This window comes from Oncorhynchus gorbuscha, linkage group LG22 (assembly GCF_021184085.1).
Source record: "Oncorhynchus gorbuscha isolate QuinsamMale2020 ecotype Even-year linkage group LG22, OgorEven_v1.0, whole genome shotgun sequence".
NCBI lineage: Eukaryota > Metazoa > Chordata > Actinopteri > Salmoniformes > Salmonidae > Oncorhynchus > Oncorhynchus gorbuscha.
The window spans coordinates 51,698,882-51,808,166 of NC_060194.1; the positions used below are offsets into that span (position 1 = coordinate 51,698,882).

Sequence of the window (109,285 nt, forward strand, 5' to 3'; positions counted from 1 at the left end):
CAGGACTACTACTAAACTATGTTTGCGTTCTGGCAGCGAGTCTGCGTGCTCTAAGGTTGGCGGGAAAGATCGGCACATTCTCATGTCAAGTTCCGTTTTTATGATTGCAACTTTCTGTGTGAAAACTGACTCATGTTTTAGGTGCATATGCAACGTTTCTAAATGAGGCTGCTGGTTCTGAACGTGAACACAGCCAATCCCTACCTGTGTGTGTGAGGGGTAGAGTACACAGGGGGACCCCCAGCCGTACCCCTGACTGGGCTCAGGTGCTGTGTGGAGGGGCGTCTAGGGGTGCTTCCCCTCACTGGGCCTTTACTAGTCCTGTATTAACAGACCTATATATAGTCATGTTTGCCCTCATTCAGACAGAAACAGACAGGTGTTTGTGCTTAAAGCTGTGTTTTATTAGTAACTGGAAGCAGAGAGCAGCAGTAACTCTTTGGATGACTGGAGGGAGGGAGAAGAGAGGGAAGGAGGGAGAGAGAGAGGAGGGAGAGGAGAGAGGGAAGGAGGGAGGAGAGAGGAGAGAGAGGGAAGGAAGGAGGGAGGAGAGAGGAAGGAGGGAGGGAGGGAGGAGAGAGGGAAGGAAGGAGGGAGGAGAGAGGGAAGGAAGGAGGGAGGGAGGAGAGAGGAAGGAGGGAGAGAGAGGAGAGAGGGAAGGAGGGAGAGAGGGAAGGAGGGATGGAGGAGAGGAAGGAGAGAGAGGGAGGGAAGGAGGGAGAGGAGGGAGGGAGGGAAGGAGGGAGAGGCTTAGATCTTGTTGAAGGCAGCCACGTCAACACTCTGGACCTGAAATAGAAGAGCTCAGATCAGGGTAATGTGTCCTCAGACCACTATAATACACTAGTAGTAGTATCTCAGATCAGGGTAAAGTGTCCTCAGACCACTATAATACACTAGTAGTAGTATCTCAGATCAGGGTAAAGTGTCCTCAGACCACTATAATACACTAGTAGTAGTATCTCAGATCAGGGTAAAGTGTCCTCAGACCACTATAATACACTAGTAGTAGTATCTCAGATCAGGGTAAAGTGTCCTCAGACCACTATAATACACTAGTAGTAGTATCTCAGATCAGGGTAACGTGTCCTCAGACCACTATAATACACTAGTAGTAGTATCTCAGATCAGGGTAACGTGTCCTCAGACCACTATAATACACTAGTAGTAGTATCTCAGATCAGGGTAAAGTGTCCTCAGACCACTATAATACACTAGTAGTAGTATCTCAGTATCTCAGATCAGGGTAAAGTGTCCTCAGACCACTATAATACACTAGTAGTAGTATCTCAGATCAGGGTAACGTGTCCTCAGACCACTATAATACACTAGTAGTAGTATCTCAGATCAGGGTAATGTGTCCTCAGACCACTATAATACACTAGTAGTAGTATCTCAGATCAGGGTAATGTGTCCTCAGACCACTATAATACACTAGTAGTAGTATCTCAGATCAGGTTAATGTGTCCTCAGACCACTATAATACACTAGTAGTAGTTGTGTCATCTACAGCGTGTGATACTCACATAGTCTTCAAACTTGGTGATCTCTTCCTCTAGCAGGTCTGTCCCCACCTTGTCGTCCTCGACAACACACCCGATCTGAAGCTTCTTTATGCCGTAACCCACGGGAACCAGCTTGGACTGACCCCACAGCAGACCGTCAGCTACAACAGACCTCACACACTCCTCCAACTTAGACATGTCTGTCTCATCATCCCACTGAGAAAGAGAGGAGAGAGAGGTGGGGAGAGGAGGGGAGAGGGAGAGGTGTGGAGAAAGCATTAGATAGAGGACAGACAGGACAACATACAGGTTTGACATAGAGTATGATAGAGGACAGACAGGGGACAACGTACAGGTTTGACATCGAGTAGGATAGAGGACAGACAGGGGACAACATACAGGTTTGACATCGAGTAGGATAGAGGACAGACGGGACAACATACAGGTTTGACATCAAGCAGGATAGAGGACAGACAGGGGACAACATACAGGTTTGACATCGAGCAGGATAGAGGACAGACAGGGGACAACATACAGGTTTGACATCGAGCAGGATAGAGGACTTGGCGATGAGTGCTGGTTTCTTAGACTTCTTGGCAGCGTAAGCAGCGATTCTCTCCTCCTTCAGCCTCTCTGCCTCTTCATCCTCCTCATCGCTCCCAAAGAGGTCCATATCATCATCATCCTCCTCTACCTTCACAGACTGAACAGTCACCGCCTGGGAGGAGACAGGAGAAATTAGCATCTACAAAATATTGTTCATACACTGATGGAACAATTTCAAAGATTTTTCTCAGTTGCAGTTCATGAGGAAATCAGTCAATTTAAATAATTTCATGAGGCCCTAATCTATGGATTTCACATGACTGGGAATACAGATCTGCATCTGTTGGTCACAGATACATTAATAAAGAGGTAGGGTGTGGATCAGAAAACCAGTCAGTATCTGGTGTGGATCAGAAAACCAGTCAGTATCTGGTGTGGATCAGAAAACCAGTCAGTATCTGGCGTGGATCAGAAAACCAGTCAGTATCTGGCGTGGATCAGAAAACCAGTCAGTATCTGGTGTGGATCAGAAAACCAGTCAGTATCTGGTGTGGATCAGAAAACCAGTCAGTATCAGAAAACCAGTCAGTATCTGTGGATCAGAAAACCAGTCAGTATCTGGTGTGGATCAGAAAACCAGTCAGTATCTGGTGTGGATCAGAAAACCAGTCAGTATCTGGTGTGGATCAGAAAACCAGTCAGTATCTGGTGTGGATCAGAAAACCAGTCAGTATCTGGTGTGGATCAGAAAACCAGTCAGTATCTGGTGTGGATCAGAAAACCAGTCAGTATCTGGTGTGGATCAGAACACCAGTCAGTATCTGGTGTGGATCAGAACACCAGTCAGTATCTGGTGTGGATCAGAAAACCAGTCAGTATCTGGTGTGACCATTTGCCTCCTCATGCAGCGCGACATCTCCTTCATGGAGTTGATCAGGCTGTTGATTGTGGCCTGTGGAATGTTGTCCCACTCCTCTTCAATGGCTGTGTGAAGTTGCTGGATATTGGCGAGAACTGGAACACACTGTCGTACATGTCGATCCAGAGCATCCCAAACATGCTCAATGGGTGACATGTCAGGTGAATATGCAGGCCATGGAAGAACTGGGACATTTTCATCTTCCAGGAATTGTGTCCAGATCCTTGTGACATGGGGCTGTGCATTATCATGATGAAACATGAGGTGATGGCTGTGGATGAATGGCACAACAATGGGCCTCAGGATCTCGTCACGGTATCTCTGTGCGTTCAAATGGCCATCAATAAAATGTGTTCATTGTCCGTAGCTTATGCCTGTCCAAACCATAACCCCACCGTTACCATGGGGCACTCTGTTCACAACGTTATCACTAAACCCCTCGCCCACACGACACCATACACGCTGTCTGCCCAGTACAGTTGAAACAGGGATTCATCCTTGAAGAGCACACTTCTCCAGCGTGCCAGTGGCCATCAAAGGTGATCATTTATCCACTGAAGTCGGTTACGACGCCCAAATGGAGTCAGTTCAATACCCTGGTGAGGACGACTAGCACGCAGATGAGCTTCTCTGAGACTGGTTCTGACAGTTGGTGCAGAAATTCTTCAGTTGTGCAAACCCACAGTTTCATCAGCTGTCCAGGTGGCTGGTCTCAGATGCTCCCGCAGGTGAAGAAGTCGGATGTGTAGGTCCTGGCTTGGTTACGTGTCTGTAGTTGTGGTTACGTGTGGTCTGTGGTTACATGGTCTGTGGTTGTGGTTACGTGGTCTGTGGTTACGTGGTCTGTAGTTGTGGTTACGTGTGGTCTGTGGTTACATGGTCTGTGGTTGTGGTTACGTGGTCTGTGGTTACGTGGTCTGTGGTTTCATGTGGTTGTGGTTACATGTGGTCTGTGGTTACGTGGTCTGTGGTTACGTGGTCTGTGGTTGTGTTTACGTGGTCTGTGGTTACATGTGGTCTGTGGTTACGTGGTTTGTGGTTACATGTGGTTGTGGTTACATGTGGTCTGTGGTTGTGGTTACATGTGGTCTGTGGTTGTGGTTACATGTGGTCTGTGGTTGTGGTTACGTGGTCTGTGGTTGTGGTTACATGTGGTCTGTGGTTACATGTGGTTGTGGTTGCATGTGGTCTGTGGTTGTGGTTACATGTGGTTGTGGTTACATGTGGTCTGTGGTTACATGTGGTTGTGGTTACATGTGGTCTGTGGTTTCATGTGGTTGTGGTTACATGTGGTTGTGGTTACGTGGTCTGTGGTTGTGGTTACGTGGTCTGTGGTTTCATGTGGTTGTGGTTACATGTGGTCTGTGGTTGTGGTTACGTGGTCTGTGGTTTCATGTGGTCTGTGGTTACATGTGGTTGTGGTTACATGTGGTCTGTGGTTGTGGTTACACGTGGTTACATGTGGTCTGTGGTTGTGGTTACATGTGGTTACATGTGGTCTGTGGTTACATGTGGTTACATGTGGTTACATGTGGTCTGTGGTTACATGTGGTCTGTGGTTGTGTTTACATGTGGTCTGTGGTTGTGGTTACATGTGGTCTGTGGTTACATGTGGTCTGTGGTTACATGTGGTCTGTGGTTGTGGTTACATGTGGTCTGTGGTTGTGGTTACATGTGGTCTGTGGTTACGTGGTCTGTGGTTACATGTGGTCTGTGGTTGTGAGGCTGATTGGACGTTCTGACAAATTCTCTGAAATGATGTTGCTGCTTATGGTAGAGAAATTATTCATTAAATTCTCTGGCAACAGCTCTGGCGGACATTCCTGCAGTCAGCATGCCAAATTCACGCTCCCTCAACTTGAGACATCTGTGGAATTGTGTTGTCTGACAAAACTGCACATTTTAGTGGCCTTTTATTGTCCACAGCACAAGGTGTACTTGATCATGCTGTTTAATCAGATTCTTGATCTGCCAGCCCTGTCAGGTGGATGGATTATCTTGGTGAAGGAGAAATGCTCACTAACAGGGATGTAAACACATTTGTGAGAAATATTGTTTTTGTCGTATGGAACATTTCTGGGATCTTTTATTTCAGCTCATGAAGCATGGGACCAACACGTATGTTTGTTCAGTGTAGTTATAAAGCCTAAATATCGTTCATGATCACACCATTCTTGGTACAGAAAAAATCCAAATGTACACCTTCAATCTTCAACCGAATGTCCGCTTCAGTCCGCACAGAGTTCCGTGTCCACAACAGCCAATGCAGCTGCGGACGGGGTTGGACGTTCGAAATTGAAGCATTTCGCTTGAGCGGACAGTGTAAATTAGACTTCTCTAAACCCACCTTGGCACAGGGAACAGCCGGGCTCCTCTCCAGAACCCGGACTCTGTTCTCCAGCTTGGACAAGGCTGCTCTCAGATCCTCCACCACTACAAACAAACACACAACATCATCACTGTTTCTGTGGTCTGTGAACTGGATGAATGAAGATATTTTCCACGTCAATATAGATCAGAATATCATATATCAATAACATTAAATTAAAGACAGACGTACCTTTCTGCAGTCCCTGGTTCTCCAGCTCTACACTCTTCATACGAGACACCAACTCCTGGTCCCCGCTGGCTGAGGAAGACTGCACACCCACCCGGTGGTCAGAGGAAGACTAGACACCCACCCGGTGGTCAGAGGAAGACAGAGCAGATATTTAACTGTCAACCGGTCAGCTCTCTGACAGAGCAGATATTTAACTGTCAACCGGTCAGCTCTCTGACAGAGCAGATATTTAACTGTCAGGAGCAGGGTTCCCCAATTGGTGGTCTGAATTTGGCCCCCCAAGCATTCTGAGAACACTGTAGAAACACCAGGAGTTCAGCTCCAAGTTGTTAATGTTAATTTAAGAAATAGAGAGACATGTGATCGTCTACAAATGGAAGAACGGTTTGAAATGATTCTGTTTTCGTCAAACATTATATCAGTTTGGGACTCCTGCAAGCAAATTGGAGTCTACAAATGATTTGTAATTATTTTCTGGCCCCCAATCATCCGGTTAAGAAAGAAATTGGTCTGTGGCTGAATCTAGTGGATGATCCATGGTGTAGAGGACAGAGAGGACAGAATTAGAGAGTGGGTGGTGGGGGTTGGTCTATCTGTGTGTGTCGTACACGCCAGTCCAGTCCAGACCATGCACCTCTCACGGGGACTTACATTCCTGTGCTGGCGCTTCTGGGGACGAGATCGTCCTCTACCTTGGAGCGCTGACTTTACCTGGTTAACATGGAGAGGGGAAGGAGGACAGTGAAACAGACAGGGAGGAGGACAGGACAGTGAAACAGACAGGGAGGAGGACAGGACAGTGAAACAGACAGGGAGGGAGGACAGGACAGTGAAACAGACAGGGAGGAGAGGACAGGACAGTGAAACAGACAGGGAGGAGAGGACAGGACAGTGAAACAGACAGGGAGGAGAGGACAGGACAGTGAAACAGACAGGGAGGAGAGGACAGTGAAACAGACAGGGAGGAGAGGACAGGACACAGACAGGGAGGAGAGGACAGTGAAACAGACAGGGAGGAGAGGACAGGACACAGACAGGGAGGAGAGGACAGTGAAACAGACAGGGAGGAGAGGAAAGGACACAGACAGGGAGGAGAGGAAAGTGAAACAGCCATGAAGGAGAGGAGGAGAAAGATTGCAGGTCCACCAAGATAGACGTCAGGAACACTACAGAAAGAGAAGTCGGGAATACTACAGGAAATAAGGGAAATTGAAAACAGAGAAAGATGTAAGTAATAGATTGTTAACCAGAGCCACATTATTTCAACTACACCGTCTCTGAGAATGTTACAACAGCCGCGAGTTACTAAGAGTTTCAGAATGTTACAACTAAGAGTTCCAGAACATTACAACAGCCGCGAGTTACTAAGAGTTTCAGAATGTTACAACTAAGAGTTCCAGAACGTTACAACAGCCGCGAGTTACTAAGAGTTTCAGAATGTTACAACTAAGAGTTCCAGAACGTTACAACAGCCGCGAGTTACTAAGAGTTTCAGAATGTTACAACTAAGAGTTCCAGAACGTTACAACAGCCGCGAGTTACTAAGAGTTCCAGAACGTTACAACAGCCGCGAGTTACTAAAAGTTCCAGAACGTTACAACAGCCGCGAATTACTAAGAGTTCCAGAACGTTACAACAGCCGCGAGTTACTAAGAGTTCCAGAACGTTACAACAGCCGCGAGTTACTAAAAGTTCCAGAACGTTACAACAGCCGCGAGTTACTAAAAGTTCCAGAACGTTACAACAGCCGCGAGTTACTAAGAGTTTCAGAATGTTACAACTAAGAGTTCCAGAACGTTACAACAGCCGCGAGTTACTAAGAGTTTCAGAATGTTACAACTAAGAGTTCCAGAACGTTACAACAGCCGCGAGTTACTAAAAGTTCCAGAACGTTACAACAGCCGCGAGTTACTAAGAGTTCCAGAACGTTACAACAGCCGCGAGTTACTAAGAGTTCCAGAACGTTACAACAGCCGCGAGTTACTAAGAGTTCCAGAACGTTACAACAGCCGCGAGTTACTAAGAGTTTCAGAATGTTACAACTAAGAGTTCCAGAACGTTACAACAGCCGCGAGTTACTAAGAGTTCCAGAACGTTACACTAGCCGCGAGTTACTAAGAGTTTCAGAATGTTACAACTAAGAGTTCCAGAACGTTACAACAGCCGCGAGTTACTAAGAGTTCCAGAACGTTACAACAGCCGCGAGTTACTAAGAGTTCCAGAACGTTACAACAGCCGCGAGTTACTAAGAGTTCCAGAACGTTACAACAGCCGCGAGTTTACTAAGAGTTCCAGAACGTTACAACAGCCGCGAGTTACTAAGAGTTCCAGAACGTTACAACAGCCGCGAGTTACTAAGAGTTCCAGAACGTTACAACAGCCGCGAGTTACTAAAAGTTCCAGAACGTTACAACAGCCGCGAGTTACTAAGAGTTCCAGAACGTTACAACAGCCGCGAGTTACTAAGAGTTCCAGAACGTTACAACAGCCGCGAGTTACTAAGAGTTCCAGAACGTTACAACTAAGAGTTCCAGAACGTTACAACAGCCGCGAGTTACTAAGAGTTCCAGAACGTTACAACTAAGAGTTCCAGAACGTTACAACAGCCGCGAGTTACTAAGAGTTCCAGAACGTTACAACAGCCGCGAGTTACTAAGAGTTCCAGAACGTTACAACAGCCGCGAGTTACTAAGAGTTCCAGAACGTTACAACAGCCGCGAGTTACTAAGAGTTCCAGAACGTTACAACAGCCGCGAGTTACTAAGAGTTCCAGAACGTTACAACAGCCGCGAGATACTAAGAGTTCCAGAACGTTACAACAGCCGCGAGTTACTAAGAGTTCCAGAACGTTACAACAGCCGCGAGTTACTAAGAGTTCCAGAATGTTACAACAGCCGCGAGTTACTAAGAGTTCCAGAACGTTACAACAGCCGCGAGTTACTAAGAGTTCCAGAACGTTACAACAAAGAGTTCCAGAACGTTACAACTAAGAGTTCCAGAACGTTACAACTAAGAGTTCCAGAATGTTACAACTAAGAGTTCCAGAACGTTACAACAGCCGCGAGTTACTAAGAGTTTCAGAATGTTACAACTAAGAGTTCCAGAACGTTCGAGTTACTGAGAGTTCCAGAATGTTACAACAGCCGCGAGTTACTAAGAGTTTCAGAATGTTACAACTAAGAGTTCCAGAACGTTACAACAGCCGCGAGTTACTGAGAGTTCCAGAATGTTACAACAGCCGCGAGTTACTAAGAGTTTCAGAATGTTACAACTAAGAGTTCCAGAACGTTACAACAGCCGCGAGTTACTAAGAGTTCCAGAACGTTACAACAGCCGCGAGTTACTAAGAGTTCCAGAATGTTACAACTAAGAGTTCCAGAACGTTACAACAGCCGCGAGTTACTAAGAGTTCCAGAACGTTACAACTAAGAGTTCCAGAACGTTACAACAGCCGCGAGTTACTAAGAGTTCCAGAACGTTACAACAGCCGCGAGTTACTAAGAGTTTCAGAATGTTACAACTAAGAGTTCCAGAACGTTACAACAGCCGCGAGTTACTAAGAGTTTCAGAATGTTACAACTAAGAGTTCCAGAACGTTACAACAGCCGCGAGTTACTAAGAGTTTCAGAATGTTACAACTAAGAGTTCCAGAACGTTACAACAGCCGCGAGTTATTAAGAGTTCCAGAACGTTACAACAGCCGCGAGTTACTAAGAGTTTCAGAATGTTACAACTAAGAGTTCCAGAACGTTACAACAGCCGCGAGTTACTAAGAGTTCCAGAACGTTACAACAGCCGCGAGTTACTAAGAGTTCCAGAACGTTACACTAGCCGCGAGTTACTAAGAGTTTCAGAATGTTACAACTAAGAGTTCCAGAACGTTACAACAGCCGCGAGTTACTAAGAGTTCCAGAACGTTACAACAGCCGCGAGTTACTAAGAGTTCCAGAACGTTACAACAGCCGCGAGTTACTAAGAGTTCCAGAACGTTACAACAGCCGCGAGTTACTAAGAGTTTCAGAATGTTACAACTAAGAGTTCCAGAACGTTACAACAGCCGCGAGTTACTAAGAGTTTCAGAATGTTACAACTAAGAGTTCCAGAACGTTACAACAGCCGCGAGTTACTGAGAGTTCCAGAACGTTACAACAGCCGCAGTTACTAAGAGTTTCAGAATGTTACAACACTAGTTACTGAGAGTTCCAGAACGTTACAACAGCCGCGAGTTACTAAGAGTTCCAGAACGTTACAACAGCCGCGAGTTACTAAGAGTTCCAGAACGTTACACTAGCCGCGAGTTACTAAGAGTTTCAGAATGTTACAACTAAGAGTTCCAGAACGTTACAACAGCCGCGATTTACTAAGAGTTCCAGAACGTTACACTAGCCGCGAGTTACTAAGAGTTCCAGAACGTTACACTAGCCGCGAGTTACTAAGAGTTTCAGAATGTTACAACTAAGAGTTCCAGAACGTTACAACAGCCGCGAGTTACTAAGAGTTCCAGAACGTTACAACAGCCGCGAGTTACTAAGAGTTCCAGAACGTTACAACAGCCGCGAGATACTAAGAGTTCCAGAACGTTACAACTAAGAGTTCCAGAACGTTACAACAGCCGCGAGTTACTAAGAGTTCCAGAACGTTACAACTAAGAGTTCCAGAACGTTACAACAGCCGCGAGTTACTAAGAGTTCCAGAACGTTACAACTAAGAGTTCCAGAATGTTACAACTAAGAGTTCCAGAACGTTACAACAGCCGCGAGTTACTAAGAGTTTCAGAATGTTACAACTAAGAGTTCCAGAACGTTACAACAGCCCGCGAGTTACTAAGAGTTTCAGAATGTTACAACTAAGAGTTCCAGAACGTTACAACACAGTTATTAAGAGTTCCAGAACGTTACAACGAGTTACTAAGAGTTTCAGAATGTTACAACTAAGAGTTCCAGAACGTTACAACAGCCGCGAGTTACTAAGAGTTCCAGAACGTTACAACAGCCGCGAGTTACTAAGAGTTCCAGAACGTTACACTAGCCGCGAGTTACTAAGAGTTTCAGAATGTTACAACTAAGAGTTCCAGAACGTTACAACAGCCGCGAGTTACTAAGAGTTCCAGAACGTTACAACAGCCGCGAGTTACTAAGAGTTCCAGAACGTTACAACAGCCGCGAGTTACTAAGAGTTCCAGAACGTTACAACAGCCGCGAGTTACTAAGAGTTTCAGAATGTTACAACTAAGAGTTCCAGAACGTTACAACAGCCGCGAGTTACTAAGAGTTTCAGAATGTTACAACTAAGAGTTCCAGAACGTTACAACAGCCGCGAGTTACTGAGAGTTCCAGAACGTTACAACAGCCGCGAGTTACTAAGAGTTTCAGAATGTTACAACAGCCGCGAGTTACTGAGAGTTCCAGAACGTTACAACAGCCGCGAGTTACTAAGAGTTCCAGAACGTTACAACAGCCGCGAGTTACTAAGAGTTCCAGAACGTTACACTAGCCGCGAGTTACTAAGAGTTTCAGAATGTTACAACTAAGAGTTCCAGAACGTTACAACAGCCGCGATTTACTAAGAGTTCCAGAACGTTACACTAGCCGCGAGTTACTAAGAGTTCCAGAACGTTACACTAGCCGCGAGTTACTAAGAGTTTCAGAATGTTACAACTAAGAGTTCCAGAACGTTACAACAGCCGCGAGTTACTAAGAGTTCCAGAACGTTACAACAGCCGCGAGTTACTAAGAGTTCCAGAACGTTACAACAGCCGCGAGATACTAAGAGTTACGTTACAACAAGTTACTAAGAGTTTCAGAATGTTACAACTAAGAGTTCCAGAACGTTACAACAGCCGCGGCCGCGAGTTACTAAGAGTTCCATCCTAACTAAACATTCCCAGCAGCACCAGTTGAAACATGGAGGACAGGACAGAGGCTAGAACTGACTGACAGATGTTTTCAGCCCAGCTAATAAAAGGTTAGTGTGGCTTAACACACACGAACCCAGAGGACTGTCTGAAAGGGTCCCAACTTAGCGTCTCAACTGATACTCTATCAGAACCTCATGGCACCTTATCACACCACGTTCCTTAGTCAAGCAGGTACCTGGGGAGAGAGAGTGTGTGTGTGTGTGTCGTTATGTCAGTACCTGGTGGAGTGTGTGTGTGTCGTTATGTCAGTACCTGGTGGGTGTGTGTGTGTGTGTGTGTGTCGTTATGTCAGTACCTGGGAGTGTGTGTGTCATTACGTCAGTACCTGGGAGTGTGTGTGTGCCGTTACGTCAGTACCTGGGAGTGTGTGTGTGCCGTTATGTCAGTACCTGGTGGTGTGAGTGTGTGGAGGGGCCGTTGGCTCCCTCGTAGAAGCGTCTCTCAGCCTCATCGTAGCGGGGCTTCTCAAACCAGATGTTATCTTCACCAAGGCACTGTAGACCAGACATTATGATACTGATGAAGAAGGAGAGAGAAAGTGAGAAGAAGAGAGAGGAAGTTAGAGAGTCATGAGCTCCTGAGAACTTCTGCAGAAATAATTTAATTTGAGTTTAATAAATGTAGATAAAATCCAAGTTTTTCACAAGGACATACAGGATACTACATCCAAACCTTCACTCCACAGCCAAATTCCAGACCTACAAACATGTCTGGTTAGAGTAACTAAGAGTTCCAGAATGTTACAGCCGCGAGTTACTAAGAGTTCCAGAACGTTACTAAGAGTTCCAGAATGTTACAACAGCCGCGAGTTACTAAGAGTTCCAGAACGTCACAACAGCCGCGATTTACTAAGAGTTCCAGAACGTCACAACAGTTCCATGTAGTCATGACTCTATGTAGTACTGTGGAATAGAGTTCCATGTAGTCATGGCTCTATGTAGTACTGTGGAATAGAGTTCCATGTAGTCATGGCTCTATGTAGTACTGTGGAATAGAGTTCCATGTAGTCATGGCTCTATGTAGTACTGTGGAATAGAGTTCCATGTAGTCATGGCTCTATGTAGTACTGTGGAATAGAGTTCCATGTAGTCATGACTATGTAGTACTGTGGAATAGAGTTCCATGTAGTCATGGCTCTATGTAGTACTGTGAAATAGAGTTCCATGTAGTCATGGCTCTATGTAGTACTGTGGAATAGAGTTCCATGTAGTCATGGCTCTATGTAGTACTGTGGAATAGAGTTCCATGTAGTCATGGCTCTATGTAGTACTGTGGAATAGAGTTCCATGTAGTCATGGCTCTATGTAGTACTGTGGAATAGAGTTCCATGTAGTCATGGCTCTATGTAGTACTGTGGAATAGAGTTCCATGTAGTCATGGCTCTATGTAGTACTGTGGAATAGAGTTCCATGTAGTCATGGCTCTATGTAGTACTGTGGAATAGAGTTCCATGTAGTCATGGCTCTATGTAGTACTGTGGAATAGAGTTCCATGTAGTCATGGCTCTATGTAGTACTGTGGAATAGAGTTCCATGTAGTCATGGCTCTATGTAGTACTGTGGAATAGAGTTCCATGTAGTCATGGCTCCATGTAGTACTGTGGAATAGAGTTCCATGTAGTCATGGCTCCATGTAGTACTGTGGAATAGAGTTCCATGTAGTCATGGCTCCATGTAGTACTGTGGAATAGAGTTCCATGTAGTCATGGCTCTATGTGGTACTGTGGAATAGAGTTCCATGTAGTCATGGCTCCATGTAGTACTGTGGAATAGAGTTCCATGTAGTCATGGCTCTATGTAGTACTGTGGAATAGAGTTCCATGTAGTCATGGCTCCATGTAGTACTGTGGAATAGAGTTCCATGTAGTCATGGCTCTATGTAGTACTGTGGAATAGAGTTCCATGTAGTCATGGCTCTATGTAGTACTGTGGAATAGAGTTCCATGTAGTCATGGCTCTATGTAGTACTGTGCGCCTCCATAGTCTGATCTGGACTTGGGGACTGTGAAGAGACCTCTGGTGGCATGTCTTGTGGGGTATGCATGGGTGTCTGAGCTGTGCACCAGTAGTTTAGACAAGACAGCTCGGTGCATTAAACATGTCAATACCGCTCATAAATACAAGTAGTGATGAAGTCAATCTCTTCTCCACTTTGAGCCAGGAGAGATTGACATGCATATTATTAATGTTAGCTCTCTGTGTACATCCAAGGGCCAGCCATGCTGCAATTTTCCTTAGTCCCTCTTTGTGGCACCTGACCACAGGACTGAACAGTAGTCCAGGTTTGACTAAACTAGGACCTGTAGAACCTGCCTTGTTGATAGTGTTGTTAAGAAGGTAGAAACTAGGGCCCGTAGGACCTGCCTTGTAGATAGTGCTGTTAAGAAGGTAGAAACTAGGACCTGCCTTGTAGATAGTGCTGTTAAGAAGGTAGAAACTAGGGCCTGTAGGACCTGCCTTGTAGATAGTGTTGTTAAGAAGGTAGAAACTAGGACCTGTAGGACCAACCTTGTTGATAGTGTTGTTAAGAAGGTAGAAACTAGGGCCTGTAGGACCTGCCTTGTTGATAGTGTTGTTATGAAGGTAGAAACTAGAGCCTGTAGGACCTGCCTTGTTGACAGTGCTGTTAAGAAGGCAGAGCAGCGCTTCATTATAGACAGACTTCTCCCCAACCCAATCCAGGGTTACTCCAAGCAGTTTAGTCACCTCAACTTGCTCAATTTCCACATTAGAGGTTAGTTGAGGTTTAGGGTTTAGTGAAGGATTTGTACCAGGCGCAACAGGAACGTTCATATGAACGCTGGAGAAGCTCTCAACTGTGCAGGGCGTGTATGGTGTTGTGTGGGAGACCGGGCGTGTATGGTGTGTGTGGGAGACCGGGCGTGTATGGTGTTGTGTGGGAGACCGGGCATGTATGGTGTTGTGTGGGAGACCGGGCGTGTATGGTGTTGTGTGGGAGACCAGGCGTGTATGGTGTTGTGTGGGAGACCGGGCGTGTATGGTGTTGTGTGGGAGACCGGGCGTGTATGGTGTTGTGTGGGAGACCGGGCGTGTATGGTGTTGTGTGGGAGACCGGGCGTGTATGGTGGTGTGTGGGAGACCGGTTTGCTGATGTCAACTAAAATACTACACTGAACAAAAATATAAAAATAACATGAAGTGTTGGTCCCTTCTTTCTCTCACATTTTGTGCACAAATTTGTTTCTGCATTTCTCCTTCGCCAAGATAATCCATCCACCTGACAGGTGTGGCATATCAAGAATCTGATTAAACAGCATGATCATTACACAGGTATGAATGTCCACCAGAGCTGTTGCCAGATAATTTCTCTACCATAAGCCGCCTCCAATGTCATTTTAGAGAATTTGGCAGTACATCCAACCGGCCAATCAACCGCAGATCACGTGTAACCACGCCAGTCCATGACCTCCACATCCAGCTTCATCACCTGTGTAATCGTCTGAGACCAGCCACCTGGACAGCTGATGAAACTGTGGGTTTGCACAACCAATTAAATTTCTGCACCAACTGTCAGAACCAGTCTCAGAGAAGCTCATCTGCGTGCTAGTTGTCCTCACCAGGGTATTGAACTGACTCCATTTGGGCGTCGTAACCGACTTCAGTGGATAAATGATCACCTTTGATGGCCACTGGCACGCTGGAGAAGTGTGCTCTTCAAGGATGAATCCCTGTTTCAACTGTACTGGGCAGACAGCGTGTATGGTGTCGTGTGGGCGAGGGGTTTAGTGATAACGTTGTGAACAGAGTGCCCCATGGTGGTGGTGGGGTTATGGTATGGGCAGGCATAAGCTACAGACAATGAACACAATTGCATTTTATCTATGGCCATTTGAACGCACAGAGATACCGTGACGAGATCCTGAGGCCCATTGTCGTGCCATTCATCCACAGCCACCACCCCATGTTTCAGCATGATAATGCACAGCCCCATGTCACAAGGATCTGGACACAATTCCTGGAAGCTGAAAATGTCCCAGTTCTTCCATGGCCTGCATACTCACCAGACATGTCACACATTGAGCATGTTTGGGATGCTCTGGATCGACATGTACGACAGTGTGTTCCAGTTCCCGCCATTATCCAACAACATTACAGTCATTGAAGAGGAGTGGGACAACGTTCCACAGGCCACAATCAACAGCCTGATCAACTCCATGTGAAGGAGATGTGTTACGCTGCATGAGGCAAATGGTCACACCAGATACTGACTGGTTCTGATCCACACCAGATACTGACTGGTTCTGATCCACACCAGATACTGACTGGTTCTGATCCACACCAGATACTGACTGCTTCTGATCCAAACCCTACCTCTTTATTAAGGTATCTGTGACTAACAGATGCAGATATGTATTCCCAGTCATGTGAAATCCATAGATTAGGGCCTAATGAATGTATTCCCAGTCATGTGAAATCCATAGATTAGGGTCTAATGAATATATTCCCAGTCATGTGAAATCCATAGACTAGGGTCTAATGAATATATTTCAATGAACTGATGTTCTTCTATGAACTGTAACTTGGGAAAATCTTTGAAATGGTTGCATTTCTATTGTTGTCCATGGTACCTCTATATAGTAATGTGGATTAGAGAAGTTGAGTTGAATGGTGAGCCTGTCAGGTAGCCTTCATTCTCTCCTAGCATCTAGCCTAGCGGACGCCATTTTCCAGATTCATGACCACTTTGTTCCTCTGGAGGTTGATGTCGTCACTAATTTTGACCATCCTTCCAGGGCAAAAACTCCAGTATGTTTTGAACAGATTATTATTATTATTATTATTATATATATATATATAATAATAATAATATGTATATATATATATGGACCGTTGGTTTTCTAAGAGAAGTCTCTACACAATTAGCATTATTTTACCCATTGGTCAAAAGGTGTGTTTTTGATTGGACACCTTAAAAATAGGAATCCATAACATTACAGCTGCATTTACCATTAAGAAAACGTGACATTTTAACCGAGAAGCTCAGAGATGGGTATCTGTTCTTTCCTCATGTCACCGACTTAAAACATGTCATGGTTTTATTTTTTCAAGGGTAAACATTCGCTGAACAAGTCACATAATAGCATGGTTAAGTTATTAATTATACTGGGATACACCCAATACACTCAATACACCCAGACACAGATACAGGCGTCCTTCCTAACTCAGTGGCCGGAGAGGAAGGAAACTGCTCAGGGATTTCACCATGAGGTCAATGGTGACTTTAAAACAGTTACAAAGTTGAATGGCTGTGATAGGAGAAAACTGAGGATGGATCAACAACATTATAGTTACTCCACAATACAAACCTACTTGACAGAGTGAAAAGAAGGATGCCTGTACAGAATAAAAATATTCCAAACATCCTGTTTGAAACAAGCCACTTAATACCGTAAAAGACGTGGCAAAGCAGTTCACTTTGTGTCCTGAATACAAAATGTTATGTTTGGGCAAATCCGATACATACTGGATTTGAAGCATAGTGGTGGCTGCATCATGGCTATTCTTGATATAGTTTTTCCTGGATAAAAATAAACTGAACGGAGCGCAGGGAAAAATCCTAGAGGAAAACCCGTTTGTCTGCTTTACACCAGACACTGGGGATCAGTACACCTTTCAGCAGGACAATAACATACGACACCATGAAGACAGTAAATACTCCAGAATGACCATGTTACAGTTTTCACCTAAATCGGCTTGGAAATCTACGGCATAAGTTGAAAATTGTTTTTTGCCATGATCCTCAACACCTTGACAGAGATTGAAGACTTTTTTCAAGAATAATGGGCAAATATTGTCCAATCCAGGTGTGGAAAGCTCTTCGAGCCACACCCCAGAAGACGCACAGCTGTAACGCTGCCAAAGCCGTTCCGACAGGTATTGACTCGTTGGTGACTAACTTATCAAAATCAAGGTATATTTATTTTCATTAACCTTAAAAAATAAATAAAAATAAAGACAATTAAATTAATTTTAATTCCACTTTGTAACAATAAAAATGTATAAAATCCAAGGGGTGAATACCTAAATACCTCAGATTCTTTATAGGCAGATCATGTTATGCCATTTGCCCATTCAACTTGGAAACACATAAAATACCTTAGAAACACCCACATCCTAATAGACCAAAATTAATATGTTTGGAGAATTATTTTTATTTTTTAAGTCACTTCATGCCTAAAGAGTGACTGCCTTTAAAAAGCAACAAATCCCTTTGAAAACAGTCTGTTGAGTCAGAAACATTTATTATTGTGTCAAAATTGACTGCGAAGTGTAAATATGATAATTTGTCATAATGTAAGTCTGGTCTAAAACAGAGTTTGGAACATCTGTGCATCACAACAGGTAAATGGAAGTGTTTTTTTAATTTGACCTTTATTTAACTAGGCAGTTAAGAACAAATTCTTATTTTCAATGACTGCCTAGGAACAGTGGGTTAACTGCCTGTTCAGGGGTAGAACGACAGATTTGTACCTTGTCAGCTCGGGGGTTTGAACCTGCAACCTTCCGGTTACTAGCCCAATGCTCTAACCACTAGGTCCGTTTGCCAACTAACATGGGGTGAACAGCTGCGTTGATTGCTCTCTGTTCAATAGACAGAAGAGACAGACCTGCCAATCAAGCGCTGACATTGTTCACACAAGAAAACACGACACATATTATACGTGGGAAATACTGCACCAGACGCATTAAATACTGCACCAGACACATTAAATACTGCACCAGACACATTAAATACTGCACCAGACAGACGCATTAAATACTGCACCAGACAGACGCATTAAATACTGCACCAGACAGACGCATTAAATACTGCACCAGACAGACGCATTAAATACTGCACCAGACACATTAAATACTGCACCAGACACATTAAATACTGCACCAGACAGACGCATTAAATACTGCACCAGACAGACGCATTAAATACTGCACCAGACAGACGCATTAAATACTGCACCAGACAGACGCATTAAATACTGCACCAGGCAGACGCATTAAATACTGCACCAGGCAGACGCATTAAATACTGCACCAGACAGACGCATTAAATACTGCACCAGACAGACGCATTAAATACTGCACCAGACAGACGCATTAAATACTGCACCAGACACACGCATTAAATACTGCACCAGACAGACGCATTAAATACTGCACCAGACAGACGCATTAAATACTGCACCAGACAGACACATTAAATACTGCACCAGACAGACACATTAAATACTGCACCAGACACATTAAATACTGCACCAGACACATTAAATACTGCACCAGACAGACACATTAAATACTGCACCAGACAGACACATTAAATACTGCACCAGACAGACACATTAAATACTGCACCAGACAGACACATTAAATACTGCACCAGACAGACACATTAAATACTGCACCAGACAGACACATTAAATACTGCACCAGACAGACACATTAAATACTGCACCAGACAGACACATTAAATACTGCACCAGACACATTAAATACTGCACCAGACACACACAATACTGCACCAGACACACACATTAAATACTGCACCAGACACACACATTAAATACTGCACCAGACAGACACATTAAATACTGCACCAGACAGACACATTAAATACTGCACCAGACAGACACATTAAATACTGCACCAGACAGACACATTAAATACTGCACCAGACACACACATTAAATACTGCACCAGACACACACATTAAATACTGCACCAGACAGACACATTAAATACTGCACCAGACAGACACATTAAATACTGCACCAGACAGACACATTAAATACTGCACCAGACAGACACATTAAATACTGCACCAGACAGACACATTAAATACTGCACCAGACAGACACATTAAATACTGCACCAGACAGACACATTAAATACTGCACCAGACAGACACATTAAATACTGCACCAGACAGACACATTAAATACTGCACCAGACAGACACATTAAATACTGCACCAGACAGACACATTAAATACTGCACCAGACAGACACATTAAATACTGCACCAGACAGACACATTAAATACTGCACCAGACACATTAAATACTGCACCAGACACATTAAATACTGCACCAGACACATTAAATACTGCACCAGACACATTAAATACTGCACCAGATGCATTAGTTAGATGTCAAATTGCGTGACTGAGACCTCCTCGGCAAAAACGTCAAATGAATTACAGATTGCGTGAGTCATCTTAGATTCTTTCTGACCAAATCTGGGGATTTGGAGGAAATACACGTAATAACAGCACCTCTAGTTACGCTAAAATAAGGGCCGTTTTTGTCAATAGCATTAAGATCATTGATTTATCTCAAATAATTATAATTGACTCACATTGGCTCTACCGTAACACCCTGTATATAGCCTCCACATTGACTCTGTACCGTAATACCCTGTATATAGCCTCCACATTGACTCTGTACCGTAATACCCTGTATATAGCCTCCACATTGACTCTGTACCTGGTACCCCTGTATATAAGCCTCCACATTGACTCTGTACCACACACACCCCTGTATACAGCCTCCACATTGACTCTGTACCGGTACACCCCTGTATACAGCCTCCTTATTTTTGAATAGGTATTTTCTTAAAACAGCAAACATTGACTCTGAATAGGTATTTTCTTAAAACCCCTGTATATAGCCTCCACATTGACTCTGTACCGTGACAAATACCCTGTATGTACCGTAATACCCTGTATATAGCCTCCACATTGACTCTGTACAGTTTTACCCTGCATACTATAGCCTCCACATAGACTCTGTACCGAAACCTGCCCATCTGCACCAATATATAAGCCTCCACATCGACTCTGTACCATAAAATATTCCCTGTATATAGCCTCCACATTGACTCTGTATTTGAAATATATTTGCCCTGTGTTTAATAGCCTCCACATTGACTCTGTACCGTTACCCCCTGTATATAAGCCTCCACATTGACTCTGTACCGGTACCCCCTGTATATAGCCTCCACATTGACTCTGTACCGTAATACCCTGTATGTACCGTAATACTCTGTATATAACCTCCACATTGACTCTGTACCATAATACCCTGTATATAACCTCCACATTGACTCTGTACAGGTACCCCCTGTATATAAGCCTCCACATCGACTCTGTACCGTAATACCCTGTATATAGCCTCCACATTGACTCTGTACCGGTACCCCCTGTATATAGCCTCCACATTGACTCTGTACCGTAACACCCTGTATATAGCCTCCACATTGACTCTGTACCGTAACACCCTGTATATAGCCTCCACATTGACTCTGTACCGGTACCCCCTGTATATAGCCTCCACATTGACTCTGTACCGGTACATCCTGTATATAGCCTCCACATTGACTCTGTACCGTAATACCCTGTATATAGCCTCCACATTGACTCTGTACCGTAATACCCTGTATATAGCCTCCACATTGACTCTGTACCGTAATACCCTGTATATAGCCTCCACATTGACTCTGTACCGTAATACCCTGTATATAGCCTCCACATTGACTCTGTACCGTAATACCCTGTATATAGCCTCCACATTGACTCTGTACCGTAATACCCTGTATATAGCTCCTCTATTGTTATTTACTGCTGCTCTTTAATTATTTGTTTTTCATCTGTTACTTACACATGTACACATGTACACACACACACACACACACACACACACACACACACACACACACACACACACACACACACACTTATTTTTGAATAGGTATTTTCTTAAAACAGCAAAGTTGGTTAAAGGCCTGCAAGTAAGCATTTCACTGTTGTATTCAGCATGTGACAAAAACAATTTGATTTGATTTTAGGATTAACAAGTGACGGTTTGATGTAGATTTGGGTTACAGAATCTAAGAGATCAGTACAGTTTTACAATGGCATACTATGGAACACTCATTACCAAAACATGCACTCATCTCCGAAACCTGCTCATCATTAATGTTATGCACCAATATTTAGACAAATAAAACCTATACTACAGTCATTTTAGCTTATCCAAATATGAGTACATAAAATATTCATACACAAGTAATAATGACAAGAAACAAGATTCAGAAAAGATTTCTAAATACATTTTCATTTGAAATATATTTGCCTTCAGTGTTGTTTAACTCAGGCGCTTTCATTAGCTGGTGGTCCGTCTGTAGCTCAGTTGGTAGAGCATGGCGCTTGTAACGCCAGGGTAGTGGGTTCGATCCCCGGGACCACCCATACGTAGAATGTATGCACACATGACTGTAAGTCGCTTTGGATAAAAGCGTCTGCTAAATGGCATATATTATTATTATTATTATTATAGCTGAACAATTACAGAAATATTAGATCTGCATGTATTACTTTTTTGGACTTTGAAAACTGTTCGAAGTTGTGGACATGGTCTAGTGATCATTGCTTCCTATAGCATCATGGTACATGTATAGTGATCATGGCTCCCTATAGCAGCATGGTACATGTCTAGTGATCACGGTTTCCTCTATCATGGTACATGTCTAAGGGATCATGGCTTCCTATAGCAGCATGGTACATTTCTAGTGATCATGGCTTCCTATAGTATCATGGTACATGTCTTGTGATCAGTTTCTCATGACAGACATGACATTAAAAACATTCTAAACAATTCAGGATAAAAGAGCTTTGCTCCATTTCATATTGGACTTGATTGTCATGCAAACGTTTTGTTTTCCCCTTGAAAGGACATTACTACTTGATAAAGAGCAAGTCCGTGCAAGTAACTAGTGGAGTCAATTGCAGCTGTGCGTTGGCGTCTCCGATTTGTGGTTTGATGTGTGGCAGGGAAACTCTGCAGGGTAAGTTTGGCATGCCGAAAGTTGCTACCTATATTCGGCCACGTGCTATTAAATATTCCCCGTTAAAAATATTTTCTAACTAAAAGAACATTACACTCAACTATAGATACTTGGAGGTGTAAAATAATCCGTTAGTTTGACTCACTGTGTATTTTTTAATCGAGGTTTTGTAGTTGAGTCGGAGTTGCCGGCGTGCACCCTGCTGTAATCCGACGAGCCAAAAGAAGTGGACAGGATGGACGAACAGTAGTTGTTCAGAAAGGACGGGGGAGTGGAGGGGACTTTTAGAAGTTTATATCCTGCATGGCGGAACTATTACACGATATAAAGAGATAGTGACCACTATATGAAACTGTAGAGACCTATTCGTTTACGGTTTAGTTAGCAGTGAAAAGCTAGTTTATGTTTTACCATTTTTTTTAATGTACTTGCTCAGTTGGTACGCACCAACATTCAAAACAACAACAACCACAATGCACTGCGCTTAGGGTGTGTCGTAAAACTTGGTCCGGTAAGAAAAGAGGAGAGGAAAGTTTTTTTTTTAGCAAACAACAAAACACGTCTTTCAAGTAGCTCGCTGTTTGTAAGAACATCTGATTTAGGTTTGGCCATTGGTTTTCGTTCTACATGGGACTGTGAAATCCGTAGAGTTTATCTGCCACATAACTCACCGTTGACAGATAGCTAGATGGTAACATAGATGGTAAAAACACAGAACTTAGATACGGCAGAGATGGTATCAATCAACCCAGTGGACTCTGATCCGGTACTCGGGATCAACGTTGTGGTGAAGGATGAAGACGGAGAGGTAGTGGATTATTTAGCGGAACCAAGTAAGTTTTAATGGATCCCATGTAGCTAAACTGTATGTTCTTGTGATTATTATTTCTTGTTATAGCCTATCTGTGTTTTTATTCTGTTTTTAAAATAGGGCTGTCCTGGTGTGTGAAAGAGGAACAAGAGGAGGTACCGTGTCACCTAGAAGAACACAGTAAGTCTGATTGGGTGATAATAGAGAGATATTTATGGTGTATATATGGCACTGAAGCCGGTGTCGGCATGCTTCAGTTCGGCTGGCGACTCGCATGGTCCCTAAAACGACCAAAAAAATAAGGGGGAAAAGCAGCAATTATTACCCAGGAACAGTAGAGGGCGGTGAGCTGGTAATATCCATCTACGGCCAAACAAGGAAGCGACAACAACCAAACAAGGAAGAAACGTACTGGAGAATATAAACAAAGATTTTTATAACTGAACGAAGATAGGCTACAGCCTGTTGTTTCCAAAGGGAACAAATGAGTCATTGTGGGCAGAACAGGGAAGGAGGTGGGCAGAGCCAGAGAGATCCTATTGGCGTGTTCTGGCATTCATCTGCATATTTCCGTTAGGGAACGCCTACTCTGGTGTGTGCTATAACTTCATTCTCTTTTGCACTCCTCCTAAGCAACGCTATTTTTAAAAACCTTTTCAGAAGGTAAAGTCTACTAAACGTAGTCCACTCTGTTCATAACATATTCTAGTTTTGGGAACAGAAAACTGTGTTGACATCAAATGTTTAAATTGATGAGAAAATGTGCAGAATGTAGGCCAAAATCCATCTCGGTCGTCTTCTCCCACGGCTGGCCAGTGAGCAGGCAGATGCTTGACATTTATACATCTGGTGAAATATCTGTCTCAGTGTTCTATATGTGATATAATAGTGTACACAGAGAGACACTTAACGGGATCTACTAGATTTGATATACTTAGCAACTCGCATAAAAGGGATCTACTATCAATCAATAAATCAAATGTATTTATAAAGCCCTTCTTACATCAGCTGGTGTCACAAAGTGCATTATATAAACCCAGCCTAAAAACCCAAACAGCAAGCAATGCAGGTTGTCGAAGCACGGTGGCTAGGGAAACTCAGGGCATTACCAGAGCGTGTACTCAGGACATTACCAGAGCGTGTACTCAGGGCATTACCAGAGCGTGTACTCAGGACATTACCAGAGCGTGTACTCAGGGCATTACCAGAGCGTGTACTCAGGGCATTACCAGAGCGTGTACTCAGGGCATTACCAGAGCGTGTACTCAGGGCATTACCAGAGCGTGTACTCAGGGCATTACCAGAGCGTGTACTCAGGGCATTACCAGAGCGTGTACTCAGGGCATTACCAGAGCGCGTACTCAGGGCATTACCAGAGCGCGTACTCAGGGCATTACCAGAGCGCGTACTCAGGGCATTACCAGAGCGCGTACTCAGGGCATTACCAGAGCGCGTACTCAGGGCATTACCAGAGCGCGTACTCAGGGCATTACCAGAGCGCGTACTCAGGGCATTACCAGAGCGCGTACTCAGGGCATTACCAGAGCGCGTACTCAGGGCATTACCAGAGCGCGTACTCAGGGCATTACCAGAGCGCGTACTCAGGACATTACCAGAGCGTGTACTCAGGACATTACCAGAGCGTGTACTCAGGGCATTACCAGAGCGTGTACTCAGGGCATTACCAGAGCGTGTACTCAGGGCATTACCAGAGCGTGTACTCAGGGCATTACCAGAGCGTGTACTCAGGGCATTACCAGAGCGTGTACTCAGGACATTACCAGAGAGTGTACTCAGGACATTACCAGAGCGTGTACTCAGGGCATTACCAGAGCGTGTACTCAGGGCATTACCAGAGCGTGTACTCAGGACATTACCAGAGCGTGTACTCAGGACATTACCAGAGCGTGTACTCAGGGCATTACCAGAGCGTGTACTCGAGGACCAACTGTCAAGTGTCGCTGACATTTTTTGTTGTTGTTGTATTTTTCACCCCTTTTGTTGCCCTTTTTCATGGTTTCCAATTGGTAGTTAGTCTTGTCTCATCGCTGCAACTCCCGCACGGACTCGGGAGAGGTGAAGGTCGAGAGCCGTGCGTCCTCTGAAACACAACCAACCCTCACAGCTTCTTGACACAATGCCCATCCAACCCGGAAGCCAGCCGCATCAATGTGTCAGAGGAAACACCGTACACCTGGCGACCGTGTCACTGACATTTTCAACCAAGTCTGTAATCCCTACATGTTTCAAGCAGACCACCGTAGTCCCTGTGCCCAAGGAAGCGAAGGTAACCTGCCTAAATGACTACCGCCCCGTGGCACTCACGTCGGTAGCCATGAAGTGCTTTGAAAGGCTGGTCATGGCTCACATCAACAGCATCCTCCCGGACACCCTAGACCCTCTCCAATTCACATAGCGCCCCAACAGATCCATAGATGACACAATCTCAATCGCACTCCACACTGCCCTTTCCCACCTGGACAAAAGGAACACCTATGTGAGAATGCTGTTCATTGACTACAGCTCAGCGTTCAACACCATAGTGCCCTCAAAGCTCATCACTAAGCTAAGGACTCTAGGACTAAACACCTCCCTCTGCAGCTGGATCCTGGACCTCCTAATGGGCTACTCTCCCAGGTGGTGAGAGTAGGCAACAATTAGTCTGCCACACTGATCCTCAACATAGGGGCCCCTCAGGGGTACGTGCTCAGTCCCCTCCTGTACTCCCTGTTCACCCACGACTGCGTGGCCAAGCACGACTCCAACGCCATCATTAAGTTTTCTGACGACACAACAGTGGTAGGCCTGGTCACCGACAATAATGAGACGTCCTATAGGGAGGAGGTCAGAGACCTGGCAGTGTGATGTCCACATCACCAACTAACTATCATGGTCCAAGCACACCAAGACAGTTGTGAAGAGGGTACGACAAAGCCTATTCCCCCTCAGGAAACTAAAAAGATTTGGCATGGGTCCCCAGATCCTCAACAAGTTCTACAGATACACCATTGAGAGCATCCTGACCGGTTGCATCACCGCCTGTTATGGCAACTGCTCAGCATCTGACCGTACGGCGCTACAGAGGGTAGTGCGTATGGCCCAGTACATCACTGGGGCCAAGCTTGATAACATCCAGGACCTATATACTTGGCAGTGTCAGAGAAAGGCCCATAAAATTGTCAGAGACTCCAGTCACCCAAGTCCTAGTCTGTTCTCTCTGCTACCGCACGGCAAGCGGTACCGGAGCATCAAGTCTAGGACCAAAAGGCTCCTTAACAGCTTCTACCCCCCAAGCCATAAGACTGCAGAGCAACTAATCAAATGGCCACCAGACTATTTACATTGACACCCCCCCCCCCATTTGTACACTGCTGCTACTTGCTGTTTATTATCTATGCATAGTCACTTCACCCCCACCTTCATGTACAAGTTACCTCTAACCTGTACCCCCGCACACTGACTTGGTACTGGTGCCCCCTGTATATAGCCTCCACATTGACTCTGTACCGGTACCCCCTGTATATAGCCTCCACATTGACTCTGTACCGGTACCCCCTGTATATAGCCTCCACACTGACTCTGTACCGGTACCCCCTGTATATAGTCTCCACACTGACTCTGTACCGGTACCCCCTGTATATAGTTTCCACACTGACTCTGTACCGGTACACCCCGTATATAGTCTCCACACTGACTCTGTACCGGTACCCCCTGTATATAGTTTCCACACTGACTCTGTACCGGTACACCCCGTATATAGCCTCCACATTGACTCTATACCGGTACCCCTGTATATAGTCTCCACATTGACTCTGTACCGGTACCCCTGTATATAGCCTCCACATTGACTCTGTACCGCTACACCCTGTATATAGCCTCCACATTGACTCTGTACCGGTACCTCCTGTATATAGCCTCCACATTGACTCTGTACCGGTACACCCTGTATATAGCCTCCACATTGACTCTGTACCGGTACCCCTGTATATAGCCTCCACATTGACTCTGTACCAGAACCCCTGTATATAGCCTCCACATTGGCTCTGTACCGTAATACCCTGTATATATAGCCTCCACATTGACTCTGTACCGGTACCCCCTGTATATAGCCTCCACATTGGCTCTGTACCGTAATACCCTGTATATAGCCTCCACATTGACTCTGTACCAGAACCCCTGTATATAGCCTCCACATTGACTCTGTACCGTAATACCCTGTATATAGCCTCCACATGGACTCTGTACCGATACCCCTGTATATAGCCTCCACATTGACTCTGTACCGTAATACCCTGTATATAGCCTCCACATTGACTCTGTACCAGAACCCCCTGTATATTGCCTCATTACTGTTATTCTTATTGTGTTACTTTTTGTAATTTTTAAATGTAATTTATTTGGTAAATATTTTTTTAACCCTTCTTGAACTGCACTGTTGGTTAAGGGCTTGTAAGTAAGCATTTCACTGTAAAGTTTGTGGCGAAATCTGCACGGGGCCTTCACTGTGCACTGCCACTTTAAGAGCGCAGTACGGAAGGAGGAAATAAAGACAGCTCTTTCAGCTCTTTTGGAGGGGCTCTTGGGGTGGCGCGACAGTTTGATTGTGTGTGCTATGCTGCAGAAGTTTGGTTTATTTTCAGCATGTGTAGTTTATAAAGTATTTAATTCAATCATCGGTGTGACCGCTCTAGGTCGAGGTTGTTATCGTTTGGGACCGCGCTGGTTATGGATCGCATGGGTTAGTAGCAACATTGTTGCGAAGCTTTGACATACAAACCAACAAACCATCGGACGGTCAGACAGTACACCGGCACGCCTGAAGACCACAGCTAAGATCTCTCTTGTTCTCTTTCTCTTTTTCTCTTCCCTCTATCGTTCCAGTGCTTTACCCTGCAACAGACCCTCTATCGTTCCAGGGCTTTACCCTGCAACAGACCCTCTATCGTTCCAGGGCTTTACCCTGCAACAGACCCTCTATCGTTCCAGGGCTTTACCCTGCAACAGACCCTCTATCGTTCCAGGGCTTTACCCTGCAACAGACCCTTTATCGTTCCAGGGCTTTACCCTGCAACAGACCCTCTATCGTTCCAGGGCTTTACCCTGCAACAGACCCTCTATCGTTCCAGGGCTTTACCCTGCAACAGACCCTCTATCGTTCCAGGGCTTTACCCTGCAACAGACCTCTATCGTTCCAGGGCTTTACCCTGCAACAGACCTCTATCGTTCCAGGGCTTTACCCTGCAACAGACCCTCTATCGTTCCAGGGCTTTACCCTGCAACAGACCCTCTATCGTTCCAGGGCTTTACCCTGCAACAGACCCTCTATCGTTCCAGGGCTTTACCCTGCAACAGACCCTCTATCGTTCCAGGGCTTTACCCTGCAACAGACCCTCTATCGTTCCAGTGCTTTACCCTGCAACAGACCCTCTATCGTTCCAGGGCTTTACCCTGCAACAGACCCTCTATTTTTCCAAAGCACTTCCCATTGAAGTTCATTTAGAGCTGGACTATTATTTCCCTGCCAGAAGATTTTTGATGGACATTTTAGTTAAAAGGGAGGTTGCTTGCAAGTTGTGTATTGTTATGTGAACTGTATTGAGGTGAGGTGTACTAATGACATGTGGCCGAGAAGACTGTGGACATTTTTAAGGCCTTTGTTGTGTCGATGAACACCCCCCACATTCATACCCTCTGCACTCATCCACTAGAACATAATACAGATTATTGCAAATCCTTTGACTGGGTTCGTTCTTGTATGAAGTTGCTGTTGAATTGCTCTGCCATTATTAGTATTAGTATTATTGTATGAGGTATTCTGTGTAGGGTTACCCCTGTGCTGCTGAGGTATTCTGGGTGGGGTTACCCCTGTGCTGCTGAGGTATTCTGGGTGGGGTTACCCCTGTGCTGCTGAGGTATTCTGGGTGGGGTTACCCTGTGCTGCTGAGGTATTCTGGGTGGGCTGCTGAGGTACCCCTGTGCTGCTGAGGTATTCTGGGTGGGGTTACCCCTGTGCTGCTGAGGTATTCTGGGTGGGGTTACCCCTGTGCTGCTGAGGTATTCTGGGTGGGGTTACCCCTGTGCTGCTGAGGTATTCTGGGTGGGGTTACCCTGTGCTGCTGAGGTATTCTGGGTGGGGTTACCCCTGTGCTGCTGAGGTATTCTGGGTGGGGTTACCCCTGTGCTGCTGAGGTATTCTGGGTGGGGTTACCCCTGTGCTGCTGAGGTATTCTGGGTGGGGTTACCCCTGTGCTGCTGAGGTATTCTGGGTGGGGTTACCCCTGTGCTGCTGAGGTATTCTGGGTGGGGTTACCCTGTGCTGCTGAGGTATTCTGGGTGGGGTTACCCCTGTGCTGTGGGTTTTATATGGTGTGTATTCTCTTTTCTCTCCACTGGCTATCTGGTAAACAGGCTACACTCTAGGCAGTGGTTAGAGTGTAGAGGCGGCAGGGTAGCCTAGTGGTTAGAGTGTAGAGGGGGCAGGGTGGCCTAGTGGTTAGAGCGGTGGACTAGTAACATCTGTCGTTCTGCCCCTGAACAGGCAGTTAACCCGCTGTTCTGTCATTGAAAATAAGAATTTGTTCGTAACTGACTTGCCTAGTTAAATAAAGGTAAAATAAAAAATAATAATGGTGGATGTAGGGGCCTAATGGTGGATGTAGGGGCCTAATGGTGGATGTAGGGGCATAATGGTGGATGTAAGGGCATAATGGGTCATAATGGCGGATGTAGGGCCATAATGGCGGATGTAGGGGCATAATGGGGCATAATGGTGGATGTAGGGGCATAATGGGGCATAATGGTGGATGTAGGGGCATAATGGTGGATGTAGGGGCATAATGGGGCATAATGGTGGATGTAGGGGCATAATGGTGGATGTAGGGGCATAATGGGGCATAATGGTGGATGTAGGGGCATAATGGTGGATGTAGGGGCATAATGGGGCATAATGGTGGATGTAGGGGCATAATGGTGGATGTAGGGGCATAATGGGGCATGTAGGGGTATAATGGGGCATAATGGTGGATGTAGGGGCATAATGGGGCATAATGGTGGATGTAGGGGCATAATGGTGGATGTAGGGGCATAATGGGGCATAATGGTGGATGTAGGCGGTGGCCCGTTCCTGTAGGTTCATGCTCTACAACATCCGCAGAGTACGACCCTGCCTCACACAGGAAGCGGCGCAGGTCCTAATCCAGGCACTTGTCATCTCCCGTCTGGATTACTGCAACTCGCTGTTGGCTGGGCTCCCTGCCTGTGCCATTAAACCCCTACAACTCATCCAGAACGCCGCAGCCCGTCTAGTGTTCAACCTTCCCAAGTTCTCTTACGTCACCCCGCTCCTCCGCTCTCTCCACTGGCTTCCAGTTGAAGCTCGCATCCGCTACAAGACCATGGTGCTTGCCTACGGAGCTGTGAGGGGAACGGCACCTCAGTACCTCCAGGCTCTGATCAGGCCCTACACCCAAATAAGGGCAATGCGTTCATCCACCTCTGGCCTGCTCGCCTCCCTACCACTGAGGAAGTACAGTTCCCGCTCAGCCCAGTCAAAACTGTTCGCTGCTCTGGCTCCCCAATGGTGGAACAAACTCCCTCACGACGCCAGGACAGCGGAGTCAATCACCACCTTCCGGAGACACCTGAAACCCCACCTCTTTAAGGAATACCTAGGATAGGATAAAGTAATCCTTCTCACCCCCCCTTAAAATATGTAGATGCACTATTGTAAAGTGGCTGTTCCACTGGATGTCATAAGGTGAATGCACCAATTTGTAAGTCGCTCTGGATAAGAGCGTCTGCTAAATGACTTAAATGTAATGTAATGTAAATGTAGGGGCATAATGGTGGATGTAGGGGCATAATGGTGGATGTAGGGGCATAATGGTGGATGTAGGGGCATAATGGTGGATGTAGGGGCATAATGGTGGATGTAGGGGCATAATGTGGCATAATCGGGGGATGTAGGGGCATAATGGTGGATGTAGGGGTATAATGGGGCATACTGGTGGATGTAGGGGCATAATGGTGGATGTAGGGGCATAATGGTGGATGTAGGGGTATAATGGTGGATGTAGGGGCATAATGGTGGATGTAGGGGTATAATGGGGCATAATGGTGGATGTAGGGGCATAATGGGGCATAATGGTGGATGTAGGGGCATAATGGTGGATGTAGGGGCATAATGGGCATAATGGTGGATGTAGGGGCATAATGGTGGATGTAGGGGCATAATGGTGGATGTAGGGGCATAATGGTGGATGTAGGGGCATAATGGGGCATAATGGTGGATGTAGGGGCATAATGGTGGATGTAGGGGCATAATGGGGCATGTAGGGGTATAATGGGGCATAATGGTGGATGTAGGGGCATAATGGGGCATAATGGTGGATGTAGGGGCATAATGGTGGATGTAGGGGCATAATGTGGCATAATCGGGGATGTAGGGGCATAATGGTGGATGTAGGGGTATAATGGGGCATACTGGTGGATGTAGGGGCATAATGGTGGATGTAGGGGCATAATGGTGGATGTAGGGGCATAATGGTGGATGTAGGGGCATAATGGTGGATGTAGGGGTATAATGGGGCATAATGGTGGATGTAGGGGCATAATGGGGCATAATGGTGGATGTAGGGGCATAATGGTGGATGTAGGGGCATAATGGGGCATAATGGTGGATGTAGGGGCATAATGGTGGATGTAGGGGCATAATGGTGGATGTAGGGGCATAATGGTGGATGTAGGGGCATAATGGTGGATGTAGGGGCATAATGGTGGATGTAGGGGCATAATGTAGCATAATCGGGGATGTAGGGGCATAATGGTGGATGTAGGGGCATAATGGTGGATGTAGGGGCATAATGGTAGATGTAGGGGCCTAATGGTGGATGTAGGGGCCTAATGGTGGATGTAGGGGCATAACGGTGGATGTAGGGGCATAATGGTGGATGTAGGGGGCATAATGGTGGATGTAGGGGCATAATGGTGGATGTAGGGGCATAATGGGGCATAATGGTGGATGTAGGGGCATAATGGTGGATGTAGGGGCATAATGGTGGATGTAGGGGCATAATGGGGCATAATGGTTGATGTAGGGGCATAATGGTGGATGTAGGGGCATAATGGTGGGTGTAGGGGCATAATGGGGCATAATGGTGGATGTAGGGGCATAATGGTGGATGTAGGGGCATAATGGTGGATGTAGGGGCATAATGGTGGATGTAGGGGCATAATGGTGGATGTAGGGGCATAATGTGGCATAATTGGGGATGTAGGGGGCATAATGGTGGATGTAGGGGCATAATGGTGGATGTATGGGCCTAATGGTGGATGTATGGGGTAAAATGGTGGATGTAGGGGCATAATGGTGGATGTAGGGGCATAATGGTGGATGTAGGGGCCTAATGGTGGATGTAGGGGCCTAATGGTGGATGTAGGGGCCTAATGGTGGATGTAGGGGCCTAATGGTGGATGTAGGGGCCTAATGGTGGATGTGCGGGGGCCTAATGGTGGATGTAGGGGCATAATGGGGCATAATGGTGGATGTAGGGGCATAATGGTGTATGTAGGGGCATAATGGTAGATGTAGGGGACTCTGTACTAAAATGTAGAGTTTTAATCTTGTTAATAAATTGAAACCTGATTTTTGTGGAATAATGGTGGATGTAGGGGCCTAATGGTGGATGTAGGGGCATAACGGTGGATGTAGGGGGCATAATGGTGGATGTAGGGACAACAGCATAATGGTGGATGTAGGGGCATAATGGTGGATGTAGGGGCATAATGGGGCATAATGGTGGATGAGAGGGGCATAATGGTGGATGTAGGGGCATAATGGTGGATGTAGGGGCATAATGGGGCATAATGGTTGATGTAGGGGCATAATGGTGGATGTAGGGGCATAATGGTGGGTGTAGGGGCATAATGGGGCATAATGGTGGATGTAGGGGCATAATGGTGGATGTAGGGGCATAATGGTGGATGTAGGGGCATAATGGTGGATGTAGGGGCATAATGGTGGATGTAGGGGCATAATGGTGGATGTAGGGGCATAATGGTGGATGTAGGGGCATAATGTGGCATACATTGGGGATGTAGGGGCATAATGGTGGATGTAGGGGGCATAATGGTGGATGTAGGGGCCTAATGGTGGATGTAGGGGCATAATGGTGGATGTAGGGGCATAATGGTGGATGTAGGGGCCTAATGGTGGATGTAGGGGGCCTAATGGTGGATGTAGGGGCCTAATGGTGGATGTAGGGGCCTAATGGTGGATGTAGGGCCTAATGGTGGATTAGGAGGGGGCCTAATGGTGGATGTAGGGGCCTAATGGTGGATGTAGGGGCATAATGGGGCATAATGGTGGATGTAGGGGCATAATGGTGTATGTAGGGGCATAATGGTGGATGTAGGGGCATAATGGTGTATGTAGGGGTATAATTGGGCATAATGGTGGATGTAGGGGCATAATGGTGGAGTGATTCAGGAGTTATATTGGGTCCAAACTGCTGCAGAAGACCCTTTACCACCGCCAGCTGTCCTGCCATGTACCACAATTCCTTGCGTTTTCCTGGGAGATGCCGCTTTCCCTCCACATGAGAACCTCGTGCGCCCGGATCCAGGTGTGTTCAATCTAATTTCCCTTCATGTAATTCATCTCTATGAGAAATGACATTTTATTAAGGCTTTTCGAATATGGTTTCTAGAAAATGGTATGTTTTTTTTAAATGTTAAAAAATAAAATAATAATAATTCACATGTATCAGACAGGGTAGGGGTATAATTATATATGTATGTATCTGCCATATATATATATATATATATATATATCCTCTCATTCACAGGTGTCTCAATAAATCTGGGCGTACCTTGAACCTTCACCACTCTCGTTCTCGCAGGCAGAGAATGCATTCAGCATTATGGCTTCGATGAGGATTCTTGGTCGTCCAATCGAGTGTACCCTTGAAAAGGCTGAGGATGTGTGACCCTCCACAACTACCTTTCTTCCTTAGATGAAGCTCATCAGCCAAACAGAAATTACCAAAAATATGTGGACACCTGCTGGTCCAACATCTCATTCCAAAATCATGGACATTAACATTAATATGGAGTTGTCCCCCTCCCTTTGCTAATATAACAGCCTCCACTCTTCTGGGAAGGCTTTCCACTAGATGTTGGAACATTGCTGCTATAACAGCCTCCACTCTTCTGGGAAGGCTTTCCACTAGATGTTGGAACATTGCTGCGGGGATTTGCTTCTATTCAGCCACAAGCATTAGTGAGGTCGGACACTGATGTTGGGCGATTAGGCCTGGCTTGCAGTCAGCATTCCAATTCATCACATTTGCTGACAACCCGCCAACCCCCCCCCCCCCAGGACATTGCCATGGCAAGAAGCCAGGGTTAGCAGAGGACAACGCAACCCAAAGCCAGCCAATCAGAACAGGCCTTTGTTTTGCCTGCTCACACACACCCCTTGATGGACGCACTGTGAACGAAAGTACTCTGTACTAAAATGTAGAGTTTTAATCTTGTTAATAAATTGAAACCTGATTTTTGTGGGCCGTCTCTGTGTAATTTAGATTGAACCATCAGTAGAAAACCTGTCAGGTCTGTGGCTCTTCTCTACGTTGTCAGAATGTCCAAATGCATTGAAACGCCTTCTATTGAGATGAAATGACAACAGAACACACTTTTTCAGCCCACTAATAAACCTTTATTCTTCTGAAAGTACTAAAGTGTCTGCTGAGAACAGACATGTAAACAAGTGTTTATATGGGAGAAAAATGTGTCAGACTGGAGTTACAAATATTAGGTTTGGCGAGAGTTCATCCATTAAATCAGCTATAGGACCCAGTGGAATGGAGGAGGAGAGGGGACATTAGGAGGAGGAGAGGGGACATTAGGAGGAGGAGAGGGGACATTAGGAGGAGGAGAGGGGACATTAGGAGGAGGAGAGGGGACATTAGGAGGAGGAGAGGGGACATTAGGAGGAGGAGAGGGGACATTAGGAGGAGGAGAACAGGGACATTAGGAGGAGGGGAGAGGGGACATTAGGAGGAGGAGAGGGGACATTAGGAGGAGGAGGGGACATTAGGAGGAGGAGAGGGGACATTAGGAGGAGAGGAGAGGGGACATTAGGAGGAGGAGAGGGGGGACATTAGGAGGAGGAGAGGGGACATTAGGAGGAGAGGGGACATTAGGAGGAGGAGAGGGGACATTAGGAGGAGGAGAGGGGACATTAGGAGGAGGAGAGGGGGACATTAGGAGGAGGAGAGGGGACATGAGGAGGAGAGGGGGACATTAGGAGGAGGAGAGGGGACATTAGGAGGAGGAGGGGGACATTAGGAGGAGGAGAGGGGACATTAGGAGGAGAGGGGACATTAGGAGGAGGAGAGGGGACATTAGGAGGAGGAGAGGGGACATTAGGAGGAGGAGGGGGACATTAGGAGGAGGAGAGGGGACATTAGGAGGAGGAGAGGGGACATTAGGAGGAGGAGAGGGGACATTAGGAGGAGGGGACATTAGGAGTGGGGACATTAGGAGGAGGAGAGGGGACATTGGAGAACAGTGTACAGGAGGAGAGGGGACATTAGGAGGAGGAGAGGGGACATTAGGAGGAGGAGAGGGACATTAGGAGGAGGAGAGGGGACATTAGGAGGAGGGGACATTAGGAGGTCTGGGACATTAGGAGGAGGAGAGGGGACATTAGGAGGAGGAGGGTGGACATTAGGAGGAGGAGGAGAGGGGACATTAGGAGGAGGAGAGGGGACATTAGGAGGAGGAGGGGACATTAGTGGAGGAGGAGAGGGGACATTAGGAGGAGGAGAGGGGACATTAGGAGGAGGAGGAGGAGGGGGACATTAGGAGGATGGGAGAGGGGACATTAGGAGGAGAGGGGACATTAGGAGGAGGAGAGGGGACATTAGGAGGAGGAGAGGGGACATTAGGAGGAGGAGAGGGGGACATTGAGGAGGAGAGGGGACATGAGGAGGAGAGGGGGGACATTAGGAGGAGGAGAGGGGACATTAGGAGGAGGAGGGGGACATTAGTGTCTGGGAGGAGGAGAGGGGACATTAGGAGGAGAGGGGACATTGGGAGGAGAGGGGACATTAGGAGGAGGAGAGGGGACATTAGGAGGAGGAGGGGGACATTAGGAGGAGGAGAGGGGACATTAGGAGGAGGAGGAGAGGGACATTAGGAGGAGGAGAGGGGACATTAGGAGGAGAACAGAGAGGGGACATTAGGAGAGGGGAGGAGGAGAGAGGGACATTAGGAGGAGGAGGGGGACATTAGGAGGATGGGAGAGGGGACATTAGGAGGAGGAGAGGAGACATGAGGAGGAGGAGAGGGGACATTAGGAGGAGGAGAGGGACATTAGGAGGAGGAGAGGGGACATTAGGAGGAGGAGTGGGGGACATTAGGAGGAGGAGAGGGGGGACATTAGGAGGAGGAGAGGGGACATTACATGGAGGAGGAGAGGGGACATTAGGAGTGTCTGGAGAACAGTGTACATGGAGGAGGAGGGGGGACATTAGGAGTGTCTGGAGAACAGTGTACATGAGGAGGAGGAGAGGGGACATTAGGAGTGTCTGGAGAACAGTGTACATGAGGAGGAGGAGAGGGGACATTAGGAGTGTCTGGAGAACAGTGTACATGAGGAGGAGGAGGGGGGACATTAGGAGTGGAGGAGGAGGAGAGGAGAGGGGGACATTAGGAGTGTCTGGAGAACAGTGTACATGAGGAGGAGGAGGAGGAGAGGGGACATTAGGAGTAGGAGTGTCTGGAGAACAGTGTACATGAGGAGGAGGAGAGGGGACATTAGGAGTGTCTGGAGAACAGTGTACATGAGGAGGAGGAGAGGAGGGGACATTAGGAGTGTCTGGAGAACAGTGTACATGAGGAGGAGGAGAGGGGACATTAGGAGTGTCTGGAGAACAGTGTACATGAGGAGGAGGAGAGGGGACATTAGGAGTGTCTGGAGAACAGTGTACATGGAGAGGAGGGAGGAGAGGGGGACATTAGGGGGGAGTGTCTGGAGAACAGTGTACATGAGGAGGAGAGGGGGACATTAGGAGTGTCTGGAGAACAGTGTACATGAGGAGGAGGAGAGGGGACATTAGGAGTGTCTGGAGAACAGTGTACATGAGGAGGAGAGAGGGGGACATTAGGAGTGTCTGGAGAACAGTGTACATGAGGAGGAGAGGGGGACATTAGGAGTGTCTGGAGAACAGTGTACATGAGGAGGAGGAGGAGGGGACATTAGGAGTGTCTGGAGAACAGTGTACATGATGAGGAGAGTGAGGAGGGGGACATTAGGAGTGTCTGGAGAACAGTGTACATGATGAGGAGAGGAGAGGGGACATTAGGAGTGTCTGGAGAACAGTGTACATGGAGGAGGAGAGGGGGGACATTAGGAGTGTCTGGAGAACAGTGTACATGATGAGGAGAGGGGGACATTAGGAGTGTCTGGAGAAGAGTGTACATGAGGAGGAGGAGAGGGGGACATTAGGAGTGTCTGGAGAAGAGTGTACATACATGGAGGAGGAGAGGGGGACATTAGGAGTGTCTGGAGAAGAGTGTACATGGAGGAGGAGAGGGGGACATTAGGAGTGTCTGGAGAAGAGTGTACATGAGGAGGAGGAGAGGGGACATTAGGAGTGTCTGGAGAACAGTGTACATGAGGAGGAGGAGAGGGGACATTAGGAGTGTCTGGAGAACAGTGTACATGATGAGGAGAGGAGAGGGGGACATTAGGAGTGTCTGGAGAAGAGTGTACATGGAGGAGGAGAGGGGGACATTAGGAGTGTCTGGAGAAGAGTGTACATGGAGGAGGAGAGAGGGGGACATTAGGAGTGTCTGGAGAAGAGTGTACATGGAGGAGGAGAGGGGGGACATTAGGAGTGTCTGGAGAAGAGTGTACATGGAGGAGGAGAGGGGGGACATTAGGAGTGTCTGGAGAAGAGTGTACATGAGGAGGAGGAGAGGGGACATTAGGAGTGTCTGGAGAACAGTGTACATGAGGAGGAGGAGAGGGGACATTAGGAGTGTCTGGAGAACAGTGTACATGAGGAGGAGGAGAGGGGACATTAGGAGTGTCTGGAGAACAGTGTACATGATGAGGAGAGGAGGGGGGACATTAGGAGTGTCTGGAGAACAGTGTACATGATGAGGAGAGGAGAGGGGACATTAGGAGTGTCTGGAGAACAGTGTACATGATGAGGAGGAGAGGGGGGACATTAGGAGTGTCTGGAGAACAGTGTACATGGAGGAGGAGAGGGGGGGGGACATTAGGAGTGTCTGGAGAACAGTGTACATGATGAGGAGAGGAGAGGGGACATTAGGAGTGTCTGGAGAACAGTGTACATGATGAGGAGAGGAGAGGGGACATTAGGAGTGTCTGGAGAACAGTGTACATGGAGAGGGGACATTAGGAGTGTCTGGAGAAGAGTGTACATGATGAGGAGAGGAGGGGGACATTAGGAGTGTCTGGAGAAGAGTGTACATGATGAGGAGAGGAGGGGGACATTAGGAGTGTCTGGAGAAGAGTGTACATGATGAGGAGAGGAGGGGGACATTAGGAGTGTCTGGAGAACAGTGTACATGATGAGGAGAGGAGAGGGGACATTAGGAGTGTCTGGAGAACAGTGTACATGATGAGGAGAGGAGGGGGGACATTAGGAGTGTCTGGAGAACAGTGTACATGATGAGGAGAGGAGAGGGGACATTAGGAGTGTCTGGAGAACAGTGTACATGGAGGAGGAGAGGGGGGACATTAGGAGTGTCTGGAGAACAGTGTACATGGAGGAGGAGAGGAGAGGGGACATTAGGAGTGTCTGGAGAACAGTGTACATGATGAGGAGAGGACATTAGGGTGGGAGTGTACATTAGGAGGGGGACATTAGGAGTGTCTGGAGAACAGTGTACATGGAGAGGAGAGGAGAGGGGGGACATTAGGAGTGTCTGGAGAAGAGTGTACATGATGAGGAGGAGAGGAGAGGGGGGACATTAGGAGTGTCTGGAGAACAGTGTACATGGAGAGGGGACATTAGGAGTGTGGAGAACAGTGTACATGGAGAGGAGGAGAGGAGAGGGGGACATTAGGAGTGTCTGGAGAACAGTGTACATGATGAGGAGGAGAGGAGAGGGGGACATTAGGAGTGTCTGGAGAACAGTGTACATGGAGAGGGGACATTAGGAGTGTGTGGAGAACAGTGTACATGGAGAGGAGGAGAGGAGAGGGGGGACATTAGGAGTGTCTGGAGAAGAGTGTACATGATGAGGAGGAGGAGGAGGTGGAGAGGGGACATTAGGAGTGCCTGGAGAACAGTGTACATGGAGAGGAGGAGAGGGGACATTAGGAGTGTCTGGAGAAGAGTGTACATGATGAGGAGGAGAGGAGAGGGGGACATTAGGAGTGTCTGGAGAACAGTGTACATGGAGAGGGGACATTAGGAGTGTCTGGAGAACAGTGTACATGGAGAGGAGGAGAGGAGAGGGGGGACATTAGGAGTGTCTGGAGAAGAGTGTACATGATGAGGAGGAGGTGGAGAGGGGACATTAGGAGTGCCTGGAGAACAGTGTACATGGAGAGGAGGAGAGGGGACATTAGGAGTGTCTGGAGAACAGTGTACATGGAGAGGAGAGGAGAGGGGACATTAGGAGTGTCTGGAGAAGAGTGTACATGATGAGGAGGAGGAGGAGAGGGGGGACATTAGGAGTGTCTGGAGAACAGTGTACATGATGAGGAGGAGAGGAGAGGGGGGACATTAGGAGTGTCTGGAGAACAGTGTACATGGAGGAGAGGAGAGGGGACATTAGGAGTGTCTGGAGAACCGTGTACATGGAGAGGGGACATTAGGAGTGTCTGGAGAACAGTGTACATGGAGGGGAGAGGGGGACATTAGGAGTGTCTGGAGAACAGTGTACATGATGAGGAGAGGAGGGGGGACATTAGGAGTGTCTGGAGAACAGTGTACATGATGAGGAGAGGAGAGGGGGACATTAGGAGTGTCTGGAGAAGAGTGTACATGATGAGGAGGAGAGGAGAGGGGGGACATTAGGAGTGTCTGACCAGCTCTAGGAAGAATCTTGGTGGTTCCAAACTTCTTCCATTTAAGGATGATGGAGGCCACTGTGTTCTTGGGGACCTTCAATGCTGCAGACATTTTTCGGTACCCTTCCCCAGATCTGTGCCTCGACACAATCCTGTCTCGGTGCTCTACGGACAATTAATTTGACCTCATGACTTGGTTTCTGCTCTGACATGCACTGTCAACTGTGGGACTTTATATTGACATGTCTGCTTTTCGAAATCATGTCCAATCAATTGAATTTACCACAGGTGAAGGCAAACGTAACTGAACTAAATTACTTCTGTCATCATGAAGTGCTTTGAGAGACTAGTCAAGGATCATATCACCTCCACCCTACCTGACACCCTAGACCCACTCCAATTTGTTTACCACCCCAATAGATCCACAGACGATGCAATCGCCACCACACTGCACACTGCCCTACCCCATCTGGACAAGAGGAATACCTATGTAAGAATGCTGTTCTTTGACTACAGCTCAGCATTTAACACCATAGTACCCTCCATGCTCATCATTAAGCTGGAGGCCCTGGGGCTCAACCCCACCCTGTGCAACTGGGTCCTGGACTTCCTGACGGGCCGCCCCCAGGTGGGGAGCTCCACCCCGCTGATCCTCAACACTGGGGCCCCACAAGGGTGCGTGCTCAGCCCCCTCCTGCACCTCTCCTCCTCTTGTACTCCCAGGCCTGGAGGCACACACTTTCTAGTAGGCTTAAATTTAAAATTTGGCAAATAGGAGAGGCAATATTGTCCCCTACCTTTCTAACGTGATCTCTCTAACGTGACCTCTCTAACGTGACCTCTCCAACGTGACCTCTCTAATGTGACCTCTCTAGCGTGACCTCTCTAACGTGACCTCTCTAACGTGACCTCTCCAACGTGACCTCTCTAACGTGATCTCTCTAAAGTGACCTCTCTAACGTGACCTCTCCAACGTGACCTCTCCAGCATGACCTCTCTAACGTGACCTCTCTAACGTGACCTCTCTAGCGTGACCTCTCTAACGTGACCTCTCTAACGTGACCTCTCTAACGTGACCTCTCTAACGTGACCTCTCTAACGTGACCTCTCTAGCGTGACCTCTCTAGCGTGATCTCTCTAGCGTGACCTCTCTAAATTCAGAGCATTAATCCATTTCCAGAGCGGCCTGGTTGTCAGTACATACAACGATCAAAGAGTCTCCACACAGACAAAGATATGCCTTTGTATGGTACTGTGTGAGGAAGCAGTCTATGATGTGGGGGAAATGGGTCAAAGAAAGGTTCCTACTCTGGGAGACCTGAACAAGAATAAGGTATTTTTGTATAAAGTGTGTGATAGTGATATATGCTAATTAATATCTTTGTCTCCACTAGGTGGTGCCATTATGTCAAAAAGGCAACAATGTTGTAGAAGATGTGTTTTCATTACCTCTGTACAATCAGCCTTTGTATGTTAATCATGTGCACCTGTAGCAGAGGGACAAAGTGACGTAAGAAGTAGAGGATGATAAACCGGACACTGTCCAAAGTATTTTATCGAGGACATTTACTGATATTGATCTGAAGTCTGTTAATTACAGGACAAATAACGTTCAGAAATAGTAGGATTTTAAAGGGTGAAATAACAAGAAAGTAACTGGTGCTTATTAATTTGGTAAACATATTGTTCAAGTGATCATTATTGTGATAAATCAGTCAATTTATTGTGAGTGATCATTATTGTGATAAATCAGTCAATTTATTGTGAGTGATCATTATTGTGTTTTTTATTCAACCTTTAACTAGGCAAGTCAGTTAAGGACAAACTCTTATTTTACAATGAAGGACTCCCCCGTGTGGACGGATGAATACTTTGATAAAAACAACATTGTATGAAATCATGTTGGCAAAGAGGGCGGAGAAAACCAATCCAGACTCCAAGATGAGATGGGAACACTTCCTGTGTTTCCTTTAGGGCAACTAAAATAACAGAATATCATGAACTCGCAGATCATTTATCAGGAAAACATGGATCTGTTTTCTCCCTATGGATTTGTGTTTTCTTGTTTAATACAATATATAATATAAATATAATAATATACAGTACCAGTCAAAAGTTTGGACACACCTACTCATTCCAGGGTTTTTCTTTATTTTTTTACTATTTTCTACATTGTAGAATAATATTGAAGACATCAACACTATGGAATAACACATATGGAATCATGTAGTAACCAAAAAAGTGTCAAACAAATTCAAATATTATTTCTGAGATTCTTCAAAGTAGACACCCTTTGCTTTGACGACAGCTTTGCACACTCTTGACATTCTCTCAACCAGCTTCACCTGGAATGCTTTTCCAACAGTCTTGAAGGAGTTCCCACATATGCTGAGCACTTGTTGGCTGCTTTTCCTTCACTCTGCGGTCCAACTCATCCCAAACCATCTCATTTGGGTTTAGGTCAGGTGATTGTGGAGGCCAGGTCATCTGATGCAGCACTCCATCACTCTCCTTCTTGGTCAAATAGCCCTTACAGAGCCTGGAGGTGTGTTGGGTCATTGTCTTGTTGAAAAACAAATGATAGTCCCACTAAGCGCAAACCAGATGAGATTGCTGCAGAATGCTGTGGTAGCCATGCTGGTTAAGTGTGCCTTGAATTCTAAATTAAACCAGACAGTGTCACCAGCAAAGCACCATCACACCTCCTCCTCCAAGCTTCACAGTGGAAACCACACATGCAGAGATGATCCGTTCACCTACTCTGTCTCACAGAGACATCACACCTCCTCCTCCAAGCTTCACAGTGGAAACCACACATGCAGAGATGATCCGTTCACCTACTCTGTCTCACAGAGACATCACACCTCCTCCTCCATGCTTCACGGTGGGAACCACACATGCAGAGATGATCCGTTCATCTACTCTGTCTCACAGAGACATCACAACTCCTCCAAGCTTCACGGTGGGAACCACACATGCAGAGATGATCCGTTCACCTACTCTGTCTCACAGAGACATTACACCTCCTCCTCCATGCTTCACAGTGGGAACCACACATGCAGAGATGATCCGTTCACCTACTCTGCGTGTCACAGAGACATTACACCTCCTCCATGCTTCACGGTGGGAACCACACATGCAGAGATGATCCGTTCACCTACTCTGTCTCACAGAGACATCACACCTCCTCCTCCATGCTTCACGGTGGGAACCTCTTCCATGCTTCACGGTGGGAACCACACATGCAGAGATGATCCGTTCACCTACTCTGCGTGTCACAGAGACATCACACCTCCTCCGAGCTTCACGGTGGGAACCACACATGCAGAGATGATCCGTTCACCTACTCTGTCTCACAGAGACATCATACCTCCTCCTCCAAGCTTCACGGTGGGAACCACACATGCAGAGATGATCCGTTCACCTACTCTGTCTCACAGAGACATCACACCTCCTCCTCCAAGCTTCACGGTGGGAACCACACATGCAGAGAGGATCCGTTCACCTACTCTGCGTGTCACAGAGACACTGCGGTTGGAACCAATCATCTCAAATTTGGACTCCAGACCAAAGGACAGATTTCCACGGGTCTAATGTCCATTGCTTGTGTTTCTTGGCCCAAGCAAATCTCTTCTTATCGGTGTCCTTTAGTAGTGGTTTCTTTGCAGCAATTCGACGCAGTCTCCTCTGAACAGTTGATGTTGAGATTTGTCTGTTACTTGAACTCTGAAGAATTTATTTGGGCTGCAATTTCTGAGGCTGGTATCTCAAATGAACTTATCCTCTGCAGCAGAGGTAACTCTGGGTCTTCCTTTCCTGTGGCTGTCCTCATGAGAGCCAGTTTCATCTTAGTGCTTGATGGTTTTTGCGACTGCACTTGAAGAAACTTTCAAAGCTATCATCAAGGCAAAGGGCGGCTACTTTGAAGAATCTCAAATATAAATATATTTTGATTTGTTTAACACTTTTTTGGTTACTACATGATTCCATATGTGTTATTTCATAGTTTGATGTCTTCACTTTTGACTGTATGTTGGTTGTTGTTTTGTGTTTAAAGATTAATTGTTTATACAAAAAAATCTATAAAATAAATTATGTAAAGTTTAAAACGAATAAAATATCCTACATTTGAATATAGCACTATGAAAAAATGTCTATAAAGTAATGCTGTTCCCCTCCTGTCCTGCAGGTGGATGTATAGACCAGGCTATAGACCCTTCAGAATCACTCCAGAAGAATCAGCGGAGTCACACCACTGAAACCAACTACCCTTGCTTAGCCTGTGGGAAGTATTTCTACAACTCGTCAACCCTGCGGAGACACATGCGTACTCACACAGGAGAGAGGCCATATCACTGCTCTGAGTGTGGCGAAGCTTCAGTCACTCTGGCAACCTGAGGAGTCATCAGGTGATCCACACAGGACAGAGACCGTACCACTGTCTGGTCTGTGGCAAGAGCTTCAGTCAGCCAGGAGGCCTGGCCAAGCACCAGAGAACACACACAGGAGAGAAGCCATTCCACTGCACTTTCACAGAGTGCGGCAAGAGTTTCTCCAAGTTAGAACACCTACAGATACACCACAGGACTCACACAGGAGAGAAGCCTTACCCCTGCTCTGCCTCTGACTGTGGAAGGAGATTCTCCAACTCAGGCCAGCTGATCCAACACATGCGTACTCATACAGGAGAGAGGCCGTACCACTGCTCAGAGTGTCTGAAGACCTTCTCCCACCCAGGAGCTCTGAAGGACCACCAGAGGATTCACTCAGGAGAGAGACCCTACGTCTGTGCTGTCTCGGCCTGCGGTAAGACGTTTATAAACTCTGGGGCTCTGAAAAAGCACAGCCAGACCCACACAGGGGAAAAACCTCACTGCTGCTCTGACTGTGGGAGAGGCTTCTCCCAGCTGGCTCACCTCCAGGCTCATCAGAGGACTCACACAGGGGAAAGACCCTATCATTGCTCCCTGTGTTGGAAGAGCTTTATCCAACAAGGGCATCTGGACAGGCATAGACGCATCCACCTAGCAGCGGACACACCTGGAGATCAGTTATCCCCGAGCATCAATCCAGATCAGCACATCAGACCGATAGATGATTCACCTGAGGTCTGTGATGAAGAGACTGTACCAGAACAACATGAGCATCCTGAATTGATGAGTCACCTTGAATGATTGGTTTGATTGCATCATTCCAGACTGTGTCAATTTTTACACGGTTTCTGCTTGTATCTCACTGCTGCATAAAACCATTGGCGTTATTATTCTGTCAAATATCCTGCAATACATAATGTGGATGGATGGATGGATGGATGGATGGATGGATGGATGGATGGATGGATGGATGGATGGGATGGATGGATGGGATTGGATTGGATGGATGGGATGGATGGATGGAATGGATGGATGGATGGATGGGATGGATGGATGGATGGGATGGATTGGGATGGATTGGGATGGATGGGATGGATGGATGGATGGATTGGATTGGATGGATGGATGGATTGGATGGATGGATGGATGGGATGGATGATGGATGGATGGATGGATGGATGGATGGATGGATGGATGGATGGATGGATGGATGGATGGATGGATGGATGGATGGATGGATTGGATGGATGGATGGATGGATGGATGGATGGATTGGATGGATGAATGGATGGATTGGATGGATGGCTGGATGGATGGATGGGATGGATGGATGGAATGGATGGATGGATGGGATGGATTTGCATGGAACATCATGGAATATGGATGGATGGGATGGATGGATGGATGGAATGGATGGATGGATGGATGGGAATGGAAATGATGGATGGATGGACAATTAGGCTTCTAATAATGATGTGACACAAGAGGCTTCTGATAATGATGTGACACAAGAGGCTTCTAATAATGATGTGACACAATAGGCTTCTAATAATGATGTGACTCAAGAGGCTTCTAATAATGATGTGACACAATAGGCTTCTAATAATGATGTGACACAATAGGCTTCTAATAATGATGTACAGTGCATTCAGAAAGTATTCAGACCCCTTGATGTTTTCCACATTGTGTTACGTTACAGCCTTATTCTAAAATGGATTTAAAAATGTTTCACCCCACATCAATCTACACACAATACCCCATAATGACAAAGCAAAAATAATATTTTGACATTTTTACAAGTGTATTAAAAATTAAAAATGGAAATATTACATCAACATAAGTTTTCAGCCCCTTTACTCAGTACTTTTTAAGCACCTTTGGCAGTGGTTACAGGCTTGAGTTTTAGGTATGACTCTACAAGCTTGGCACACCTGTATTTGGGGAGTTTCTCCCATTCTTCTCTGCAGATTGATGTGGGGCAATCAAACAGACAAAATGTCAGTATAGAGACAAAGTGGAGATGCAATTCAAAGGCTCAGACACAAGAGGTATGTGGCAGGGTCTACAGACAATCACAGACTACAAGAGGTATGTGGCAGGGTAACAGACAATCACAGACTACAAGAGGTATGTGGCAGGGTCTACAGACAATCACAGACTACAAGAGGTATGTGGCAGGGTCTACAGACAATCACAGACTACAAGAGGTATGTGGCAGGGTCTACAGACAATCACAGACTACAAGAGGTATGTGGCAGGGTAACAGACAATCACAGACTACAAGAGGAAAACCAGCCACATCACGGACACCGACATCTTGCCCCCGGACAAACTAAACACCTTCTTTGCCCACTTGAAGTATAACACAGTGCCACCGACGCGGCCAGTACGAAGGACTGTGGGCTCTCCTTCTCTATGGCCGACATAAGACATTTAAAAATGTTAACCCTTGCAAGGCCGCTGGCCCAGACGGCATCCCTAGCCGCATCCTCAGAGCATGTGCAAACCAGCTGGCTGGTGTGTTTACGGACATATTCAATCTCTCTCTATCCCAGTCTGCTGTTCCTTACATGCTTCAAGATGGCCACCATTGTTCTTGTACCCAAGAATGAAAAGGTAACTGAGCTAAATGACTACCGCCCCCATCCCATCTGCATAAGAGGAATACCTATGTAAGAATACTGTTCATTGACTACAGCTCAGCATTTAACACCATAGTACCCACCAAGCTCATCATTAAGCTTGAGGCCCTGGGTCTGAACCCTGCCCTGTGCAACTGGGTACTGGACTTCCTGACGGGCCGCCCCCAGGTGGTGAAGGTAGGAAACAACATCTCCACTCCGCTGATCCTCAACACTGGGGACCCACAAGGGTGCGTTTTCAGCACTCTCATGTACTCTCTGTTTACCCACGACTGTGTGGCCAAGCACGCCTCCAACTCAATCATCAAGTTTGCGGACGACACTACAGTGGTATGCTTGATTACCAACAACGACGAGACGACCTACAGGGAGGAGGTGAGGGCCCTCGGAGTGTGGTACCAGGAAAATAACCTCAAACTCAACATCAACAAAGCAAAGGAGCTGATCGTGGACTTCAGGAAACAGCAGAGGGAGCACCCCCCTATCCACTTCGATGGGACAGCAGTGGAGAAAGTGTAAAGTTTTTAATTCGTCGGCGTACATATCACTGACAATCTGAAGTTGTCCACCCACACAGACATTGTGGTGAAGAAATTTGGCTTGTCACCTAAAACCCTCACAAACTTTTACAGATGCAGAATTGAGAGCCTCCTGTCGGGCTGTATCCCTGCCTGGTACGGCAATTGCACCGCCCACAACCTCAGGGCTCTCCAGAGGGTGGTGCGGTCTGTAAAATGCCTCACCGGGGGCAAACTACCTGCCCTCCAGGACACCTACAGCACCGATGTCCCAGGAAGGCCAAAAAGATCATCAAGGACAACAACCACCCGAGCCACTGCCTGTTCACCCTGCTATCATCCAGAAGGTGAGGTCAGTACAGGTGCATCAAAGCTGGGATCAAGAGACATTAGCTGTTTTTCAGTCTCAAGGCCATCAGACTGTTAAATTGCCATCACTAGCCAGCTTCCATCTGGTTACTCAACCCTGCACCTTAGAGGCTGCTGCCCCATATACATAGACTTGAAATCACTGGTCACTTTAATAATGTTTACATGCTGCTTAACTTATTCTATTCTACTGTATTTTAGTCAATGCCACTCTGTGATATGCGTCCCCTGTGAGACTACATACACCCTTGTCTCAGAGAGTGTCATCAAGAAAACGTTCTGCAATGAGAATTGGCTTGAAATGCCTTGAGAGAGTTTCAGTCAGTCTGCTTAGGTCAACTCATCCATACTCAGACCCAAAACACTGAGAAATACATCTGCTTTCTTTCCAACTAATTTCATTTGCAGCCAGCCAACGCTCAAAACAGGAATCGGAACCCTCTTTTGTCGTCTCTAACTCTGGTACTCGACCAATGGTTGGTCATTTTCACAGTTAAGTGTTCCGTTTCCACTTTCTAATTTTTTTATATATATCTTTTTTTTACAATATTTCTCCACTTGAGATCGCCTATTTTCAATGGGTTCAATGACAGTTCTTACTTTAACCATCAGAGAGCAGTATCGCTGTCGTCAATAGGCCTGCTGCTTGGCAAACGCTGTGCCTGCCAGCAGTCTTCAGCTGGTGGAAAAAAACCTGACGATTTACGTCCTGATATTGAGTTTCATTCTTCTCTTCAAGCAGTGTCCCTTTAAAAAGAATCACCTCATCGCCACTGGGATAATATCATCAGGGAGGTGACAGTTTAGTGTTGTTTAGTAAAAACATGTCGTGCCCCACAGCCCTTGGCCCAATAAATCAAATCCAATTGTATTGTTGTCACATGTGCTGAATACAACAGGTGTAGTAGACCTTACAGTGAAATGCTGAATACAACAGGTGTAGTAAACCTCACAGTGAAATGCTGACTACAACTGGTGTAGTAGACCTCACAGTGAAATGCTGAATAGAACAGGTGTAGTAGACCTTACAGTGAAATGCTGAATACAACAGGTGTAGTAGACCTTACAGTGAAATGCTGAATACAACAGGTGTAGTAGACCTTACAGTGAAATGCTGAATACAACAGGTGTAGTAGACCTTACAGTGAACTGCTGAATACAACAGGTGTAGTAGACCTCACAGTGAAATGCTGAATACAACAGGTGTAGTAGACCTGACAGTGAAATCCCAGGATCCCAGGCTGTGTCCTGGCTCATAGGGAGATGAATGGTCAACAGTGCCCTGCCAGAGGATCCCAGGCTGTGTCCTGGCTCATAGGGAGATGAATGGTCAACAGTGCCCTGCCAGAGGATCCCAGGCTGTGGCCTGGCTCATAGGGAGATGAATGGTCAACAGTGCCCTGCCAGAGGATCCCAGGCTGTGTCCTGGCTCATAGGGAGATGAATGGTCAACAGTGCCCTGCCAGAGGATCCCAGGCTGTGGCCTGGCTCATAGGGAGATGAATGGTCAACAGTGCCCTGCCAGAGGATCCCAGGCTGTGGCCTGGCTCATAGGGAGATGAATGGTCAACAGTGCCCTGCCAGAGGATCCCAGGCTGTGGCCTGGCTCATAGGGAGATGAATGGTCAACAGTGCCCTGCCAGAGGATCCCAGGCTGTGTCCTGCCTCATAGGGAGATGGATGGTCAACAGTGCCCTGCCAGAGGATCCCAGGCTGTGTCCTGGCTCATAGGGAGATGAATGGTCAACAGTGCCCTGCCAGAGGATCCCAGGCTGTGTCCTGGCTCATAGGGAGATGAATGGTCAACAGTGCCCTGCCAGAGGATCCCAGGCTGTGGCCTGGCTCATAGGGAGATGAATGGTCAACAGTGCCCTGCCAGAGGATCCCAGGCTGTGGCCTGGCTCATAGGGAGATGAATGGTCAGCAGTGCCCTGCCAGAGGATCCCAGGCTGTGGCCTGGCTCATAGGGAGATGAATGGTCAACAGTGCCCTGCCAGAGGATCCCAGGCTGTGTCCTGCCTCATAGGGAGATGAATGGTCAACAGTGCCCTGCCAGAGGATCCCAGGCTGTGTCCTGGCTCATAGGGAGATGAATGGTCAACAGTGCCCTGCCAGAGGATCCCAGGCTGTGTCCTGGCTCATAGGGAGATGAATGGTCAACAGTGCCCTGCCAGAGGATCCCAGGCTGTGGCCTGGCTCATAGGGAGATGAATGGTCAACAGTGCCCTGCCAGAGGATCCCAGGCTGTGGCCTGGCTCATAGGGAGATGAATGGTCAACAGTGGTAAATAGGGCTGCGTTCCATCCGCATAACAGTGAAACTGAATATTATGATTGCGGGTGATGTCACCAGGGAATGCATATACAGGGGGGGGGGGTAGGGCTTCCAAAATTGATACCTGAGGGACACCGTAGTGAATAGACCGTAGTGAATAGGCCCCACAAAGATATGAGCTGAACCTGTCGAGGGCAACGCCAGAGATTCCCACCCACCTCTTCATCCGCAGCCAACAGAAGGTCATCAATGTCAACAGGAAATAGAAAAAGAAGAGAGGAAGACGTCCTGCGGAACTCTAATAAGGCCTCCATATCTATGTGGAAAGGGTTAAAAACAACAGCCAGTGATATTAGAGACCTTGATGTCTTTGTGGTCTAGTGACCTTTACTTTCCCAAATCCTCTTGGTACCCCTCTGTTGTTGCTCGGACCGCTCTACCTGAGAGGAACAGATACCCACGTGTGTTCTAGTTGGATTTCAGCTCCAACCTCCACACTATGTGTGCAGCCTAAACGCTATTCTCTGTACAGCACATTGATTTAACCTTTATTTAACTAGGCAAGTCAGTCAAGAACTAATTCTTATTTAACAATGACGGCCTACCCCAGCCAAACCCTAACCCAGACGACGCTGGGGGACTCCCAATCACGTCCGTTTGTGATACAGCCTGGAATCGAACCAAGGTCTGTAGTGATGCCTCTAGCACTGAGATGCAGTGCCTTAGACCGCTGTGATACAGCCTGGAATCAAACCAAGGTCTGTAGTGATGCCTCTAGCACTGAGATGCAGTGCCTTAGACCGCTGTGATACAGCCTGGAATCGAACCAAGGTCTGTAGTGACGCTTCTAGCACTGAGATGCAGTGCCTTAGACCGCTGTGATACAGCCTGGAATCGAACCAAGGTCTGTAGTGACGCTTCTAGCACTGAGATGCAGTGCCTTAGACCGCTGTGATACAGCCTGGAATCAAACCAAGGTCTGTAGTGACGCCTCTAGCGCTGAGATGCAGTGCCTTAGACCGCTGTGATACAGCCTGGAATCAAACCAAGGTCTGTAGTGACGCCTCTAGCGCTGAGATGCAGTGCCTTAGACTGCTGTGATACAGCCTGGAATCAAACCAAGGTCTGTAGTGATGCCTCTAGCGCTGAGATGCAGTGTCTTAGACCGCTGCGTCACTCGGGAGCCCATGTGGGCCTGGTTAAAAGTAGTGCCTTTTAAAGGGAATAGAATGCCATTTGTGACGCCTCGTAACGATGGTCTCGTCTGTTTCTCTGAGGAACAGAAACCTGCAGTTGGATTTCAGGTGCAACTTCCAAACGGTTTCTATGAGGAACAGATTTCAGGTCCAACTTCCATACTTGGTGCGTCTCAACGGTCTATATGATGCACTACTTTGACCAGAGCCCCCATAGTACACTATATAAAGTTGTGCATCATAAAGGGAATAGGGTGCCATTCGGTCTATCCTTAGGGTCTAGTGTTCCAGTCAGTCCGAGTAGGTATCTGAGACAGGTAGACTGAATCAGATCAGTCATCCTCATCTGTAGTCACCTAGCAACAACCAGGGTCTCTGTGTTCCAGGGTCTCTGTGTTCCAGAGTCTCTGTGTTCCGGTCAGATCATCACTACCACCACCTAGTCCTGTTCTGCTGGGACTACACACCTCTACAGGGAGATGGATGCTGAAGGAGTCAACATGGAGGTAGGAGGAGGGATATACATTTTATATCTAATATAGACTGAACAAAAATATACTGAACAAAAATATACTGAACAAATATATACTGAACAACTATATACTGAACAAATATATACTGAACAACTATATACTGAACAAATATATACTGAACAACTATATACTGAACAAATATATACTGAAAAAAATATAAATGCAACATGTAAAGTGTTGATCCCATGTTTCATGAGCTGAAATAAAGATCCCAGAAATGTTCCATACAGACAGAAAGTTTATTTCTCTCAAATGTGTTTCCATCCCTGTTAGTGAGCATTTCTCCTTCACCAAGGACCAGCCACGGCTGTGGCCCTACGCAGTCCAGTCATGTGTTTACATCCGTGCAGTCATTTGTTTCCATGCCCCTACACAGTCATGTGTTTACATGTTAGTGAGCATTTCTCCTTCACCAAGGACCAGCCACGGCTGTGGCCCTACGCAGTCATGTGTTTACATCCCTGTTAGTGAGCATTTCTCCTTCACCAAGGACCAGCCACGGCTGTGGCCCTACGCAGTCATGTGTTTACATCCGTGTTAGTGAGCATTTCTCCTTCACCAAGGACCAGCCACGGCTGTGGCCCTACGCAGTCATGTGTTTACATCCCTGTTAGTGAGCATTTCTCCTTCACCAAGACAATCCATCCACCTGACAGGGCTGGCAGATCAATAATCTGATTAAACAGCATGATCAAGTACATCTTGTGCTGTGGACAATAAAAGGCCACTAAAATGTGCAGTTTTGTCAGACAACACAATGCCACAGATGTCTCAAGTTTTGAGGGAGCGTGCAGTCGGCATGCTGATTGCAGGAATGTCCACCAGAGCTGTTGCCAGAGAACTGAAAGTAAATTTCTCTACCATAAGCAAACTCCAACATCGTTTTAGAAAACTTGGCAGTGCATCTAACCGACCACACAACCGCAGGCCACATGTATGGCGTCGTGTGGGCGAGGTGTTTACTGATGTGAACCGAGTGCCTCATGGTGGCGGTGGGGTTATGCTATGGGCAGGCATAAGCTACGGACAAAAAACACAATTACATTTTATTAATGGCAATTTGAATGCACAGTGATACTGTGACAAGTTTGAGGCCCATTGTCGTGCCATTCATCCACCACCATCACCTCATGTTTCAGCATGATAATGCACAGCTCCATGTCACAAGGATCTGGACACAATTCCTGGAAGCTGAAAATGTCCCAGTTCTTCCATGACCTGCATATTCACCAGAAATGTCACCCATTGAGCATGTTTGGGATGCTCTGGATCGACGTGTACGACAGTGTGTTCCAGTTCCCACCAATATCCAGCAACTTAATCATCAATGAAAAGGAAAAGGCATAACATGCACATAGGTTAGGATACTATGGTGACGATAGGTTAGGCTACTAGGGTGACCATAGGTTAGGCTACTAGGGTGACCATAGGTTAGGCTACTAGGGTGACCATAGGTTAGGCTACTAGGGTGACGATAGGTTAGGCTACTAGGGTGACCATAGGTTAGGCTACTAGGGTGACCATAGGTTAGGCTACTAGGGTGACCATAGGTTAGGCTACTAGGGTGACCATAGGTTAGGATACTATGGTGACCATAGGTTAGGATACTATGGTGACGATAGGTTAGGATACTATGGTGACGATAGGTTAGGCTACTAGGGTGACGATAGGTTAGGTTACTAGGGTGACCATAGGTTAGGCTACTAGGGTGACGATAGGTTAGGCTACTATGGTGACCATAGGTTAGGTTACTATGGTGACCATAGGTTAGGCTACTATGGTGACCATAGGTTAGGCTACTATGGTGACCATGGGTTAGGTTGCTATGGTGACCATGGGTTAGGTTACTATGGTGACCATAGGTTAGGTTACTATGGTGAGCATAGGTTAGGTTACTATGGTGAGCGAGCGTTGCGCCTTTTCATTTTCAATATGTATTAATTACCCATTTATTTGTCTCTGCCTGAAAATCGTCCTCCTAAAAGGTAGGCTATACCCCTTAGGCCTAGGCAAAACGTAGCATCATCATTCTCTCTGTTTCCAGTTCAGTAGCCATACCTGAGCGATCAGGTGCTTGTGTGGCCTCAATTAAATAGAGTAGACTATAGCCTATGCATGGGCGGAGAAACATATCTTTCCAAGGAAATTGACTTCCTAAATAGGCCTATGGTTAGGCTATAGTTTACTACATTGCCTAGCAATAGGGCTAAATTATGATCCCCCATATTTCTCTGTCTGAAAATCTTAAAAAATAGCTCAAGAGGAAGTGCAAGTCTCTCTAACTCTGCTCTCTTCTAACTACATATATCATATTGGCTGATATAGCCCAGTAATACAATATAAGGGCCATGTGAGAATCTCTGTTAATTGAACCTATTTCTGAAGATATTTTTATACTTTTGAAATTGCCAATAGGGCGCAAAATTGCGGGGACCATGGCTGGCAAGTGAGCTGCTTCACATACGCCTAAAATAACATTTCAGCACTGCGGTTGGGACGGACCAGTCCTTGAGGTAGTGGGTAGGACTGCGGTTGGACCAGTCCTTGAGGTAGTGGGTAGGACTGCAGTTGGGTTGGACCAGTCCTTGAGGTAGTGGGTAGGACTGCAGTTGGGTTGGACCAGTCCTTGAGGTAGTGGGTAGGACTGCGGTTGGACCAGTCCTTGAGGTAGTGGGTAGGACTGCGGTTGGACCAGTCCTTGAGGTAGTGGGTAGGACTGCGGTTGGACCAGTGCTTGTGGTAGTGGGTAGGACTGTGGTTGGGTTGGACCAGTCCTTGAGGTAGTGGCTAGGACTGCGGTTGGGTTGGACCAGTCCTTGAGGTAGTGGGTAGGACTGCAGTTGGGTTGGACTAGTCCTTGAGGTAGTGGGTAGGCCTGCGGTTGGACCAGTCCTTGAGGTAGTGGGTAGGACTGCGGTTGGACCAGTCCTTGTGGTAGTGGGTAGGACTGCGGTTGGGTTGGACCAGTCCTTGAGGTAGTGGGTAGGACTGCAGTTGGGTTGGACTAGTCCTTGAGGTAGTGGGTAGGACTGTGGTTGGACCAGTCCTTGAGGTAGTGGGTAGGACTGTGGTTGGGTTGGACTAGTCCTTGAGGTAGTGGGTAGGACTGTGGTTGGACCAGTCCTTGAGGTAGTGGGTAGGACTGTCACCCTGCCGCCTCTACACTCTAACCACTAGGCTACCCTGCCGCCTCTACACTCTAACCACTAGGCCACCCTGCCTCCTCTACACTCTAACCACTAGGCCACCCTGCCGCCTCTACACTCTAACCACTAGGCTACCCTGCCTCCTCTACACTCTATCCACTAGGCTACCCTGCCGCCTCTACACTCTAACCACTAGGCTACCTGCCTCCTCTACACTCTAACCACTAGGCCACCCTGCCGCCTCTACACTCTAACCACTAGGCTACCCTGCCTCCTCTACATTTACATTTAAGTCATTTAGTAGACGCTCTTATCCAGAGCGACTCTATCCACTAGGCTACCCTGCCGCCTCTACACTCTAACCACTAGGCTACCTGCCTCCTCTACACTCTAACCACTAGGCTACCCTGCCGCCTCTACACTCTAACCACTAGGCTACCCTGCCGCCTCTACACTCTAACCACTAGGCTACCCTGCCGCCTCTACACTCTAACCACTAGGCTACCTGCCTCCTCTACACTCTAACCACTAGGCTACCCTGCCGCCTCTACACTCTAACCACTAGGCTACCTGCCTCCTCTACACTCTAACCACTAGGCTACCCTGCCACCTCTACACTCTAACCACTAGGCTACCCTGCCGCCTCTACACTCTAACCACTAGGCTACCCTGCCGCCTCTACACTCTAACCACTAGGCTACCCTGCCGCCTCTACACTCTAACCACTAGGCTACCTGCCTCCTCTACACTCTAACCACTAGGCTACCCTGCCGCCTCTACACTCTAACCACTAGGCTACCTGCCTCCTCTACACTCTAACCACTAGGCTACCCTGCCACCTCTACACTCTAACCACTAGGCTACCTGCCGCCTCTACACTCTAACCACTAGGCTACCTGCCTCCTCTACACTCTAACCACTAGGCTACCCTGCCGCCTCTACACTCTAACCACTAGGCTACCCTGCCGCCTCTACACTCTAACCACTAGGCTACCCTGCCGCCTCTACACTCTAACCACTAGGCTACCCTGCCGCCTCTACACTCTAACCACTAGGCTACCCTGCCGCCTCTACACTCTAACCACTAGGCTACCTGCCTCCTCTACACTCTAACCACTAGGCTACCCTGCCGCCTCTACACTCTAACCACTAGGCTACCTGCCTCCTCTACACTCTAACCACTAGGCTACCCTGCCGCCTCTACACTCTAACCACTAGGCTACCCTGCCTCCTCTACACTCTAACCACTAGGCTACCTGCCGCCTCTACACTCTAACCACTAGGCTACCTGCCTCCTCTACACTCTAACCACTAGGCTACCCTGCCGCCTCTACACTCTAACCACTAGGCTACCCTGCCGCCTCTACACTCTAACCACTAGGCTACCCTGCCTCCTCTACACTCTAACCACTAGGCTACCCTGTCGCCTCTACACTCTAACCACTAGGCTACCTGCCGCCTCTACACTCTAACCACTAGGCTACCCTGCCTCCTCTACACTCTAACCACTAGGCTACCCTGCCGCCTCTACACTCTAACCACTAGGCCACCCTGCCTCCTCTACACTCTAACCACTAGGCTACCCTGCCGCCTCTACACTCTAACCACTAGGCTACCCTGCCTCCTCTACACTCTAACCACTAGGCTACCCTGCCGCCTCTACACTCTAACCACTAGGCTACCCTGCCTCCTCTACACTCTAACCACTAGGCTACCCTGCCTCCTCTACACTCTAACCACTAGGCTACCTTGCCGCCTCTACACTCTAACCACTAGGCCACCCTGCCGCCTCTACACTCTAACCACTAGGCCACCCTGCCGCCTCTACACTCTAACCACTAGGCTACCCTGCCTCCTCTACACTCTAACCACTAGGCTACCCTGCCTCCTCTACACTCTAACCACTAGGCTACCCTGCCGCCCCGTCAGAATTTTAATCTTCAATCGTTTTCCTGATGGTTTCATGTTTGATTCAGGTGTAGTTTGATTCAGATCTAGTTTGATTAAGGTGTAATTTGATTCAGGTCTAGTGTAATTCAGGCGTGTTTGATTCAGGTGTAGTTTGATTCAGGTTAGTTTAATTCAGGTCTAGTTTAATTCAGGTCTAGTGGGATTCAGGTCTAGTTTGATTCAGGTCTAGTTTGATTCAGGTCTAGTTTGATTCAGGTCTAGTTTGATTCAGGGCTAGTTTGATTCAGGTCTAGTTTGGTTAGCCAACTTTTGGCCAGCTCTTTTTCGAACGATACATCAACTGGCGCAAGCTTGCAAAGTTATTTAACTTCTAAAACGGGACAAACAAAGGCTATAAATGTTTTTCATACAAACAACAGCGATATAAGTTATTCCTTTCTGACAGATAACTAGAGGCTAGCGCTGACCTGACTGTGGTAGCTATTACTAGCTAGCATAGCTTATTTATTCACCTCAGTCGAGATGGGATGAAACATTAGCTTACGCTACTGTACATGTCTGTTACAATAGTAGCTCAGCACTGCGAATAAACACTAGTTTTTTTTCCTGTTAAGTTAAACAGCAGTTACCTTGCCAGCTACATCAGTCAAATAAAGAGTAGCCAGTTTCTGCTCTGCTTGCTTTTACAACTTGGTGACAGAGCGCAACACATACACATTGAACTATGCTCAACTCTCCCATGCTGGTCCAGCCAGCCTTCCAGAAGCTTTGCCTTCACACAGCCCGCTCTGTGTGAAGTGTCAGCCCGCTCTGTGGTGTCCGTTTGATCCTAACTCAGCCGGCTGAACACTCAAAACAGCCTACTCTACCGGTAAGGAGGTGTCCGCATGGTCCTAAAGCACACCGTTGCCACCTTTTGTATCACATTGCAATGATAAAACTGGGGGGGGACAAAAATGCCATTTCAGAACGTGGGACTTGACCCCCCCATCCCCAGTAAAAGTTATGCCCCTGATATGAACTGTAACTCAGTAAAATCTTTGAAATTGTTGCGGGATGCGTTTCTATTTTTGTTCAGTATATTTTAACATGACTACCGTTCACTTCAGCTTGTAACACTTTATCACAGATATGATTGTGTCGCTTATGGAGATGTATTGTTTAGTAACCCAGATTGAGTGACTCAGACTAGGAGCTAGTAAAACAGGAACTGATACCATTGTAGGTCAAATATAATGGTATATTTATTAGTATTTCAGGATGTCATTGTTACTGGGTATTGTTGAACCTTTTTCCCCTTATAGGAATCTCACTCATTAAGACTTTTTCAATCTCAGAGGTTTCCTACAGGGAACCTGTATAGCACTGTAGAGGAAGGATTGAGACCTACTACTCCCGGCAACGGAACCAATGTCACCACTGATTTCTACGGCAGCGCCGACTATGACGAGGAGTACGGGGATGAACGCTGCTCCAAGACAGACGTGGTCAGATTCGGAGCCCTCGTCACACCCATGGTCCTCTCCGTGGTCATTGTGCTAAGCCTTGTGGGTAACCTGCTGGTGCTGGTGATTCTGGCCAGGTAGGACAGTCTGGTGATGAGAAATAGATCATGAATATTTTCCTCATTTGAACTTGGCTTGCTGCTCTTGTCATGCATCTTGTTTTGAGAGAGCGAGGTAACTAGTGACAGGATGGAGGAAGTATTGTGCTAATTTGAAGGAGTGGGGTCTTCCTCAGTGGTTTTTGTTATCTGAAGGAGTGGGGTCTTCCTCAGTGGTCTGTGTTACCTGAAGGAGTGGGGTCTTCCTCAGTGGTCTGTGTTATCTGAAGGAGTGGGGTCTTCCTCAGTGGTCTGTGTTACCTGAAGGAGTGGGGTCTTCCTCAGTGGTCTGTGTTATCTGAAGGAGTGGGGTCTTCCTCACTGCCTAATAGCCTAGTTCAGGGCGCTCTAAGCCAGTTCCTGAAGAACTACCATCCTGTAGGTTTTCACTCCAATCCTAATCTAGCACACCTGATTCTTATAATTAGTTGGTTGAAAACTGAACCAAGTTAGTTACAACTGGGGTTGGAGCGAAAACCTACAGGAGAGTATCTCTCCAGGAACAGGGTTGGAGTTAAAACCTCCAGGATGGTATCTCTCCAGTAACAGGGTTGGAGTTAAAACCTCCAGGATGGTATCTCTCCAGTAACAGGTTTGGAGTTAAAACCTCTAGGATGGTATCTCTCCAGTAACAGGGTTGGAGTTAAAACCTCCAGGATGGTATCTCTCCAGTAACAGGGTAGGAGGCAAAACCTACAGAAGGGTCTCTCTCTTGGAAAAGGGTTGGAGAGCCTAGTTTAAACCATAACTCTTACTGTATTCTTCATCAGTGTTATAGGGTAGGACTATTACTGTAGTCTTCATCAGGGTTAAAGGGTAGGACTATTACTGTAGTCTTCATCAGGGTTTCAGGGTAGGACTATTACTGTAGTCTTCATCAGGGTTACAAGTCAGGACTCTTACTGTAGTCTTCATCAGGGTTACAAGTTAGGACTCTTACTGTAGTCTTCATCAGGGTTACAGGGTAGACATACTACTGTAGTCTTCATCAGGGTTACAGGGTAGGACTATTACTGCAGTCTTCATCAGGGTTACAAGTTAGGACTATTACTGTAGTCTTCATCAGGGTTACAAGTTAGGACTCTTACTGTAGTCTTCATCAGGGTTACAAGTTAGGACTATTACTGTCGTCTTCATCAGGGTTACAGGGTAGACCTACTACTGTAGTCTTCATCAGGGTTACAGGGTAGACCTACTACTGTAGTCTTCATCAGGGTTACAGGGTAGACCTACTACTGTAGTCTTCATCAGGGTTACAGGGTAGACCTACTACTGTAGTCTTCATCAGGGTTACAGGGTAGGACTACTACTGTAGTCTTCATCAGGGTTACAAGTTAGGACTATTACTGTAGTCTTCATCAGGGTTACAGGGTAGGACTATTACTGTAGTCTTCATCAGGGTTACAAGTCAGGACTCTTACTGTAGTCTTCATCAGGGTTACAGGGTAGGACTACTACTGTAGTCTTCATCAGGGTTACAAGTCAGGACTCTTACTGTAGTCTTCATCAGGGTTACAGGGTAGGACTACTACTGTAGTCTTCATCAGGGTTACAGGGTAGGACTATTACTGTAGTCTTCATCAGGGTTACAGGGTAGGACTATTACTGTAGTCTTCATCAGGGTTATAGGGTAGGACTATTACTGTAGTCTTCATCAGGGTTATAGGGTAGGACTACTACTGTAGTCTTCATCAGGGTTATAGGGTAGGACTATTATTGTAGTCTTCATCAGGGTTACAGGGTAGGACTACTACTGTAGTCTTCATCAGGGTTATAGGGTAGGACTACTACTGTAGTCTTCATCAGGGTTATAGGGTAGGACTACTACTGTAGTCTTCATCAGGGTTATAGGGTAGGACTATTATTGTAGTCTTCATCAGGGTTACAGGGTAGGACTACTACTGTAGTCTTCATCAGGGTTATAGGGTAGGACTATTACTGTAGTCTTCGTCAGGGTTTCAGGGTCTTTAAAACATTGTTGTGTCGAAAAGTGTTGTGTTTAAAACAGTGTTGTGTGTCTGCTTCTCTCCCAGGTACGAGCATCTTCGGTCACTGACAAATGCGTTCATGATGAACCTGGCGTTGTCTGACCTGGTGTTCACCTGCGGCCTCCCCTTCTGGGTCTCCTATCACCTGATTGGCTGGAGCTACGGTGACCTCACGTGTAAGGCGGTTAGCTTCCTGTTCTATGCTGGCTACTACAGCAGTGGCATCTTCCTCATCCTCATGACACTGCATCGTTACCTGGCCGTGCTCCACCCCCTGTCTTACCTGGTGTCAGGCCCCCACTCTCAGGGCACATGGAGCGCTGTCGTATCATTGGTCGTCTGGACCGTCAGTCTGTTAGCTGCTATGCCAGCTCTCATCTTTACCAAGTTCATCATCACTGATTCTACTGACCTTAAAGACCCTCTGGACCCTAACAACCCTGATGGGCCGAGTGACTCTAACGCCCCTAGTGGTGAACAACGGTACTGTGAGGTTGCAGATGTCAGCTGGAGGCTGTGGGGGGTCTACCAGCAGAACATCCTGTTCATAGTGACATTATTAGTGGTGTGTGTCTGTTACTGTCAGATTCTAGTCCGCCTCCTGAGACCCAGGGTTAGGGTTAGACGCCAGAGGAGCGGAGGAGACAGGAGGAGCCACAGGACCGCCAGGCTGGTCTTCGGCCTGGTCCTGGTTTTCTTTGTGGGCTGGGCGCCGTACAACGTGGTCATCTTCCTCAGGACGCTGGTGTATAGGAGTCAAGATGGTGGCGGTGCTGATTCATCCACAACACTATGGGACGAGTGTGGCACCAGCACCACGTTGGACTACTCCTTCTATGTGACCAGGCTGCTGGCGTTCTCCTACTGCTGTCTCAACCCGTTGTTCTACGTGTTCGTTGGGGTCAAGTTCCGGAACCACCTGGAGAGAATGTTGAAGGGTTGTTGTCATAGTGTTACCGTTGTCAATAACAACAACAACAGCAGTGTTCTGTACAGGAGCAGCAGACTGACATCACAGTCCAGTGGGGAGGAGTTCTCACTTTAAATAACAACACTGTAAACAACAACAACAACAACAGCAGTAGTCTGTACAGGGGGAGGAGTCACTGTACTAGACATCACTTTCATACTAGATATTGTAGTATTCTTTACTTCATGATAACTGGAGCCTTTCACTGGATCTATTTTCTATCTATTTTCCATTCATATTATCCATTTGTTTATATCATATCCCTTTAATACCACGTTTAATACCATGATTAATACCATGATTAATACCATGTTTAATACCATGTTTAATATCATGTTTAATACCATGTTTAATACCATGATTAATACCAGGTTTAATATCAGGTTTAATATCAGGTTTAATACCCTGTTTAATACCATGTTTAATACCATGTTTAATACCATGTTTAATATCAGGTTTAATACCCTGTTTAATACCATGTTTAATACCATGTTTAATACCATGTTTAATACTAGGTTTAATACCATGTTTAATAACATGTTTAATACCAGGTTTAATACCATGTTTAATACCATGATTAATACCGGGTTTAATACCAGGTTTAATACCATGTTTAATACCATGATTAATACCATGTTTAATACCATGATTAATACCACGATTAATATCAGGTTTAATATCAGGTTTAATACCATGTTTAATACCATGATTAATACCAGGTTTAATACCAGGTTTAATACCATGTTTAATACTAGGTTTAATACCATGTTTAATACCAGGTTTAATATCAGGTTTAATACCATGTTTAATACTAGGTTTAATACCAGGTTTAATACTAGGTTTAATACCAGGTTTAATACCATGTTTAATACCAGGTTTAATACCCTGTTTAATACCCTGTTTAATACCATGTTTAATACCAGGTTTAATACCATGTTTAATACCAGGTTTAATGCCATGTTTAATACCAGGTTAAATACCCTGTTTAATACCATGTTTAATACCAGGTTTAATACTAGGTTTAATATCCTGTTTAATACCATGTTTAATACCAGGTTTAATACCATGTTTAATACCAGGTTTAATACCAGGTTTAATACCATGTTTAATACCATGTTTAATACCATGATTAATACCAGGTTTAATACCAGGTTTAATACCAGGTTTAATACCATGTTTAATACTAGGTTTAATACCATGTTTAATACCAGGTTTAATATCAGGTTTAATACCATGTTTAATACTAGGTTTAATACCAGGTTTAATACTAGGTTTAATACCAGGTTTAATACCATGTTTAATACCAGGTTTAATACCCTGTTTAATACCCTGTTTAATACCATGTTTAATACCAGGTTTAATACCATGTTTAATACCAGGTTTAATGCCATGTTTAATACCAGGTTAAATACCCTGTTTAATACCATGTTTAATACCAGGTTTAATACTAGGTTTAATACCCTGTTTAATACCATGTTTAATACCAGGTTTAATACCATGTTTAATACCAGGTTTAATACCATGTTTAATACTAGGTTTAATACCATGTTTAATACTAGGTTTAATACCATGTTTAATACCAGGTTTAATACCATGTTTAATACTAGGTTTAATACCCTGTTTAATACCATGTTTAATACTAGGTTTAATACCCTGTTTAATACTAGGTTTAATACCATGTTTAATACCAGGTTTAATACCATGTTTAATACTAGGTTTAATACCAGGTTTAATACCATGTTTAATACTAGGTTTAATACCCTGTTTAATACCATGTTTAATACCAGGTTTAATACCATGTTTAATACTAGGTTTAATACCATGTTTAATACTAGGTTTAATACCATGTTTAATACCAGGTTTAATACCATGTTTAATACCAGGTTTAATGCCATGTTTAATACCAGGTTAAATACCCTGTTTAATACCCTGTTTAATACCATGTTTAATACCAGGTTTAATACCATGTTTAATACCAGGTTTAATGCCATGTTTAATACCAGGTTAAATACCCTGTTTAATACCATGTTTAATACCATGTTTAATACTAGGTTTAATACCCTGTTTAATACCATGTTTAATACCAGGTTTAATACCATGTTTAATACCAGGTTTAATGCCATGTTTAATACCAGGTTAAACACCCTGTTTAATACCATGTTTAATACCATGTTTAATACTAGGTTTAATACCCTGTTTAATACCATGTTTAATACCAGGTTTAATACCATGTTTAATACCATGTTTAATACCATGTTTAATACCATGTTTAATACCATGTTTAATACCATGTTTTATACTAGGTTTAATACCAGGTTTAATACTAGGTTTAATACCAGGTTTAATACTAGGTTTAATACCATGTTTAATACCAGGTTAAATACGATGTTTAATACCAGGTTTAGAAGCAAATTAAATTGTGATTGTTGTATTTTGATTACTGTAAGTCAAATCAGATTGTATTTGTCATATACACATGTTTAACAGATGTTATTGGTCATATAAACATGTTTAGCAGATGTTATTGGTCACATGTTTAACAGATGTTATTGGTCACATGTTTAACAGATGTTATTGGTCATATAAACATGTTTAGCAGATGTTATTGGTCATATAAACATGTTTAGCAGATGTTATTGGTCATATACACATGTTTAACAGATGTTATTGGTCATATACACATGTTTAGCAGATGTTATTGGTCATATAAACATGTTTAGCAGATGTTATTGGTCATATACACATGTTTAGCAGATGTTATTGGTCATATACACATGTTTAACAGATGTTATTGGTCATATACACATGTTTAGCAGATGTTATTGGTCATATAAACATGTTTAGCAGATGTTATTGGTCATATACACATGTTTAACAGATGTTATTGGTCACATGTTTAGCAGATGTTATTGGTCATATACACATGTTTAGCAGATGTTATTGGTCATATACACATGTTTAGCAGATGTTATTGGTCATATACACATGTTTAGCAGATGTTATTGGTCACATGTTTAACAGATGTTATTGGTCATATACACATGTTTAGCAGATGTTATTGTGGGTATAGTAAAATGCTTTTGTGTCTGGCTCCAAGTATGTAGTAATATCTAACAATTCACAACAATACACACAATCTTAGTAAAAGAATGCAATTAAGGAATATATTAATATTAGGATGAGCAATGTCGGAGTGGCATTGACTAAATACAGTAGAATAGAATACAGTATATACATATGAGATGAATAAAGGAAAAATATGTAAACATTATTAAACAACATCTCCACTTCTGTAATCTGGTTCAGGTTATTAATAATCCCACTCAACAGGAAGCTTCTCACTGTAACCAGTGTCTGTAATCTGGTTCAGGTTATTAATCAACCTACCAGGGTGTTTACAAACACTACAGGAACAGGATCATTCACATGTATTGATCACATCTTTACTAATACTGTAGAATACTGTAGAACGTTTCTCTAAAGCTGTATCCGTACCCATTGGATGCAGTGATCACAATATAGTGGCTATTATCCAGGAAAGACAAAGTTCCAACAGCTGGGCCTAAAATAGTGTAGAGATCATACAAAATATTTAGCTGTGACTCTTATGTGGATGTTATATATATTAGTTGGTCTGATGTGATTAATAAGCAGCATCCAGACACTGCACTTGAGGAATTTATGAAATGGCTTCTTCCAATTATTGATAAACATGAACCTGTTAAGAAGCTGACTGTTAGAACTGTTAAGGCTCCATGGACTGATGTGGAATTGAAAAACTGTATGGTTGAAAGAGATGTTTTTTTCCACCTTTATTTAACCAGGTAGGCTAGTTGAGAACACCTTTATTTAACCAGGTAGGCTAGTTGAGAACACCTTTATTTAACCAGGTAGGCTAGTTGAGAACACCTTTATTTAACCAGGTAGGCTAGTTGAGAACACCTTTATTTTACCAGGTAGGCTAGTTGAGAACACCTTTATTTAACCAGGTAGGCCAGTTGAGAACACCTTTATTTAACCAGGTAGGCTAGTTGAGAACACCTTTATTTAACCAGGTAGGCCAGTTGAGAACACCTTTATTTAACCAGGTAGGCTAGTTGAGAACACCTTTATTTAACCAGGTAGGCTAGTTGAGAACACCTTTATTTAACCAGGTAGGTTAGTTGAGAACACCTTTATTTAACCAGGTAGGCTAGTTGAGAACACCTTTATTTAACCAGGTAGGTCAGTTGAGAACACCTTTATTTAACCAGGTAGGCTAGTTGAGAACACCTTTATTTAACCAGGTAGGCTAGTTGAGAACACCTTTATTTAACCAGGTAGGCTAGTTGAGAACACCTTTATTTTACCAGGTAGGCTAGTTGAGAACACCTTTATTTAACCAGGTAGGCTAGTTGAGAACACCTTTATTTAACCAGGTAGGCTAGTTGAGAACACCTTTATTTTACCAGGTAGGCTAGTTGAGAACACCTTTATTTAACCAGGTAGGCCAGTTGAGAACACCTTTATTTAACCAGGTAGGCTAGTTGAGAACACCTTTATTTAACCAGGTAGGCTAGTTGAGAACACCTTTATTTCACCAGGTAGGCTAGTTGAGAACACCTTTATTTTACCAGGTAGGCTAGTTGAGAACACCTTTATTTAACCAGGTAGGCTAGTTGAGAACACCTTTATTTTACCAGGTAGGCTAGTTGAGAACACCTTTATTTAACCAGGTAGGCTAGTTGAGAACACCTTTATTTAACCAGGTAGGCTAGTTGAGAACACCTTTATTTAACCAGGTAGGCTAGTTGAGAACACCTTTATTTAACCAGGTAGGCTAGTTGAGAACAAGTTCTCATTTACAACTGCGACCTGGCCAAGATAAAGCATAGCAGTGTGAACAGACAACACAGAGTTGCACATGGAGTAAACAATTAACAAGTCAATAACACAGTAGAAAAAAAGGGAGTCTATATACATTGTGTGCAAAAGGCATGAGGAGGTAGGCGAATAATTACAATTTTGCAGATTAACACTGGAGTGATAAATGATCAGATGGTCATGTACAGGTAGAGATATTGGTGTGCAAAAGAGCAGAAAAGTAAATAAATAAAAACAGTATGGGGATGAGGTAGGTGAAATGGGTGGGCTATTTACCGATAGACTATGTACAGCTGCAGCGATCGGTTAGCTGCTCAGATAGCAGATGTTTGAAGTTGGTGAGGGAATTAAAAGTCTCCAACTTCAGCGATTTTTGCAATTTGTTCCAGTCACAGGCAGCAGAGAACTGGAACGAACGGCGGCCAAATGAGGTGTTGGCTTTAGGGATGATCAGTGAGATACACCTGCTGGAGCGCGTGCTACGGGTGGGTGTTGCCATCGTGACCAGTGAACTGAGATAAGGCGGAGCTTTACCTAGCATGGACTTGTAGATGACCTGGAGCCAGTGGGTCTGGCGACGAATATGTAGCGAGGGCCAGCTGACTAGAGCATACAGGTCGCAGTGGTGGGTGGTATAAGGTGCTTTAGTGACAAAATGGATGGCACTGTGATAAACTGCATCCAGTTTGCTGAGTAGAGTGTTGGAAGCAATTTTGTAGATGACATCGCCGAAGTCGAGGATCGGTAGGATAGTCAGTTTTACTAGGGTAAGTTTGGCGGCGTGAGTGATGGAGGCTTTGTTGCGGAATAGAAAGCCGACTCTAGATTTGATTTTCGATTGGAGATGTTTGATATGAGTCTGGAAGGAGAGTTTACAGTCTAGCCAGACACCGAGGTACTTATAGAAGTCCACATATTCAAGGTCGGAACCATCCAGGGTGGTGATGCTAGTCAGGCGTGCGGGTGCAGGCAGTGAACGGTTGAAAAGCATGCATTTGGTTTTACTAGCATTTAAGAGCAGTTGGAGGCCACGGAAGGAGTGTTGTATGGCATTGAAGCTCGTTTAGAGGTTAGATAGCACAGTGTCCAAGGACGGGCCGGAAGTATATAGAATGGTGTCGTCTGCGTAGAGGTGGATCAGGGAATCACCCGCAGCAAGAGTAATAACATCATTGATATATACAGAGAAAAGAGTCGGCCCGAGAATTGAACCCTGTGGCACCCCCATAGAGACTGCCAGAGGACCAGACAGCATGCCCTCCGATTTGACACACTGAACTCTGTCTGAAAAGTAGTTGGTGAACCAGCCAAGGCAGTCATCAGAAAAACCGAGGCTACTGAGTCTGCCGATAAGAATATGGTGATTGACAGAGTCAAAAGCCTTGGCAAGGTCGATGAAGATGGCTGCACAGTACTGTCTTTTATCGATGGCGGTTATGATATCGTTTAGTACCTTGAGCGTGGCTGAGGTGCACCCGTGACCGGCTCGGAAACCAGATTGCACAGCGGAGAAGGTACGGTGGGATTCGAGATGGTCAGTGACCTGTTTGTTGACTTGGCTTTCGAAGACCTTAGATGGGCAGGGCAGGATGGATATAGGTCTGTAACAGTGAAGAGGGGGATGACTGCGGCAGCTTTCCAATCCTTGGGGATCTCAGACGATATGAAAGAGAGGTTGAACAGGCTGGTAATAGGGGTTGCGACAATGGCGGCGGATAGTTTCAGAAATAGAGGGTCCAGATTGTCAAGCCCAGCTGATTTGTACGGGTCCAGGTTTTGCAGCTCTTTCAGAACATTTGCTATCTGGATTTGGGTAAAGGAGAACCTGGAGAGGCTTGGGCGAGACGCTGCGGGGGGGCGGAGCTGTTGGCCGAGGTTGGAGTAGCCAGGCGGAAGGCATGGCCAGCCGTTGAGAAATGCTTGTTGAAGTTTTCGATAATCATGGATTTATCGGTGGTGACCGTGTTACCTAGCCTCAGTGCAGTGGGCAGCTGGGAGGAGGTGCTCTTGTTCTCCATGGACTTCACAGTGTCCCAGAACTTTTTGGAGTTGGAGCTACAGGATGAAAAATTCTGCCTGAAGAAGCTGGCCTTAGCTTTCCTGACTGACTGCGTGTATTGGTTCCTGACTTCCCTGAACAGTTACATATCGCGGGGACTATTCGATGCTATTGCAGTCCGCCACAGGATGTTTTCGTGCTGGTCGAGGGCAGTCAGGTCTGGAGTGAACCAAGGGCTGTATCTGTCCTTAGTTCTGCATTTTTTGAACGGAGCATGCTTATCTAAAATGGTGAGGAAGTTACTTTTAAAGAATGACCAGGCATCCTCAACTGACGGGATGAGGTCAATGTCCTTCCAGGATACCCGGGCCAGGTCGATTAGAAAGGCCTGCTCACAGAAGTGTTTAAGGGAGCGTTTGACAGTGATGAGGGGTGGTCGTTTGACTGCGGCTCCGTAGCGGATACAGGCAATGAGGCAGTGATCGCTGAGATCCTGGTTGAAGACAGCGGAGGTGTATTTGGAGGGCCAGTTGGTCAGGATGACGTCTATGAGGGTGCCCTTGTTTACAGATTTAGGGTTGTACCTGGTGGGTTCCTTGATGATTTGTGTGAGATTGAGGGCATCTAGCTTAGATTGTAGGACTGCCGGGGTGTTAAGCATATCCCAGTTTAGGGGGCAAAAGGAGTGGCTAATAAGTCTGACTGGCTGACTTACTGCAAACTGAGAAGTGATGTGACTAAACAAAAAAGAAGAAGAAGAAGAAACTGTATAATGAAGCCAAGATCAATGATATAAAGAATGATGGAAAAAAAGTACTTTAAATGCAATTATGGACAGAAAGACAAATTCAACTCCATCTTTCAACCAATCAGATGGCTCATTCATCACAAAACCATTTGGTGTTGCCAATTATTTTAATGTTTACTTCATTGGCAAAGTGCCAACAACGAACACTGAGTAATTGTATTCATGTATAAAATAACTAATAATGAAAGAACAGCATTGCAAGTTTGAATTGTGTAAAGTTAGTGTGGGAGAGGTGGGGAAATGATTGTTATAGATCAATAATGACAAACCTCTTGGCATTGACAACGTAGATGGAAAACTACTGAGGATGGTAGCTGACTCTATAGCCACTCCTACTGAGGATGGTAGCTGACTCTATAGCCACTCCTACTGAGGATGGTAGCTGACTCTATAGTCACTCCTACTGAGGATGGTAGCTGACTCTATAGCCACTCCTGTCTGTCAAGTCTTTAATCTGAGCCTAGAGGAAAGTCTTTGTCCTCAGGCCTGGAGGGAAGCTGACTCTATAGCCACTCCTGTCTGTCAAGTCTTTAGTCTGAGCCTAGAGGAAAGTCTTTGTCCTCAGGCCTGGAGGGAAGCTGACTCTATAGCCACTCGTATCAGTCATATCTATAATCTGAGCCTAGAGGAAAGTCTTTGTCCTCAGGCCTGGAGGGAAGCTGACTCTATAGCCACTCGTATCTGTCATATCTATAATCTGAGCCTAGAAGAAAGTCTTTGTCCTCAGGCCTGGAGGGAAGCTGACTCTATAGCCACTCCTACTGAGGATGGTAGCTGACTCTATAGCCACGCCTGTCTGTCAAGTCTTTAGTCTGAGCCTAGAGGAAAGTCATTGTCCTCAGGCCTGGAGGGAAGCTGACTCTATAGTCACTCCTACTGAGGATGGTAGCTGACTCTATAGCCACGCCTGTCTGTCAAGTCTTTAGTCTGAGCCTAGAGGAAAGTCTTTGTCCTCAGGCCTGGAGGGAAGCTGACTCTATAGCCACTCCTACTGAGGATGGTAGCTGACTCTATAGCCACGCCTACTGAGGATGGTAGCTGACTCTATAGCCACGCCTGTCTGTCAAGTCTTTAGTCTGAGCCTAGAGGAAAGTCTTTGTCCTCAGGCCTGGATGGTAGCTGACTCTATAGCCACTCGTATCAGTCATATCTATAATCTGAGCCTAGAGGAAAGTCTTTGTCCTCAGGCCTGGAGGGAAGCTGACTCTATAGCCACTCGTATCTGTCATATCTATAATCTGAGCCTAGAGGAAAGTCTTTGTCCTCAGGCCTGGAGGGAAGCTGACTCTATAGCCACTCCTACTGAGGATGGTAGCTGACTCTATAGCCACTCCTGTCTGTCAAGTCTTTAATCTGAGCCTAGAGGAAAGTCTTTGTCCTCAGGCCTGGAGGGAAGCTGACTCTATAGCCACTCCTACTGAGGATGGTAGCTGACTCTATAGCCACTCCTGTCTGTCAAGTCTTTAATCTGAGCCTAGAGGAAAGTCTTTGTCCTCAGGCCTGGAGGGAAGCTGACTCTATAGCCACTCCTACTGAGGATGGTAGCTGACTCTATAGCCACTCCTGTCTGTCAAGTCTTTAATCTGAGCCTAGAGGAAAGTCTTTGTCCTCAGGCCTGGAGGGAAGCTGACTCTATAGCCACTCCTACTGAGGATGGTAGCTGACTCTATAGCCACTCCTGTCTGTCAAGTCTTTAATCTGAGCCTAGAGGAAAGTCTTTGTCCTCAGGCCTGGAGGGAAGCTGACTCTATAGCCACTCCTACTGAGGATGGTAGCTGACTCTATAGCCACTCCTGTCTGTCAAGTCTTTAATCTGAGCCTAGAGGAAAGTCATTGTCCTCAGGCCTGGAGGGAAGCTGACTCTATAGCCACGCCTGTCTGTCAAGTCTTTAGTCTGAGCCTAGAGGAAAGTCTTTGTCCTCAGGCCTGGAGGGAAGCCAAAGTCATTCCGCTACCCAAGAGTGGTAAAGCATCCTTTACTGGTTCTAACAGCCGACCAATCAGCTTGCTGACAGCTCTTAGCAAGCTGGTGAAAGAAATGGCGTTTGACCAAATACAATGCTATTTCTGTCATGCCCTGATCTGTTTCACCTGTTCTTGTGCTTGTCTCCACCCCCTCCAGGTGTCTCCCATCTGCCCCATTATCCCCTGGGTACTTATACCTGTGTTTTCTGTTTGTCTGTTGCCAGTTCGTCTTGTTTGTCAAGTCAACAAGTGTTTTGTTTCTCAGCTCCTGCTTTTCCCTAGTCTTAGTTCTTGTTAGTGATCCGAGACGGTGGCACTGTATTATCCTCAATGCGGGCAAAGATGGTGTCTAGTTTGTCTGGAAGTTTGTCTTGTAATAAACATCGTTACTTCAACACAGTCTGCACTTGGGTCTTACCTGAAACGTAATAATTTCTCTGTAAACAAGTTAACAACAGACTTTCAGCATGCTTATAGAGATGTACTGCACTGACACAAATGACTGATGATTGATTGAAATATATTGATAATAAGAAGATTGTGGGAGTTGTACTGTTAGATTTCAGTGGAACCTTTGATATTATTGACCATAACCTGTTGTTGAGAAAAACTTGTGTTATGGCTTTTCAACCTCTGCCGTATTGTGGATTCAGAGATATCGAGCTAATGAAGTCACTGAAACCCAACCTGTTGGTACTAGGGGGCAGTATTTTCATTTTTGGAAAAAAACCTTCCAGTTTTAAACGGGATGTTTTGTCAGGACACGATGCTAGAATATGCATATAATTGACAGATTTGGATAGAAAACACTCTATCGTTTCCAAAACTGTAAAGATATTGTCTGTGAGTATAATAGAACTGATATTGCAGGCGGAAGGATGCCTGAGAAAAATCCAATCCGGAAGTGCCCCATGTTTTGAAAGCGCTGCATTTCAATGAGTCCCTTTTGAGCTGTGAATGTGCCATCAACGAGCTTACGCTTTCTACGTATTCCCCAAGGTGTCTACAGCATTGTGACATAGTTTTACGCATTTATGTTGAAGAGTAGCCGTAGGCGGCCACATTGCGTAAGTGGTCACATGGTGGCTCCGAGAGAGATTCTCCCGTAAAATACAGAGTTAGCCATTACTCCAATCTGTCCTACTGAAAAACTAAATGTCCCGACGGATATATTATCGAGTAGATATTAGAAAACACCTTGAGGATGGATTATAAACAATGTTTGCCATGTTTCTGTTGATATTATTTCCGGGTGATTTCTCAGCCAAACGTGAAGAACAAACGGAGCTATTTCGCCTACAAAAATAATATTTGGGGAAAAATGAACTTTGGCTATCTACCTGGGAGTCTCGTGAGTGAAAACATCTGAGGTTCATCAAAGGTAAACGAGGTAAACGATTTAATTTGATTGCTTTTCTGATTTGTGACAAGGTTGCCTGCTGCTAGCAAGGCATAATGCTATGCTAGGCTATCCATAAACTTACACAAATGCTTGTCTAGTTTTGGCTGTAAAGCATATTTTGAAAATCTGAGATGCCAGGGTGATTAACAAAAGGCTAAGCTGTGTCTCAATATATTTCATTTGTGATTTTCCTGAATAGGAATATTTTCTAGGGATATTTATGTCCGTTGCGTTATGCTAATTAGTTTCAGGCGATGATTACGCTCCCGCATGCGGGTTTGGGAGTTTAACAAAAAGTTGCAGTCTGTTTTGGAATGGATCGCCAGTAATAAACTGGTCCTGAACATCTCTAAAACTAAGTATCATGACACAAGGCGAGACCCAGATGCAGACACAGGAGGCAGATGTTTGGAGTCTTACAATGTTTATTAATCCCAAAAGGAGTAGGCAAGAGAATGGTCGTGGACAGGCAAAAGGTCAAAACCAGATCAGAGTCCAGGAGGTACAGAGTGGCAGACAGGCTCGTGGTCAAGGCAGGCAGAATGGTCAGGCAGGCGGGTACAGAGTCCAGAACAGGCAAGGAGGACTAGACCGGGAGGACTAGAAAAAGGAGAATTAAAAAAGCAGGAGAGCGGGAGAACGCTGGTTGACTTGGAAACACATACAAGACGAACTGGCACAGAGAGACAGGAAACACAGGGATAAATACGCTGGGGAAAATCAGCGACTCCTAGAGGGGGTAGAGACAATCACAAGGACAGGTGAAAAAGATCAGGGTGTGACACTAAGAGCATTGTACTTGGTACAAATCATTCCTTAAATTCCAGACCTCAGCTGAATCCGGTAATGAATGGTGTGGCTGCTGGACAAGTTGAGGAGACTAAATTACTTGGTGTCACTTTAGATTGCAAACTGTCAGGGTCAAAACATATAGATTGAATGTTTGTAAAGATGGGGAGAGGTCTGTCTGTAATAAAGAGATGGGGAGAGGTCTGTCTGTAATATAGAGATGGGGAGAGGACTGTCTGTAATAAAGAGATGCTCTGCTTTTTTGACACCACACTCCAAAAAGCAAGTTCTGCAGGCTCTAGTTTAGTCTAATCTTGATTATTGTCCAGTCATGTGGTCCAGTGCTGCAAGGAAAGACCTAGTTAAGCGGCAGCTGGTCCAGAACTGAGCGGCACGTCTCGCTCTTCATTGTAATCAGAGGGCTGATATTATTACTATGCTGCCAGTCTCTCTTGGCTGAGAGTTGAGGAGAGACTGACTGCGTCACCTCTTAGCTCTGACACACACTCTTGTCCCAGCAGACATGCCACCAGGGGTCTTTTCACAGTCCCCAAATCCAGAACAAATTCAAGAAAACATACAGTATTATATGGAGCCCTTATTGCATGGAACTTCTATCTCATATTGCTCAAATAAACAACAAACCTGGTTTCAAAAAACAGATAAAGCAACACCTCGCGGCACAACGCCTCTCCCCTATTGGACCTAGATAGTTTGTGTTTATGTATTGATATGTAGGCTACGTGTGCCTTTAAAAAGGTATGTAGTTCTGTCCTTGAGCTGTTCTTGTCTAATGCTGTTCTGTATTATATTTCATTCTGACCTTATGTTTCATGTTCTGTGTTCTGTGTTCTGTGTGGACCCCAGGAAGAGTAGCTGCTGCTTTTGTAACAGTAAAATACCAAATACCAAATGTACCTATCAGCAGAAAGCATCGTGCCTTGGCTAAATTAGTTGATGTTTTGTTGTTATTCAGTGGTTGTTGTTGTTATTGTGTTGTTGTTCGGTCCTGTTTTTGCCAGAAGCCAAACAGCTGTTGTTTTCTCTTCTGAAGTTTCCCTCCCTCCCCTCCCCTCCCCTCCCCTCCCCTCCCCTCCCCTCCCCTCCCCTCCCCTCCCCTCCCCTCCCCTCCCCTCCCCCCTCCCCTCCCCTCCCCTCCCCTCCTCTCATCACCTCCCCTCCCCTCTCTCCTCTCATTCCCTCCCACTCTCTTCTTCTCTCCTCCCCTTTTCATACCCCCCCTCCCCCTCTCCTCCCCTCTTCAAACTCCTCTCATCCCCTCCCTCTCTCTTCTTCTCTCCTCTCCTCTTCAAACTCCTCTCCTCTCATCCCCTTGCCTCTCATCCCCTTGCCCAGCTGCTGAGCATCTGGTACATTCCATTGGCTTGGGCTAGTGTAAGAGTGGGGGTTGGGCCTGTTTGCCTGCTCACGGCCTGGACGTATGTGTGACTTCCATGTTGAGGCCCTCTTTGCGGGGGTGGGGTGCATAGGGTGTGGAGGAGGGGCATAGGTCTGATCTGAGGGGGCCTATATGGGTTGTGAACATGGTTGGTTTTGGGGGGATATTAATTGGTTGAGGTGAGGGTGTGGAGGAGGGGCATAGGTCTGATCTGAGGGTGCCTATATGGGTTTTGAACATGGTAGGTTTTGGGGGGATATTAATTGGTTGGGGTGAGGGTGTGGATGTGTCTGGTGGTGCTGTGGTTTGGATGTAGGTCCTGTCGGCGTGGGTCCTCTATGTGTAGGTCAGGGGAGGGAGGGGGGGTCCCGCAGGTCTGGGAGAGTGTCTCGCTGGTCTGTGTGGGGTGTCTGTTGATCTGATGCTCCTGTGTGAGGTGTGGGGGCTGGTGACATAGTGAAGGTTATGTTGTGGAGGGTAGTATCCTGTATATGTCCTGGTGACATAGTGTTGTAGAGGGTAGTATCCTGTATATGTCCTGGTGACATAGTGTTGTAGAGGGTAGTATTCTGTATATGTCCTGGTGACATAGTGTTGTAGAGGGTAGTATCCTGTATATGTCCTGGTGACATAGTGAAGGTTATGTTGTAGAGGGTAATATCCTGTATATGTCCTGGTGACATAGTGTTGTAGAGGGTAGTATCCTGTATATGTCCTGGTGACATAGTGAAGGTTATGTTGTAGAGGGTAATATCCTGTATATGTCCTGGTGACATAGTGTTGTAGAGGGTAGTATCCTGTATATGTCCTGGTGACATAGTGGAGGGTAGTATCCTGTATATGTCCTGGTGACATAGTGTTGTAGAGGGTAGTATCCTGTATATGTCCAGATGACATAGTGAAGGTTATGTTGTAGAGGGTAGTATCCTGTATATGTCCTGGTGACATAGTGAAGGTTATGTTGTAGAGGGTAGTATCCTGTATATGTCCTGGTGACATAGTGTTGTAGAGGGTAGTATCCTGTATATGTCCTGGTGACATAGTGTTGTGGAGGGTAGTATCCTGTATATGTCCAGATGACATAGTGAAGGTTATGTTGTAGAGGGTAGTATCCTGTATATGTCCTGGTGACATAGTGTTGTAGAGGGTAGTATCCTGTATATGTCCAGGTGACATAGTGAAGGTTATGTTGTAGAGGGTAGCATCCTGTATATGTCCTGGTGACATAGTGTTGTAGAGGGTAGTATCATGTATATGTCCTGGTGACATAGTGTTGTAGAGGGTAGTATCATGTATATGTCCTGGTGACATAGTGTTGTAGAGGGTAGTATCCTGTATATGTCCTGGTGACATAGTGAAGGTTATGTTATGGAGGGTAGTATCCTGTATATGTCCTGGTGACATAGTGAAGGTTATGTTGTAGAGGGTAGTATCCTGTATATGTCCTGGTGACATAGTGAAGGTTATGTTGTAGAGGGTAGTATCCTGTATATGTCCTGGTGACATAGTGAAGGTTATGTTGTGGAGGGTAGTATCCTGTATATGTCCTGGTGACATAGTGTTGTAGAGGGTAGTATCCTGTATATGTCCTGGTGACATAGTGAAGGTTATGTTGTGGAGGGTAGTATCCTGTATATGTCCTGGTGACATAGTGTTGTAGAGGGTAGTATCATGTATATGTCCTGGTGACATAGTGTTGTAGAGGGTAGTATCCTGTATATGTCCTGGTGACATAGTGTTGTAGAGGGTAGTATCCTGTATATGTCCTGGTGACATAGTGAAGGTTATGTTGTAGAGGGTAGTATCCTCTATATATCCTGGTGACATAGTGTTGTAGAGGGTAGTATCCTGTATATGTCCTGGTGACATAGTGTTGTAGAGGGTAGTATCATGTATATGTCCTGGTGACATAGTGAAGGTTATGTTGTGGAGGGTAGTATCCTGTATATGTCCTGGTGACATAGTGTTGTAGAGGGTAGTATCATGTATATGTCCTGGTGACATAGTGTTGTAGAGGGTAGTATCCTGTATATGTCCTGGTGACATAGTGTTGTAGAGGGTAGTATCCTGTATATGTCCTGGTGACATAGTGTTGTAGAGGGTAGTATCATGTATATGTCCTGGTGACATAGTGTTGTAGAGGGTAGTATCCTGTATATGTCCTGGTGACATAGTGAAGGTTATGTTGTGGAGGGTAGTATCCTGTATATGTCCTGGTGACATAGTGTTGTAGAGGGTAGTATCCTGTATATGTCCTGGTGACATAGTGTTGTAGAGGGTAGTATCCTGTATATGTCCTGGTGACATAGTGAAGGTTATGTTGTAGAGGGTAGTATCCTGTATATGTCCTGGTGACATAGTGTTGTGGAGGGTAGTATCCTGTATATGTCCTGGTGACGTAGTGTTGTAGAGGGTAGTATCCTGTATATGTCCTGGTGACATAGTGTTGTAGAGGGTAGTATCCTGTATATGTCCTGGTGACATAGTGTTGTAGAGGGTAGTATCCTGTATACAGTGGGGCAAAAAAGTATTTAGTCAGCCACCAATTGTGCAAGTTTTCCCACTTAAAAAGATGAGAGGCCTGTAATTTTCATCATAGGTACACTTCAACTATGACAGACAAAATGAGGGGAAAATATCACATTGTAGGATTTTTTATAATTTTTTTGCAAATTATGGTGTAAAATAAGTATCTCCTCCTCTCTCCCCCTATATGATCTCTATGTGATGTAAATAGCCTGACTAGTAATAGCGTGACTAACGACGGAAACATGTTAAAATCAGTACAGAAACGTCCTTGGGAAAGACACATGAATATTCGGCAGAATAATTAACTTAATGAACTAATTTCACATGAATATTCATAAGTGGGGCTATTGAAGTCTTCCCCTGCTTTCTGTCTGCTGAACAGACCAGTCTGTCTGTCTGTCTGTCTGTCTGTCTGTCTGTCTGTCTGTCTGTCTGTCTGTCTGTCTGTCTGTCTGTCTGTCTGTCTGTCTGTCTGTCTGTCTGTCTGTCTGTCTGTCTGTCTGTCTGTCTGTCTGTCTGTCTGTCTGCTGAACAGACCAGTCTGTCTGTCTGTCTGTCTATTTGTCTGTGTGTCTGTCAGTCTGTCGAACAGACCAGTTGTCTGTCTGTCTGTCTGTCTGTCTGTCTGTCTGTCTGTCTGTCTGTCTGTCTGTCTGTCTGTCTGTCTGTCTGTCTGTCTGTCTGTCTGTCTGTCTGTCTGTCTGTCTGTCTGTCTGTCTGTCTGTCTGTCTGTCTGTGTCTGTCGAACAGACCAGTTCTCTGTCTGTCTGTCTGTCTGTCTGTCTGTCTGTCTGTCTGTCTGTCTGTCTGTCTGTCTGTCTGTCTGTCTGTCTGTCTGTCTGTCTGTCTGTCTGTCTGTCTGTCTGTCTGTCTGTCTGTCTGTCTGTCTGTCTGTCTGTCTGTCTGTCTGTCTGTCTGTCTGTCTGTCTGTCCAAATCAAATCCAATTTTATTTGTCACATACACATGGTTAGCAGATGTTAATGTGAGTGTAGTGAAATGCTTCTGCTTCTAGTTCCGACAGTGCAGTAATATCTAACAATTCCCCAACAACTACCTAATACACACAAATATAAAGGGATGGAATAAGAATATGTACATATAAATATATGGATGAGCGATATCAGAGTGGCATAGGCAAGATGCAAAAGTTGGTATAGAGTACAGTATGTAAATATGAGATGAGTAATGTAGGGTATGTAACAAATAAATAAAGTGGCATTATTTAAAGTGACTAGTGATACATTTATTTAATGTATTAGAGTGGCCAGAGAGTTGAGTCTGTATGTTGGCAGCCCCCTTGATGCCAAATCCAAAAAGATCTCCACCCATAACCGATAACCGTTAACTTCTGATGTAAAAACCAGTCTCCATCACTCCTCAGATACTATACTTCTGAGTATACTGTGTTCCAAGTTTAACCCAGAATCTAACACTACAAAGATACAGGCGTCCTTCCTAACTCAGTTGCTGGAGATGAAGGAAACCGATCAGGGATTTCACCTTGAGGCCAATGACACAGTTACAGAGTTTAATGGCTGTGACAGGAGAAAACTAAGGGTGGATCAACAACATGAGTTACTCCACAATATTAACAACCTAATTGACAGAGTGAAAAGAAGGATATTCCACACATGCATCCTGTTTGCAACAAGGCACTAGAGTAATAGGCCATGGTTGACATTCACCTTTCAGCAGGACAACAACCTAAAAGACAAAGACAAATCTACACTGGAGTTGCTTATCAAATCAAATTTATTTGTCACATACACATGGTTAGCAGATGTTATTGGTCACATACACATGGTTATCAGATGTTATTGGTCACATACACATGGTTAGCAGATGTTATTGGTCACATGGTTATCAGATGTTATTGGTCACATGGTTATCAGATGTTATTGGTCACATGGTTACCAGATGTTATTGGTCACATGGTTACCAGATGTTATTGGTCACATACACATGGTTAGCAGATGTTAATGGTCACATGGTTACCAGATGTTAATGGTCACATGGTTACCAGATGTTAATGGTCACATGGTTACCAGATGTTAATGGTCACATGGTTACCAGATGTTAATGGTCACATGGTTACCAGATGTTAATGGTCACATGGTTACCAGATGTTAATGGTCACATGGTTACCAGATGTTATTGGTCACATGGTTACCAGATGTTAATGGTCACATGGTTACCAGATGTTAATGGTCACATGGTTACCAGATGTTAGTGGTCACATGGTTATCAGATGTTATTGGTCACATGGTTACCAGATGTTATTGGTCACATGGTTACCAGATGTTATTGGTCACATGGTTACCAGATGTTATTGGTCACATACACATGGTTACCAGATGTTATTGGTCACATGGTTACCAGATGATATTGGTCACATGGTTATCAGATGTTATTGGTCACATGGTTACCAGATGTTATTGGTCACATGGTTATCAGATGTTATTGGTCACATGGTTACCAGATGTTATTGGTCACATGGTTACCAGATGTTATTGGTCACATGGTTAGCAGATGTTAATGGTCACATGGTTACTAGATGTTATTGGTCACATGGTTAGCAGATGTTATTGGTCACATGGTTACCAGATGTTATTGGTCACATGGTTATCAGATGTTATTGGTCACATGGTTAGCAGATGTTATTGGTCACATGGTTAGCAGATGTTATTGGTCACATGGTTAGCAGATGTTATTGGTCACATGGTTACCAGATTTTATTGGTCACATGGTTATCAGATGTTATTGGTCACATACACATGGTTAGCAGATGTTATTGGTCACATGGTTACCAGATGTTATTGGTCACATGGTTAGCAGATGTTATTGGTCACATGGTTACCAGATGTTAATGGTCACATGGTTACCAGATGTTATTGGTCACATGGTTAGCAGATGTTAATGGTCACATGGTTAGCAGATGTTAATGGTCACATGGTTACCAGATGTTAATGGTCACATGGTTAGCAGATGTTAATGCGAGTGTAGTGAAATGCTTGTGCTTCTAGTTCCGACAATGCAGTGATAACCAACAAGTAATCTAACTAACAATTCCAAAACTACTGTCTTATACACACAAGTCTAAGGGGATAAAGAATATGTACATAAAGATATATCAATGAGTGATGGTACAGAACGGCATAGGCAAGATACAGTAGATGGTATCGAGTACAGTATATACATATGAGATGAGTATGTAAACAAAGTGGCATAGTTAAAGTGGCTAGTGATACATGTATTACATAAAGATGCAGTAGATGATATAGAGTACAGTATATACGTATACATATGAGATGAATAATGTAGGGTATGTAACATTATATAAGGTAGCATTGTTTAAACTGGCTAGTGATATATTCTACATAAATTTCCATCAATTCCCATTATTAAAGTGGCTGGAGTTGGGTCAGTGTCAATGACAGTGTGTTGGCAGCAGCCACTCAATGTTAGTGGTGGCTGTTTAACAGTTTGATGGCCTTGAGATAGAAGCTGTTTTTCAGTCTCTCGGTCCCAGCTTTGATGCACCTGTACTGACCTCGCCTTCTGGATGATAGCGGGGTGAACAGGCAGTGGCTCGGGTGGTTGATGTCCTTGATGATCTTTTTGGCCTTCCTGTAACATCGGGTGGTGTAGGTGTCCTGGAGGGCAGGTAGTTTGCCCCCGGTGATGTGTTGTGCAGACCTCACTACCCTCTGGAGAGCCTTACGGTTGTGGGCGGAGCAGTTGCCATCCCAGGCGGTAATACGGCCCGACAGGATGCTCTCGATTGTTCAACCTCACCACATATGGAGGGTACCGTGGTGGTAAATGCTGAGCTGTAGTCAATGAACAGCATTATACCTACATACTGTAGGTTTTCCTCTTGTCACGTGGAGGTGATCCTTTACTAGTCTCTCAAAGCTCTTCATGATGACTGAAGTGAGTGCTACGGGGCGGTGGTCATTTAGTTCAGTTACCTTCGCCTTATTGGGAACAGGGACAATGGTGGACATCTTGATGAAAGTGGGGACAACAGACTGGGATAGGGAGAGGGAATGAATATGTCCGTAAACACTCCAGCTGGTCTGCACATGCTCTGAGGACGCGGCTAGGGATGCCGTCTGGGCCAGCAGCCTTGAGGGGGTTAACAGGTTTAAATGTCTTACTCACATCAGCCACAGAGACGGGGGGGGGGGGTATACAGTATATATGTACGCGCTAAGATAGGGCCCAGCTGTGTAACAATAACACACCTCCCTCTGTAGGATGGAGACTCAGATAGCTGACAATAACACACCTCTCTCTGTAGGATGTAGACTCAATAACACACCTCTCTCTGTAGGATGTACTCAATAACACACCTCTCTCTGTAGGATGTAGACTCAATAACACACCTCTCTCTGTAGGATGTAGACTCAATAACACACCTCTCTCTGTAGGATGTAGACTCAATAACACACCTCTCTCTGTAGGATGTAGACTCAATAACACACCTCTCTCTGTAGGATGGAGAATCAGATAGCTGACAATAACACACCTCTCTCTCTCTCTCTCTGTGGTGGGAGTTTCTTGGCACTGATCCTGGCTATTAACTCTCCTGGGTAGACAGACTGTGCTGTTAAACCACACCCACAGGCAGGCACACACGCAGAAACACCCCTCGAGGGCAATCTCTGAAGGCAGTAAGGTGTGACTGAACAGACTGGTAGGCTGGCATCGATGCCCGGGGATACCAGCGCTCTGTTAGACATGGCTGTACGCACGCACGCACGCACGCACGCGCGCGCGCACACACACACACACACACACACACACACACACACACACACACACACACACACACACACACACACACACACACACACACACACACACACACACACACACACACACACACACACACACACACACACACACACACACACACACACACACACAGCTTAAGGAGTGCCATCCTCTCCTCTCCTCTGTCCTCCTCTCCTCTGTCCTCCTCTCCTCTCTCCTTCTCTCCTCTATTGTCCTTGAGTGAAACAAAAGGTATTAGGTGAACAATAGTAAGGAAGTAAAAAACAACAGTAAAGAGAGGGAAAAATAACAGAGGCTATAGACTGGACCGGTTAGTCGGGCTAATTGAGGTAGTATGTACATGAGTGTATAATTAAAGTGACGATGCATATATGATGAACAGAGAGTAGCAGCAGTGTAAAAGAGGGGTTGGGGGGGACACACAATGCAAATAGTCTGGGTAGCCATTTGATTACCTGTTCAGGAGTCTTATGGCTTGGGGGTAAAAACTGTTGAGAAGCCTTTTTGTCCTAGACTTGGCGCTGGGTTAGGGTTACTGCTTGCCATGCGGTAGTAGAAGAGAACAGTCTGTGGCTGGCTTGGCTGGGGTTGGGCCTTTCATGGCCTTCCTCTGACACCGCCTGGTGTAGAGGTTGCGGATGGCAGGAAGCTTGGCCCCAGTGATGTACTGGGCTGTACACACTACCCTCTGTAGCGCCTTGTGGTTGGAGGCAGAGCAGTTGCCATATCAGGCGGTGATGCAACCATGCTCTCGACGGTGCAGCTATAGAACATTTTGAGGATCTGAGGACACATGCAAAAACTTTTTAGTTTCCTGAGAGGGAATAGGCTTTGTCGTACCCTCTTCACGACTGTCTTGGTGTGCTTGGACCATGTTAGTTTGTTGGTGATGTGGACACCAAGGAAGCTCTCAACTTGCTCCACTACAGCCCCGTTGATGAGAATGGTCCTCCTTCTCCTGTAGTCCACAATCATCTCCTTAGTCTTGGTTACGTTGAGGGAGAGGTCGTTGTCCTGCCACCATACGGCCAGGTCTCTGACCTCCTCCCTATAGTCTGCCTTGTTGTTGTCGGTGATCAGTCCTACCACTGTTGTGTCATCTGCAAACTTAATGATGGTGTTGGAGTCGTGCCTGGCCATGCAGTCATGGGTGAACAGGGAGTGCAGGAGGGGACTGAGAACACACCTCTGAGGGGCTCCAGTGTTGAGGATCAGCGTGGCGGAGGTGTTGTTGCCTACCCTCACCACCTGGGGGCGGCCGTCAGGAAGTCCAGGATCCAGTTGCAGAGGGAGGTGTTTAGTCCCAGGATCCTTAGCTTAGTGATGAACACTGAGCTGTAGTCAATGAATACAGTAGCATTCTCACGTAGGTGTTCCTTTTGTCCAGGTGGGAAAGGGCCGTGTGGAGTGCAATAGAGATTGCATCATCTGTGGATCTGTTTGGGCAGTATGCAAATTGGAGTGGGTCTAGGGTTTCTGGGATAATGATGTTGATGTGAGCCATGACGCGGCAGCTAGCCTAGTGGTTAGAGCATTTGTCATGCAGGTGAAAGAGGACCCAAAAGCGACTTGGCGAAAACAGAGTCTTTAATCCAGTAAAGTAAATACAAACAAAAAACACAACTTTCACTCGAAATGACGAGGACAAACTGGAGACTCGATCTTGAACAGCAGGTGAACAGCAGGTTGCCTCGGGAAGGCACTTGAACCAGACAGACTCAGACACCTGCTCACCACGCAGCATCTGAGGAAAACACGACACGACAGGGCGATACACAAACACAGCACGGTGAATTCTAGACAAGGAACCGACAGGACAGGAACGGAACACAAAGGAAGAAATAGGGACTCTAATCAGGGGAAAGGATCGGGAACAGGTGTGGGAAGACTAAATGATTGATTAGGGGAATAGGAACAGCTGGGAGCAGGAACGGAACGATAGAGAGAAGAGAGAGCGAGAGAGTGAGAGAGGGAGGGGAGAGAGAGGGATAGAAAGAGGGAAAGAACCTAATAAGACCAGCAGAGGGAAACGAATAGAATGGGAAGCACAGGGACAAGACAAGATAATAAATGACAAAACATGACAGTACCCCCCACTCACCGAGCGCCTCCTGGCGCACTCGAGGAGGAATCCTGGCGGCAACGGAGGAAATCATCAATGAGTGAACGGTCCAGCACGTCCCGAGACGGAACCCAACTCCTCTCCTCAGGACCGTAACCCTCCCAATCCACTAAGTATTGGTGACCCCGTCCCGAGAACGCATGTCCATGATCTTATGTACCTTGTAAATAGGTGCGCTCTCGACAAGGACGGGAGGGGGAGGGAAGACGAACGGGGGTGCGAAGAAAGGGCTTGACACAGGAGACATGGAAGACAGGATGGACGCGACGAAGATGTCGCGGAAGAAGCAGTCGCACAGCGACAGGATTGACGACCTGGGAGACACGGAACGGACCAATGAACCGCGGAGTCAACTTACGAGAAGCTGTCGTAAGAGGAAGGTTGCGAGTGGAAAGCCACACTCTCTGGCCGCAACAATACCTTGGACTCTTAATCCTGCGTTTATTGGCGGCTCTCACAGTCTGTGCCCTGTAACGGCAAAGTGCAGACCTCACCCTCCTCCAGGTGCGCTCACAACGTTGGACAAACGCTTGAGCGGAGGAACGCTGGACTCGGCAAGCTGGGATGAGAACAGAGGAGGCTGGTAACCCAGACTACTCTGAAACGGAGATAACCCGGTAGCAGACGAAGGAAGCGAATTGTGAGCGTATTCTGCCCAGGGGAGCTGTTCTGCCCAAGACGCAGGGTTTCTGAAAGAAAGGCTGCGTAGTATGCGACCAATCGTCTGATTGGCCCTCTCTGCTTGACCGTTAGACTGGGGATGAAACCCGGAAGAGAGACTGACGGACGCACCAATCAAACGACAGAACTCCCTCCAAAACTGTGACGTGAATTGCGGGCCTCTGTCTGAAACGGCGTCTAACGGGAGGCCATGAATTCTGAATACATTCTCGATAATGATTTGTGCCGTCTCCTTAGCGGAAGGAAGTTTAGCGAGGGGAATGAAATGTGCCGCCTTAGAGAACCTATCGACAACCGTAAGAATCACAGTCTTCCCCGCAGACAAAGGCAGACCGGTAATGAAGTCTAGGGCGATGTGAGACCATGGTCGAGAAGGAATGGGGAGCGGTCTGAGACGACCGGCAGGAGGAGAGTTACCCGACTTAGTCTGCGCGCAGTCCGAACAAGCAGCCACGAAACGGCGCGTGTCACGCTCCTGAGTCGGCCACCAAAAGCGCTGGCGAATAGACGCAAGAGTGCCTCGAACACCGGGATGACCAGCTAACTTGGCAGAGTGAGCCCACTGAAGAACAGCCAGACGAGTGGAAACAGGAACGAAAAGGAGGTTACTAGGACAAGCGCGCGGCGACGCAGTGTGCGTGAGTGCTTGCTTAACCTGTCTTTCAATTCCCCAGACTGTTAACCCGACAACACGCCCATAAGGAAGAATCCCTCGGGATCAGTAGAAGCCACAGAAGAACTAAACAGACGGGATAAGGCATCAGGCTTGGTGTTCTTGCTACCCGGACGGTAAGAAATCACAAACTCGAAACGAGCGAAAAACAACGCCCAACGAGCTTGACGGGCATTAAGTCGTTTGGCAGAACGGATGTACTCAAGGTTCTTATGGTCTGTCCAAACGACAAAAGGAACGGTCGCCCCCTCCAACCACTGTCGCCATTCGCCTAGGGCTAAGCGGATGGCGAGCAGTTCACGGTTACCCACATCATAGTTGCGCTCAGATGGCGACAGGCGATGAGAAAAATAAGCGCAAGGATGAACCTTATCGTCAGACTGGAAGCGCTGGGATAGAATGGCTCCCACGCCTACCTCTGAAGCGTCAACCTCGACAATGAATTGTCTAGTGACGTCAGGAGTAACGAGGATAGGAGCGGACGTAAAACGTTCTTTTAGAAGATCAAAAGCTCCCTGGGCGGAACCGGACCACTTAAAACACGTCTTGACAGAAGTAAGAGCTGTGAGAGGGGCAGCAACTTGACCGAAATTACGAATGAAACGCCGATAGAAATTAGCGAAACCTAAAAAGCGCTGCAACTCGACACGTGACCTTGGAACGGGCCAATCACTGACAGCTTGGACCTTAGCGGAATCCATCTGAATGCCTTCAGCGGAAATAACGGAACCGAGAAAAGTAACGGAGGAGACATGAAAAGAGCACTTCTCAGACTTTACGTAGAGACAATTCTCTAAAAGGCGCTGTAGAACACGTCGAACGTGCTGAACATGAATCTCGAGTGACGGAGAAAAAATCAGGATATCGTCAAGATAGACAAAAACAAAGATGTTCAGCATGTCTCTCAGAACATCATTAACTAATGCCTGAAAAACAGCTGGCGCATTGGCGAGACCAAACGGCAGAACCCGGTACTCAAAATGCCCTAACGGAGTGTTAAACGCCGTTTTCCACTCGTCCCCCTCTCTGATGCGCACGAGATGGTAAGCGTTACGAAGGTCCAACTTAGTAAAGCACCTGGCTCCCTGCAGAATCTCGAAGGCTGATGACATAAGGGGAAGCGGATAACGATTCTTAACCGTTATGTCATTCAGCCCTCGATAATCCACGCAGGGGCGCAGAGTACCGTCCTTCTTCTTAACAAAAAAGAACCCCGCCCCGGCCGGAGAGGAAGAAGGCACTATGGTACCGGCGTCAAGAGACACAGACAAATAATCCTCGAGAGCCTTACGTTCGGGAGCCGACAGAGAGTATAGTCTACCCCGAGGAGGAGTGGTCCCCGGAAGGAGATCAATACTACAATCATACGACCGGTGAGGAGGAAGGGAGTTGGCTCGGGACCGACTGAAGACCGTGCGCAGATCATGATATTCCTCCGGCACTCCTGTCAAATCGCCAGGTTCCTCCTGAGAAGTAGGGACAGAAGAAACGGGAGGGATGGCAGACATTAAACACTTCACATGACAAGAAACGTTCCAGGATAGGATAGAATTACTAGACCAATTAATAGAAGGATTATGACATACTAGCCAGGGATGACCCAAAACAACAGGTGTAAACGGTGAACGAAAAATCAAAAAAGAAATAGTCTCACTGTGGTTACCAGATACTGTGAGGGTTAAAGGTAGTGTCTCAAATCTGATACTGGGAAGATGACTACCATCTAAGGCGAACATGGGCGTAGGCTTCTCTAACTCTCTGAAAGGAATGTCATGTTTCCGAACCCATGCTTCGTCCATGAAACAACCCTCAGCCCCAGAGTCTATCAAGGCACTACATGTAGCACCCGAACCGGTCCAGCGTAGATGGACCGACAAAGTAGTACAGGATTTTGATGGAGAGACTTGAGTAGTTGCGCTCACCTGTAGCCCTCCGCTTACAGATGAGCTCTGGCTTTTACTGGACATGAATTAACAAAATGTCCAGCAACTCCGCAATAGAGGCACAGGCGGTTGGTGATCCTCCGTTCCCTCTCCTTAGTCGAGATGCGAATCCCTCCCAGCTGCATGGGCTCAGACTCTGAGCCAGAGGAGGGAGATGGTTGCGATGCGGAGCAGGGAAACACCGTTGATGCGAGCTCTCTTCCACGAGCCCGGTGACGAAGATCTACCCGTCGTTCTATGCGGATGGCGAGAGCAATCAAAGAGTCCACATCTGAAGGAACCTCCCGGGAGAGAATCTCATCCTTAACCACTGCGTGGAGTCCCTCCAGAAAACGAGCGAGCAGCGCCGGCTCGTTCCACTCACTAGAGGCAGCAAGAGTGCGAAACTCAATAGAATAATCCGTTATGGACCGTTCACCTTGGCATAAGGAAGCCAGGGCCCTAGAAGCCTCCCTACCAAAAACTGAACGGTCAAAAACCCGAATCATCTCCTCTTTAAAGTTCTGGAACTTGTTAGAGCAATCAGCCCTTGCCTCCCAGATAGCTGTGCCCCATTCTCGAGCCCGGCCAGTAAGGAGTGAAATGACGTAAGCAACCCGAGCTCTCTCTCTAGAGTATGTGTTGGGTTGAGAGAGAACACAATCTCACACTGCGTGAGAAAGGAGCGGCACTCAGTGGGCTGCCCGGAGTAGCAAGGTGGGTTATTAACCCTAGGTTCTGGAGGCTCGGCAGGCCAGGAAGTAACAGGTGGCACGAGACGTAGACTCTGGAACTGTCCAGAGAGGTCGGAAACCTGAGCGGCCAGGTTCTCCACGGCATGGCGAGCAGCAGACAATTCCTGCTCGTGTCTGCCGAGCATGGCTCCTTGGATCTCGACGGCAGTGTAACGAGCGTCTGAAGTCGCTGGGTCCATTCCTTGGTCGGTTCCTTCTGTCATGCAGGTGAAAGAGGACCCAAAAGCGACTTGGCGAAAACAGAGTCTTTAATCCAGTAAAGTAAATACAAACAAAAAACACAACTTTCACTCGAAATGACGAGGACAAACTGGAGACTCGATCTTGAACAGCAGGTGAACAGCAGGTTGCCTCGGGAAGGCACTTGAACCAGACAGACTCAGACACCTGCTCACCACGCAGCATCTGAGGAAAACACGACACGACAGGGCGATACACAAACACAGCACGGTGAATTCTAGACAAGGAACCGACAGGACAGGAACGGAACACAAAGGAAGAAATAGGGACTCTAATCAGGGGAAAGGATCGGGAACAGGTGTGGGAAGACTAAATGATTGATTAGGGGAATAGGAACAGCTGGGAGCAGGAACGGAACGATAGAGAGAAGAGAGAGCGAGAGAGTGAGAGAGGGAGGGGGAGAGAGAGGGATAGAAAGAGGGAAAGAACCTAATAAGACCAGCAGAGGGAAACGAATAGAATGGGAAGCACAGGGACAAGACAAGATAATAAATGACAAAACATGACAGCATTGGACTAGTAACCGAAAGTTTGCAAGATCGAATCACCGAGCTGACAAGGTAGAAATCTGTCGTTCTGCCTCTGAACAAGACAGTTAACCCACTGTTTCTAGGCCGTCATTGAAAATAAGAATTTGTTCTTAACTGACTTGCCTAGTTAAATAAAGGTAAAATAAAAATATAAAAAAATGACCAGCCTTTCAAAGCACTTCATGGCTACGGATTTGAGTGCTACGGGTCTGTAATCATTTAGGCAGGTTGAATTTTTGTTGTTGGGCACAGGGACTATGGTCTGCTTGAAGCATGTTGGTATTACAGACTAAATCAGGGACATGTTGAAAATGTCAGTGAAGACACCTGCCAGTTGGTCAGCACATGCCCGGAGCACACGTCCTGGTAATCTGTCTGGCCTTGTGAATGCTGACCTGTTTAAAGGTCTCACTCACATCGGCTACAGAGCGTGATCACACAGTCGTCCGGAAGAGCTGATGCTCTCATGCATGATTCAGTGTTAATTGCATTGAAGCGAGCTTAGAAGTAATTTAGCTCGTCTGTTAGGCTCCTGTCACAGTGCAGCTCGCGGCTGTGCTTCCCTTTGTAGTCTGTAATAGTTTGCAAGCCCTGCCACATCCGACGAGTGTCGGAGCCGGTGTTGTAAGACTCGATCTTAGTCTTGTATTGGCGCTTTGCCTGTTTGATGGTTTGTCGGAGGGCATAGCGGGCTTTCTTATAACTTCCGGGTTCGAGTCCCGCACCTTGAAGCGGCAGCTCTACCCTTTAGCTCAGTGAGAATGTTGCCTGTAATCCATGGCTTCTGGTTGGGGTAGGTACGTACAGTCACTGTGGGGACGACGTCATCGTCACTGGTGCTTTCTGCTTTAATTTGTGCTTGTAAGCAGGAATCAGGAGGATAGAATTGTGGTCAGATTGACCAAACGGAGGGCGAGGGATAGATTTGTTCGCGTCTCAGTGTGTGGAGTAAAGGTGATCTAGATTATTTTTTTTCCTCTGGTTGCGCATATTACATATTCTCCTCCTCCTCCGTTCTCCTCTTCTCTCCTCGTCTCCTCTCTCTCTTCTCCTCTTCACCTCCGTTCTTCTCCTCCTCCTCCGTTCTCCTCATCGGTTACATTGAACTGGTTGAATGGAATATGAATGAAAGTCATCTTATATGCTGTAATAGAAATAAGGCCATGCTCTTAAACGGCACCGACCGCCACTGGTGTGTGTGTGCTATTGTAACACTGCTCTGCCCTATATTAGAGTGTACATGCTACATATTACATATAGTACATGCTACATATTACATACAGCACATGCTACATATTACATACAGCACATGCTACATATTACATACAGCACATGCTACATATTACATACAGTACATGCTACATATTACATACAGCACATGCTACATATTACATACAGCACATGCTACATATTACATACAGCACATGCTACATATTACATACAGCACATGCTACATATTACATACAGCACATGCTACATATTACATACAGTACATGCTACATATTACATACAGCACATGCTACATATTACATATAGTACATGCTACATATTACATACAGCACATGCTACATATTACATACAGTACATGCTACATATTACATACAGTACATGCTACATATTACATATAGTACATGCTACATATTACATACATCACATGCTACATATTACATACAGTACATGCTACATATTACATACAGTACATGCTACATATTACATACAGCACATGCTACATATTACATACAGCACATGCTACATATTACATACAGTACATGTTACATATTACATACAGCACATGCTACATATTACATACAGCACATGCTACATATTACATACAGCACATGCTACATATTACATACAGTACATGCTACATATTACATACAGCACATGCTACATATTACATACAGCACATGCTACATATTACATACAGTACATGCTACATATTACATACAGCACATGCTACATATTACATACAGTACATGCTACATATTACATACAGCACATGCTACATATTACATACAGTACATGCTACATATTACATACAGTACATGCTACATATTACATACAGTACATGCTACATATTACATACAGTACATGCTACATATTACATACAGTACATGCTACATATTACATACAGTACATGCTACATATTACATACAGTACATGCTACATATTACATACAGTACATGCTACATACCAGCATGTCAAATCAATGAATCCAACCTTCTGTGTGACGTGTTACAGGGGAGGTAGAGAACAAGGTGCAAATACATGCACTAACACAACGATGATAACAACAGACAAAATGTATTTACAGCTTCTGTTGCCAGTATGTTATGATTCACCCAAGGTCAATTATCACCATAGTTAGTGCTGCAGGAAGAACAGAATCTCAGAATAACACCTGATATTAGCTTCTTTTCTCTGTCTCTCCGCTTCTCTCTCCTACGCCTTTTCAGACAGACATATGTTCCTTCCCGCTTGCTGTTGCACTCTTAGATAGAAGTGTGAAACTGACATTGTTGCAGTTATTTTGCCTTTCCTTGTTTCTGAATATTTTGAAAGGAGACAACAATTGAAAGATTGTATAAGAGTTCATCGTGACAGCTAAAACAGTACTTGGTTAGTGACACACCCGGTAACTAACAGGCTATAGTACTAACTACTATAATAGTTTTATATAGGTTTTAGACTCAAAATACAGACAACAAACAACTAGCTTTTCTTCTGCATCAAAAATATAAACGCCAACATTTAAACTGTTGGTCCCAAATGTTCCATTCGCACAAAAAGCTTATTTCTCAAGAATGTTGTGCACAAATTTGTTTACATCCCTGTTAGTGACAATTTCTCTTTTGCCAAGATAATCCAATCCACCTGGCAGGGCTGGCAGATCAAGAAGCTGATTAAATGATCACTACACAGGTGCACCTTGTTCTGGGGACTAGGCCACTACTCTAAAAGGTGCAGTTGTGTCACACAATGTCTCAAGTTGAGGGAGCAACTGGCACGATGACTGCAGGAATGTCCACCAGAGGTGTTGCCAGAGAATTGAATGTTCATTACTCTACCATAAGCCACCTCCGACTTTGTTTCATTGAATTTGTCAGTATTTGTCTAATGTCCATTGCTTGTGTTTCCAAGAACGTCTCTTCTTCTTATTGGTGTCCTTTAGTAGTGGTTTCTTTGCAGCAATTCTACCATGAAGGCCTGATTCACACCGTCTCCTCTGAACAGTTGATGTTGAGATGTGTCTGTTACTTGAACTCTGTGAAGCATTTATTTGGCCTGCAATTTCTGAAGCAGGTAACTCTAATGAACTTAACCTCTGCAGCAGAGGTAACTCTGGGTCTTTCAAAGTGTAACGATTGTCGTTGGGAGAAGGAGAAGAGGACCACAGAGCAGAGTGGTACGTATTCATGATGATTTTAATAAAGAGTGGGAGAAGGAGAAGAGGACCACAGAGCAGAGTGGTACATATTCATGATGATTTTAATAAAGAGAGGGAGAAGGAGAAGAGGACCACAGAGCATAGTGGTACATATTCATGATGATTTTAATAAAGAGAGGGAGAAGGAGAAGAGGACCAGGGAGCAGAGTGGTACATATTCATGATGATTTTAATAAAGAGAGGGAGAAGGGGAAGAGGACCACAGAGCAGAGTGGTACATATTCATGATGATTTTAATAAAGAGAGGGAGAAGGAGAAGAGGACCACAGAGCATAGTGGTACATATTCATGATGATTTTAATAAAGAGAGGGAGAAGGAGAAGAGGACCACAGAGCATAGTGGTACATATTCATGATGATTTTAATAAAGAGAGGGAGAAGGAGAAGAGGACCACAGAGCAGAGTGGTACATATTCATGATGATTTTAATAAAGAGAGGGAGAAGGAGAAGAGGACCACAGAGCAGAGTGGTACATATTCATGATGATTTTAATAAAGAGAGGGAGAAGGAGAAGAGGACCACAGAGCAGAGTGGTACATATTCATGATGATTTTAATAAAGAGAGGGAGAAGGAGAAGAGGACCACAGAGCATAGTGGTACATATTCATGATGATTTTAATAAAGAGAGGGAGAAGGAGAAGAGGACCACAGAGCAGAGTGGTACATATTCATGATGATTTTAATAAAGAGTGGGAGAAGGAGAAGAGGACCACAGAGCAGAGTGGTACATATTCATGATGATTTTAATAAAGAGAGGGAGAAGGAGAAGAGGACCACAGAGCATAGTGGTACATATTCATGATGATTTTAATAAAGAGAGGGAGAAGGAGAAGAGGACCACAGAGCATAGTGGTACATATTCATGATGATTTTAATAAAGAGAGGGAGAAGGAGAAGAGGACCACAGAGCAGAGTGGTACATATTCATGATGATTTTAATAAAGAGAGGGAGAAGGAGAAGAGGACCACAGAGCAGAGTGGTACATATTCATGATGATTTTAATAAAGAGAGGGAGAAGGAGAAGAGGACCACAGAGCAGAGTGGTACATATTCATGATGATTTTAATAAAGAGAGGGAGAAGGAGAAGAGGACCACAGAGCAGAGTGGTACATATTCATGATGATTTTAATAAAGAGAGGGAGAAGGGGAAGAGGACCACAGAGCAGAGTGGTACATATTCATGATGATTTTAATAAAGGTGAATACTGGAACAAAAACAACAAATGAACAAACGAACAGTTCTGTAAACAAAAACACTAAACAGAAAATAACTACCCATCAATCATCGTGGGAAAGCAGACTGCCTAAGTATGGTTCTCAATCAGAGACAACGATTGCCAGCTGCCTCTGATTGGGGATCATACCAGGCCAAACACATAGAAATAGAAAACATAGAATGCCCACCCCAACTCACGCCCTGACCAAACCAAAATAGAGACATAAAAAAGTAACTAAGGTCAGGACGTGACAAGGTGTGTCCAAACTTTTAACTGATGATATATAGATATATATACACACATACATTTTCCACTATTTCAAATAGTTTATCTCTGCATAGTTGTGAAAGGCCCGTTAAGGAAGCATTTCACTGTTAGTCTACACCTGTTGTTTACCAAGCATTTCACTGTTAGTCTACACCTGTTGTTTATGAAGCATTTCACTGTTAGTCTACACCTGTTGTTTACCAAGCATTTCACTGTTAGTCTACACCTGTTGTTTACCAAGCATTTCACTGTTAGTCTACACCTGTTGTTACCAAGCATTTCACTAGTCTACACCTGTTGTTTACCAAGCATGTGACAAATACAATTTGAGGTTTTTATATTGCCAGAAAGATAAACATCATCTTTTTGATCAAAATAGTTATACATTGCTGAGGTGTAGTCACTTTTGAGGAGACAAGATCAAGTACATAAGAAATATGATTAAAAATATGAAAAATGATTCAACAAAAGTGGGGGAAGAAGGATTCATTTTTTAAAATGCTTTCTAAATATACTAACAATCCATGTATAAATGACTTACTATGATATTTCACCTTTGTTATAAGTGTAAAATAAACATAATCACATTTAGTGACAGTACAAAATTGGCACCATTTCATATAATTGGCAACAGAGAATCTTCTGCGTCCTTTGAGAGACTCCGTTCAAATGTCGTTACAACTTCCCATATTTCGTCCCTCTGTGACCAACAGAAACCATTTCTACTAAATTATTTTTTCTTTTTTCATGTTGACAGCTCTAAATCTGTCTGAATATCAGCGAGATGGGCTCCCTAGAGTCTCTTGCTTCACATGTCAAGCGGGGCTCTGAGTCTCACAGCCAAAGAAAATCGATCCATTGTCTGGATAGGCCAGAAAATGTGCCTTGTCGCTCCCTATGCAAATGAGGTGTCAGATTTCACATGCTCCATCTCAGCTAAGAGCAGAAGCGGGACAACTGGCTCTTTCAAGGAGTTTACAGCAATTGATGTAGCACTCTTCACAGAGCGCTATGTACACGAAAATGTCAGTCGGAACCAGTCCGGATACCCGGCTAACACACAGGGCTAACTAGGGGACAGTCCCCTGGTCTCAGTCCCCTGGTCCCAGTCCCCTGGTCTCTGTCCCCTGGTCCCTGTCCCCTTGTCCCAGTCACCTGGTTCCAGTCCCCTGGTTCCAGTCCCCTTGTCCCAGTCCCCCTGTCCCTGTCCCAGTCCCCTGGTCCCAGTCCCCTGAACTCAGTCCCCTGGTCCCAGTCCCCTTGTCTCAGTCCCCTGGTCCCAGTCCCCTTGTCCCCTGTTCCCAGTCCCCTTGTCTCAGTCCCCTGGTCCCAGTCCCCTGGTCTCAGTCCCCTGGTCCCAGTCCCCTTGTCCCAGTCCCCTGGTTCCCTGGTCCCAGTCCCCTAGTCCCAGTCCCCTGGTCTCAGTCCCCTGGTCCCAGTCCCCTGGTCTCAGTCCCCTGGTCCCAGTCCCCTTGTCCCAGTCCCCTGGTCTCAGTCCCCTGGTCCCAGTCCCCTTGTCCCAGTCCCCTGGTCTCAGTCTCCTGGTCCCAGTCCCCTGGTCCCAGTCCCCTTGTCCCCTGGTCCCAGTCCCCTGGTCTCAGTCCCCTGGTCCCAGTCCCCTTGTCCCAGTCCCCTAGTCCCAGTCCGCTGGACCCAGTCCCCTGCAGCATACCCTTTGATGCAACAGTCAGTGCTTGATTGGACTGGAATAGGTTCCGGTACTCATTTTGGGTGCCGGTACTGTTTATATTTAGGTGCAGGAGATCCACAATACTGTTGAGATAATATTCTATAAGAGGAACAGAACCTCAAGCAGTAGAACATCTGAACAGAACTCAGCTGCGGCGAGCAGTAGAGACTCAGCTCTGAGGGTGGATGAGTTTGGCAAAGGTTTGTCTCTGCACACACACACACACACACACACACACACACACACACACACACACACACACACACACACACACACACACACACACACACACACACACACACACACACACACACACACACACACACACACACACACACACACAGACACACACACACAGTCAGTCACACACACACAAACATACACTGTGCACACACACACTCACACTCACACAGTCAGACACACACACAGTCAGACACACACACACACAGTCAGACACACACACACAGTCAGTCACACACACACACACACACACACACACACACACACACACACACACACACACACACACACACACACACACACACACACACACACACACACACACACACACACACACACACACACACACACACACACACACACACACACACACACACAGTCAGACACACACACACAGTCAGTCACACACACACAAACATACACTGCACACACACACACTCACAATAGGATACAAGGACCGTAGATCAGGAGGGGGTTGCTTTTTAAAGACACAAGCAACAGGTACAAGCAATATTTACATGTTTCTCTGTTCTCATCTACTGTCGCGTTAGAATCATGTACTTAGAAAACATGAATATTAGCTGTGACGTTTCCATGGCAGCTCCAGTATAACGTTTCACACTGTTTTATTGTTTCCATGGCAGCACCAGTATAACGTTCCACACTGTTTTATTGTTTCCATGGCAGCTCCAGTATAACGTTCCACACTGTTTTATTGTTTCCATGGCAGCTCCAGTATAACGTTCCACACTGTTTTTATATACGTTTCCATGGCAGCTCCAGTATAACGTTCCACACTGTTTTTATATACGTTTCCATGGCAGCTCCAGTATAACGTTCCACACTGTTTTATTGTTTCCATGGCAGCTCCAGTATAACGTTCCACACTGTTTTATTATGTTTCCATGGCAGCTCCAGTATAACGTTCCACACTGTTTTTATATACGTTTCCATGGCAGCGCCGTAAAGTCTGACACTGTTTTTATATACGTTTCCATGGCAGCGCCGTAAAGTCTGACACTGTTTTTATATACGTTTCCATGGCAGCACCGTAAAGTCTGACACTGTTTTTATATACGTTTCCATGGCAGCACCAGTATAAAGTCTGACACTGTTTTTATATATGTTTCCATGGCAGCACCAGTATAAAGTCTGACTGGTTTTTATATATGTTTCCATGGCAGCACCAGTATAAAGTCTGACACTGTTTTTATATGTTTCCATGGCAGCACCAGTATAAAGTCTGACTGGTTTTTATATATGTTTCCATGGCAGCACCAGTATAACGTCTGACACTGTTTTTATATATGTTTCCATGGCAGCACCAGTATAACGTTTCACACTGTTTTATTGTTTCCATGGCAGCTCCAGTATAACGTTCCACACTGTTTTATTGTTTCCATGGCAGCTCCAGTATAACGTTCCACACTGTTTTATTGTTTCCATGGCAGCTCCAGTATAACGTTCCACACTGTTTTATTATGTTTCCATGGCAGCTCCAGTATAACGTTCCACACTGTTTTTATATATGTTTCCATGGCAGCTCCAGTATAACGTTCCACACTGTTTTATTGTTTCCATGGCAGCTCCAGTATAACGTTCCACACTGTTTTATTGTTTCCATGGCAGCTCCAGTATAACGTTTCACACTGTTTTTATATACGTTTCCATGGCAGCTCCAGTATAACGTTCCACACTGTTTTATTATGTTTCCATGGCAGCTCCAGTATAACGTTCCACACTGTTTTTATATACGTTTCCATGGCAGCTCCAGTATAACGTTCCACACTGTTTTTATATACGTTTCCATGGCAGCTCCAGTATAACGTTCCACACTGTTTTATTGTTTCCATGGCAGCTCCAGTATAACGTTCCACACTGTTTTATTATGTTTCCATGGCAGCTCCAGTATAACGTTCCACACTGTTTTTATATACGTTTCCATGGCAGCGCCGTAAAGTCTGACACTGTTTTTATATACATTTCCATGGCAGCGCCGTAAAGTCTGACACTGTTTTTATATACGTTTCCATGGCAGCGCCGTAAAGTCTGACACTGTTTTTATATACGTTTCCATGGCAGCACCAGTATAAAGTCTGACACTGTTTTTATATATGTTTCCATGGCAGCACCAGTATAAAGTCTGACTGGTTTTTATATATGTTTCCATGGCAGCACCAGTATAAAGTCTGACACTGTTTTTATATATGTTTCCATGGCAGCACCAGTATAAAGTCTGACACTGTTTTTATATACGTTTCCATGGCAGCTCCAGTATAACGTTCCACACTGTTTTTATATACGTTTCCATGGCAGCTCCAGTATAACGTTCCACACTGTTTTTATATACGTTTCCATGGCAGCTCCAGTATAACGTTCCACACTGTTTTATTGTTTCCATGGCAGCTCCAGTATAACGTTCCACAATGTTTTATTATGTTTCCATGGCAGCTCCAGTATAACGTTCCACACTGTTTTTATATACGTTTCCATGGCAGCGCCGTAAAGTCTGACACTGTTTTTATATACGTTTCCATGGCAGCGCCGTAAAGTCTGACACTGTTTTTATATACGTTTCCATGGCAGCACCGTAAAGTCTGACACTGTTTTTATATACGTTTCCATGGCAGCACCAGTATAAAGTCTGACACTGTTTTTATATATGTTTCCATGGCAGCACCAGTATAAAGTCTGACTGGTTTTTATATATGTTTCCATGGCAGCACCAGTATAAAGTCTGACACTGTTTTTATATATGTTTCCATGGCAGCACCAGTATAACGTTTCACACTGTTCTATTGTTTCCATGGCAGCTCCAGTATAACGTTCCACACTGTTTTATTGTTTCCATGGCAGCTCCAGTATAACGTTCCACACTGTTTTTATATACATTTCCATGGCAGCTCCAGTATAACGTTCCACACTGTTTTATTGTTTCCATGGCAGCTCCAGTATAACGTTCCACACTGTTTTATTGTTTCCATGGCAGCTCCAGTATAACGTTCCACACTGTTTTATTGTTTCCATGGCAGCTCCAGTATAACGCTCCACACTGTTTTATTATGTTTCCATGGCAGCTCCAGTATAACGTTCCACACTGTTTTTATATATGTTTCCATGGCAGCACCAGTATAACGTTTCACACTGTTTTATTGTTTCCATGGCAGCTCCAGTATAACGTTCCACACTGTTTTTATATATGTTTCCATGGCAGCGCCGTAAAGTCTGACACTGTTTTTATATATGTTTCCATGGCAGCGCCGTAAAGTCTGACACTGTTTTTATATACGTTTCCATGGCAGCGCCGTAAAGTCTGACAATGTTTTTATATACGTTTCTTTGGCAGCGCTGTAAAGTCTGACACTGTTTTTATATACGTTTCCATGGCAGCACCGTAAAGTCTGACACTGTTTTTATATACGTTTCCATGGCAGCACCAGTATAAAGTCTGACACTGTTTTTATATATGTTTCCATGGCAGCACCAGTATAAAGTCTGACACTGTTTTTATATACGTTTCCATGGCAGCACCAGTATAAAGTCTGACTGGTTTTTATATACGTTTCCATGGCAGCGCCGTAAAGTCTGACACTGTTTTTATATACGTTTCCATGGCAGCGCCAGTATAAAGTCTGACACTGTTTTTATATACGTTTCCATGGCAGCGCCGTAAAGTCTGACTGGTTTTTATTTCTCTCCAGTTCTGAATGCTGTCTTTCTGTTTATCCCAAATGGCACCCCATTCCCTACGTACAGAGCGCACTACTTTTGACCAGGGCCTTATGGTTAGTGCACTATGTAGTAAATAGTGTGTAATATGGGACTCCCCCCCTCCTGTCACTGAGGTGTTGGAGAACAGATGGTCTTTTCTTACAGATATCTTCCCTCCAGTAGCACGTCCGCTATCTACCGTCTCTCTCTCATCTGAAATCTACACCCATTGACACCATACACCCATTGACACCATACACCCATTGGCACCATACACCCATTGGCACCATACACCCTTTGAAACCATACACCCATTAACACCATACACCCATTGGCACCATACACCCATTGGCACCATACACCCATTGGCTGGCACCATACACCCATTAACACCATACACCATACACCCATTGACACCATACACCCATTAACACCATACACCCATTGGCACCATACACCCATTGGCACCATACACCAATTGGCACCATACACCCATTGACACCATACACCCATTGGCACCATACACCCATTGGCACCATACACCCTTTGAAACCATACACCCATTAACACCATACTCAATAGAAGACAAAACCAGGAACAAACCAAAAAAGACGGGCTTTTGAAAAATTAACTATTTTTCATAAAATTGTACAGTTATCTTAGCTAGTTGAATTGCTAGCAGAATTGTTTACTTGTTGCTAAGCAGTTGCTAGGGACTCTCCTGTAAGAAGCTAGCTAGCTTACAAAGAATAACAACAAAAAATATCTAGTTAACAGAAGAAAGGAAGACTAAATAAGGACAAAAGAAGGACAGAAGAAAAAGGAAAAGAAAGAGGACAACAAAGTGAAACAGTCAGCACTTCTATTGCAACTTCGTATTTCGTCGTCCTAACATAGTCTACACTGCTATCTGCCCAGCAGCTAGCCAGCTAGCAAACGTCCACCGTCTACCGAATAGCAGCACTGTAGAAACTATTACACTCAACTGAACGACTTGATTAGTGTAGTGTTAGCTAGCTACATAGTTGTCTTTGCTGTCTACGTATCCAAGATAATTGTGTAGTTTAGAGCGTGTAGTCTTAGAGTGATTATCTTAATTTACCGAGGTTAGCTAGCCAGCTATTTGTCGTCCTTAACGTAGGAGACTCTGCTAGCTAGCCAACAGCTAGCCAACGTCTACTGAATAGAACTTCCGCACTCAACAACCCGGTCGCATTCCGCTTCGCTCCACAGGTAGTATCACATTTTTCATTTCATTTCTTTACAGCACAACGGTTTGATTTGTTTGATCGTAGCTAGCTACATAGCTAGCTACATAGCCGTCTGTGTATCAAAGATAATTGTGTAGTCTAGAGCGATTTTCTAGGTTAGCTAGCCAGCTATTGTCGTTCTTTTAACGCAACGTAACGTAATCAACACTGCTAGCTAGCCAGCTAGCCCCCGAATAGCAGCACTGTATAAACTATTACACTCAACGGAACGACTTGATTAGTGTAGTGTCAACAACGCAGCCACTGCCAGCTAGCCTACAAAGTCAACAACGCAGCCACTGCCAGCTAGCCTACTTCAGCAGTATTGTATCATTTTAATCATTTTAGTCAATAAGATTCTTGCTACGTAAGCTTAACTTTCTGAACATTCGAGACGTGTAGTCCACTTGTCATTCCAATCTCCTTGCATTAGCGTAGCCTCTTCTGTAGCCTGTCAACTATGTGTCTGTCTATCCCTGTTCTCTCCTCTCTGCACATACCATACAAACGCTCCACACCGCGTGGCCGCTGCCACCCTAATCTGGTGGTCCCAGCGCGCACGACCCACGTGGAGTTCCAGGTCTCCGGTAGCCTCTGGAACTGCCGATCTGCGGCCAACAAGGCAGAGTTCATCTCAGCCTATGCCTCCCTCCAGTCCCTCGACTTCTTGGCACTGACAGAAACATGGATCACCACAGATAACACTGCTACTCCTACTGCTCTCTCTTCGTCCGCCCACGTGTTCTCGCACACCCCGAGAGCTTCTGGTCAGCGGGGTGGTGGCATCGGGATCCTTATCTCTCCCAAGTGGTCATTCTCTCTTTCTCCCCTTACCCATCTGTCTATCGCCTCCTTTGAATTTCATGCTGTCACAGTTACCAGCCCTTTCAAGCTTAACATCCTTATCATTTATCGCCCTCCAGGTCCCCTCGGAGAGTTCATCAATGAGCTTGATGCATTGATAAGCTCCTTTCCTGAGGACGGCTCACCTCTCACAGTTCTGGGCGACTTTAACCTCCCCACGTCTACCTTTGACTCATTCCTCTCTGCCTCCTTCTTTCCACTCCTCTCCTCTTTTGACCTCACCCTCTCACCTTCCCCCCTACTCACAAGGCAGGCAATACGCTCGACCTCATCTTTACTAGATGCTGTTCTTCCACTAACCTCATTGCAACTCCCCTCCAAGTCTCCGACCACTACCTTGTATCCTTTTCCCTCTCGCTCTCATCCAACACTTCCCACACTGCCCCTACTCGGATGGTATCGCGCCGTCCCAACCTTCGCTCTCTCTCCCCCGCTACTCTCTCCTCTTCCATCCTATCATCTCTTCCCTCTGCTCAAACCTTCTCCAACCTATCTCCTGATTCTGCCTCCTCAACGCTCCTCTCCTCCCTTTCTGCATCCTTTGACTCTCTATGTCCCCTATCTTCCAGGCCGGCTCGGTCCTCCCCTCCCGCTCCATGGCTTGACGACTCATTGCGAGCTCACAGAACAGGGCTCCGGGCAGCCGAGCGGAAATGGAGGAAAACTCGCCTCCCTGCGGACCTGGCATCCTTTCGCTCCCTCCTCTCTACATTTTCCTCCTCTGTCTCTGCTGCTAAAACCACTTTCTACCACTCTAAATTTCAAGCATCTGCCTCTAACCCTAGGAAGCTCTTTGCCACCTTCTCCTCCCTCCTGAATCCTCCTCCCCTCCCCCTCCTCCTCCCTCTCTGCAGATGACTTCGTCAACCATTTTGAAAAGAAGGTCGACGACATCCGATCCTCGTTTGCTAAGTCAAACGACACTGCTGGTTCTGCTCACACTGCCCTACCCTGTGCTCTGACCTCTTTCTCCCCTCTCTCTCCAGATGAAATCTCGCGTCTTGTGACGGCCGGCCGCCCAACAACCTGCCCGCTCGACCCTATCCCCTCCTCTCTTCTCCAGACCATTTCCGGAGACCTTCTCCCTTACCTCACCTCGCTCATCAACTTATCCCTGACCGCTGGCTACGTCCCTTCCGTCTTCAAGAGAGCGAGAGTTGCACCCCTTCTGAAAAAACCTACACTCGATCCCTCCGATGTTAACAACTACAGACCAGTATCCCTTCTTTCTTTTCTCTCCAAAACTCTTGAACGTGCCGTCCTTGGTCAGCTCTCCCGCTATCTCTCTCAGAATGACCTGCTTGATCCAAATCAGTCAGGTTTCAAGACTAGTCATTCAACTGAGACTGCTCTTCTCTGTATCACGGAGGCGCTCCGCACCGCTAAAGCTAACTCTCTCTCCTCTGCTCTCATCCTTCTAGACCTATCGGCTGCCTTCGATACTGTGAACCATCAGATCCTCCTCTCCACCCTCTCCGAGTTGGGCATCTCTGGCGCGGCCCACGCTTGGATTGCGTCCTACCTGACAGGTCGCTCCTACCAGGTGGCGTGGCGAGAATCTGTCTCCTCACCACGCGCTCTCACCACTGGTGTCCCCCAGGGCTCTGTTCTAGGCCCTCTCCTATTCTCGCTATACACCAAGTCACTTGGCTCTGTCATAACCTCACATGGTCTCTCCTATCATTGCTATGCAGACGACACACAATTAATCTTCTCCTTTCCCCCTTCTGATGACCAGGTGGCGAATCGCATCTCTGCATGTCTGGCAGACATATCAGTGTGGATGACGGATCACCACCTCAAGCTGAACTTCGGCAAGACGGAGCTGCTCTTCCTCCCGGGAAGGACTGCCCGTTCCATGATCTCGCCATCACGGTTGACAACTCCATTGTGTCCTCCTCCCAGAGCGCTAAGAACCTTGGTGTGATCCTGGACAACATCCTGTCGTTCTCAACTAACATCAAGACGGTGGCACGTTCCTGTAGGTTCATGCTCTACAACATCCGCAGAGTACGACCCTGCCTCACACAGGAAGCGGCGCAGGTCCTAATCCAGGCACTTGTCATCTCCCGTCTGGATTACTGCAACTCGCTGTTGGCTGGGCTCCCTGCCTGTGCCATTAAACCCCTACAACTCATCCAGAACGCCGCAGCCCGTCTAGTGTTCAACCTTCCCAAGTTCTCTCACGTCACCCCGCTCCTCCGCTCTCTCCACTGGCTTCCAGTTGAAGCTCGCATCCGCTACAAGACCATGGTGCTTGCCTACGTAGCTGTGAGGGGAACGGCACCTCAGTACCTCCAGGCTCTGATCAGGCCCTACACCCAAATAAGGGCACTGCGTTCATCCACCTCTGGCCTGCTCGTCTCCCTACCACTGAGGAAGTACAGTTCCCGCTCAGCCCAGTCAAAACTGTTCGCTGCTCTGGCTCCCCAATGGTGGAACAAACTCCCTCACGACGCCAGGACAGCAGAGTCAATCACCACCTTCCGGAGACACCTGAAACCCCACCTCTTTAAGGAATACTTAGGATAGGATAAAGTAATCCTTCTCACCCCCTCCCCCCTTAAAATATTTAGATGCACTATTGTAAAGTGGCTATTCCACTGGATGTCATAAGGTGAATGCACCAATTTGTAAGTCGCTCTGGATAAGAGCGTCTGCTAAATGACTTAAATGTAATGTAAATGTATACACCCGTTGGCACCATACACCCATTGGCACCATACACCCATTGGCACCATACACCCATTGGCACCATACACCCATTGACACCATACACCCATTAACACCATACACCCATTAACACCATACACCCATTGGCACCATACACCCATTGACAACATACACCCATTGGCACCATACAACCATTAACACCATACACCCATTGGCACCATACACCCATTGACACCATACACCCATTAACACCATACACCCATTGGCACCATACACCCATTGGCACCATACACCCGTTGGCACCATACACCCATTGGCACCATACACCCATTGGCACCATACACCCATTGGCACCATACACCCATTGACACCATACATCCATTAACACCATACACCCATTAACACCATACACCCATTGGCACCATACACCCATTAACACCATACACCCATTGGCACCATACAACCATTAACACCATACACCCATTGGCACCATACACCCATTGACACTATACATATTTTAAAACATTTATACATTATTCATGAATAAATATTTTAATATTATTACCTTATTTCGCAGGCGTTGTCTATCCGTTTACTGACCCCATTTACCAACACCAGAGTCAGCCATTTATTCAGAGCGTGTCGATGCAAGTTTGTTGAGAGGCGGTAGCCGCCGTACCCATTTCCACTCCCATTCCCACTCCATGCCATAAACCACCTGTGCAGCTGAGAGAAGCCCACCTGTGCAGCTGAGAGAAGCCCACCAGAGGACCAGCAGAGAACAAGGAGAGGACCAGCAGAGGACAAGGAGAGGACCAGGAGAGGACCACCAGAGGACCAGGAGAGGACCAGCAGAGGACCAGGAGAGGACCAGGAGAGGACCAGGAGAGGACCACCAGAGGACCAGGAGAGGACCACCAGAGGACCAGGAGAGGACCAGCAGAGGACCAGGAGAGGACCAGCAGAGGACCAGGAGAGGACCAGGAGAGGAACAGGAGAGGACCAGCAGAGGACCAGGAGAGGACCAGCAGAGGACCAGGAGAGAACCAGGAGAGGACCAGGAGAGGACCACCAGAGGGCCAGGACAGGACCAGCAGAGGACCAGGAGAGGACCAGGAGAGGACCAGGAGAGGACCAGCAGAGGACCAGGAGAGGACCAGCAGAGGACCAGCAGAGGGCCACCAGAGGACCAGGAGAGGACCAGCAGAGGACCAGGAGAGGACCAGGAGAGGACCAGCAGAGGACCAGCAGAGGGCCAGGAGAGGACCAGGAGAGGACCAGCAGAGGACCAGGAGAGGACCAGCAGAGGACCAGGAGAGGACCAGCAGAGGACTAGCAGAGGACCAGGAAAGGATCAGGAGAGGACCAGGAGAGGACCACCAGAGGACCAGGAGAGGACCACCAGAGGACCAGGAGAGGACCAGGAGAGGACCAGCAGAGGACCAGGAGAGTAACAGGAGAGGACCAGCAGAGGACTAGAAGAGGACCAGGTGAGGACCAGGAGAGAACCACCAGAGGACCAGGAGAGGACCAGGAGAGGACCAGCAGGGGACCAGGAGAGGACCACCAGAGGACCAGGAGAGACCCAGCAGAGGACCAGGAGAGGACCAGGAGAGGACCAGCAGAGGACCAGGAGAGGACCACCAGAGGACCAGGAGAGGACCAGCAGAGGACCAGGAGAGGACCAGGAGAGGACCACCAGAGGACCAGGAGAGGACCAGCAGAGGACCAGCAGAGGACCAGGAGAGGACCAGGAGAGGACCAGCAGAGGACCAGGAGAGGACCAGGAGAGGACCAGCAGCAGCAGATGCGTGTTGTAATTGGCTAGAACAGCACAGCGGGAAGACAACAACTCCAGGACCTGGATCTGTCCATCAGAACCACATTGAGCAGAACCCTAAGAGTACCCAGCCTAGCTACCAAGCTAACAGTCAGGTCTACACAGCCTAGCTACCAGGCTAACAGTCAGGTCTACACAGCCTAGTCTACACAGCCTAGCTACCAGGCTAACAGTCAGGTCTACACAGCCTAGCTACCAGGCTAATAGTCAGGTCTACACAGCCTAGTCTACACAGCCTAGCTACCAGGCTAACAGTCAGGTCTACCCAGCCTAGCTACCAGGCTAACAGTCAGGTCTACACAGCCTAGCTACCAGACTAACAGTCAGGTCTACACAGCCTAGCTACCAGACTAACAGTCAGGTCTACACAGCATAGTCTACACAGCCTAGCTACCAGGCTAACAGTCAGGTCTACACAGCCTAGCTACCAGGCTAACAGTCAGGTCTACACAGCCTAGCTACCAGGCTAACAATCAGGTCTACCCAGACTAGCTACCAAGCTAACAATCAGGTCTACCCAGACTAGCTACCAGGATAACAATCAGGTCTACCCAACCTAGCTACCAGGCTAACACAGGCCTACATAGCCTAGCTACCAGGCTAACACAGACCTACACAGACTAGTTACCAGGCTAACACAGGCCTACACAGACTAGTTACCAGGCTAACACAGACCTACACAGACTAGTTACCAGGCTAACACAGACCTACCCGGCCTAGCTACCAGGGTAACACTCAGGTCTACACAGACTAGCTACCATGCTAACACTCAGGTCTAACAGCCTAGTTACCAGGCTAACAGTCAGGTCTACACAGCCTAGCTACCAGACTAACAGTCAGGTCTACACAGACTAGCTACCATGCTAACACTCAGGTCTAACAGCCTAGCTACCAGGCTAACAGTCAGGTCTACACAGCCTAGCTACCAGACTAACAGTCAGGTCTACACAGTCTAGCTACCAGGCTAACAATCAGGTCTACCCAGACTAGCTACCAGGCAAACAATCAGGTCTACCCAACCTAGCTACCAGGCTAACAGTCAGGTCTACACAGCCTGCTACCAGGCTAACAGTCAGGTCTACACAGCCTAGCTACCAGGCTAACCGTCAGGTCTACACAGCCTAGCTACCAGGCTAACAGTCAGGTCTACACAGCCTAGCTACCAGGCTAACAGTCAGGTCTACACAGCCTAGCTACCAGGCAAACACTCAGGTCTACACAGCCTAGCTACCAGGCTAACAGTCAGGTCTACACAGCCTAGCTCCCAGACTAACAGTCAGGTCTACACAGCCTAGCTACCAGGCTAACAGTCAGGTCGACACAGCCTAACTACCAGGCTAACAGTCAGGTCGACACAGCCTAACTACCAGGCTAACAGTCAGGTTTACACAGCCTAGCTACCAGACTAACAGTCAGGTCTACACAGCCTAACTACCAGGCTAACAGTCAGGTCTACACAGCCTAGCTACCAGGCTAACAGTCAGGTCTACACAGCCTAGCTACCAGGCTAACAGTCAGGTCTACACAGCCTAGCTACCAGGCAAACACTCAGGTCTACACAGCCTAGCTACCAGGCTAACAGTCAGGTCTACACAGCCTAGCTACCAGACTAACAGTCAGGTCTACACAGCCTAGCTACCAGGCTAACAGTCAGGTCGACACAGCCTAACTACCAGACTAGCAGTCAGGTCTACACAGCCTAGCTACCAGGCTAACAGTCAGGTCGACACAGCCTAACTACCAGGCTAACAGTCAGGTCGACACAGCCTAGCTACCAGACTAACAGTCAGGTCTACACAGCCTAACTACCAGGCTTACACAGACCTACACAGCCTAATTACCAGGCTAACAAGAAAAACTATGTGAACCCTTTGGAATTACCTGGATTTCTGCATAAATTGGTCATAAAATTTCATCTGATCTTCATCTAAGTTACACCAACAGACAAACACAGTGCTTATTAAACTAACAACACACACATTATTGTATTGCTCTTGTCTATATTGAATACTTAATTTAAACATTCACGGTGTAGGTTGGGAAAAGTATGTGAAGCCCCAAGGCTAATGACTTCTCCAAAAGCTAATTGGAGTCAGCTAACATGGAGTACAATCATTGAGACGAGGTTGGAGATGTCGGTGAGAGCGACCCTGCCATATAAAAAACACAATGTGAGTTTGCTATTCACAAGAAGCATTGCATGATGTGAACCATGCCTCGAACAAAAGAGATCTCAGAAGACCCAAGATGAAGAATTGTTGACTTGCATAAAGCTAGAAAGGGTTACAAAAGTATCTCTAAAAGCCTTGATGTTCATCAGTCCACGGTAAGACATATTGTCTATAAATGGTGAAAGTTCAGCACTGTTGCTACTCTCCCTAGGAGTGGCCGTCCTGCAAAGATGACTGCAAGAGCACAGTACAGAATGCTAAATGTTTTTATTTTTTTTATTTTACCTTTATTTAACCAGGCAAGTCAGTTAAGAACACATTCTTATTTTCAATGACGGCCTGGGAACAGTGGGTTAACTGCCTGTTCAGGGGCAGAACGACAGATTTGTACCTTGTCAGCTCGGGGGTTTGAACTCACAACCTTCCGGTTACTAGTCCAACGCTCTAACCACTAGGCTACGCTGCCGCCCCAATGAGGTTAAGAAGAATCCTAGAGTGTCAGCTAAAGACTTACAGAAATCTCTGGAACATACTAATCTCTGCTGACGAGTCTCCGACACGTAAAACACTAAACAAGAAGGATGTTCATGGCAGGACACCACGGAAGAAGGCACTGCTGTCTAAAAAAAACGTTGCTGCACATCCGAAGTTCGCAAAAGAGCACCTAGATGTTCCACAGCGCTACTGGCAAAATATTCTGTGGACAGATTAAACTACAGTTGAGTTGTTTGGAAGG

The 109,285-nt window shown here is 46.0% G+C and overlaps 2 protein-coding genes across 5 annotated transcripts; one reads left to right on the plus strand and one right to left on the minus strand.

Moving 5' to 3' along the window:
- Positions 1-624: 624 nt before the first annotated feature.
- Positions 625-22,606, minus strand: LOC124009372 (elongation factor 1-delta-like). Of its 2 annotated transcripts, XM_046321145.1 has the most exons (8): positions 22,451-22,606; positions 11,837-11,963; positions 6,182-6,241; positions 5,531-5,639; positions 5,318-5,403; positions 2,041-2,223; positions 1,527-1,721; positions 625-789 (listed from the first exon to the last, which is right to left on the minus strand). In XM_046321145.1, the coding sequence occupies exons 2-8, from the start codon at positions 11,954-11,956 to the stop codon at positions 751-753; spliced, it is 792 nt and encodes a 263-aa protein (XP_046177101.1). In that variant the 5' UTR covers positions 11,957-11,963; positions 22,451-22,606; the 3' UTR covers positions 625-750. The 2 variants fall into 2 exon arrangements, with proteins under 2 accessions (XP_046177101.1, XP_046177102.1); XM_046321146.1 differs by lacking the exon at positions 6,182-6,241.
- Positions 22,297-61,780, plus strand: LOC124009371 (chemokine XC receptor 1-like). 3 transcript variants are annotated; one of them, XM_046321144.1, is made up of 5 exons: positions 22,297-23,138; positions 23,237-23,296; positions 51,931-52,050; positions 58,472-58,716; positions 60,771-61,780. In XM_046321144.1, exons 3-5 carry the CDS (start codon positions 52,024-52,026, stop codon positions 61,768-61,770), a joined length of 1,272 nt encoding a protein of 423 aa, XP_046177100.1. In that variant the 5' UTR covers positions 22,297-23,138; positions 23,237-23,296; positions 51,931-52,023; the 3' UTR covers positions 61,771-61,780. The 3 variants fall into 3 exon arrangements, 1 of the variants encoding a protein (XP_046177100.1); XR_006834286.1 differs by lacking the exons at positions 51,931-52,050; positions 58,472-58,716; positions 60,771-61,780 and adding exons at positions 33,631-33,738; positions 33,961-34,268 and having other exon boundaries at positions 22,576-23,138; XR_006834287.1 differs by lacking the exons at positions 51,931-52,050; positions 58,472-58,716; positions 60,771-61,780 and adding an exon at positions 33,631-33,915 and having other exon boundaries at positions 22,583-23,138.
- The last annotated feature ends 47,505 nt before the right edge of the window (positions 61,781-109,285 follow it).

What these genes read in the sequence shown, in the direction of transcription:
- LOC124009371 (XM_046321144.1), top strand. Translation starts at nt 52,024, where the DNA reads ATGGATGCTGAAGGAGTCAACATGGAG. An exon ending in CTGAAGGAGTCAACATGGAG is followed by an intron (nt 52,051 to 58,471) that starts GTAGGAGGAGGG and finishes TTTCAATCTCAG; the next exon opens with AGGTTTCCTACAGGGAACCT. An exon ending in GTGCTGGTGATTCTGGCCAG is followed by an intron (nt 58,717 to 60,770) that starts GTAGGACAGTCT and finishes CTTCTCTCCCAG; the next exon opens with GTACGAGCATCTTCGGTCAC.
- LOC124009372 (XM_046321145.1), bottom strand. Translation starts at nt 11,956, where the DNA reads ATGTCTGGTCTACAGTGCCTTGGTGAAGATAACATCTGGTTTGAGAAG. An exon ending in GAACCAGGGACTGCAGAAAG is followed by an intron (nt 5,404 to 5,530) that starts GTACGTCTGTCT and finishes GTTTGTTTGTAG; the next exon opens with TGGTGGAGGATCTGAGAGCA. An exon ending in TCACCAAGTTTGAAGACTAT is followed by an intron (nt 790 to 1,526) that starts GTGAGTATCACA and finishes CTTCTATTTCAG; the next exon opens with GTCCAGAGTGTTGACGTGGC.